The 144179-nt window shown below is 39.0% G+C and overlaps 1 protein-coding gene, 1 non-coding gene and 3 pseudogenes across 3 annotated transcripts in view; 1 reads left to right on the top strand and 4 right to left on the bottom strand.

The window, feature by feature from the left end:
* The window catches only part of LOC105034203 (oligopeptide transporter 3), a 6425-nt gene extending 5230 nt beyond the window's left edge, over positions 1-1195 (bottom strand). The window contains exons 1-2 of one of the 2 annotated variants that reach the window (XM_073251410.1): positions 923-1195; positions 545-805 (exon numbers count right to left, since the gene is read on the bottom strand). In XM_073251410.1, the coding sequence (XP_073107511.1) occupies positions 545-805; positions 923-1030 (369 nt within the window). In that variant the 5' untranslated portion in view covers positions 1031-1195. Of the gene's footprint in view, positions 1-544 lie in introns of both variants that reach the window. The other variant, XM_010909261.3, reaches the window with a different exon arrangement.
* A 57110-nt stretch (positions 1196-58305) lies between these two features.
* Positions 58306-58412, top strand: LOC140855964 (small nucleolar RNA R71). The gene has a single exon (XR_012139406.1). It is a non-coding gene; the product is annotated as a small nucleolar RNA R71 (small nucleolar RNA).
* A 21373-nt stretch (positions 58413-79785) lies between these two features.
* On the bottom strand, positions 79786-128042 carry LOC105034362 (vacuolar protein-sorting-associated protein 33 homolog; annotated as a pseudogene).
* Positions 127748-131266, bottom strand: LOC105034352 (uncharacterized; annotated as a pseudogene).
* Positions 131267-132470: 1204 nt separating this feature from the next.
* LOC140855528 (uncharacterized) lies at positions 132471-134113 on the bottom strand (annotated as a pseudogene).
* Between the last annotated feature and the right edge of the window lie 10066 nt (positions 134114-144179).

The raw sequence follows: 144179 nt of genomic DNA, 5'->3' as shown, positions 1-144179 counted from the left end.
AAAAAAAAAAAAAAGTTAAATACATTAATTATTATTATTATTATTGCATACATACCCTTGCAAACATAACATATTATATATTTATCATTTAAAGATCTCTCTCTCTCTCTCTCTCTCTCTACCCCCCCGCCCCCCAACACACACACACCTCAAGCATGGATGTCCCTCCCTTCAGCTTTTCAGGTGACAGTGTTAAGAAACAAGTATTATTTGACACTATTATTCTTATACCTGAAAAGAATTTAACATTCAGTTTGTATTTTGAAAAAAAAAAAGGCTCTAGCTTTATGCAAATTTTAAGGATATTCAAGATAAAGGATAATAGTGTTCTTTACATTTAAAACCAATATTTATGTCAGTCAAAAATCTAATGAAAGGAGTATCAATACAAAAACAAGAAAATGTAAGAAAAATACATGCAATAATAATTTTTGGAGGCTAAATATGCAATAAATTATATTGGCAAGAGTATATATGAAAAAGGGGGAAAAGAAAACTTCATACTTTGGAACAGGGAAAATTAAAAGAAGTCTTTAATTCTTACCTGTGTTGTGAGCACAATGATGAGAGCACAGAGGAAGCTCAAGCTCTGCTTGTAATAGGCCTTCATAACAGTGATGGCGCCGATGGAGTAGGCGTCACCGCCGCCGATGGACACCCCACAATTGGCGAAGATGGTGATGATGACATGCTCCTTGATGTTAAAGGGCCCGGGGTTGAGATTGAAGCTCCAGTTCCCGGGCAGCCTGACCTCCTTGTTGGGAAGCACCGACGCCATGAACTGCCCGAGGGGCAGAGCGGCGATCTGCATCAGAATGGCCGAGATGGTGAGCGGCTGCGTCCGGTAGGTGAAGAAGGTGTTGAGGAAGATGAGGATGATGCAGGAGGCGAGGCCCAGGAACCAGGCCCGGAATGTCATCACCGGAAGGGAGGGGTCGTCGGTCTCCGGCACCACCAACGCCACCTCCTCCACCGGGCACCGCTCCTCCGGCGGCTGAGCTTGGGGTCGTGCGTCTTCCTTGGAGGCCATTTGGGAGCTGCTAGCCTGGGAAAGATGGCGCCTCTTTTTTTTTTTTTTTTGCTCTTCTCTCTGGCTCTCACTCTCTCTTGCTCGCTCAAAAGATGCCAACAACAGGCTTCTGTCTGTGTTTGAGATTTTTCTTTTGCTTTTTGGAAGGTAGGAGGTGGGGAGGCAATATATAAGCCTGGAAGAAGGAGGGACGAGGGGAAAAATTTACTTATTTTAGAGGGCGCATGGTAGGGGAATCTACCTTGGAAAGACTACATTGCCCCTGTGTGTTCTTTGATTGGATTAGTACCACATTCACTTGATAATGAACGTGAAGACTGGCTTTGCCTCAGCCACGATCTTAGATCAGAATCTTGTGCACATCTCGACAAATGTTAGCAACCAGTTTTGAGTGGTTGAAAAGGGCTTCTCATTTGTCCTTTTTTTGAGTGAAATGAGACTATCCGTTTGTGATGGTTATGGAAGTAGTTTTGTATTGAATCAAATGATTCAAGCTTCAGAACGCATTATTGGTCTCAAGGTGTTAACTGGTGTAATTGACAAAGCCATTGAATATTCGATATCAATGATCTTATGTGTGAGCCTTGTCTTTATCATATTTCATAATCTTGTTAAACATGCATTTGGCTTGCAACTGGAATTAGAGTCAAAATTGGAATGGAAATCAGATTGATTGTATTCCTCGATATATTTGGTTTATCATTGAAATTAAAATTAAATTTAAGTATTAGATGAGCGTCGGGATTAGATTTTGGAGTATTAGGATATTTCTATTTCCTTCCTCCTCCAAACCGATTGGTTGGGATGGGAGTATCTTATTTTCATTCCTAGCTACACGAATATTCATTTTAGCCTAGCAAGCACATAAACATATGACTGAGTGCTAATTAGGTTCTGCAATAACAAAGACCTTGTGAGGGAGAACCTACAAGGCCATATGAAACAAATATAAGACCTTACGAGAGAGGATCTACTAGGCCTTGCTTAACAAGAAAAGCCATATCTTAGTTGTGTCGAATGGTTGCAACTCCTCCTTAATCACTCAAGTTGTTGTGTACTCCAAATTATACACCTAGGATAAAGCTAATCAGGTTTGCCATGCCAGATGCATGAGAATTTTGCTCCTAATATATGCATAGCTGTTCAATCCTAAGGTGTGGAGAGCACTAAATGTAGACAGCCTCTACTACATAATGTTATTTTTACCAATGACATTACTAGGAAGAACATAAACTTATAGCCAATCATAAATGCAAAAATTGTCCTCAATTTCATATGTGATAATTCCACCAAGATCTCTTCATTAGTTAGAGGAAGAATTAATATGAATTAGACCTTTTAAGGAACATACCGACGGCTAGTCAAAAATCTTAAAGATCTACTTTGATCTCTTATCTGCCAAGTGCGGTATCTATCCTAACCTTCATGAAAGTTAACTCAAGAGGAATCTAAAGAAAAGATTGTTTGGTTTTATGTTTTTCAAGAGTTATGGTTCTTTCTCTCCTCCCAAAGTGGAGGTGCTCAAAAGAAGATGGCTGACATCAAGTTCAGTGGTCTTTTATATTGAGTTTTTCAATTTTTTCAAAATGATTAGCTAGAAAAAGATTTTTTTTTTAGTGAATGTATTATAGTTAATTTCTTCATTTTTTTTAATATATTTTAAAGATTGACATTCCATAAATAACATCTTGATCTAAGTGTAGAGGTCAGAATAAGTACAATAATGATGAATAGAAAAAAGAAAAAAAAATCCTTTAGTTGGATCCTCAATATCTTTTTTTATACTTTGAGTCCATCGATATTGTAACTTGGCTATCGAACTGAAGTCTTGTACTCTTGAATTATTAATAAAAAATCTTTTGTTTACCAAAAAGAAAAAGAATGCATTGAGAGTTGCCTCTCCCAAGTCTTAGTCTGCTGCTTTGATGATGGTCTTTTGAGACCTTGGCCTCAAGAATCAGTGGGAGGCCGCAAAAGTGCTATCCTACCCCTCTCAGAGTTGTGGACTCAAAGAAAGGGGCCTTTTCAAGGCTCAATCGTTTGAAGCTTGAAGGTCCTTGATTGGAACTCCATCTTGCTTCGAGTTTTGATAGGTACTTATTTTAGTGTCGAAGTAAACTGAGGCCTCCGAGATGTGAAGAAGATAGGCATAGTGACCCGGCCTAAGGTGTATAGCTCATCCAAAGATTTCTAGCAGGCACTATAGCTTGGCCTAGGGGGCGTAGCTCATCCAACACTTTCTCGGAGTTTTCGGCCAACTTAGGCTTACTCTAGTCCTGACGCTCGAAATCTTCCATCATAGAGGCATACTAGACAATCGAGACCTTATGAACATGGCGACCCAGCCTAGAACGAAGCTTATCCAGAGTTTTTTAATAGGCATGACGGCCTGATTTGGGGCGTAAAGCTCATTTAGGACTTTTTCGGAGTTTTCAACCCATACGGGCCTACTCTAGCCCCGAGGCTTGGAGTTTTTCATCGTCAGAGGCATACCAAATAGTCAATGCATTAGAGCATGGTGACCCAGCCTAGTGCGAAGCTCATCAGGGCTTTTCAGTAGACATAGTGGTTTGGACTAGGTGCATAGCTCATCCAGAGCTTTTTTAGAGTTTTCAGCCTATGCGGATCTACTGTAGCCTTGAAGCTCAGAATTTTCCATCGTTGGAGGTATACTAGATAGTCAAAACTTTATGGGTATGATGATCCAACCTAGGACAAGGCTCACCCAAGTTATTCCAATAGATACAGTAGTCTGGCCCAAGACATGTAGCTTACCTAGGGCTTTCTCGGAGTTTTCAGCCTATGTGGGCCTACCTAGCCCCGAGACTCGGAGTATCCACCATTGGAAGTATATCAGATAGTGGAGACTTTGTGGGCATGGTGATCTGGTTTGGGGCATGGTAGCTCATTCAGGATTTTCTAGCAGGCACAGTGGCTTGGTCTGAGGCACATAGCTCACTTAAGGCTTTCTCATTCCAATCCTTTAACCTCATCTAAATAAAAGATAACTTCTCACATGTTCCACCCCTTTGGTTGGCTAGGCCCAAGGCTTCATGTCTCTATACCTCATTACTCAACAACATTTCTTTTGTATAGAAAAATTAGAGTTTTATTATAGGACCAACTTTACATGGGCACCTTATTGATAGTAAGATCGAAGATCAGCAGAATTTCAGGTGTGAGGGAGAGACATCACATCCAACTACTCCAAACAGTAGGTCCCAAAGCATACTACCTCAGTAACATGATAAGGTCCTTTCTAGTTGGGCGAAAGCTTTCCTTGTTCGGTTAGCTGACTGACCTCAACCCTCCTGAGCATCAGGTCTTTAGATCGAATGTGCTTCTCGTTAATCTTGAAGTTATAGTAACGTGCAATGCGCTGTTGGTATACTGCCATTAGGACTTATGTCTTCTCTCTAATTTTCTTCAGAAGATCTAGTTTTGTCTATAGATCTTTTGAATTCCTTTAAGCATTGAAGGCCTCCACCCAGTGCGAGGGCAGCCCTATCTTCATAGGGATGACTACTTCAATTCTAAAGGCGAGATTGAATGGTGTCTCATCCGTTGTAAGCCAGTGTGTAGTACAGTAGGCTCGGAGAATACTATGAAGTTCGTTTACCCAAAGTCTATTGGTCTTGTGCAACTGAGTCTTCAAGCCTTGAAGGATGGTCCAATTGGTCACCTCAGCTTCTTCGTTGGCTTGGGGATGCCCGATGGAGATAAAATAGTGGTTGATGTAGAGCTCCTGGTAGAACTCCCGGAAGGAGGCATTATCGAACTGTTAGCTATTATTGGTTATGATGATCTGAGATAAGCTAAAGCAACCAGTGATGGTTTTTTAGATGAAGTCATGGGTGTTCTTTTTAGTGATCTAGGCAAGTGGCTTGGTCTCAATCCACTTGGTAAAGTAGTCAATCGCTACAATAAAAAATTTGCTTTGCTCGGTGGCCTATGAAAAAAGATCAAGGATGTCCATCTTCTACTGAGCGAACGACTAAGAAGAGTTAATTGGAGAGAGTGGAGCTGCCAGTAGGTATTGAATCCTGGAGTATCGCTGGCACTAATTGTAATGTTTTACGAACTCGATTGTATCATCGCGGATGCTTGACCCGCAGTATGCTTGCCACAAGGCTTTGTATGCCAAAGCCTTACCCCCCAAGTGATTGCCACAGATACTTTTGTGGAATTTACATAGGATGTACTTGGCCTTGGAGGGTCGGAGACAGCGAAGGAGAGGAATGGAGAAGGATCACTTGCAGAGCTTTTCTTTGAGCATCATGTACCTCACAAAATGAAACTTGACTTGTTAGGGTTCGATCTGATTTTTTGACAGCAACCCATCTTGTAGATACCTGACTAGCGGATCTATCCAACTGGATTCATGGTCCATCTGCATCACTCAGGTTGGCTCCTCAATGCTGGGCATATCAAGGATCTCCACAAAAGTTGGCTTCTCAATATTGGCATATTTTAAAGTCGTCAACCTCAATAGCAGATCTGTCTGGGTGTTCTCCAACCTAGGTATCTATAAAATTTTAAATTGATTAAAAGAAAGAATTATTTTTGTATCTTTTATGGATATTTTGAAGCGAAAATTTAGTACAGGGGCAAAATGGTAATTTTAAAACTTTTTCAAAATTACTATTTTACAGCGAAATTATTAATTAATCTCATTAATTAATACTAATTAACCCTACACTAGGATCTAAATATGATACAACAGCATGCATTTAAATTTGAAATTCAAATTTGAATCAGTAAACGTTTTACAGTACTGTGTTCAGAACACATCACCTTTTGCGGGTAGTCGATCACCGCAATCTGATCACCGTCGGAGGGTTCTGATCATCACGTCACAGCCACCCAACTGTCTGGCCTCTGCGGATCATCCACACGAAGCTCCCGTCTGATCAGCTCCTCACGAATGCTAGTTCGTGATTTCACCCTTTTGATGGCAGATGTTGATCGAACTCCTTCGATCGATGTGTGCCGACTTCTCGGATGTTTCGGATCGTCTGCACAGTTACTTGAGAGGCTGATGGATCTCTCTCTGAAATTTGGTGGACTCACGACACTCGTGGCACATCAATCTCACATCCCGAACCCTAGGTAGAAACCCTAGGGTACACACCAAAAACCCTGCACCCAATTTTCTCTCTTTTCTTTCTTTTTCTCTCGGAAGGTTTTGGACCTTCACCTTGCACAGAAGCCTTCCTCACGCCCCAAAGTTTCTCTCCTAATTTTTCTACGCACGTCTCACCTTTCTCCTCTTTTTAAAACAACGTCGAACGTGTCTTATCCGCGTGAGAGGATAAAGACAAGAGGTTACACATTTGAATTCAAATCAAATTTGAATTCAAACGAAAACCAACTTATCCCTATCCTTTTGGGCGTGAGAAGAGAAGGGGCGTGGCTCTTTGTGCGTAGAAAAGTTTCACGAGAAACCTTTTCTCGTGTAAGTAATGTGGCGCACAAAATGGATAAGGATGAAAGGGCAAGTGATAAGTTATCCATTCAAATTCAAACATGCTTTGAATTTGAATGGCTAACTAATTAATTTATCCATCCATATGGCGCATAAATGAGGACGTGGGGAAAGGTTTTACGTGAGAAAAATTTCACGAGAAGTTTCTTCTCGTGAATTCAAATGGGTGCAAGGAAGTTGGGTGACGCAGGGAATTTAAAACAAGGTGGTTTGATTCAAATTTAGCCAACCTAGTTTAAAATAGGTTGAGCACAATTAGACCAAATTAAACCCAACATAATTAGACTTAATTAGGCTTAATAAAATCTTAATCAAATCAGGAATTAACTAAACCTAACCCCTGATCAAATCAGGGACTAAACCACCTTAGCGATTAGGTCAACATTTAACCTAATCGGGTCAATCCAAACTGAATCCAATTCAATTGGACTTGGTCCAAAAATAATTACTCAATCAAATTGAGTTAATTAGTGATTAAATTACTAATTAAATCTCTCATAAATATTGAGTCCAAATCCGATGGGCAATCAGGCATCAGAGACCATCGATATGAAACCCTGATCAAAGAGTTCAAATTTCAAATTCAAAATTCGAAATTCAAAATTTTGACCCCGGTACCCAAAATGTGTGGAACTCATGATTAGAGAATCCTAATTCTCAATCATAGAGTTCCAGATAGATAAGACTCATAATCAGCCATCAGATCAGAAAGAAACCTCTAATGTGTGTGACCCCGCAGGTTCGAACCTAAGCCGGTAGCACAGGAACCAATTTCTGTACTAATCGAAGTGACCATCTAGCAATGGTACCCGACGATCGGATAGGTCGAATAATCGCAATCGCAACATTCAGAACCTACGTGAATATGGTTACCGTATAATTCATCCCTTTTGATCCCTGTGTTTAGGATGACTCAGAGTTAAACTGTCAACCCTGATCATATCATCCGAATCGTGCTCAACTCAATTAGTCCTGTGACTCCTCACTAGGACTACCCTGGCCAAGGTTTTGCTAAATTGAAACACGACTGTACACAGCTCCTAAACTGGAGTGGTCAATCCCATCTTGACACACGCACCGACAAGTCAAATACTTGACTACACCCAGCAACCTTCCGTCACTGAATTAGAAATTTAGGTAGTCCAGTGCCTAAGTGCAGTGAGTTGCTTGCAAGTCACCGTGGCGGTCTCAGGTCAGAGGGACATTTATACCCATATCCCATCGGAGCAAATCTTGACAGCAGAAATAGCTCCGGAGTTGGTCACGTTCAGTGCAGATGTACCATTACATCTCACCTGTATGCCATACCAGTGTCTCCACACTCTTTGGTTATGAGGACAACCAACCCATATGGCACACAACGACCTATGCTCGATAAATATTGTCGTCCTTGGTAACAACGTATCATTTGGTCGCGAACATGTTTAAAGACTAAACGACAAATCCTCCTTTGTCGAGTCTAAATAGTCCTAAGGACTTCACCACAACACAGGAGTTCATTAGAAGATGAAACATTTGTGATGAAAAAATACCAAAATAATTTTTATTTATTTATAATTCATGTACTAATACAAAAGGAGCACAACCGTCAACAGGCTGACGATTGGCTTTGGGACACTATTCCCAACAATCTCCCACTTGGCCTAAAGCCTATCGGTGCAGTATCTAATACCCATCTTCGACTTGTAGTCGTTGAACTCCTTCACCGCAATGGCTTTAGTGAATGGGTCGGCCAGGTTCTCCTTCCCGTCGATCTTCTGAAGGTCGACGTCATCTCGATCCACGATCTCCCGGATGAGATGGTAGCGGCGCAGAATATGCTTCGTCCGCTGGTGTGCCTTTGGTTCCTTCGCCTGAGCAATGGCTCCAGAGCTGTCGCAGTAGAGCAGAACTGGACCAACAAGGGAGGGTGCTACTCCGAGCTCGATGATGAATTTTCTCAACCACACCGCTTCTTTGGCAGCATCTGATGCAGCAATATACTCCGCCTCGCATACTGAATCAGCCACAGTGTGCTGCTTGGAACTCTTCCAGCAGACAGCCCCACCATTAAGGGTAAAAATAAATCCTGACACACTCTTGCTATCATCTCGATCAGACTGGAAACTAGAGTCTGTAAACCCTATAAGTCTCAAGTCCGATTCACCATATATAAGCCACTGGTCCTTAGTATTTCTCAAATACTTCAGGATGGTTTTAACAACCTTCCAGTGATTCTCTCCTGGATCAGATTGGTATCTACTCACTACCCCTAGTGAGTATGCCACATCTGGTCGTGTACATGTCATGGCGTACATGATAGATCCCACTGCCGAAGCATATGGAATCCTACCCATACGCTCTCTCTCTTGAGGTGTTGTCGGACAATCCCTCTTCGAGAGAGAAATTCCATGGCCTATCGGTAGATAGCCTTTCTTGGAATTTTTCATGCTGAACCTTTTCAGCATAGTATCAATGTACATGGACTGGGATAAGCCAAGCAACCTTTTGGATCTATCCCTATAGATCCTCATCCCTAGGATGTAGGAAGCTTCTCCCAGATCCTTCATGGAGAACTGTGACGATAGCCAAATCTTTATTCCCTGTAATGCAGGGACATCATTCCCGATTAAGAGAATGTCATCCACATACAATACAAGAAATACTACTGCTGGACCATTAGCCCACTTATAAATGCAGGGTTCTTCTCCGTTCTTAACGAAGCCATACGTTTTGATCGTCCTATCAAAACGTATGTTCCAACTCCGAGATGCCTGCTTAAGTCCATAAATGGACCTCTGTAGCTTGCACACCTTAGACTCATCTGTGGATGTGAACCCTTCAGGTTGTATCATATACACCTCTTCGTCCAGCTCTCCGTTTAGGAAAGCTGTCTTCACATCCATCTGCCAGATTTCATAGTCCAGATGGGCAGCTATCGCAAGCATAATTCGAATGGATTTGAGCATTGCCACAGGAGAAAACGTCTCGTCATAGTCTATACCATAACATTGACGATATCCCTTGGCAACCAGACGGGCTTTATAGGTCTCCACCTTTCCGTCTGCACCCCTTTTCCTTTTGAAGACCCACTTACACCCTATGGGTTTTACTCCTTCGGGTGGGTCAACCAATGTCCACACATCGTTGACCTTCATGGACTCCATTTCGAATTTCATGGCCTCTAGCCATTTCTCAGAGTCAGGTCTCTGCATTGCATCTATGTAGGTGATCGGATCCTCATCGTTTTCATCAAGTTCGATAGGATCACCATCCCGGACCAAGAAACCATAATATCTGTCCGGTTGATGTGGTACTCTACCAGACCGCCTTAAGGGTGCATAATCAATGGGCTCCGGATCTGATCTAATCAAATCCGGTTCAGGTTCAGTAACATGTGTCGGTTTTTTCACCTGTCGAACTTCGTCAAGTTCGACTTTAGAGGCAACAGTTCCTTCACTAAGAAACTCCTTTTCTAAAAAGATTGCCTTAAGGCTGACAAACACCTTTTGCTCATCAGCAAGGTAGAAATAATACCCTTTGGTCTCTTTTGGGTACCCTATAAAATTACACTTGTCAGATCTAGGTCCAAGCTTGTCTGTAATTAAACGTTTAACATAAGCCGGACACCCCCAAACCCTAAGGTGCGAGAGTACTGGCTTACGTCCTATCCATATCTCATATGGCGTTTTGGCTACAGACTTACTCGGAACTCTATTTAGAAGGTAACAAGCCGATTCGAGCGCATATCCCCAGAGGAAGATCGGCAGACCAGCAAACCCCATCATGGATCGAATCATGTCTAACAGGGTCCGATTCCTCCTTTCAGACACACCATTATGCTGTGGTGTTCCAGGAGGAGTCCACTGAGAGAGAATCCCATTCTCTCCTAGATACGTCAGAAACTCATTGGAAAGGTATTCACCTCCTCGATCAGATCGAAGAGTTTTAATACACTTCCCAGTTTATTTTTCTACCTCATTTCAGAATAGTTTGAACATTTCAAATGATTCCGACTTATGCTTCATTAAATAGACATACCCATACCTAGATAGGTCGTCTGTGAAGGTTATGAAGTAGAAAAATCCACCTCTTGCACTTGAGCTCATGGGTCCACATACATCAGAATGTACCAGACCTAAGAGTTCACTAGCTCGCTCACCTTTTCCAGTAAAAGGTGACTTGGTCATCTTTCCAAGAAGACAGGACTCACAGGTTGGAAGTGATTCACAATCACTAACTTCAAGAATTCCTTCTTGAGCCAACCTGTTTATCCTGTTCTTATTGATATGACCTAGCCTACAGTGCCAAAGGTAGACTTCTGACACATTATCTATTCTAGAGCGTTTATCGAATTTTTGAACCACATTAACAGGCTGTGATAGTAAGTAAATTCCATTATTTAATTGTCCAACAAATATTGTAACACCATTCAAAATGATATTGCAAATATTTCTTTTTATTAAAAAATCATAACCGTACATGGCCAAAAGGCCTACAGAAATAATATTTAATAAAAAACTTGGACAATAGTGACATTCACTCAGAATTACATTACGAGAATTGATTACAAGACTCATGATTCCTAAAGCTAGAACTGGAACTTTGCTTCCATCTCCAACATTCAGGAACCTCTCGCCTTCATCAAATCTCCTACTGACCTGCAGACCCTGCATCGAATTACAAATATGATAAGGGCTTCCGGTATCCAATACCCAGGCAGTAGTATCACAAATCGAAAAGTTGCAAGAAGTTATCATATAATTACCTTGCTTCTTCTTTGGCCTGTTCGGGTCCAGTGAGGCAATGTATTGAGGACAGTTCCTCTTCCAATGCCCGTGCTTCTTGCAAAAGAAGCACTCCGCCTGGCTCTGGTCATGCTTGCGCTTCTTGGTCTGACCCCGTGCTACTGTCCCAGCATGAGATTGCACCTTCTTATTTTTCTTCTTCTTGTTCTTCTTCCCCTTCCCAAAGGGTTGACGACGAGAAGAAGACCCTCCCACTACATTCACTGACTCCTTATGGAGTTGGTGATCCTTCTCAAAGTTCTGCAGCAACCCCAACAATCCGTGGTAGTTTACTGCAGGCTTCGTCATTCGAAAATGAGTAAGGAATGGGAGGAAGGACTTGGGCAAGGAATTAAGAATCGCATCCTTACCGAGCTGCTCGTGCAGAGGAAAGCCCAATTTGCTTAGGCGCTCAATCATCTCGATCATATACAGTACATGATCAGTGACTGAGGCCCCATCCCTCATCCGAGCATTGAAAATAGCACAACTAGTTTTGTGCCTTTCAACGTCGTCAGGCGTGCCAAAGGAGTCGTTCAACATTTGAAGCATTTCCTGTGGCTGGGCGTTCTCAAACCTTCGACTGAACTCGTCATTCATTGCTGCCAGCATAATACATCGAACGGTGGTGCGGTCATTGAGCCACTTCAAGTAAGTGTCTCGGATCGCTTTACTAGCGTTCGGAGCTGGCTCCTCAGGTGCTGGATCCGTTACTACATAAAGGATCCGTTCATGCTCAAGGACGATTTTCAATTTTCGATACTAGCTATCGAAATTGGGCCCCATGAGCTTGTCATTATCTAATAATGACCGGAGCGACAGGGTAGTGGCCATAGCTGCTTAAAGAAAAACGAGACCTCTATTAGTACATAAATTAATACTAAAGACTTGGACTTTAGTCTAAAGTTTTTTCCAATATTTTTACGAACTGGTAGCCTCATCCTCCAATTCGAGAAATTACTTTAATTCCTTAATGGGTACTAGAATCCACACAGACTACACACGAGCCCAACTTTGGTTGGTCAACCCATGTGCATCTATGGGTAGGTTCTTAACCAGTTGTTTCTCTAAACAACTTCTAGTAATTTATTTTGCCCCAGAACCTAATCAGTAGGCTTTGGCCTCCACTGAAAAGATCTGGTTAGGTCCAACCATTAACATGACTTAATTTAGTGAATCGGACCAATAAATGATCAGGCCCGACTTTGACCGGCCAATCTAACCACCATCAGAAAGACTCAATTAAATTATCATATTATGAATAATAATTCCATTAGCCAATGAGCACCAGGCCTTTGGGCCTCCAATGATCATTGAACTAATGGACTCATTATCATTCACTTAATGGGAGGCTATGACTTAGTTATCATTATAACTTAATCATTTTAGGGACCTAATAATTTTTGAGGATTTTATTAAAGAATAGTAGAGAAGAAATCATCCAGCCAATTTCAATCCTCCCACTGACTTCACCAAGTCAGATTAAAAAGGATTTAATTAAAGCTGGCATTAGGAGCACCTAAATCAGTCATACTGATTTACCTAATGACATGGGTGAGCTCTAATCACCAAGTGATCTAATCAAAATCTAACTTACCAGATTGGCCAGGTAAGTGAGATCAGTGGTGGGGATTTGCCATTAACTCGTCAATGATCGAATCAATGCGAGTAGCTCCCGCTTAAGAATCACTGGTCAAAACTGCCGAACTTACCTTAGACACCAACCGGTTCATTAGTTTTAATTTTGATCAACTTAGTAAATAGAGCTCCACCGCGTAGCCATGAATTAAGTCCATCTTGGTCTAGTTAAAGACATGAACCCATTCAACTACAACTATTGAAGTTGACTCTAGAGTATCCTTGACCTAATCTAATTCAACTTTTGATTAGATTTGACCAATTACTCCAATTCGTCCATTTTTTAAACTAACCTTAGGTCTAACCCAATTATGGACCTAATTCATCTAACCCATTGACCCAAAAGTTTATGCAATTGTCTTAGGTCTTAATTCACAATTCTAGACCTACTAGACAACACTTAATTCTTTTAATTAAGTACTTGGGCTGATGGGTCAGGGTTTGGCATTTCGAAAATAATTTTCAAATTTGAAAGATTTTATTTTCTGTTCACCAAATGTGTTAACTCATTTCACAAACGGATCAGCACATTTCATAAACAGCAATTCTATTGCTCATTTCATAACAGAAAATAACTCAAAATAAATCATAAATTTTCTTTTAGATCTAATCTAACACATTCATGATAAATTTTTTAATTAAGTCCTTTCGCTGCTTCATCGGCATGGGATATAATTGCATCGGCACCCCTACCGCCATAGGAGACCCCATCGAATGGGAAGAGAGGGCCTTTAAACCCTACTTTTCTCCTATGACCGGACGGCCATGGCAACCAACCCAATTAGATTACTTGCTACTTGGATCATGTATATCTAAATATACAAATTTTAAAATTTAAATTTTGAATTTCAAATTTTAAATTTCAAATTCAATTTAAATTTAAATTTGAGATTTCAACCAAATTTCAAATTTCGAATTTTCAATCTTTGAATTTTAAATTTTGAATTTTGAATTTCAAATTTTAAATTTCAAATTTCAAATTTGAGATTTCAACCAAATTTCAAATTTTAAATTTTGAATTTTGAATTTCAAATTTCAAATTTCGAATTTCAAATTTCAAATTTAAGATTTCAACCAAATTTTAAATTTCAAATTTTGAATTTCAAATTTGAAACTTCTAACAAATTTCAAATTTCAAATTTTAAATCTTTTTGAATTTCGAATTTTGAATTTTGAATTTCAAATTTAAACTTATAGATTACACCTTAATCTACGCATGCATATATATATCATATTCTAGAACCTGCTCTGATACCAATTGAAGCGAAAATTTAGTGCAGGGGCAAAATGGTAATTTTAAAACTTTTTCAAAATTACTATTTTACAGCAGAATTATTAATTAATCTCATTAATTAATACTAATTAACCCTACACTAGGATCTAAATATGATACAACAGCATGCATTTAAATTTGAAATTCAAATTTGAATCTGTAAACGTTTTACAGTACTGTGTTCAGAACACATCACCTTTTGCGGGTAGTCGATCACCGCAATCTGATCACCGTCGGAGGGTTCTGATCATCACGTCGCAGCCATCCAACTGTCTGGCCTCTGTGGATCGTCCACACGAAGCTCCCGTCTGATCAGCTCCTCACGAATGCTAGTTCGTGATTTCACCCTTTTGATGGCAGATGTTGATCGAACTCCTTCGATCGATGTGTGCCGACTTCTCGGATGCTCTGGATCATCTGCACAGTTACTTGAGAGGTTGATGAATCTCTATCTAAAATTTGATGGACTCACGACACTCGTGGCACACCAATCTCACTTCCCGAACCCTAGGTAGAAACCCTAGGGTACACACCAAAAACCCTGCGCCCAATTTTCTCTCTTTTCTTTCTTTTTCTCTCGAAAGGTTTTGGACCTTCACCTTGCACAGAAGCCTTCCTCACGCCCCAAAGTTTCTCTCCTAATTTTTCTACGCACGTCCCACCTTTCTCCTCTTTTTAAAACAACGTCGAACGTGTCTTATCCGCGTGAGAGGATAAAGACAAGAGGTTACACATTTGAATTCAAATCAAATTTGAATTCAAACAAAAACCAACTTATCCCTATCCTTTTGGGCGTGAGAAGAGAAGGGGCGTGGCTCTTTGTGCGTGGAAAAGTTTCATGAGAAACCTTTTCTCGTGTAAGTAATGTGGCGCACAAAATAGATAAGGATGAAAGGGCAAGTGATAAGTTATCCATTCAAATTCAAACATGCTTTGAATTTGAATGGCTAACTAATTAATTTATCCATCCATATGGCGCACAAATGAGGACGTGGGGAAGGGTTTTACGTGAGAAAAATTTCACGAGAAGTTTCTTCTCGTGAATTCAAATGGGTGCAAGGAAGTTGGGTGACGCAGAGAATTTAAAACAAGGTGGTTTGATTCAAATTGAGCCAACCTAGTTTAAAATAGGTTGAGCACAATTAGACCAAATTAAACCCAACATAATTAGGCTTAATTAGGCTTAATAAAATCCTAATCAAATCAGGAATTAACTAAACCTAATCCCTGATCAAATCAGGGACTAAACCACCTTAGCGATTAGGTCAACATTTAACCTAATCGGGTCAATCCAAACTGAATCCAATTCAATTGGACTTGATCCAAAAATAATTACTCAATCAAATTGAGTTAATTAGTGATTAAATTACTAATTAAACCTCTCATAAATGTTGAGTCCAAATCCGATGGGCAATCAGGCATCAGAGACCATCGATATGAAACCCTGATCAAAGAGTTCAAATTTCAAATTCGAAATTCGAAATTCAAAATTTTGACCCCGGTACCCAAAATATGTGGAACTCATGATTAGAGAATCCTAATTCTCAATCATAGAGTTCCAGATAGATAAGACTCATAATCAGCCATCAGATCAGAAAGGAACCTCTAATGTGTGTGACCTCGCAGGTTCGAACCTAAGCCGGTAGCACAGGAACCAATTTCTGTACTAATCAAAGTGACCATCTAGCAATGGTACCCGACGATCGGATAGGTCGAATAATCGCAATCGCAACATTCAGAACCTACGTGAATATGGTTACCGTATAATTCATCCCTTTTGACCCCTGTGTTTAGGATGACTCAGAGTTAAACTGTCAACCCTGATCATATCATCCGAATCGTGCTCAACTCAATTAGTCCTGTGACTCCTCACTAGGACTACCCTGGCCAAGGTTTTGCTAAATTGAAACACGACTGTACACAGCTCCTAAACTGGAGTGGTCAATCCCATCTTGACACATGCACCGACAAGTCAAATACTTGACTACACCCAGCAACCTTCCATCACTGAATTAAAAATTCAGGTAGTCCAGTGCCTAAGTGCAGTGAGTTGCTTGCAAGTCACCGTGGCGGTCTCAGGTCAGAGGGACATTTATACCCATATCCCATCGGAGCAAATCTTGACAGCAGAAATAGCTCCGGAGTTGGTCACGTTCAGTGCAGATGTACCATTATATCTCACCTGTATGCCATACCAGTGTCTCCACACTCTTTGGTTATGAGGACAACCAACCCATATGGCACACAACGACCTATGCTCGATAAATATTGTCGTCCTTGGTAACAACGTATCGTTTGGTCGCGAACATGTTTAAGGACTAAACGACAAATCCTCCTTTGTCGAGTCTAAATAGTCCTAAGGACTTCACCACAACACAGGAGTTCATTAGAAGATGAAACATTTGTGATGAAAAAATACCAAAATAACTTTTATTTATTTATAATTCATGTACTAATACAAAAGGAGCACAACCGTCAACAGGCTGACGATTGGCTTTGGGACACTATTCCCAATATATTTTCCTATGGAAGGTGCCTTCATATCATACTACCTACAAACCTGGTCAACCATTAGTTGGGAGTCTTTGAGGACTTGAAGGTGTGGGACTCTGAGCACTTAGGCAAGCCTCTGTCCAGTCAAAAGCGCTTCGTACTCTGCTTCATTATTCAAAGTTTTGAAGCTGAAAAAAAGGGCTTGCTCTACCATAATGCTATCAGGACTGGCGAGGATCAATCCATCCCCGACACCTCTAGTGTTGGACAATCCATCAACATGCAGCATCCAAGAGCTTGTTGGTGCAGAGTCAGAAGATTTTGGTACAACCTCAATCTCCTCTAGGAGTGTACATTCCATAAAAAAATCTATCAGAGCCTAGGTCTTGATGAATAGTCGGGGTGGATAGTGAATATTGAACTCTTCGAGCTCCACGACCCACTTGGTCAACCTCCCTAACACATCAAGTCTCTGCAAGATCTTTCTTAAGAGTTGATCGGTTAGCATGATGAATGAGTGTACCTGAAAGTAGAGTCAGAGCCTTCGCACCAAGATCACCAAAGCATAGGCATCTTCTCCATCCCAAGGTACCTGATCTCTACGTCTGATAGCACTCTGTTGGTGTTATAGATGAGCTTTGTACACTCTTCCTCTCAAACGAGGATCAAGCTTATGGCTACAGGAGAGATGGTGAGATATAAGTACAACATCTCCTCAATAGTTGGCTTGGTCAAGAGCGACGTCGAGATAAGGTACTCTCGAAGCTGATCGAAGGTGGCCTTGCACTTAACCATCCATTGAAAATTCATGATCTGCTTCAAGGTCTTGAAGAATGGCAAGCACTTCTCTGTTGACCTAGCCACAAACCTGCTTAGTGTAGCCACTAATCTCATGAGGCATTACACTTCCTTCTGAGTCTTTGGAGTGATATCTCTAAATTGGCTTGGATTTTCTTTGAATTTACCTCAATCCATAGTGGATAACCATGAAATCGATAAACTTTTCTAAGGCTACCTCGAAGATACACTCGTATTGAGCTTCATACAATACTTCCTCAGGGTCTGAAAGGTTTTCTCGAGATCCGCCATGTGCTACTCTACTCGGTAGCTTTTTTTATTAGTATATCATCTATGTAGGCCTCTATGTTGTGACCAATTTAAATTTTAAAGATCTTATTGATTAGATACTGGTAGGTGGCTCCTGCATTCTTCAGACCAAAGAGCATGACTTTGTAGTAGTATAATCTCTGGCCTGTGATGAAAGATGTCTTTTCCTCATTCTCGAATGTCATCTAGATTTGATTATATAATCTGAGAAGACATTCATGAAGCTGAGCATCTGATGCCACATAGTGGCATCGATGAGCTGATCTATCCTGGACGAAGAAAAATTATTTTTTGAATAAACTTTATTCAAATCAGTAAAATCTATACATATCTATCATTTGTCATTTATCTTTTTGACGAGAACAACATTCACCAGCCACCTACGATAGTCCACTTTATGGATGAAGCTTGTCATCAGGAGCTTATCCACCTCCTACTTGATAGCTTGTTGGCGCTCAGGGGTTAAGCTCCACTTCTTTTGCCACATCGATCGATGTAATGAATTGATATACAGATGTTGCACCATAACCTCTGAGTCAATGCCAAACATGTCCTCGATTGACCATGTGAAAATATTAAGATTGGCCTGCAAGATGCTCAGGAGCCTAACCCTTCGTCTAATGCAAATCTATTACTATCGGAGAGTCAAGTTGGCTCAGGCCGCTAAGCTAGAGTTGAGAAAATGAGATGGTCATAGAACAGTTGGTCAAGATCTTCGGAGTCGAATACTAGTGTTGGATCCTTGATCGGTCTTCCGAGTCGAATCCTATAAAACCACTAAAGACAAGAAAATCCTCATATTGAGGGGTTTCCAGCGGTAGACCCTCTGATGCCTAAGTTAGTCTCCCATAGAGATAAACAGAAGAGATCTAAATTTTAGATTGAGCTTAGAAATGGTGCGGAGTATGAAGTGTGAGGGATTAGTATAAGAGAGTGGAGAATGAATGATGGAGAATGTCAAGTGGAGAATAGATATCCTAAAGATAGAGTAGTGAGAGCTAAGAGTTTTGTGGAGAAGTGAGATTTTAGTTCATATGGCATCAGTCTTCAAGAGAAGGCATGCGAAGTAAGTATTTAATTACTCAAAGGATCCCGAAGAGTAGAGTTATACAGACAAACATGGGTACCTATTACTTTCGGGAACGTGTACTATGTGCTAAAAAGCAACTCTTGTAGAGACGTGATCTGGATATTAGGGAATAACGGTAGGTACATTTGAGAATTGTTGAGGTTATGAATCTCATTTGATGGAGGAGGAAGTGGAGTAGCGAATGGGTCAGTTGCTTGTCTTCTTGTTGATAGAATACTTTGGAACTCCTCCGGTATGATTGTAAAAGATCATATGATAAAGGTTGGACAACCATTCCATCATCTTCTATCAAGGATATATGTCGGACTATTATTGGATCATCAATGCTACGTTGGATATGGTTCATATCAGGATATATCGTTAGTGATATTAATCATGCAGTCGGTGAAAATGCTTTGGAGCTCGATACTTTATTTGGCCGGTATGCTTTCCATCTGAAAGCAATCACAGCACATCAAAGTTTTTCAAAGATCTTTTTTTTCTCTATAAAGGGATAGGAGATCTAGCCTCAAATATATCATTGGATTAATTTGTCATCGATTTGGTCTAAAGCACCAATCCCCATTAGTCAATGTCAAGTTGAAATGCCAGTTAAATTGACATGGATAAGACCAATGCACCTGCTCCCCTGTTTGTGCACCGAGTTATACCGATCTCTCAACTAAATGAATAAAAAAACTGAACAAGTTTCCTGCAATGCCAAGTTCGATACTAAAGCAACCTTGGACAATTGCGAGAAAAATTGGTACCCAAGGACCCAGACTTCGTTGAAAAGTACAAAATTGGTCCCCGTGAAAGCCTTTCTCTATAAACAAGCTACAAGAGGTTTCAAATGACAAAGTCCAACTACTTCCCATCATGAAAAGGATAAATATCCAATTTTATTCCTAAATTCATACAAAGGCAGTTCAGTCATGTAGATGGTCAGTTTGGTAAATTTCATGGTCTATCTAGATGGGAGACGTTGGGAAATGGAAAGGGTTCGGCCCCGCAACCAGCCGGGGTCTGGCAGCCTTGTGGAGATCACGAGCAGCACGCGTTTGTCTTGGAGCGGGACGCATGGTGGTCCACCCGGCTCGACCACGTGTAAGGCCACGTGGCGGCCCGCGGTAGTCCTGGATTCCGATCCACCGCGGAGCATCAACGGCAGACGCCGCTTGGACGGCAGTTGACGGTCCGCCCGTCACCGTGACGTCCCCTTGCAACGTGGCGGGCGATGAAGGTGATTGTAAGTCCTGGTCACGTCACGGCGTGTGGTGTGGTGCGCCACGCGCACGTGGTTGGTACTACGGGGGTCGTTCGCCGTTGACCTTGATGTGGGGCCCAGTAATGCAATTTGGCAACCTTTGCAACTGGACCAATGATCGATCCCTCATTGGCGGATCGGATAAAAATGTTGCTGCACCACACACTAGTGATTCCGCCCACCACGAGGCCGTACGTGCAGTTCCCGCGAAAGCACCTCACCAAACGATTATTAATTTTTATTTTTATAGAAACAAGTGAAACTACTACGTAAGTGCAATCTAATAATTTCAAAAAAAAAAATATTATTTATTTGAAAAAAAATAGTTACGAGGAATAATAAATTTTAACATGTTAAGTTGGTAAAAAATTATTTTAAAAAATAGTATCAAAAAAATATTATTATATTTGATTCAAGATAATCTTATCTAAGAATATTGCCAAGTTTTCGACAATGATTTGGTATAAATAATTTAAGTAATAATATTTTTTTTCAATCCATTTATAAGTCATATGGGGCCCAATTATATAAATGCTATTAGTATCGATCATTTTGAATATTGAAATATATTTTCATGAGTTGATAAATTTTTTAAATTAATTATATATCGAAAATATATTTCTTATTATAAATAAATTTAATATGTTATGGTATATAAATAAATATTTAATTATTATAAATCCTATGTAAGATTTATTGATAATTAATAAATAATTATTTATTATCAAATAATAATAATATATTAAATATAGTACTATATATAAATATTATAAATCAAAATATCAAGATATTTATAATATACTAATATAATAAAAATATAATACATATTAATATTATAGTATAATTAGTATAATATTAATATAATTTAAGTAAGCGCATTTTTGTTAGGAATTGATAATACTAGATTACCTCCACTTACTAATCAAGTGTGAGAAAATATATACTTTGAATTTGAGTTGATTTTAGTAGAAAATTTTAAACCACTCTGTTAGTTGGACAATATATCCACACCAATCGAGCCTCTAATAAGCTTCGCAAGATCTGATCCTTATTACTTTCTATCAAATCATTCTATTTTAAGTAATCCTGATTAAATAAAGCTACTTGATTGAATTGATCTCGGACTGTCAATCAGTATGATAACCTTTACTTTAATTTTTATTGGATACTAATAGATTTGATCACCATTGATCTCTATTGAACCATCTATTTTCTATTCTAATCATGATTAAATAAAATTATCTTGATTAAACAATTGGATGTCGGATGTTACTGCATAGCCAGCCCTATGAAGATTTAAGATTTTTATTTTAAAAATAATTATAGTTAAGTATTGATAAAATATGATTTTGGATATTAGAGTTTGAAAAAAAAAAATTAAAATTATGTGAATTCGTTGGAGTACATATGAGGTAAGTAATAATTCACATTCTCTAGATCTTTCATTTATATAATATTATTTTAAATATCAAATAATTGTTAATCAATTTATATGTAATTAATGAATCTTATAAAAATATATTTTAAATAAAAATTGATATAAAATTTTGAAGTAATATTTTCTTAGACTATTATTGTAACTATTTATTGATCTAAAATTATGTTTGTATTTTTTGATTTAATTATGAAATATGTGTTATTCTATGGAAAGAATTTTGTTATAAATCAGATTTGGACTCTCAACTTAAACTATATTTTGAATCCTATCAATTGAGGATTATGTATTGACACTCTGAGCTCATAATTCTATTTTCAGTCTAGCCACAAGGTATAAATATAGTATTCTATCTCCATCATAGGGATAAATATAGTATTCTAATCTGACCACATTATATTCTGATCCATCTTAGATTATAAGTATAGTACTCTGATTTAATCATGGATATAAATATGATATTTGAATCAAATTATAAGATATAAGTCTGGCCATAGTTAAAGACTGATGAGTTAAGTAGAATTTATTTTGAATTAGATTTTTGAATATGATTGATTTTGAAATCAGATATATGATTATGTATATGATAAATTATTTTTATGCACTAATTAATAATAAATTATACTTTGATATTTGAAATCCATATTATCACATGAATTATCTAATCAAGATATTCATTGCTTATTAGGTTGTCTAGCTTATTAGTTTATATTTTTCTATTCTTATATATTTAAAGGACTAGTTTGACTCAAATATTTAATATGAGAGAGTGAACTAGAGTAGATTTTGATATTTCTATTTAGATTAGGATTTACTAATGTTAATGAAAAACTATGGGATATTGTTTTATAAGATATTTGGTTTATTTATTTAAATTAAAGTTAAATATTAATTGTTTAAATTTTGTTCCATTGTTGCTTTACGATATCGTATTTGGAATCCGTTGCATACTTGTAAAGGGAGTTCTTTATAAGTATGCGGTGGTTACTATAGCCTCTAGACTCATGATCTCAGATGGAGGGCATGACAGTTATTGAATAATTTTTTGATCAATGAATGTTGTGTTCTCAATTTTTCTTATTATTGCTTTTGCTTGTTATTCTTTTTGATACAAATGTTATCTTTTAGTCTTTTTGATAATGATGAGGGAGAAAAGATGGTAATGAAAAAGAAAAAAGAAAATTAGGTCAAACTACAAGAGAAATGGAGAATTTGAACCTTTTTTCTCTTAATTTTGGAATTGTATAATTATATAAATTATAACACAAAGGAGGAGCAATGCAAATATTGAATTTTTAGTAACAATGCAACTTTTCTTATGGGATCATTGCTAGCTAAAATGATCTTAAATGCATGTTCAAATTCTTTGTATCAAGCATTCATTTATTCTTATTGCTTGGTACTCAAAAAATTTTGTCATCATAAAAAAAGAAGAGTTTATTGACTTAAGTATTGATTTAGATGATGGCACAATACTTTAGTACAATTGGTACTAATATAAGTTTGAGAGAATAGTTATAGGATTTCTTATGATCCTCAAAAGTTGTACATAAGATCAAGAAAGTATTCCAAATATTTAAAGTTAATATTTTCCAAAGATTTTGGCAAGTGATGGCAGACAAGAGTCGGCCCTTAGTCTTTAGGAACAAATCCCTTGACATTCATAGGCTTAAACTGAAGGCAAACATTTATTTGAGATGCCCAAGAGCCTACATCAGGCATCTGTAGTTAACCTCGTGCACTTGAAGAAGACAGGCACATTCTACGAGTCAACCTCAATAAGGCAAGATTCAATCTTAGAATAATCTCAAGATGAAGATAGAGAACTATAGAATTTAGACATTTTATGAGTCGATTCTAGAATATAATGTGTCGACTTTAGTAGGACAAAAGCCAATCCAAATAGATAGGAGTCGACCCAAAGTTGTCTCAGGGTGAAGACAAAGAGCAATGAAAAATAATCTATTTCTGAGTCAGCCCTAGCACTGTATGAGTTGACCACAGCTTGGGATGAGTTAACCCAATTTTAGCTGAGTTAACTTTTGAATAGCCACATTCAAAGATAAAAAGCTATCTTGAGATATAGTGCTTCACGATTCGACCCTTGGCTAAGCCTAGTTGACCTTTGGATGAGACAAACCGACCCCTCTATACCTGACAGTCCAATGATTAGTTTTTCAGAATATTTACAACAAACAAAAAAGTTCTCAATAGTTAGTTTAAGCTCTCCAATGGTTATATTATTTGTTTCATCCATTTTTGGAGATATTTAAGCAAAAAATTTAAGTGGGGAACCCAAAAAAGTGAAAGAAAAAAGAAAAAAAAATTCATTTAAGAGAGCATTTAATTCCAATCTCTTGAGATATTTAATTCACTTAGTAAGAGAGGATTAGAACATTTATTGTATGAGCTATACCATGTAGGAGATCATCAAGAAATCCTTTAAGCATCTCTTAAGCAACTAAAAAGGGAGTCAAGCTTTCGAGAAGCTTTTTAGTGACTTCTATGAGCTTTAAAGAGTTTCTATTTTTGAGCTTTAATTTATTTGTCCATTGTATAAATTGCATTATAAAAATTTCTTAGGGGTAAAAATTTAGGGACTAAGACTGATCCAAGCTTGGAATTGGACGTATGTAGACTGTTATGCATATTTAGTTGGAAAAATTTTGGTTCATGAGCTTAAACAAAATTAATTGGATTTGATTGTATGTCGGAGCAAAACAATCAGACTGTAATTTGATGGATTATGTTGTGATCTGATGGACATAGGTATTGAGTTTGACATCGAACCATTATAAACTCTTTATATTTATGATTATTTATTAATTTATCTTTATTTTCTACTGCTATATTTATATTTCTCCAAGTACATTATAGGTACGCTCATAATAGATAAAGCATCATTATCAATATCAATGATCAGATGATTTATTTTTATAAATTGAACAAGTTTTATTATTTATTAATATTAAATATTTTATTTTCAATTGAGATCATTAGTATTCATGAAAATTTGAGGATGGTAATGGATTTTAAAGCCTTACATATTTTTTAAAATCTTATTTTAGGGAGTGCGCGATCATATTGTGTGGCCGATGCAGATACTGAGTTTAGGACATGATAATAATTCTAGCCAACAAAAGGTTCTGAAAAAGCAAGTTATCGATTATCTTCCAATTGAAAATTTGATTTCTATCAAAATATCATCTGCATCAAAATATTTGCTTCCATAATATAAAATCTTATAATGTTTTGTGTTTTGTACGATAAAATGTTCCATCTACCACTTGAAGAAAATACCGCTTATCCCTTGCCTCCAACCATCCAGGTCCACGGAAGGAAGGAAAATTTAGAACAAAAGGTTCTCCAGTTCAGCAGGTAGGAAATATTGTCGTAGACATGAGCACAAACGCAAAAGACTTGCTTTGGTAATGGCATTCTGGTGATACTTTTAAAGATGGGAGCCGCTTTGTTCCACCTCAGCTGAAACCTAGGAAATGATTGCGGTTCTTTACCATGCATTTAATGAAAACCTCAATAAATTATGTAAATATATTTCAAAATCAGGTACTGCATTGGGAGGAGTTGGTTTCCCTGGTGGTGCCGTATCCGCCAAACAAACAAGCGTGCGCGACCGGTGAAGGTCATATCTAGGATATTTTACATTCTCTAAAGTACAATTAGAACTCTAAAATAAGCCTAGATTGGATTTTGGTTTTTAAGTATGCAAACGCACATTAAGCTTTTATTTATTTTGATTTTGGTACTGTTGAAATGTCTATCTCTATCTTTATTTTTTTTTCCAAAAAAATATATCTCAATAAGTGTTCACTCATTGGTCTGAAGCTTATCTACTCTTTTTTGTTGATGTTCATCGTCTATACTGCTGGAATCTCAGGGACGACCGTCAACGACAAGTGAGTTCACTCATTGTTGAAACATTGAGTCACTATATTTGTCAAAACATGATGGTGACCATTCCTGCATGTATGTGGATCCTTGAAAGACAAGAGAGATTTATATCAAATTGGATTCTGTATTAATTCGTGGTATCGATAGAACCTACTGATTTATCTAAACAATGAATGTTGCATGGCGATAAACCTAAATTAACAGATCTTAATACGTGCTAGCTGCATATCAGGCTATAATTCATGACAAATTGGTCTTCGCCTCTCCATCTCATTTACTGTCATGTTTCTTTTAAGAAGCCAGGTCACCAACCACTCATTATACTTGTGTAAATGAAAATCTAGAAGCCACGAACAACCTTTGATCTGCAGCATAATATCGTACATCATCTAATCAAAATGCACAACTATGTATATGTCAAGGAGATGGCAATTAAACTGCTTGCAATTCTCTGATAATTCTACTGGTATCTCTCTCAATGAGTACCTGTCATCCATCACAAATGATTATAATATATAACATTAAATCAAAGGCTTGTGATGGTATACATCGGCCGGATTACCGTGCAAGTTGTGATCTACTCTGAGCACACCACGTCTGCAATCTTCCATTCACAGCCCGGGCAGGCCGGCTAATCACATCCACCAATCACTCCAAGATAAAAAATTACCATTGATTTAGTACAAACATGATCTCTTTCTCAAGTATTTAGGATATAAACATACTTCGGTTTGGACCCAAAAAAGAGACATCAACTCAGAACTTAAACCATGGAACATATGACTTTCACATATCAAATAGTTTATAGTATAATAAACAAATCAGTCATGTTCTTAGCATATAGTTGCATTTAATTAAACTCTCTCAACATATCTTTGGATTATTGTGTGCTCAGTCCATGATGTTAAGATATTGTACATGGACCTTGATACTGGAGTGTTTCTTCTCTCCATTGCTGGATCCAAGTTGTATGTTTGGATACATCTACATAAATGCTAAAATATTAAATAGCATGTGATTGCATATTGTTTTACTGATGAATGGAACTTATAAGTACGTTATCTAGCTATTACCCTAATTATCACATTAAATTTGGACTTATTATTCATCTAGGGTGGTTTGCTAACTATTAATGTCTTTCTAAACATATAACCTAGCTAGTTGCAACTAAAGTTTGTCAGACGCACTGGTGGTCATCAGAACAGCAGGCCTGGCCACCAGGCTAGGGAGGAGGACCACGCTCTCCGTGTACCAGAATCATACGATCCAGAGGAGGCGGAAGAGTGAAGGACAAGATAAAATGGCACATGAATTGATGGGACTGCGTAGACTTTGGGGCGTGGCTACTCTCATCCTCTTCCTTTACGTTATGATGGAGACCCTGATTTTTATTGCAGAAGAGACGAGATATGGGGACCATATGTATACATGAGAATAAGGTCAGGCTTCGAGCTTGCTGCAGAGAATGAGAGCTGGACTAGGGGGTTCACGGAATAAAATCAAAAGTCTAAGGTGGAAATTCTCAATGAACAGTGGTAGTGGCGCGAAGAAAAAACTTATTCTTTCTGCAGAAAGTAAGGTTGGGAGGAAAGCAATGGTCATCATCTTCTTGTACAAAAGGCAAAATGGAAGTGGATTTTCCACCATCCAAGGAGAATCGAGCTAGAGCTTGGACATGGATTTCCTTCTTCTTCTATGCGACAAAATATCACACCATAGGTGGGCATGTGTCAAGATACAGTTAAGGCACTGATATGGCTAAATGTCATCTACCTATCACATGCAAGCTGATACATCTTATAGCAAGAAACCAGTTTCAGTTGGACTCACATATTCCTAGGATGATTCAGATAAACAAAGTCAAAATTAATATAGCTTTCCATTTAATTTAGGACCCTGAAGAACCCAATCCTAGTGGGACAAGGATACTATATCTATAAAAAAAGGCTCTAAATATCAGGTATGTCTCTTACACTATTCTCTCTCTCTTTTCTCCTATTCCAGAACCCTATCTGAGTTAAGTATCGGAAGCCCCCAATCAGATCAACTTCATCAACTTCCTTTGCTCTTCTTTTATATACAGATAAGCATCTCTTTATGGTATATCGGTGCTTCAGGCTCTATAGCAAATTGATTGATAATTTTTCAGTCTTCTACATCATCAGACTGGGGTTTTGGCGGCAAAAATTGCATCATCTATGAGAAATGAAAACTTGTAGTACCACCCATGGCTTTGGTTGGTCTTCTGAGTGCCTTTAGCAACGATCTCATGGTCAGTGCATTAGTAAGCACATATGTGTGGGATGTACATCTTGGAAGATCATGATGCAAGTTCTTGGTTGCAGGTCCCCCCACTATGCTGCTTGTGATGCAAGCGCCATGTGCATGGGATGCGTGACCATGCCAGCTAGTTGCAAAGCTCCTCAATACTTTGGAATTCCGCTCATGACTGACCCCTCTGCTGCAATATCCCTCCCACGGCATCTCTATTTCGATGAGCCTGATTGTCGCCGTCTCCTTTCTATGTGCCGAGCAGCTTTCACCCTCTTCACCAATCTAATACTTGGCTAAGGTCCTATCGTTATGCTGGGACATCGAACTCAAACCCTCACACGGTGGCAAGCCCTCACGAACGAAGATCTATTACTATCATATCCGAACCTAGAACCGACCTATTGGGCCTCAATCCATGCCACATCAATAGGTCATCGCACATCATCAACAATACAACATGCCAAGTCAACAATGGCATGGCATATTGCCACACCATCTTGCCAGGTCAACGGATGCATCATCCCACATCAGCTACCACATCATCAACTATGTTAGCTAGCATATCAGATTAATACTACATCAACCAACATCATCTATTATGTCAGCTTCCATGTTCGCATGGGTGCCATGTCAGCATCTTAAATTGATTGTCTCAACTACGTCGACTAAATTAGTCCAAATTGGTCTGATTCTTTTGATCGTCTGGTTCATCTATTTTTGTGTTGTTTTTAGACCCGTCCAAACCAATTTCCTATGTTTTTAAGTATGCTCATTCTGTTTTTGGCCTTTGTTTGCCCTAATTCAACTTCTATAATTGGTCTTTTGCATTTACTTATTACTTCATCATCATATGTAATTATGGATGAATTTGATGCTCTTTTGTCTATCTGTATCGCTTTGGATGGATCCAACACATCAAATGGCTCCATTGGCATGCAAAATGGCAAAATCGACAAAGCTTGGTGACTCAAATTTGAAATCCAAGTGGGGGCAGGAAGATGATGGTAGCCGGACTGGACCACATCATATTTGTTGGCCTCATGTATGTATGCATACATATGCCTATACACACATACACCATGTGTGAATTGAATATTCATTAAACTAATCTCTTGTGAATGGTTTTAAATGGATGAGACCTAGCTTTCACAGCTCACAACCTCTCCAAAATTCAAGTCAGATCTATCTAGGCATGAAAGTGACTTCGGCCATGCAAAAAAGTGCCAGCTTAGACTTGGCCCAGGCAACACCCATGGGATCCATCCCAAAGATTGTGAGGATGAAACACTTAGCTCAGACTGGCCAAGGCGGCACCCATGGGATCCATCGCAACGGTGACTAAGATTATGGGAAGAGAGATATTTGTTCTGAAATCGGCACTGAGTGTAGTCTGTTATTGAAAGATGTAAGACATATTTCAGAGATTTGTCTCCACTTGATTTCTTAAAGTACTTGAGGATGAGGAAAGAAATTAAGCACATTGTGTATGATGCAAGCAAAATTATACAAAGGAGATATGAATGTAATTAAAGACCTCTCCACTGAATTATAGCATAAGCATATCTAGGCCGTATGGATGAGGCAAAACTTAAAATTTTTCCAAAAAAAAACTTCTTTCTATAAAAGATATGCCTCTAAAAACTTGCACTCATTCTTTTACTGGTAAATAATATAAAATTGCATTTCATAAATGCTTTTCATCTAACTATAAAAATATATGTTTTTGCTTTGAAATCTAAAAACTAAGTACTTAAGCATTTATATACTACTGTTGAAAGAGAAATGATAAGATAACTAAAGTGCATTTGAGTAGATAATTATCGTGAATATAGGGATTAGGGCTAGAAATGGACCAGGCTGGGCTAGGCCACACCCCTATCCGAGTTCGGCCCAAAATGTTTTTTTGGATTTTGGGTAGACATGGGCAACGGGTCGGGTCGCCCATTACATAGCTTGGCCTAGCACGAAACAGGCTGTGCCAGGCACGGCCCATTAGAAGGGGTCGGACTTGGCTGAGGGCTTAAGGCCTACGACCCAGACTTGGCATGGCCCGATCTGCGAGCTAGGCACGGCCTAGCACAGTCTAGGCCTGGTCCAAGCCCAGTCCAAGCCCGGCCCGATCTTTTGTTTTGAATTTAAAAAATATATTTTTTTTATAAATTATAAAAAAATTAAGGAGTAAAATTAAAAATAGATATGAGATTTTTTTTGTAAAAATAAAAAATCACCTTGTAATGGTAGGGAGTTTAGTGTGGACTTCTATCAGTTTATTAATAACAATCAAAATAGTACAAGAAAGAGAGAGGAACTGGTCTGACCTCCGAACATAATGAGAAAGAGAGAAGAAATTGAGGTGACTATCTTAATAATTAAAAAGTAAATCTAAAAAGTTACAAATATGAAAATTAATAATTAAAAATCTTACTGATCGTCAGTAGCGTTTGTATCATCGTCGTCATCGAATATTATATTATATCCATCTTTATCTCAAAGTTTTGTCTTGGCATCCAATTAGTCTTTGAAGCAGAGAAGTATCTCAATTAATTCACCGATCATCCAACTCCTCTTTTCATCCAGAACTCATCGACCTGCATTAGAAGTAGATTCTGATGCTACTATGGACATTGACACAGCTAAGATATCACGTACAATGATGGATATTATAGGATATTAATTTTTAACACTTTTTCACGATACTAACATATTAAGATTTTTCATTTAATTTTTATCATATGCAGATTGAAGATTATTTCGTAAATAAATTTTAAGTTCACTACTTAAAGATGAAGATGAACTTGAAGAAATATGTGTATGTCTCCTATATACAATGAATAAAAAATAGATGATGAACGAAAAATACTATAAGAAGAGATAGAGATTTATGAATGAAAAGTACTAGATCCATGAATCTTATCATCATATAAAGCATAAATATCATGAAGAAGTTGGTTTACTTCAACTTTAGCAAGTTTAGGATCTTGATTCATATTTTCACAATATACATCAAGTAAAATCAAAACACCATTTAATTTAATACGCGGATCAAATACAGCAGCTAAGTTATGCATAGGACATATCCTATCCCAATACTCATTCCATTTAGATTTTATTTCATAAATAATAGGCTCTAAAATATCATCATATTTATGTTGTATAAATTTTTGACTAATATGCTTGCTGTAAAAATGAACAAGAGGTTGGATAATAAACATAAAAAAGAATTTTAGTGGCATTATAAAAATTAACTAATTTTTTTAAAAAATTTTATCTTTGTTCCAATCAGTTTCAGTTAATATAAAATCTAATCCACGATCATTAATATATGTACTTAATAAATTTTTATATGGACATGTATCATGTATCATTGTATATGTCGAGTTTCAATGAGTAACTATATCAAGTTTAAATTTTATAAAATATTTATCATGATCTATACATATTTGCTTAAATTTTTGAAATCTTGCTCTTGAAGTTTGAATAAAAAAATTATATTTTTAATTTTCATAATAACATCTTGAACCATACCCGTGTCAAATTAAACAGAGAGATTTAAAATATGACTTGCACTTCGAATAAGCAATAAATTTTTATTTAGAATGAGATGCAATAAGTCTTTTAATAGTCTAACAGTAGAATTATTATTAGATGCATTATCAAAAGTAATAGACATAATTTTATCATTAATACTATATGTATATGTAGTTTGATAAATAGTATTAAAAATTTATTATTCAGAATGTGAAAAATTAAAAGCACAAAAAGCAAGAACATATTTATTTAATAGTCAATTATTATCAATATAATGAGCAGTAACAGCAATAAAATAATAACTACCAACAGATGCTATCCAAATATCAAAAGTTAATGATATTTTTGAATTTAAGACAGAGAGAGTTCTAATTAAATATTATTTTATTACTAAAAAATTAGTCAAAGCTATTCTTCTAAATGTATGTCTACTAGTTCTTCTGTAAGTGGGTTGTAGGGCTAACTAAATATACTATTCAAAATTAAAACACTCACAAAAGCTAAAAGATAATTCATCCTTAACTATCCATTTGACCAATACTTCTTTTAATTTTCATGATAATATACAAAACTACCTACAAGACTATCCCCTTGTATATTAAGGATGCTTTGAAGACGAGCATCACTTATAAGATGACTCTCTTGATGTCTCTTCAAATGGTCAGTTCCCCCACTATCAGCACAACTATACAATTCGACATATTTTTTATATTTTATTTTTAAAACTCCATCTACCATAACTCCTTCAAAGTTATTCCATACGATACTAGTCCTCTTACGGAAAGAAGAGGCAGAGCATTGACCTTCAGTAATGATTTTAAAGGGAGAATAGTAGTTTTTTCTCACTCTGAAACCGAAAAAATACCAAAAGACACTCATTAAAAGATGCCATATCTAAATATGAGTTATACAAATAAAAAAATATTTATCAAATAAAAAAATTGAGTAGAGGTAGGCTGTAGGCGGAGACTTATTAGCTTTCTCTTATGCTCCTCACTCCTCCTCAAGACGTCAATAAAGACTTTCAAGGCTCCAATAGATGGACTAATCCTCTTCTTGTATAGTACTTGAATACTTACTAATTACTAATTGCTAAATATTGAACACTTGCTAAATATTGTTAGAAGAAAAAGAGTAGTAGTAGAGGAGAGGAGAGTTGATCTGGTGTAATGAAAATGAAAGAGGAGAGAGATATTTATAGGAATCCAATATTTTTATTTCCTTAAAATACCCCTCAAATTAGTTGTTTTATGACTATTGGGGGGCTTAAAAGGGTAAAAAGCCCCAAAATAATCATTATCAATCCAAAAAAATAAAAAAAAAAGATTTAACTGTTACAGGCCAGGCACGTAACGGTATTAAACGGACTGTGCCAGGCATGGCCCGTAATGGTGCTAAATGGGTCGTGCCTGGCACAGCCCGTAATGGGTTTAAACGGGCCATGCCTGGCACGGCCCATTTGGACTAAATTTTTTTTTTAAAAAAAAGGTCGCCCATCAGGCCCGCGGGCCTGATGGGCCATGGGCCATTCCAGGCATGGCCTGCCAGACCTTAGGCCTAGGATCGTACCAGGTCTGGGTTCGGGGTAAACGGATCGTGCCTGTACGGCCCATTTACTGCATAGGCTGTGCTTGGTACAGCCCGTTTGGACCATGGCCAGATGGGCCTGGGCTGGGCCATGCCAGATACAGCCCAGTGCCCATGTCTAATTTTGGGCCAAGCATAGGTCTAAAAACTTTTAAAAAATTCAGGCCTAAGCTAGGCTCGCATCCTAGTTCGAGCCCAACCCATGTCCAAGCTCGAGCCCGGTTCGAACCTAATCGGTTTGGGCCAAACCTATAAAATTGATGGCATAGAATAAAGAGGAAGGATGTTGCCCAGAAATGTAGCAACCCAAGATGAGGGGCGGGGTGAATTGAGTTCTCTAAAAATTTTAACTAAATTAAAATCTAAATAATTATGTACTTCAAATTAATCCAACTTAAGTGATTGTGAGGTGTACGCAATTATGTTACAGTAGAATTGAGATAATAAAAACAAAGTAAGAATTAAAAGCAAGCACATAAAGTATAATTGAAGATAAAAATTTATAGTGGTTCGGTGCAATCCCGCACCTATATTCACTTCTCAAGCTCCCTTTTTTTATTTATACTGCTTTGGATAGATCAATCCAACACATCACATGGTTCCATTAGCCTGCAAAATGGCAAAATGTACAAAGCTTGGTGACTCAAGTTTGAACCCTAGTGCGGGCAAAAAGATGATGGTAGCCAGGACCACAGCATACTTGTCAACCTCATATATGTATGCGTACATATGCCTATATGCACATATGTCATGTGTCAATTGAATATTCATTAAACTAACCTCTTGTGAATAGTTTTAAATGGATAAGACCTAGCTTTCATAGCTCGCAGCCTCTTCAAAATTCAACCTAGATCCATCTAAGCACGAAGGTGACTCTTGCCATGCAAAAAAGTGCTAGTTTAGACTTGGCCAAGGCAACACCCATGAGATCCATCCCAGAGATTGAGAGGATGAAACACTCAGCTCAAACTAGGCCAAGGCAACACCCATGGGATCCATTCTAGGGCAACTAAGATTATGGGCAAGAGAGAAATTTGTTGTGAAATTGGCACTAAGTGTAGTCTATTATTGAAAGATGCGAGACATGTTCCATTGATTCACCTCCACTTGATTTCTTAGAGTACTTAAGGATGAGGGAAGAAATTAAATACACTTTGTATGATGCAAGTAAAATTATCTAAAGAAGATATGAATGCAGTTAAGAACCCCTCTACTGAATTATAGCATAAGCATATCTAGGCCATATGAATAAGATGGAACTTGAAATTTTGTCCAAAAAGAAACTTCTTCCTATAAAAGGTATGCTTTTAAAGACTTACACTCATTGTTTTGTTGACAAATAATATAAAGTTGCATTTCATAAATTTTCTCCATCTAATTATAAAAGTGTAGGCTTTTGCTTTGAAATCTAAAGGCTAAGTGCTCAAGCATTTTTATGCTAGTGTTGAAAGAGAAATGATAAGACAACTGAAGTATATTTAAATAGATAATTATCGTGAATATAGGGATCCATTTGAGAAATATTGTAGAAATGGCATTAGACTTGAGAAAAATATTTCTAAAATATGTTAACATAATAAAGTTGCTAAGAAAATGAATTATACTATTTGTGAAAGAATTTAATATATACTATCTCATGCTAAATTACCTAAATCTTTTTAGAGTGAAGCAATAAGAATCGCAATGGATTTTATCATCCTTTCTCCTTTAGTTCCTGTTGGGCATAAAATACCCTCGGCCGAAGTTCTTGGCAGGGTCGACCCTCGCGAGGCTCCGTCCACGACTTCTGCCGCAAGGAAGACTTCGCCCGGACTCCTACGAGAGCCGGGCTTCGTCCTCGACTCCAACGGCTGCAGACAGACTTCGTCCGGACTCCTACGGAAGCCAGACTTCGCCGACAACTTCAACCGCAAGTAGACTCCATCCGGACTCCTACGGGAGCCGGGATCCGTCACTCCGCCCGGACTCCTACGGGAGCCGGGCTCCGTCCTCAACATCAACTGCTGGTAAGCCCTAGCCGGACTCCTACGGGAGCCGGGCTTCGCCTTTGACTTTAATTACAGGAAGACTCCGCCCGGACTCATACAGGAGCCCGAGCCGGGCTCCGTCCTCGACTCCAACGGCTGCAGACAGACTTCGTCCGGACTCCTACGGGAGCCAGACTCCGCCGACAACTTCAACCGCAAGTAGACTCCGCCCGGACTCCTACGGGAGCCGGGCTCCGTCACTCCACCCGGACTCCTACGGGAGCCGGGCTCCATCCTCAACATCAACTGCTGGTAAGCCCTAGCCAGACTCCTACGGGAGCCGGCTTCGCCTTTGACTTTAATTGCAGGAAGACTCCGCCCGGACTCATACAGGAGCCCGAGCCGGGCTCCATCCTCGACTCCAACGGCTGCAGACAGACTTCGTCCGGACTCCTACAGGAGTCAGACTCCGCCGACAACTTCAACCGCAAGTAGACTCCGCCCGGACTCCTACGGGAGCCGGGCTCCGTCACTCCACCCGGACTCCTACGGGAGTCGGGCTCCGTCCTCAACATCAACTGCTGGTAAGCCCTGTCCGGACTCCTACGGGAGCCGGACTTCGCCTTTGACTTTAATTACAGGAAGACCCCACCCGGACTCCTACGGGAGCCGGGTTTCATTTCGGCTCCAACGGCTGCAGACAGACTTCGTCCGGACTCCTACGGGAGCCAGACTCCGCCGACAACTTCAACCGCAAGTAGACTCTGCCCGGACTCCTACGGGAGCCGGGCTCCGTCACTCCGTCCGGACTCCTACGGGAGCCGGGCTCCGTCCTCAACATCAACTGCTGGTAAGCCCTGTCCGGACTCCTACGGGAGCCAGACTTCGCCTTTGACTTTAATTGCAGGAAGACCCCACCCGGACTCCTACGGGAGCCGGGCTTCGTCCTCGACTCCAACGGCTGCAGACAGACTTCGTCCGGACTCCTACGGAGCCAGACTTCGCCGACAACTTCAACCGCAAGTAGACTCCGCCGGACTCCTACGGGAACCGGGCTCCATCACTCCGCCCGGACTCCTACGGGAGCTGGGCTCCATCCTCAACATCAACTGATGGTAAGCCCTAGCCGGACTCCTACGGGAGTCGAGCTTCGCCTTTGACTTTAATTGCAGGAAGACTCCGCCCGGACTCATATAGGAGCCCGAGTCGGGCTCCGTCCTCGACTCCAACGACTGCAGACAGACTTCGTCCGGACTCCTACGGGAGCCGGGCTCCGTCCACGATCCCAATTACAAGTGGACTTCGTCCGGACTCCTACGGAAGCCAGACTCCGTCTTCTATTCCGACTGCGGGAAGACCTCGTCCAAGCTCCGACAGGTACAGGACCTCGCTACCGACTCTAACCGAACTTTGGCCGACCAGTCTGGATCCCCTGGCAGGCCACAGTAACGGACAACACTGCTCCACTCCCTGCGGTGAACCCTACGCAGCTCCATTACTCCCTGACAGACCGTATTAACGGCGACGATTCTGCTCCACTCCCTGTGGCGGATCCTGTGCGATTCCACCATTTCTGACTAGTCACGACAGCGGACGCCGCTCCACTCTCCGTAACTGATTCCACGTGGCGGGCCACGGCAATAGCCACGATCCCACTCTACTACCCTCCGCAATAAATTTCTCCTGACTCTGGACGGCCCACTACCAGACGGTTACAGGCGTCACCATCAATTTGTTGCCCCCTCCGCCTATAAAAGGGGGCCCCAGATACGTTATTCGATAAGCTCTAATTTTTACCTCAAACTCTGCTAAATTCTCCGTTCGAGCACTCCATTCTTATTGAGGCAGAGAACTAACTTGAGCGTCGGAGGGTCTTGTCGGAGCAACCCCACCTCCGTTTAGACTTCCTTTGCAGGTCCGACGGCGACCGCGACTCCCTCGACTCCAGCTTCTCCGACGCAAGCGAATTTTTGCACCAACAGGATTGGCGCTAGAGGAAGGGGCTTGAACCTTCGCGGTACCCTTGTTCTTAAAGGAGCGCTCGAATGGAACCGCCTCCGATCGCCTCCTCCGACACCCTCTCCTTGTTTCCCCCACGGGATCCTTGCCTGATGCCTTCTCGCGAAGTGCCCGCACCAATACCCACGGCCTCCGCAGCCACAGCCTCCGCAGCCATATCCCGGACCCCGGTCACACCTGTGGTTTCCCAGGCCCCGCATCCTCCAGCTATGATCGCCAGCAGGGAGTGGCCGGACGATCGGCCTCCGACGGATTCCACCAACACCATCTCGGGAGGATCCCGACGGGAAACGACCAACATACCGTCTGTATCCCCCAAGCGACAAAAGACTGAAGAGCCCATAACTTTTACCGAAGAAGACACTCAAGGAGTCCAATTCCCTCATAACGACGCGGTCGTAGTTTCTTTGAGTATAGAGAATTATGACGTCCGTCGCATTCTTGTCGACAATGAAAGTTCGGCCGACATCTTGTTCTACAATGCCTTTTCAAGAATGACCACTCTTGACGGTCATCTGAGGCGATTAGCTCCCCCTTGGTAGGGTTTACCGGCGACACCGTTCCGACGGAAGGGATAATAACCTTGACTGTGGCCGTAGGTCAATATCCAAGGCAATCCAGGGCTCTGGTGAATTTTTTGGTGGTGAAGGCGCCGTCCGCCTACAACGCAATCCTCGGTCGACCTGGCCTCAATGCTCTCCGAGCCGTCGTATCAACCTACCATTTGAAGTTGAAGTTCCCACCGATCAGGGGACCGGAGAGGTCCGGGGAGACCAAGCTCTGGCCAGACACTGTTACAATATAGCCTTGCAAAGAGGCGATCAATCTGATTCCTGCCCCGTCGATGGACTGGATGCTCGCGATGACCTCACTGAAGAGAGGGGTGCCCCCATTGAAGATCTGGTACCAATCCCTTTGAACGACGGGAACTCGGAGCATGTAGCAATGATTGGCTCCAACCTAGGGGAGGAGGTACGGGCGCGTCTCATTGATTTTCTACAAAAAAATGCGGACGTTTTCGCTTGGGTTCCAGTGGACATGCCGGGGATTGACCCGGAAGTCATGGAGCATCATCTGGCCGTCGATCCAAAACATCGACCGATGAAAGAGAAAATCCGAAGTCATGCTCCGGAGAGGCAGAAGGCGATAGCCAAGGAAGTGGATAAGCTCCTTAAGCCGGATTCATTAAGGAAGTCAATTATCCTGATTGGATTTCCAACGTTGTCCTGGTCAAAAAGGCAAATGGCAAGTGGAGGATGTGCATAGACTTCAAAAAGCTGAATAAGGCTTGTCCGAAGGACAGTTATCCCCTTCCCAGAATCGATCAACTGGTGGACGCGACCTCTGGCCATGAGCTCCTCACCTTCATGGATGCGTTCTCCGGCTATAATCAAATTAGAATGGCGCCGGAAGATGAAGAAAAGACAGCTTTCATCACTAATCGTGGCCTTTACTGTTACAGGGTCATGCCTTTCGGCCTCAAGAATGCGGGCGCAACCTATCAACGGTTGGTGAACAAAATCTTCAAGGAGCAGATCGGTCGTAACATGGAGGTCTACGTGGACGACATGCTCGTAAAAAGTAAATCTTCCAAAGATCATGTCGCCGACCTCAAGGAGACCTTTGACGCTCTTTGAAAATATAGAATGAAGCTGAACCCAACTAAGTGCGCTTTCGGCGTAACCTCAGGAAAGTTTCTGGGCTTCATGGTATCAGGACGCGGAATCGAGGCCAATCCAGAGAAAATTCACGCCATCCAGGAGATGGCCGCCCCAAAGTCGATAAAAGAGGTTCAGCACCTCACGGGGAGGATAGCGGCCCTTAATCGCTTCGTCGCAAGGTCGGCCGAACGGTGCTTGCCTTCTTTCAAACCCTCAAGCAGTCGAAGAACTTCTGTTGGACCCCTGAGTGCCAACAGGCGTTCGAAGAATTAAGAAGCTACCTTGGATCACCCCCGCTGTTAGCAAAGCCTGAGCTTGGGGAGGAGCTATTTTTATATCTGGCGGTCTCTCCCATGGCCCTCGTGGCCGTCCTTGTCAAGGAAGAGACGAAAGTCCAGCGGCCGATCTACTACGTTAGCCGCACGTTGAGGGACGCCGAGATCAGCTATACCAAATTAGAGAAATTAACTTACGCCTTGTTGATTGTAGCCCGGAGACTCCGACCCTACTTTCAAGGGCACACCGTGACACTACTCACCGACCAACCAATCAATGCGGTCTTGCACCGGACAGATACCTCCGGGAGGATGGTGAAATGGGTGATCGAGCTCACAGAATTTGACATCAATTATTGACCCAGGCCAGCAGTGAAGGCCCAAATACTGGCAGATTTTATAGTAGAGTGTACCATCCCAGAGGAGGCTGAACTTGAACAAAGCAAAGGTGACGACCTGAAGTCCCAACCGAACTCCCCCGAAGAAGAGGCCGATCCCGCTAATCACTTTTGGCCCTCTATGTGGACGGATCTTCCAACATGTCGGGCGCAGGTGCGGGCCTGATCTTGGTCAGTCCAGAGGGAGTCATCGCGGAATACGCTCTGCGTTTCGAGTTCCCCGCAACAAATAATGAGCAGAATACGAAGCTCTGATCGCGGGACTAAGGATCACCAGAGAGCTGGGAATAAGTCAGCTCCGGGTGCACAGTGACTCTCAACTGGTGGTGGGACAAGTCAGCGGGAATTATGAAGTGCGGGAGGACAGTATGGCCAAATACCTTGAGAAGGTAAAAGAGCTCACTCCCGCCTTTAGCGACTTCAACATTAGACAGATCCCAAGGTTGGAAAATACTAGGGCTGACTTTCTCTCCAAGCTGGCGACGTCGGCTCCGACCGAATTGCCCAAAGGCATCCTCTTCGAAGTTTTAAAACACCCGAGTACAGAAGAATTGCGGCCCGTAATGGAGATTGACCACGAGCCCAGCTGGATCGACCCACTAATCATCTATCTCAGAGATGGAGTCCTCCCCCAGATGCGAAGGAAGCTCGGAAGCTCCGAAATCAAGCCTCCCGATACATCCTTTATGAGGGCAAGTTATACAAGAGATCATACTCCTTGCCCCTTTTGAAATGTCTCCGACCCTCGGAGGCTGACTACGCCTTGTGGGAAGTACATGAAGGAGTTTGCGGAAACCATTTGGGGGCTAGATCTTTATCCCACAAGTTGCTCCGCCAAGGATATTACTGGCCAACGATGCATCATGATTCGATTGAATATGTCAAAAAGTGTGACCGATGCCAGAGATACGCCAACGTCCAGAGACAGCCCGCCACCGAGCTCACACCCTTGAGTGCCCCTTGGCCTTTTGCACAATGGGGGATGGACATCCTTGGCCCCTTTTTCATGGCGTCCGGGCAAAGGAAGTTCCTCCTTGTAGCGATCGACTATTTCATCAAATGGGTTGAAGCCGAACCGCTAGCGAAAATCACAGAAGCAAAAGTACAAGATTTCGTCTGGAAGTCAATCGTGTGTAGGTTCGGTTTGCCTAGAACCCTGATCACTGATAACGGACGACAATTCGTGGGAGCAAAATTCACCGAATTCTGCAAAGATCTAAACGTCTCCCACAACTTCACATCAGTAGCCCATCTCTAAGCGAACGGCGAAGCTGAGGTAACCAACAGGACCCTTTTGCAGGGGATTAAAACAAGGCTTGAAAAAGCGAAGGAAACTTGGGCGGATGAACTTTATCACGTGTTGTGGGCGTATCGAACTACCCAGAGGCTACCTACGGGGGAGACCCCTTTTGCTTTAGCCTTCGGTACGGAAGCTGTCATCCCGATCGAGCTTAAACTCCCGTCGGCACGAGTCGTGGCATTCGACGAACGTCAAAATTCGCAAAGTCTTAGAGCCAATCTTGACCTGCTGGAAGAAAGATGGAAAATAGCTCAGGTTCGAATGGCAGCCTACAGACAGAAAGTTGCTCGATATTACAACGCTCGGGTCAAGAACAAAGCCTTTAGGGTGGAAGATCTAGTGCTTCGACGAGCCGCTGTCTCGCAACCTCAGGACCAAGGGAAACTCACCCCAAACTGGGAAGGACCGTATGAAGTCAAAGAAGTAGTCCGGCCCGAAACTTATTATCTTAAGGAACTCGGAGGAGCCAACCTCCCACGACCGTGAAGCTCAGAAAACTTACGGATGTACTACCAGTAACTTCGTTTTAATTGAAAATTGCATACCTATATGTCTTTGGACAATTCAAACAAACTGCATCAAAAACAAAAGAAAACCTCATCTCGACAAAGTCGAAGGCCCGGTTCCATTTAGACCAGATGGGGGGAGAGGCCCTGCAACGCCCATATGCACCCCCACAGCCCTGTTAGGGATAGGAGGAGAACCTCGCCCTAACTTGAGCAAAGTCGAAGGCCTGGTTCCATTTAGACCGGATGGGGGGAGAGGCCCTGCAACGCCCATATGCGCCCCCACAGCCCTGTTAGGGACAGGAGGAGAACCTCGCCCTAACTTGAGCAAAGTCGAAGGCCCGGTTCCATTTAGATCGGATGGGGGAGAGGCCCTGCAACGCCCATATGCCCCCCACAGCCCTGTTAGGGATAGGAGGAGAACCTCGCCCTAACTTGAGCAAAGTCGAAGGCCCGGTTCCATTTAGACCGGATGGGGGAGAGGCCCTGCAACGCCCATATGCGCCCCCACAGCCCTGTTAAGGACAGGAGGAAAACCTTGCCCTAGCTTAAGCAAAATCGAAGGCCCGGACTCCTACGGGAGCCGAGCTCCGTCTGCGACTCCAATCGCAAGGAGGATTCCGTCCGGATTCCTACGGGAGCCGGACTTCGTCACCAACTTCAACTGCTGGCGATCTTCGCCCAGACTCCCACGGGAGCCAAACTTCGCCCCGACTTCGCCTACGGGAGCCAAACTCCCGTAGCCTCGCTGAGAGCGGAGAAAGATTCTAAGCGAAAAAGAAAGAAAGGCGATGGACCACATCAACGACGATTGGAAAACAAACAGCGCCCGAGGTGCATAGAACTCCATCACAGCAAGGAGCGGGGATCCCATCAGGAGTCCCAGCCTTCAAGGAAGCTTTCGACACAAAATATGACAACTTCCTCAGGGCGACAGAAGCTCGGACCTCCGAGCTCGAGCCCTGAGGGGACATCAAGCCCGAATGGCCTCAGGCGAACCCGCGGCCACTGACGGAAAAGATGGGTTGATACGATGACAACCAGACACCTTCGAATGACGTAAAAGCCGATAAGGAGCTCGGCAAATGACAATTCAACACGAATAAAAGGGCCACCGGCGACCTTAAAAAAAAAAAAAAAGAAGAAAAAGAGAGAAGAAGGGGGAAGAAGTTCGGCAGACAACAATTCACGAGGTAACAAAATCTCCTTCTCATTTTGCAACTAACAAGATGTACGTTACAAGCCCCAGAGGGCCAGAAAAGAATACATTATTACAAGGCTCGAAACACGGCTTGGAAAGGATGCACTGGAGGCCGCTTCAGGCTGCAAACTTCTCTTCCCGTTCCTGTCCTTCCCAGCCGCATTTTTCGGTGCGTGTAGCAGACCTGTCGGCTCTCGCCCCGCCTTGCTTCGCTCCACCTCCAAAGTCCCAACCCCCGGGAGAAAAAGATGGGATAGATTCCAGGGGGCAGTCGGGGCAATGGCAGCGGCGATGAAGACCTGTTTCAAGAAGAACCGGAGTCACCCCGGAGGCAGCGGCGGCACCAGAGATATGCGCCATCACCAAATGCTCCGTGACAATTATCGTCCGAAGTATTCCGGCAACATCGGCATGCGCTACTTCCACCATTCCCGCAACAAGTTTTACTGCCCCACCGTCGACGCCGACAGCTTCTGGTCCCTCAGCCCCGACGACATCAAGGATCCCGCCACAGCTTGTGACGACAGTTCTGCCCTCCCGATCGGTGTCACCCCATCTTGCTACTCCAAAATTCTCAGGCAGAATGCCTTTACCGGCGGTTCCCGTTATTAAACCCCTGTTGTTGAAGGAATTCTTCTCCAAGCCCCCTTTAAAGCGACAGGGACCTGCAGCAGCCGCTCGGTGACCGGAGAACTCGCAGACCGCTGTTCTCCTCTTTGCCTTCCTCCAAGTCCTTGGCATCCTCTCGAGAATGGCCTCTGAGGTGGAGGACCTGGCGGAGAAACCCCTTAGAGAGGAATCGGGGGGCTGAGGATGGCAGAGAGACGGCGGTGACCGGCGCGGAGGACGCTCGGAGTCGGCAGGGGCACCAAGGGGGTGGCTGAGTAGCTAGGCTCTCAAAAGAATGAAAGGTGCCATCTTTTGGACGAAGTAAGGCTCCGAAGGAGGAGTAGGGGGTTTAAATAGGCAGCGAATCTTAGCGCAATTATGGTGGTGGGTGTCCCTAAACCAGCCAGTGCTTACCACGTGTCCCGCGTGTCCCACTCGTCGCTATCGAGGATTGACTGTTCGCAAATTTTCATGGCACGACGCTTGGGGTCACGTCTCAGTGGGAGTTCCGAGAAGACTCTTTGGGTCGCCATAATCGGAAAAAGGACTCTGGCGTGCACGCATTAAATGCCGACACATCCAAGGACGGTTGCGCCCGGACGTCAGGGGAAGAACTTCGGCCGCGACAACTTATCCGTACTTTCTTCATTCGAAATTCGAACTCGGAAGTAGGGGAACTGGTGTTGGGCATAAAATACCCTCGGCCGAAGTTCTTAGCAGGGTCGACCCTCGCGAGGCTCCGTCCACGACTTCTGCCGCAAGGAAGACTTCGCCCGGACTCCTACGGGAGCCGGGCTTCATCCTCGACTCCAACGGCTGCAGACAGACTTCGTCCGGACTGCTACGGGAGCCAGACTTCGCCGACAACTTCAACCGTAAGTAGACTCCGCCCGGACTCCTACGGGAGCCGGGCTCCGTCACTCCGCCCGGACTCCTATGGGAGCCGGGCTCCGTCCTCAACATCAACTGCTGGTAAGCCCTAGCCGGACTCCTACGGGAGCTGGGTTTCGCCTTTGACTTTAATTGCGGGAAGACTCTGCCCGAACTCATACAGGAGCCCGAGCCGGGCTCCGTCCTCGACTCCAACGACTGCAGACAGACTTCGTCCGGACTCCTACGAGAGCCAGACTCCGCCCAGACTCCTACGGGAGCCGGGCTCCGTCACTCCGCCGGACTCCTACGGGAGCCGGGCTCCGTCCTCAACATCAACTGCTGGTAAGCCCTAGCCGGACTCCTACGGGAGCCGGGCTTCGCCTTTGACTTTAATTGCAGGAAGACTCTGCCCAGACTCATACAGGAGCCCGAGCCGGGCTCCGTCCTCGACTCCAACGGCTGCAGACAGACTTCGTCCGGACTCCTATGGGAGCCAGACTCCGCCGACAACTTCAACCGCAAGTAGACTCCGCCCGGACTCCTACGGGAGCTGGGCTCCGTCACTCTACCCGGACTCCTACGGGAGTCGGGCTCCGTCCTCAACATCAACTGTTGGTAAGCCCTGTCCGGACTCTTACGGGAGCCGGACTTCGCCTTTGACTTTAATTACAGGAAGACCCCACCCGGACTCCTACGGGAGTCGGGCTTCGTCCTCGGCTCCAACGGCTGCAGATAGACTTCGTCCGGACTCCTACGGGAGCCGGACTCCTACGGGAGCCAGACTCCGCCGATAACTTCAACCGCAAGTAGACTCCGCCCGGACTCCTACGGGAGCCGGGCTCCGTCCTCAACATCAACTACTGGTAAGCCCTGTCCGGACTCCTACGGGAGCCGGACTTCGCCTTTAACTTTAATTACAGGAAGACCCCACCCGGACTCCTACAGGAGCCGGGCTTCGTCCTCGACTCCAACGGCTGCAGACAGACTTCGTCCGGACCCCTACGGGAGCCAAACTTCGCTGACAACTTCAACCGCAAGTAGACTCCACCCGGACTCCTACGGGAGCCGGGCTCCGTCACTCCGCTCGGACTCCTACGGGAGCCGGGCTCCGTCCTCAACATCAACTGATGGTAAGCCCTAGCCGGACTCTTATGGGAGCCGGGCTTCGCCTTTGACTTTAATTACAGGAAGACTCCGCCCGGACTCATACAGGAGCCCGAGCCGGGCTCCGTCTTCGACTCCAACGGCTGCAGACAGACTTCGTCCGGACTCCTACGGGAGCCGGGCTCCGTCCACGACCCCAATTGCAAGTGGACTTCGTCCGGACTCCTACGGAAGCCAGACTCCATCTTCTATTCCGACTGCGGAATACCTCGCCCAAGCTCCTACAGGTACCGGACCTCGCTACCGACTCTAACCGAACTTTGGCCGACCAGTCTGGATCCCCTGGCAGGCCACAGTAACGACAACACTGCTTCACTCCCTGCGGTGAACCCTACGCAGCTCCATTACTCCCTGACAGGCCGTATTAACGGCCACGATTCTGCTCCACTCCCTGTGGCAGATCCTGTGCGATTCCACCATTCCCTGACGAGTCACGACAGCGGACGCCGCTCCACTCCCCGTAACTGATTCCACGTGGCGGGCCACGGCAATAGCCACGATCCCACTCTACTACCCTCCGCAATAAATTCCTCCTGACTTTGGGTGGCCCACTACCAGACGGTTACAGGCGTCACCATCAATTTGTTGCCCCCTCCGCCTATAAAAGGGGGCCCCAGATACGTTATTCGATAAGCTCTAATTTTTACCTCAAAACTCTGCTAAATTCTCCGTTCGAGCGCTCCATTCTTGTTGAGGCAGAGAACTGACTTGAGCGTCGGAGGATCTTGTCGGAGCAACCCCACCTCCGGTTTAGACTTCCTTTGCAGGTCCCGACGGCGACCGCGACTCCCTCGACTCCAGCTTCTCCGGCGCAAGCGGATTTTTGCACCAACAGTTCCCATAGAAGGTGATGTGTCTAAAAGAGTATGGATCGGAAAAGATGTGTCATATGATCATTTGATGATGTTTAGCTATAGGGCACTTGTTCATATTCCTAAGAATGTAAGAGTTAAGCTTGTTCATATCGGCAAGAGAAGCATCAATTTGGACTATTATTTGATCTTTGAATCTTAATTGTTAGACCAAATAGAGTTGAGTACCAAGCTTTGATATCACTTGTTGCCTAAAGAGATAATCCAAGATGGGGGTGAATTGGATTTTTCAAAAATGTAAAACTTATTGTGCATAAATTTCAAAATATGTAAAGTGGGTGAGATGATACAAAATAAGAAATACTAAAATAAATAAGCAATTAAGATGCAATGCAAGTTAAGAGAAGCTACACATAAATATCAAAGATCTATACTGGTTTGGTGCCAAATCCAACACCTATATCCACTCCCCAAGCCTTCCTTGAGAATTTCACTATAATCTCTACATAGATTATAGCAAAATTATTTTCTGAGCTTACAATCTAAATCCAGATAATTTTTCGAGCTCACTAACTAAAATATTTTTCCAAAGCCACTTATAGATTTTTTCAATCAAACACAATCCAAGTTCAGACTTACACTATCGTTTCCCCAAGTTTCAATCTCAATTGAAACTTACTTACAGCAGAAAATAAGTGATACAAATGTAAACATGACAAAAGCTCCTAATAGAGCAAGTAAAAGTTGATGAAGCTCTTTAAAAAATATATTGAGGAAGCTTCTTCAATCAATGCACAAGAAAACCTCTTTGAATGCTTCAAAGATTTGATTATTTTTAGCTCTTTTGAATACTTTTATTTGCTCAAACTTGGCTTTTCTTTTTCTTTTTCTTTCTCTTGGCACTTCTCTCTTATTTCTTCTTATTTTAATCAAGTTTGAATATCTTTAATACTTCAAAAAAGATAAACTAGCTGTTTCTAGCCACTGGGGATCAAAACTAATCATTTGAAATATTTGAAAAAAATCTGAATCTTCTGCAGAACTAGCTGTTATTGCTATCAACTATAGTTGAGTCAACCTGAGGCTAAGTAAGAGTCAACTCGAGCAACTATCAATTGGCTCACAGTTAAGTATGAATCAGCTTGAGTATTGCTCTACAAAAATATTTTTCAATTTTTTCTGAGAGAGTCAACTCGTAGTCAAGTAGAAGTTGACTCGAGATCTAACATTGTAACTTCTACATTTTATGTAATTAAGAGAGCCGACTCATACTTCATTAGGAGTCGATTCCAGATCTATGCCACTTGAAAAATGTACATCAAAATCGACTCTTTTAATCCAGAGGTCAATTCTAAGTTTCTTTTCTTAATTTTTCATGATGTAGCTATATCCAAAGATCCTTTCTCTTGCAAAATCTGTTAATCAATATAAGCTTCCCAAAAATAATTTTAGATTTTTGAAATCATCTACACAAGAACTTCATCAACTCATTAGTATCAAAATAAGTATATAAATATTTTATATTTATCAAAATCAATTGTTGGATGAACACCGACATGCTTCATACAGCCATGTTGGTCTTTTGGTCAGGCAATTTTGAGCTTCACTCACTAGCATCTATGTCGACGAGCTGCACCATTAGGAATGGCACCAATGTCTGGTTTAGGATGGACTTGAAATTTGCTACTTGGATACCCCCTATCTAAACCATACTATATGCAATATTATATATATATATATATATATATATATGGGGGATTTGAACCAACTCAAGCATATCTAACCTCTACCTTCAACACTAAGCTATAAAACTCTTTTGTATTCAGATTATTTGCCAAATTATTTATACTCATTTTTAGTTGATGCTATTCTCTCCATTTTTTTTTCCAATTTTTTTTAAAATTTTGGGTTAGGTACTCGATTCAACTCGAATAATCCAATCTAAATACAAATTAATCAGGGCTGGTATGGATGCTCGATGGATTTGCTATTTTTTTATGGGATGGGTTTATGATTTTTGAGCAAATTTTTAATTGAGTTTGGGATAGGTTTCAGGTAGGAGTACTTTACCGTGCTAATGCATTTTTTTAACTTTTTTATCAAATTAATACAGGTTTAAACTTATTTATCAAACTAATACAAAAGGCAAAAATGTCATTTGGAATAGCATTTTATCAACAGAAAATATCATTCCAAATGATATTTTTTGGCCTAGTCAGCCACCCCCCACAGCCTACATGGAACCCAAGCTGGAACGTTGAAAAAATAAATAAATAAAAATATTATTTTGAATGATGCTTCTAAAAGCACCATTTCGAATGGCGCTTTCAAAAGCACCATATGAGATGGTGCTTTTAAAAGTCCTTCTATTCAGACACCCCTCTATCTCTTTCTCGATGCCCACTCCACCCTCTGCTCCACCAGCCCATTCGAAATGGGCTTTTAGGATCGTCCCATACAGATTGATGGCTGGATTGAACCTTTGCATCTTGGTGCTCAGGCAGCATTTGTACTATTAATGGTGTCGAAATAGTACCGACTAGATTGCTATTCACTAGGACTGCATCTAAAATTATTGTAGCACTACTAGTACTTTGGTTTATTTGTGAGACTAGTATCCAGATTGTAAGTACTATCTTAATTGGCTTGCTCCGTAGTGGCAATGATGGTAATAATGGCGGTGATATCGGTGGAGCCTTGGATGGCTATGATGGTGATGGCATCTTAGATGATCATTGTATTGGCTGGGACTTTGAATCTGAATTTGGATCATTTTTATGAATATATAGTCTTGGAAGAGTGAATGATAATCTTGGAAGATCAGTCGAATCGACTTGAAACCAATTCGAGTCGACTCCTGAAGTCCTGACAGCCTGCTTTAGCATAAATTAACAACACAACACTTGAATTAACTCACTACTAGTACCCATCTGTTTAAGATTTTTAAACCTAATTCACCCCCCCTCTTCTTAGGTTGTCTAGCTGGGCAACATATTTTTTTTGTTGGAGCATGTCCCCTCAACTGGCACCTTAATGTGATATATTTCTCCCATACATTAGAGAAGTAGAGCTAACTTGTCTAAGCTTGTTTCTTACTATTTCAAAAGATATAATTGAATTACTAAACATATTATTACTATTTTTATTTTGATTTATATGGCCCTTTTAGCATGGCATTTTCTCTCCCAAACTTTCGAGACACATATGAATACCTGTATTCATGTCCACAAATTATAGCATCCAAATACATGAACTTAAACAAGCAAAATATCTAAACTAATCTTCAAAAAAAATAATAATTAATAATATAAGATAAAATAAAAATATCAAGTCCACAAAAAAAAAATCCTACAGTACTATATGTTCAAAAAATACTAAGTCCCACAAGGATGTCATGGTGCTCATGGTCGCCTGGACCTTCTCAGGAAGGTCCTTAACGGTCATGCCTGCTCCTGTGTCATCTGTGATGGCCCCTCCTCTATATTAGTGGATGTCTTCTGATCATGTATATGAGGAATAATAGATGCTGTCGGAGCATCTATTAGCTGAGTGACGCCCTCAACTATTAGAAAACGAGTAGGGTTGCATGCATAGATTTCAAAAATCTTTTTCAAATATCAGTGGAAAAGATCTAGGTTAAACCCTTTAACCCCATATGCAATAGATCTAATCTAAATCTATTCAAGCTCTGGATCTAAGACATATATATAATCTAAAAATTAAAATAAAAAAATTGAGATCAGATCTCAATACCTTGTGCAGGTAGAAATACACCGCAACCGATGATCCTAGATTAGAAGATTCTTGAGCCGCTACACGTGTCCGACCTCTACAAGTATCTACCGAGATCAATTTTGAATATTTTTCTTATTATAGATTCATCTTCTCTAGGATGAATTTTAGTCTTTTGGACCTTTGGTCAACTTTTGATCTTTGACCGCGATCTCAATGCTTGAACTGTAGCCTTTCTCTCTGTTCCTTGCTATAAAAGAGATCACCCTCAACTCAAGCATGTGGAAAGATGGGATGCAATCCTTGGGCATTGGAAAGAGAGGAGGAAGATAAGATGGCATGGAGATGGAGAGAAGATGGAGATCTGAATTTTACAATTCAATTAATTCTTATATCCTAGGAGACCATCTTTTAAATAGACATTTTCTTGATTCCAAATCAATTTCTAATCAATCTAAAAAGGCTAGTTTTTATTTCATAAGATTTTTTACCTTTTATTCTAATTTTTTTTCAAAAAAATTAGATCCAATTAGAAAGATCTTCTCCTCATATGGCAAGTAGATGGGGCGCCCCTCATCCCATAAGGCAGGTAGAGGGGGTGCCCACATCAAAGGAGGCAAGTAGTTGGGGTGCCAACTCTTGGTTCCCCTTAAGATTTTATGCACACAAGAGAGGAGGTGTAAGCCCTCTCTCTCTCTCCCCTTCCATGCCAAGGCAAAAGAGGGGGTGGACCCCTCTCTTTTCTTATGCCCACTCCAAGGGGTTTGTGCCCTTTGGACTTTTCAAAGAGGGAGGCATGTGCCTCTCTTTTTTTCAATTATTCCATGCCACAGAAAGAAATAACAAGAGAGAAAATAAGAAAATTTATTTGTCAACTAATTGGCTTGATCCAATCCTTTTGGGCCCTCAAATAGGTGCCCCTCTAAACCTAAATCAAAATAGATCTAGTTAAAGTTCAACACTATAGACTTGATCTAATCTTTATCTAATAAGGAATCTAAGTTCAGAGAAGAATTAGATTTAACTATGTGCTAGCATGATTCTTCTAAATCCAATAGGATTTCATTAAATCCTAACCCAATTAGAACTTCATAAGTCCAATTGGTTAATTTAAGATTAAATCCCTTAATATGTGACCCCATAGATTTTATTCTATCTGGTAGTGAGATATATTGTGATCTCCATCATAATATCATCGAAACTCCTTTCGATGGGTTAGAATAATTCTAACTCTACACTTTGAGGGTCATCGATCATCAAGATGATGCCCGATAAGTCCCATAATCTATCAGTGACATCTAGCAGTATGTAGTGACAACCTAGTAGAATAAAAATATAAACTCCTAGACGCAGTTATCATATAATTCAATCCTTCTATCATGAGTCTTGACTTAACGGAGGTCATGGAGAACTTGTCAGACCCATCATCAATCATATGCCAGATTGGCTCAACTTAAATTCACTTATGAATATCATGAAAACTCTTTTTCAATATTCACACTTGCTTTGGCCAAAGATTTTCTGAACTCAGTCTCACAAATCATATAGGACTTCTCTTTTTCTATTAAGGTCGATAGATTCCATTTAGGTACATCCTACTCCTAACAACGAACCTGAATCTATTATAACCAACATACATAGTAAGGATCCGAATGGCTAGGAACCAAGAGAATATGCAGTCAAACTCAATAGCCTCACTGCAAATAATCGATGACACCATAGGTCAAAGAACCACTCATACCACTACAGCATCGAGATAACTACTGATGAGTGAGTAGACATCCAAGTGGTTTCTCATGTTGGTCACGCTTAGTACAAGTTGTTCTCTAACAACCATCGGTACTCTAACCTCAGTATCCTTACACTGCAGATTTGAGACTCATCTATCTAAAAGGAAGGTGATCCGTATACTAATTTTTAAATAGATAGATCACTGTCCTCCATGACGATCCTTTGATCGGGAGCATTTAGAAACTAATCACTAATTAATGTATGTCTCAAATTCTCAACACCTTGAGAATATGTAAAATAATCTTTGTTAATTTTTAAGATAAATCATCGACACATAAACATGATTGAAAATAAAAATATCCTTTATTAATAATGAAAGTGTTATAAATACCCTGAAATTACAAAATATGTTAGCCAACAATTGGCTTCTAGGGCACTCATCTAACAAACTCTCACTTGATCTAAAGTCAATTGGCCATATGCTAGAGACCCATCTTCTCAAGGTGAGCTTTGATTAATTTGGACCGTCGGATCGCACATTTGTAGTGGGCCACCACCGCTAGATATGGAACAACATAACCTCAGCTGTCCGATCACGTATCTGGAGCGATCTCTACCATCGGATCGCACGAATTTCCTCCTCCCTCCTGTGAAGCGCATCGTGCATCATGAATCACTCTTGTGGACTACGCCCTTAAATCCATGGACCGCACCCTTGAATCCATGGATCGAGCGGCTGGTCCATCGTGCACCGAAGATTATAAAATTAATTTTTAGGATATTTTAGCTTGATTTTTGCTCCGATTTATTCCTAAAAAATAAAAAAAATATGTATTAAATTGCTCAATAATTCTTCATCATTTTGGTACTTAAATTGCTCAATTAAATTGACATCTATTTTTCATAAATATATTTTAATTTTATATTTTTTTAAAATTATCTATTTTTATAAGAGAATCTAATTTATTTATAAAATTAGATTTTTTAGAAGATATTAACACCATAAAAAATCAAAAATATCTTCAATAAATATAAAAAAATACTACTTATTACACTCTTAAATTTGAACTTTACTCATCTTGGAGTAAAGAAAAAATTTAGAATTAAGTACCATTTAACTAAAAGTTTCAAATTTTATCAAGTAGTTTTAAAAAGAGCCACTGATGTTTAGTAGAGCATGAGTGAGGTATGTCTTAATACTAATCAATGTGAGAGTTAAACTAAGAACACTAAATCTTTTCTAAACTTTTTCTAAATTACACCTACCTTTATCTCCAAATCATTAACTTTCATATGGACAAATATATTGTTACTTTCATTCTTCATTTATTATTATTATTTTTTAACGTTGTACTGCTATTGAGTATCTTAACCCCTTAAGCTTTCTGTTTGACCCATGTAGCGAGTTTTCAGTCAGTGACTCTCAAACCAGATGATTTTAAGGTATTAAGTATAGAATATCCCGCGAACCTCTTTGTTCGAATCAAACAGGCTACGAGTTAAAACTAGCTTTACAACGAAGCTTCTTTGTCCTTCATACTTTTTGATGTGAAACTCAATGCTTGCTTAGGCAAAGAGGCTCGATTACTCAGCATAAAGTACTTAAAAACTTTATTTTTAAAATTTTTTTAATATATGAAGAAACATATAGTTACCCTACACAAGCTCATAGGAAGTAAACTCTTTTTTGATACTGATAAAAAAATTTAGAAATACTCAAAAAAAATTGTTTAGGTTCTAAACTTAACTTTTTATTAAGTTTTCTTAATACTTGATCCCTCAATATCTCATAAACTCTCTGATTTGTACATCAATTTTTTTTAAAAAAATACTTGATTTAACTCGATTTTTAAGTATAATCAGGTACTTAAATGCTAAATACTGACTTACTTGAGGACTTAAAAATTTTTTATTCTCCCTCTCAATTGAATCGATATTGTCCTCAATGGAGTAAGAAAAAATAAAAGGTGCATACAAAGAAAAAGAAAAAGAGAGATGTCACCTGATCCAGAAATCTTTTCAAAATTGATTCTCCTCCCAACTTAGCCAATATTATCCTCAAATCTTTACAAAAAATACGAAGCGAGACTCGATTAACCTAAACAAAATATAAAAGATATCAAAAAGTAGAAGCTAAAACTGAATTACCTCTCAGAGAGCACTAAGTTTATGATCTTCAGCCAGATCATATTTATTGATAGGTACTTCCACACAGAGCGGTCTATTATTTTAAAAAAAATAAAGATCAGTTAAAATAAAGTAAAAAAAATTTAGATTGCCTCCCAAAAAGTACTAAGTTTCATGTCTTCAGCCAGACTAAACCCGTGATATAGAATCAATCAGAATAAATAGGCTCATAGAGAACCATGGTCTCCTCCTCAATTTCAGTAGGCAACTCCAAGAATAGTTTCAATCATTATCCATTTACTTTAAAAGTAGCACCATTGCTTGGATTTTTGATCTTTACAGTCCCATGAGAGAAATCTTCTTTTACTATATAGGGCTCTGTCCATCTAGATCTAAATTTTTTAAAAAATAAATGTAGCCTAGAGTTATACAAAAAAAAATTTTGACCAAATGAAAATGATTTTTTAAGGATTGCTTGATCATGAAATACTTTAGATTATTTTTTGTATATCTTAGCATTATCGTATATCTCATTCCTGATTTTCTCAAGTTCATCAATTTGTAGCTTCCTATGTTGTCTAGCCTCGTCTAGATCCATGTTCAACTTTTTGATAGCCCATATAGCCCTATATTCAAGCTCTACTGGCAAGTGACATGCTTTACCAAACACAAGCCTATAAGGAGACATTCCTAAGTTGATTTTGAAGACAGTGCAATATGTCCAAAGAGCATCCACTAGCTTCAATGACCAATCTTTTCTATTGATGCTCACAGTCTTCTCTAGAATTTATTTGATTTGACGATTTAAAACTTCAACTTGTCCACTAGTCTGGGGGTGATAGGGTGTGGCCAATTTATGGATGATGTTGTATTTCTTTATTAGGATTGCAAAGGATCGATTACAAAAATATGTTCTCTGATCACTTATAATGGCTCTAAGGATTTCAAAATGAGAGAGGATGTTTTGTTTTAGAAATTTGATAATAATTTTACTATCATTCGATCTACACGACATAGTCTCTATCTATTTGGACACGTAATCAATAGCCATTAAGATATATTCATTCCCGAAAGAGTTTGAAAGTGATCCCATGAAATCAATACCCCACACATCAAAAATCTCACAAACTAAGATCGGATTTAATGGCATCATATCTCTTTTTGTGATTCGTCATACTTGTTGACACCTAGTGCAGCTTTTACAGTATTCATATGCGTTCTTAAATAAATTGGGCCAATATAATCCATATTGGAGAACTTTTACGATAATTTTTTTGGATCCAAAGTGGCCACCGCAGGTTTGGTCCTGACAAAAGGATAAAATACTTTTGATCTCATAGTCCAAGACACATCTTCTAATGATTTGGTCAGAATATTGTTTAAACAGATATGGATCATTCCAAATAAAATACTTTACTTGGATAAAGAATTTGTGTTTGTCCAGAGTGGTCCATTAAGAAGAAATCCTACCAGTGGCAAGTAATTGGCAATATCAATATACCATGGTTCTTTGGTCACGGACATGAGCTGCTCATCAGAAAAAAATTCTTTTATTGATGGTTCGTTAGAGAGTGTATCAGTCAATCGAGATAGGTGATTAGCCACTACATTTTCGGTTCCTTTCTTATTCTTGATTTTTAGATCAAATTCTTGAAGAAGTAAAATCCATTGGATCAAGTGTGCTTTTGCATCTTTTTTTGTTAAGAGATGTCTAATAGCTGAGTGATCAGTGTATACAATGACATGTGACCCAACCAAATAAGATCTAAATTTTTTGAGAGTAAAGATGATAGTCAAGAACTCTTTTTCAGTGGTTGAGTAGTTGAGCTATGCATCATTAAGGGTCCTACTGGCATAGTAAATAACTCACGGTAGCTTATCAATTCTTTATCCTAAAATGGCTCCAATAGCATGATCAAATGCATCACACATGAATTCGAAGGGTTGAGTCCAATTGGATGGGTGAATGATGGGTACGGATGTCAATACCTTTTTAAGATGCTCAAAAGAATCAAGGCAATCAGAAGTGAAATCAAATTTGACATCTTTGGTAAGAAGATTGATCTGTGGTCGAGCTATTTTGTTAAAATTTTTTATGAACCTTCTATACAAGCCAGCATATTCTAAGAATAAATAAATTTCTTTGACTAATTTGGATGGTGAAAGATTTACAATTAGATCTATTTTGGCTTTATCCACTTCAATGCCCTTCTTTGAGATAACATGGCTAAGTACTATACCTTCTTTGACCATGAATTGATATTTTTTCTAATTAAGTACTAAGTATTTCTTCTTATACCTTTCTAAGATCAGTCTTAGGTGATGTAGGCACTCGAAAAAGGTGGAGCCAAAGATGAAAAAATCATCCATGAATATTTATAAAAATCTCTCGATCATATCAGAAAAGATATTGACCATGCACCTTTGAAAAATAGATGGAGTATTACATAAACCAAAGGGCATGCGTTTATAGGCAAAAATTCTAAATGGACAGGTAAATGTGATCTTCTCTTAGTCTTCTGGTACTATAGGAATCTAGTTATAACCGAAATATCCATCAAGAAAATAATAGAACTCATGTTCAGCTAACCTTTCCAACATCTGGTCAATGAATGGTAGGAAAAAATGATCATTTCTTGTGGCTGCATTCAATTTTTTGTAATCAATACAGACTCTCCATCCAGTTTGGACTCTAGACGGTACTAACTTATTTGCTTCATTTTGGACAACTATTACCTCTGACTTTTTAGGCACTACTTGAATTGGACTAACCCATGAACTATCTAAAATGGGATAGATAATTTTATTGTCTAGTAACTTGAGAATCTCTTTCTTCACTACCTCCTTCATAGCTGGGTTAAGTCTCCTTTAGGGGTCTCTAATTGGCTTGGCTTCCTCTCTTAAATGAATTCGATGTTGGACAATTGAAGGGCTGATCCCTTTGATGTCAGCCATGGTCCAGTTTATGGCTTCCTTATTCTCTCTGAGAACAGCTAAAAGTTTCTCCTCTTGGGTTTGATATAGGTCTGATGCGATGATTACGGATAGGATTTCTGATGGACCTAGATATGCATATTTGAGGTGCTCAGAAAGTATTTTGAGTTCTAGTTTTAGTGCTTCCTCAATCGATGGCTTATGTATTGGTTCATCCATCCTTACAAGTGGTTCGATAAGTGGTTGCTATTATGGATGAACTCTCTGATCACTAGATGAAAAAATTTTATAAGCTATTTCAGATTTTTGGTCTAACAAGAGATTACAGTCAAAATCTTTTTTTTCTAGATTAATAGTTTTATAGATCTCATCCTGTATCAGATTTACATCAATGAATTGGTCTCTTTTATTTTTAAGATTGAAAATATTAAGATCGATGGTCATGTTTCCAAATGAGAGCTTCATGAGTCCATTGCGATAATTGATTAGGATGTTGGTGGTTACTAAGAATGGTCTTCCTAAGATTATTAGAATGTGACTTTTTGGTTTAGACACTGGTTCAATCTCAAGGATCACAAAATTCACAGGATAAATGAAATTACCGACCTTGATTAATACATCCTCTACAACTCCTTTGGGGATCCTCACTGATCGATCTGCCAATTACAATGTAATTTCTGTAGGCTTTAATTCTCCTATTCTCAATTTTTCATAGACCGAATAAGGTAAGATGTTCACACTAGCCCCTAAGTCTAATAAGGCCCTGTCAATGATGGTTTCTCCAATGACACAAGAGATTATCGAAGATCGGATCTTTATACTTAACAGACATGTGACTCGACTGATATGAGCTCACACTGACCGCCAAGAAAGCTTTTTTGAGAATATTGGTGGTCTTCTTCTTTGTGCATCAGTCTTTGAGAAATTTGATGTATGTGAAAATTTGTTAGATCATGTCTAGTAGAGAGATATTTACTTTCACTTGTTTAAATATCTCTAAGATTTGATCCATATGGGCTGAATGTCTATTGGACCTAAGTTTATCTAAAAAAAGAGCTACAAGATTGGTGGGTGATGTCTTGACTTGCTTAAACCCTAAGGTGGATTCTACAAGTGACTTGGGTGTTTCGTCAATCTCTGTTGACTCCTTAGACTTATCTGGCTTCTTAGACTCGATCTGATCGATCACTTGCTCATGCGATAGTTTAGACAATGGGTCATCTTGGTCTTCAGCTGTACCGACATGATTGTCTATTTGTTTTTCAAATCTTAAGGTGTGAATTACATTTAATTGATTGATCTGAGCTTCTTGTTGTGGTCCTTGATTGTTCTGGATCCTACAATTAGCCTCGGATTGACTCGATAGTTTATTTTTTTCTCTTTTACTCACAGTCGTGGCTAATTGACCTAACTGCATCTCTAAACAAGCAATAGCCTAGGTGTTGGAAGTTAAAAGTTGGCTCGTGATCTGCATGAAGTTGTTCAGTGTAGTGTTGGTGCTAGCAGTCAATTTTGCTAGGATCTCTAGACTCTTTTCTAGCGAGTTAAGCCTTTAATCATTACTGAAACTTGGTGGGTTATTTGATGATTGAGTGAATCTGAGATTGGGCAGTGTGAAGGTAGGTCTATTTGAGTTTGACCCTTGTGATCAAGAAAAATTGAGATGATTCCTCCATCTTGGATTGTACGTTGGTGCGTAGGAGTTATTTGTGGGTCTTTGATTGACTGCGCTCACCTGTGCTACTTCATTCTTAGTTAGACCTATCAAGAAAGGACATCCTTCCATTGTGTGGTCTGTAGCATTACACCCATTGCAAGTGGATGCTGCAACTTGGTTCACTTGATTGTGTCCCTTGAGTTCTAGGGCCTCTATTCTATGGATCAAAGATGCAAATTTAGCCTCTTCAGCTAGGAAAGGTTGAACTTGATATACAACCTCTCTTGAAGGTGTAAGTCTATCGGGTTCTCTAGTAATCTTTCATTATAGGCTCTTTTCTGCTAGATCCTCTAAAAATTACCAGGCTTCTATAGGCTCTTTGTTCATGAATTGACCCTGACACATTGATTCTAACATGATTCTAGAGTTTGGATCTAGTCCTTCATAAATGATTTGGCACAGCCTCCAAATTTTTATTTCATGGTGTGGGCATTGACTCAAAATATTCTTAAAACGATCAAAGTACTTTCAAAAAGACTCATCGGGTAATTGATAAAATTGATTAATTTCATTCCTAAATTTGGTAGTCTTATGGTGTGAAATTTTTTTTTTCAGGAACACTTTAATAAAACCCTCCCATGATGCTATGGATTGGTTAGAAAGACTGTATAACCACTTTTTGACACTATCCTTGAGGGCAAAGTTGATCAACCTAAGTTTTACAGCATCCTCAGTGAGTTGTTGAAGCCGCATCATGGTGCATACTTCCTTAAATTTTCTCATAAAAATATATGCATCCTCGATTCCAGTGAATTTGAAAAGTATGTTTATGATCTAAGGTTTAATTTCAAAATTGACATCAGTTTGTGGCAGTCGGATACATGAGGGTTGGGCTGATCCAACTGGGTAACTAAGGTCTTTAAAGACCCAAAGTTCATGTTCGAATTCACCCATGGTGGGCTTAAGGTCTATTAAACTCGATGCAGAGTTTAGATCTATTCTCATTAATAGACCAGATATCTTTGTCCAAGAAAAAATTTGAGAATTTTTAGTTATTTTTATAATTTTTTTAAAGAGAAGAGGAAAGAGAGAGATGAGAAGAGAATTCTAAAGATGAGAGCTTAAGGAGTCCTAAATCGAGAGACGATAGAGAAGAGTATTTTAATTAGGATTAATGATTGTAGATTAGTAATCAAGTTATGCAGTCAATCCTAGCTAAGGATAACCCTAGATCTAGACAGCTCCTAACTGCCAAAGTTGTCTTTGAGCATTCCAAAAAAAGACTAGCCACTCAACTGGCCAGGTAAGTGTAAGGTTGGTGGAGGTCCCCCCGTTGCTTTTCTTAGATACCAACTGAGTTGGCCAAATAAGCGAACGGACCCAATTAAATAACCATCTTCCTTTAGAACATAGTCCCTGAACCATTTTTTTAGACACCAGTCAAACTAACTAATCCTAACCCGATCTAACTCTTAGGATCTCTTGTCCTATTGAGCTCGAGAGTCCTTAGGGGCCAACATCTAATTAATTTTATATTAAGATTTAGATCAATGCAGTATGTAAGATAATGGTTTGTGGACCAAAGAAGGATGATGAAATCTTCACCTTATCTTATTTAGGGTTTGTGCTCTTAAGATGTTTTATGAAATTATGTAATGCAAGAAGAAAAGATGGTCAGATTTGGTAGTTGGTCAAGAGTAAATTAATTTGTTTCACTTTTTAAGTTTTGTGATTAGGTATCTAATTTCCTAAGTAGATTATGAGGTGTCAATGTAGAGATTTTTTTTTTTGAAAGAAAGAAAGTTTGACTAAGTAACTAAGCAAGTTAAAAAGCAAATAAAAAAAAACTAAGAATAAGACTAAAGAAAGTTTTTTTTAATAAAAAAAAATCATGCCTAGATCTCCAGCAATGGCGTCAAAATTTTGATCGCTATCGTAGGCGGTCAAGAATAAAAATCAATTCAAACTATATAGATAGGGTGAGTCGGAATTATTTTCACGGAGATCTAGGGTGATTATTTAAAAAAAAAAAATAAAAGAGAATTGATTGTAGAAGGATTAAAGAAAGAATAAAATAATAAGAATTCAATTATAAATGTAAATTAATTTATGAAAGAAAATAAGTCAGAGAGATAATCCAAGAATTCTGAATCCACCATGCAAATTAGATTTATTTTTTTTTTATATTATAATATTAATTCTTATTATTAGGGTATTAGTATAGCTTATCTCTAAGGGGTACGGACTGTATCAGTAGATCACGACTCATCCTATTAGAGTATAAACTATCTCAATTCAATTATAAGATATAAGATTTAATCTAACATGACATGATCTATCTTTCTTAGGCACATACCATATCCAGAAATCACGACATTTCAGTAGAAGGTATAGGCCATGTAGGCTAGATCAATATCTCAGAATAAAAAGATATAAAATAAAAGATAATTTTATTGCATGAAAATTAAATACAAAAAATAAAATAAAAATTTATTTACAGACTTCATCGTATTTTCAGGTTGAAGGGATTTAGCCATTAATCAAGATCTCTAGCTCCATATTCTCTCTTTTTCGGGATCCAAAATAATAAAATAAAAATTTTTGTTCTGCTTCCTTTGCTCCTATGCTTTCTCTCTATGCCTCTCTCACTCTTGGATCCCTAAATCTCTCTAATTTTTTTTCATATTTCTACTAATTTTTTCTTCTCTTTACTCTTATTCTCGAATCTTCTATTTATAAGTAAATTTTTCATCTTTTTCTGATAGCAAAAAGAGTCCTAAAACCCTTAGACATAGTATAATACTCGAAAAAATTAATTCTGGCCGTCGGATTTCACTTGGACTGTCCAGATTAGATCAAAAATCAACGTTTAAGTCATTCTCTCAGTCGGAGACAATAACAGCCATTCGATCACGCATCAGATGGAATCTGGGCCATTGGATCGTGCTCCTTTTATCTCCTATTCACAATCGGGAATAGCATCAACCATTGGATCAGACTCCAGATCAATTTCCAACCGTTGGATCGTGCATAGAAATCCTTCTTCTGATTAGTTTTCCATCGACAACGAATGTGGATAGTTGGATCTAGTTCAAGATTAATTTGGACCGTCGGATCACGTATTTGTAGTGGGCCACCACCGCTAGATATAGAACAATGTAACCTCAACCGTCCGATCATGTATCTGGAGCAATCTCCATCGTCGAATCGCGTGAATTTTCTCCACCCACCTGTGAACCACATCGTGTGCCACGAACCACTCCCGAGGATCGTGCCCTTAAATCTGTGGACCAAGCGATCGGTCCACCGTACATCGAAGGCTATAAAATTGATTTTTAGGATATTTTGGCTTGATTTTTGCTCTAATTTATTCCTAAAAAATAAGAAAAAATATGTATTAAATTGCTCAATAATTTTCATCATTTTGGTACTTAAAATTACTCAATTAAATTGACATCTATTTTTTATAAATATGTTCTAATTTTATATTTTTTAAAAATTATCTATTTTTATAAGAGAATCTAATTTATTTATGAAATTAGATTTTTTAGAAGATGTTAGCATCATAAAATATCAAAAATATCTTCAATAAATATAAAAATATACTACTTATCATACTTCATATTTGAACTTAATGAATTTTTCAAAGACTTCAGATTTTTGATGCATCAAATATACAAAATCATACCATGAATAATCATCAATAAAAGTTATGAAGTAGACATAGCCACCTTTAGCTTATACATTAAATGGACCACATACGTCAGTATGTACTAGAGCTAATATCTCAATGATCCTTTCTTCTTATTCCACAAAGGACAGTTTTGTCATTTTTTCTTGAAGATAGGACTCACAAATCGGATAAGACTCAGAAGTCAATGATCCGAAAAGATCATCTTTCTCCAATTTGTTGAGTGTATCCTCTCCTATATGGCCTAGCCTAAAGTGCCATAGATATTTTTGGCTAATCCTATCTCAAGTCTCTTAGACTCTATGGCATTCACAGTTTGCTCATTAATATTAACATTCGCATCCATATGCAAACGATAAAAACCATCAATTAAGAAAGCATATGCAACAACTTTATTTTCAAAATAAATTACATATATATCTTTATTGAAATAAAAATTATAATTATCCTGTACCAGCATAAATATAAAAATTAAATTCTTAATGGCTATAGGTACATAATAGCAATCTTTTAATAATAATTTATATTCTAACGATAGTCGCAGAGGATAGGTCCCAACGATCATAGTAGCAACTCTTACTCTATTATCGATTTGAAGAGTAATCTCACCTTCCCTCAGTCTCTTAACTTCTTTAAGACCCTGCATAGAAGTACACAAGTGAGTACTTGAACCAAAATCTAGAACCCAACTAGAAGAAGAGAAAATCGTTAGATTAGATTCTATTATGAGCAAATCAGACGTACCTTCAGAAGGTCCATCCTTCTTTCTGATCTTCACAGTCGTCAGGTAGATCGGATAGTTCCTTCTCTAATAACCTTCGACATTACAATAAAAATATTTTTCTTTATCATCGACCTTCTTCAGAACCTGCTTCTTGGACTTGGCCTCGTTCTTTTGCTTCTTCGTAGGCTTCTTTTTTTTCTTAAAAGAAAACTTTCTCTTAGAGAGAGCACGCTTCACAGTCAGAATCGTATCCCTTAAAATTTTTAAGGTACCCTCAGCCGTCACTAATATGTTCAGCAATTCAAGCAAAGTGTTATCAATTTTATTCATATGGTAGTTCATAATAAATTATCCATCTGAATCAAAAAGAGACTGGAAGATTAAATCCATCTGTAATTTCTTATCCATGTTCATCCCAAACTTCTGAAGCTCTTCGATGTCTTTGATCATTGTCAAATAATGATCATTGACGGACTGCCCATTACGCATTTTCACTCTAAATAGTCTCCGAGAGATCTCAAAATAAGCTATGCGACATGCTCACCATACAACTTTTATAGGTGAGTCAGAATCTCCTTGACAGTCCTCATGTCTTCATACTGTCACTGCAGATCATTGAACATAGATACTAGAATGTAGCATTTTGCCTTATTATCCTCATCCATCCATTTCTCAAGTGTGGCTCATTGATCAGGGGATGGATGAGTTAGTAACACAGGTGCATCTTGGTCTAAAACATGAGTTAGCTTTTTGAAACTGAGAACGATTCTCAAATTTCAAAGCCAGTCCTTGTAATTTATCCCGATCAACCTATTTGTGTCAAGGATATGGGCTAAACGATTTGAACTCGATATAGTTATCTGTAAAGAGAATAGTTTCTAATTAAATATTTATACTTATTAAATATTTATTCTAAAAATTGTTAAAATCAAATAAGGCTTCTATTATTTTCTCGAATCTCCCACACTCTTCGAATAGAAAAATAAAAATCTATACGTGATCGATTTCTAATGGATACTGTGGTTTCACTGATCTATACACACCTTACCTAATAGTTATTGGTGAGCATAGACCAATGAGGGGACAACACCTTATCTATTACTTCACTAAGTAAGATGTAGTGGATTCAGTTTCTAAGTCCTGTGGTCTCACCTAACAGTTATTGGCATATTGTTTAGTTAAGTCTGACCCATTGTTCACCAGCGACCGTAAAGCCATCATTGGGCCCCTCACCTAACAGTTATTGGATCCAACTCTATCTCTATCCCTGGATATCTAATGCATATAGAATGATTATACCTTTTCGATGCAACCGAATCACTATAACCAGTCGAAAATGATCAATGTTAGGAAGGCACCCACATCTCTACAATGATGGAAGATCGTTAGACTTAATATTTAGTAAGAAGATTTAGGTTTAGATCTCTTCTTAGTCATCAGATTTGATATCTGACTGATCAAGTTCAAGTTAGCACATTCACATGTCTGACTTACCAAGTCGGTATGGATGAACTCGAATCAACAAGTAACCTAATTCAAAACTTAATCTCCTAAAATGGTCAGGTAAGTTAAGATGAGTGGGGGTCCCCCTGTTGCTTTTCTTCAACACCAACGAATTAATCAGGATCAATTAAATAACCACCATCTAGATACTTACCTTAGACATCAAATTGATCGATTAGAATCGATCGATTAACCTATTGATCCGGATCCGAACCACTAAACAAAATTAGATCTTGAGTCAATCAATTGACATCAAAATATGAATCGATACGATCAACTATAATTAAACTTAACTTTGAACCCCTTCGATCTAATCCTAACCAACAATTGATTAGGTTCAATCAACTGCTCAAAATTGACAATGAGTTCTAGCTTGATCTAATCAATTGACCCTAATTGTAGTTTGTTCACTAGACCTAATTTATTCAACTCATATCCACATGCAATAACATAATTTTTAAATTTTAAAAATAATTTAGATTATGTTTTATTACGTGCATTAGTGGCTTATGATTTTGAAATATTTTCAGATCTAAATCTAATGTCATATATCATATATATAAAGTTTTAGATCTAAACTATAAATATATATCATATATAATATATATTAAATTTTAAATCTAAAGCTAAAATATATATATATTAAATATATATAATTAGATCTAAAATAATAATTAAAATATTTTAAAAAATAATTTTTAAAAATCAGTTTGCATCAAACTAGGATAATCTTTTTAATATAGGGGGTAAACCCTATATCAAGACAATCTTATACCAGTCCGATATGAATTTTTAATTATTCTAATTTTAAATCTAACATGAATAAAGATATATCACATACATCTATTTTTAGATTTAAAAGATTGATTTAAATATTTCAAAGATATATCTCAAAAGTAATTAATCTTGTGCTAGGACAACCTTTTCGATATAAGGGGTTAACCCTATATCAGGATAACTTTATACCAGCACAAGATCAATATTAAAATATTCAAATTTTTAGATCTAAAATAAAAATTAGATTATACATGTCTTAAAAAACTAGTGGCTCTGATATCATTGTTAGAAAATAGGTAGGGTTGCATGCATAGATTTTCAAACTTTTTGAAATAGCAGCGGAAATGATCTAGATTAAATCCTTTAACCCTACATGCAATAGATCTAATCTAAATCTACCTGAGCCTTGGGTCTAAGACATAATATAATCTAAAAATTAAAATAAAAAATTAAGATTGGATCTCAATACCTGATGCGGCTTGAAATATACCACAACCGATGATCCTAGATCTGAAGGTTCTTGAGCTGCACACATTTTCGATCTCTACAGGTATCTACTGAGATCAATCTTAAACTTTTCTTCTCGATATAGATCCATCTTCTCCAAGATGAATCTTAATCTTTTAAACTTTTGATCAACTCTTAATCTTTGACTGCGATCTCAATGCTTGAATTGCAGCCTTTCTCCCTATTCCTTGCTGTAGAAGAGATCACCCTCAACTCAGGCATGTGGAAAGATGGGACACCCAACCCTTGGGTATTGGAAAGAGAGGAGGAAAAGAAGATGGTATGGAGATGGAGAGAAGATGGAGATCTAAATTTTACAATTCAATTAATTCTTAAACCATAGGAGACCATCTCTTAAATAAATATTTTCTTGATTCCAAATCAATATCCAATTAATCTAAAAAGACTAGTCATTATCTCATAAGGTTCTTTACTTTTTATTTTGATTTTTTTTCAAAAAAATCAGATCCAATTGAAAAAATCTTCTCCTCATATGGCAAGTAGATGGGGCGCCCCACATCCCATAAGGCAGGTAGAGGGGGCACCCACATCAAATCCCTTTAGAGTTTTATGCACACAAGAGAGGGGCTGTAACCCCTCTCTCTCTCTCTCCTTCCACTCTAAGGCAAAAGAGGGGGCGGACCCCTCTCTCTTCTTACACCCACTCCAAGGGGTTTGCACCCCTTGGACTTTCCAAAAAGGGAGGCATGCACCTCCTCTCCTCTTTTCAATTATTTCATACCACAGAAGAAAATAATAAGGGAGAAAATAAAGAGATTTATTTGCCAACTAATTAGCTTGATCCGATCCTTTTGGACCTTCAAATAGGCACCCCTCTAAATCCAAATCAAACTAGATCTAGTTAAGATTCAAGGCTATAGACTTGATCCAATCCTTATCTAATAAGAAATCCAAGTTCAGAGAAGAATTAGATTTAACCATATACTAGCATGGTTGTCCTAAACCTAATTGGATTTCATTAAATCCTAACCCAATTAGAACTTCATAAGTCCAATTGGTTAATTCAAGATTAAATCTCTTAATATGTGACTCTATAGGTTCCATTCTATCTATAATAAGATATATTATGATCTCCATCATAATATCATCGAAATTTTTTTCGATGGGTTGGAATAATTTTAACTCTGTCCTTCAAGGATCATCAATCATCAAAACGATGCCCAATGAGTCTCACAATCCACCAGTGACATCTGGCAATGTTAGTGACAACCCAGTAAAATAAAAGTATGAATCCTTAAGTACAGTTATTGTATGATTCATCCTTCCATTATGAGTTTCGACTTGACGGAGGTTATGGAGAACTCGTCAGACTCCATCGTCAATCATATATCATATTGGCTCGACTTGAGTTTACTTGTGAATCTCATGGAAACTCTTTTTCAGTATTCACACTTACTTTGGTCAAAGACTTTTTGAACTCAGTCTCGCATAGGACTTCTTCTTTTCTACTAAAATTGATAGATTCCATCTAAGTGCATCCTACTCCTAACAGCGAACCTGAACCTACTATAGCCAACATACATAGCAAGTACCTAAATGGCTAAGGATCAAAGAAACATGCAATCAAACTCAGTAGTCTCGTTTTGAATAGCCAATAACACTGCAGGTCAAAGGACCACTCATACTACTACAGCATTGAGATAATCACTGATGAGTTAATAGATATCCAAGTGATTTCTCATGTTGATCATGCTCAGTGTCAGTTGTTCTCTAACAATCATCTACACTCTCATCCTAATGTCCCTACACTACAGACCCAAGACTCATCTGTCCCAAAGAAAAGTGATCCATGCATCGATCTTTAAATGAATTGATCACTGTCCTTCATGACAATCCTTTGATCGGGAGCATTTAGAAACTAATCACTAATTAATATATGTCTCAAATTCTTAATATCTTGAGAATATACAAAATCATCTTTATTAATTTTTAAGACAAATCATAGACACATAAACATGATTGAAAATAACAATACTCTTTATTAATAATAAAAATATTACAAATACAAAGTTAAATCTTAAAATTACAAAATCTATCAGCCAATTATTGGCTTCTACGGTACTCATCTAACATCAACCCTCTCATCTAGATTCAAGGATGGGCCTATAACAAAAGGGTCATACTGATAGGGGACTGGAATAGTCTCCAACTACACAGACCACTCAAATGAAGACTCATGATGCCAACAGGGATCCGATGCTATCATCTAGGGCATGTAGAAAGATAAAGGCCCTGACATCTGTGGATCAGAAGGTGGTGGCATATGTACAGCATGCGGCGATGACATCTACGGAATATATGGTGATGGCATATGTAAAACATGTGGTGATGATGTATATCTCATATCTGGTGTATTGGATGCTCCATGCCAAGGTACACAACTATCTGGGTCATAGCTAATCACCATCAATATCTCTAAATATGATCTCTCCATCTCCCATAGTATCTGGATCCGCTCGTCCTCATCAGTTGTAGATAGAGCACGACGAGTGTCCAATATAAAATTCGACAAATGATCAGTCTATATAATAAAAATAGAATTAACAATACATTATAGAATATAAAATAAAGATATAACAGAACTACATAAAATATTTTACATTAACGATTAGAAGTAAAATGAAAACTTAATGAATTGAAGTTCAATATGAGATTGACATAAGGCATAATTTTCATGGTCTTACCAATATGCATACAGTAGAACTCTCATCCTCATGTCCTGAAACTACATATCGAGGCTGCTCAATGACCCGTACTGTAAGAGTAGGAATGGAATGGAATGCTTACATTGCCATCTAAGATGGTCTGTGATCAATGGATCTCTTGTAATAAAAGAATACTGCGATCTTGAGGGCCCAGATGACATAGATCGTAAGCCATAACACACTAATAAATCTAAAATAATAACATGCATCCCAAGTATATTAGAGCATGAAAAATATGATACTAATTCATTACATGAGAAATATAACTCTGTAATTATATATAGAACAATGATTCATCTCTGGACATAAACTACACAACAGCTCAACTATCGAAAAATAGATAGAACAATACACAACTCTGGACATAGACTACACACAGTTCAACTATCGAAAATACATAAAAAATATACAACTCTGAAAATACATAGAGCAATACACTCTGCTGCCTTTAATTTTTTCCACTGCTTGAAGTTGATGTGTGTAGAAGAAATCTAGAATAGCGACGATGATCATGACCCTGTTCTTTACAAATGCCATGATGGTTCTTGCTTCTTATTTGCTTATCATCCATCTCATTTCGCAGTCTTGTTGACTTTGGCCTACCTTTCTGCTTAGATCTCAAATGATGATGATCAGAAATACATGTGAACATATGTGTGGACCTCCAATAATTTTCATATGGTAATAGATAAAACTTGCCACTCCAAGCATTCATATATGCCGCAACTATATATGCATCATCCACGAATCCACTAAAATGTACAGCAATTTTTTGGCATAGAGCTAAAACATGTGAACAAAGATATCTATAGATGCTCCACTTTTCACAAAAATATTTTTTATTATTTAAAGTCACAGTATAAAAATTTTTTCCACCTCTTAACCCTGTGCTTGCTCTCCTCGTAAGTACTTCATATATGTCTCTTTGAATGTTGAATGCTATTACAGTGTACTGGTTAGCTTTAACTTGATCTTCTGTAATTTTAATTATAACATGAGGAGTAAAAAACTATTTGGGTTCTCCTGCACATATCTTAAGGCTTGGGTATATCTCATATTAAAATATTTACAAGATGATAAAATATCATTTGAACATAAGTATTTTAGATGTCTGTCAAAAATTAGGCCTATTCTATTTCTATCTTGTGCGATATGTGTTCTGAACCGAAAAAAAAATCAACTCCAACTAGTAGTCGTCTTCCATCCATAATTGCATATGCTAAGAGATAAATTCTATTCTCTGTAGCAACTCTTGTTGCAATTAGCATCTTATCTTTAAACTTTTCATACAAGTGCATACCATCAATGCTGATCACAGGACAGTAGTGCCTCCAACTCTGGATGGATGGTTAGAAACTTAGAAAACATAATTTAAAACCCATACATCAAAATTTTTAGTTGGAAAGAAATCCCATAAAACAACAGTGCTGGAATTTATATTTTGGAGTGTAGCTATATAATAGGATAATTTTGTATAAAACGGCTCTCATTCTCCATAAATATCAACCAATACCTTCTATTTTCTAAACCATACTTTTCTGTATGACATTATATATTGAAATTACTCATTAACGGTTGCCACAATAGTTTCAACTTTAATATGGATCTTTCTCAATAATATGTCGGACTAGTATGCCAATCATCCTTCCACTGACATATTTGTGGTCTCGACTCAACTCCTTAAATAAATAAGTATAAGAACCCTCATATCTTGTGATTTGAAAATATCCATGCTTTTTTAACAATGCAGCACGAAGCTTCCATTTAAGTTCTTGTTCATTATCTGATGATGCACATCGTATGGACCACAACTTTGAATGTGATTAAACTACATTATATATCTGATACTTCTGAATGTGATAAAGATCAATAGCTCTCTTTAGCTCATCTTTACTCTCAAATATCAGACCTATAGAAAATTCAATCATCGAGGAGTTTCAAAACTGATAGTCAGAGTTCCATCTTCGACCAGCACTAACACCACCATCATGATTTAAATTTAAGTTGCTAAAAAATTATGAAGGTTCATGCAAACAAGGTTCAGGTTCTTCTACATTAATATCGGGCTAATCATCTTTATCACCATCTTCATCTTCATCTTCATCATTGTTACTGTCCTCATTAAGCCATTCTTCTTTAGTCTCATTTTCATCTGACTCAAAATCTCAGTTATCAGAATTTATTTCAGTACTGACCCAATTATCGTCCTCCATTTGAGAATCATATCCCGCACTTACTGCTACTTCCATCATAGGAGAAGTCACTATAAGACTTTGAATAATTGGACAACTAGGACCAATAGTATTAGAATGTTGTTCTGCAAATATGGCCTCAACATCAACAGTTTGCACCATAGGACTTGAGAAAGGTAAGAAAGGTCTAAGAGTATTACCCTCTTAGGTTAAAAGCCTACTAAAGTATCCAAACCTCGGTACCAACATTTGAGTAGTATTTTCATTAGAGGATACATCTTTCTTTTCAATATATAATTCAATATATCGATATTCTAAAAATTTTAAAAAAAATATAAATATTTTTTGGATATCTTCATCGTCATCAATTGGAACTAAGATATACTTGCTCTGCATTAACTATCCCACTAAATTAAGAGATCTCCACCTCAATTTGATTTCATATTTTTCTCTATCTATATGAATACCACTGCATAAATAGTCTAATAATTCTTGATGTGATAATAATGAAGACAGTCTAATCATCCGACTCGCAGGCTGACTGTACTGTATGCTATCTTCGTCATTTTCTATTATGCCATTTGTTGTGATCCAGGTGGTGTGCCCAAGGCCTAGGGGACCAAGGCTAAGGCCAAGGTCCATCATTCATGAGGGCTTCATGGAGGCTCTAGGGCTAGTTGGGCCCTAGGTTGAAAGGCTGTGGGCCTTTCGAGTTCTTGAGGTCTAGGTTATTGGGCCTCAAGGGATCAACTCTTTATGGACCAGGTCTGGGTCCAGGATAGGTGAGATTAGGTCGAGTCATGGGTGTACATGAGCTTGGGTTAACCTAATCTCCCATAGAGTTGGTCAAGAGAGTTTTGGATTTGGATCACTTGACCCTGTATTTATATATACATACACTGTATAGGTTTGATTAAGCCAAAAAATACGAAACTCTTTCTCTCAAATCTCTCTCTCTCTTCTCCCTCTCTCTCCAGCTATTCTCCATGCCCCAGGAGCAAGAAACCCTAGGGTTTCTTGCCGCCAGGTCCCAAAAAGGCAGGAAAAGCAAGGGGAGGCGCTAGGCTCCCCCTTTGTGCCGCCGACCACTTTTCTCTCTCCCTCTCTTGAAGCTGTCCAAACATCAGGTCCAGGACTTGGAATCTCTTGCGAAGAGGTTGATACAAATTTTTCTCAGATCTGGAGTTGATCTGAGGTCGTTTGAGATGCGGGTGAGATCTCCATCAACAGATCTACAGGAAAGGCTGCAGCAGGACAGATCTGCAAGGTCTGTCTCCATCTACCTTCTTCCCTATCTAGAATATCCTGATTCGAGATCTATAAATTGGAAGACCTCAATCCAGGCCTGATCTGGTTGGGTACCAGATCTTGGATTTTTTAGAGATGATTTCAGTGGCGTTCTTCATCTGGAACGAAAGGCTGACGAAGAAGACAGCAATCAGGCTGATTTCGTCAAGGGCCTTCAATCAAGTCCAGAAGTCTCCAGATTTGTTCGTTGCTGGTTCCGCTGCACCCAAGGTCTGTGGGAGGAGCTGGGATCATGCTCCAATAATTGGTATCAGAGCCACGGTGGTGAGGAAGCGGTTCCAAGCGGAGAAGTTGAAGATCCCAAGTGCTGAAAATTTTCAGCAAGGTACCATCAAGGCATATTCTACACTTCTTGATTTTATATTGCTTGTTTGGCTTGGATCCAGTCATGGGCAGCAATATGAAGGTCGATTTCAAGAAGTTTGATGGCAAAAAAAAATTTTTCATGTGAAAAATTTGGGTGGAGGATCTTCTGGTGCAAGCAGATCTGGATCAGGCTTTGGATGAGAAGCCTGAGAGAATGACAGATAGACAGTGGGCATCGTTGGAGAAGAAAGTATGCTCGATGATTAGAGAATATTTGGCGGATGCAGCATTGTATTCGGTGCTGGAAGAAAAGACCTCAAAGGGCCTTTGGTCGAAGTTGCACACCATGTATATGGGGAAAAATATGTGCAACAAGTTAATGCTGAAGAAGAGGTTGTACAGTCTTCAGATGCAGGAGGGATCTGATGTGATTGGCCACATTCAGAGATTCGACCAGTTGTGTACGAAGTTGATGAATATCGAGGTGAAGCTGGATGAGGAGGACAAATCCCTGTTGCTTTTGTGTTCGCTGTCAGGATCATATGACTCTTTGGTGACTACACTGCTCTACGGCAAGGAGACTCTGGAATATGAGGATATGCTCTCGGTGCTGAGGTCTAATGAGCAAAAGAAAAAGTTGACCAGAGATCGGGCTCCCCAGGAGGGTTTGGCAGTAGAGGAGAGGACAGGTAGAGGCAGAGGCAGAAACAAGTCCAGGGGGCGGTCCAAGTCCAGGAAGGGAAAGAAAGAGATGAAATGCTTCAAGTGCAACGAGTTCGGGCACTTCAAGCGAGAATGTCCACTATGGAAGAGCAAGAAGGGAGAAAAAAGTGGCTCAGAATCAGTGAGTGCAGTTGCTGGGCAGCAGGTGGAGGATGATCTACTTATGGTATCAGATGGTCACAGGTATTACACAGAGGAGTGGACACTAGACTCTGCGTGCTCACATCACTACACACCACACAGGTCTTGGTTTGCGACATACACCAAGACAGATAAGGGATCAGTGACTCTAGGCGACAATCATCCTTGCAAGGTGGCTGGGATAGGGACAGTCAGGGCGAGGATGTTTGATGGGATTGTGAGGACATTGACAAATGTAAAGCACGTCCCGGAGCTGAAAAAGAATCTGGTGTCACTAGGCTACTTGGAGTGCAGTGGATACAGCTTCAGCAGTAGGACTAGAAGTGGAGTACTGAACATCTCCAATGGAGCTATGGTAGTGATGAGAGGCAGGAGGTTGGACAATAACCTCTATCGCATGGAGGGATCTGTGGTGACCGGAGAGTCTGATGCAGCAGCTGCAGCACAGGACCAGCAGGGGGCTTACAGGATGTGGCACTACCGCCTAGGCCACATGGGTGACAAGGGGCTGAGGGAGTTGAGCAGGATAGGACTCATCTCTGATCTGGAGGATGGTGCTACAGGGGAGATCTGTGAGTCTTGCCAGATGAAAAAGCAGAGGAGAGTTCAGTTCAACATCAGTACAACCCGCAGTGCAGCCTCTCTGGAGTTAGTACACACGGATGTGTGGGGACCAGCCCCAGTTTCAGCTAGGAATGGGGCCAGATACTTCATGACCCTGATTGATGATTTCTCAAGAGAACTCTGGATTTACTTCATGAGAGAGAAGTCAGAGATCTTCACCAAGTTCAAGATCTGGAGAGTTGAGGTGGAGAAGGAGCAGGGGAGGAGTGTGAAGTGTCTGAGGTCAGACAATGGTGGAGAGTACACCAACAGAGAGTTTCAGGATTACTGTGAGGAGTGTGGGATCAGGAGACACTTCTCAATTAAGGAGACTCCACAGTAGAATGGGGTGGCCGAGAGGATGAACAGAACACTTCTGAAAAAGGCACGATGCATGAGGCTGCAGGCAGGGCTTCCAAAGGAGTTCTGGGTTGACACAGTTGATGCAGCGGGTTACTTGATCAATCGGTCACCTTACACCAGGTTGGATGGCAGGTTTCCAGAGGAGGTGTGGTCTGGGAGGACAGTTGGGCTGGGCCATCTATGGGTATTTGGGTGCACGGCCTATGTGTACATTGGAGCTGATGAGCGGAGCAAGCTAGACGTCAGATCACACAAGACGGTGTTTCTAGGCTATCCATGAGGAGTTAAGGGATACAGACTGCGGGATCCCTTGGAAAAGAAGGTCATCATTAGTCCGGATGTGACTTTTGATAAGGAGTCAGTCCTACGGAGGCAAGCAGGCATGGAGGAGCAGCAAGAGCAGGAGGAGGTCCAGCAGGGCGCTGCTAGACAGCTTACCTCTTTGATTTTGCCTCTTGTAGGTACTACTGGAGGACATGACATTCGATGGAACACCTACCTAAGGTGTCTCCATAGGTGGAGAGGACTCAGACGGATGATCGAGGTGGAAAGGTCCAGCAGGAGCAAGCTGGATCGAGGACTGATATCGGTGTTGCCCTACACAAGCCCAAAAGGACCATCAGGCAACCGAACTGATATAGCTTCGAGGAGATGCTGTCATATGCCCTAGTGACAACGAATGGAGACCCATATATGTATCAGGAGGCTATTGAGAGCCAGGACAGAGAGCGGTGGGTCCAGGCGATGTCCGAGGAGATGCAGTCTCTCCACCAGAACCAAACATGGCGATTGGTGCAGTTGCCACAGGGGAAAAGGCCCATTGGCTGCAAATGGGTCTACAGTCGCAAGGAAGAGCCTTCAGAGCAGGGAGGTATCAGATTCAAGGCGAGATTAGTGGCCAAGGGATACTCCCAGAAGGAAGGCATCGACTTCAGCAAGGTCTTCTCTCTCGTCGTCAGACATACTTCTATCAGAGTGTTGCTGATCATTGTAGCAGCTCAGGATTTAGAGCTGGAGCAGATGGATGTCAAGATGGCATTCCTCCATGGGCATTTGGAGGAGATGATTTACATGGAGCAACCACCCAGTTTCAGAGATCCAGGATCAGAGAAAAAGTTTGTTTGTTGCAGAAGTCGCTGTACGGGCTGAAGCAGTCGCCGAGGCAATGGTACAAGTGGTTCGACTCCTATGTGTGCAGCATTGGACTTTCCAGATGCGAGTTTGATCCCTATGTTTATGTTCAGTCTCTTGAGGATGGTTCTAGGGTGTTCCTACTCTTGTATGTGGATGACATGCTTATAGCATGCAAGAGTAGGAAGGTTGTGCAGGATCTGAAGGCATCCTTATCTCGGGAGTTTGAGATGAAGGATTTGGGCCCTGCAAGGAAGATCCTAGGCATGGAGATTTTCAGAGACCGAGCCCGGAGGGTGCTGCATCTATCTTAGGAGGGCTACATACAGAAGGTCTTAGAGAGGTTCGGGATGAAGGGAGCAAAGCCGGCGGAGCTGCCACTTGTCGGTCACTTCAGACTCTCGAAGACCATGGCGCCACAGACTGAGGTGGAGGCTCAGGAGATGGAGACGGTCCCGTATGCTTCAGGAGTTGGGAGCTTGATATATGCGATGGTCTGTTGTAGGCCAGACATCGCTCATGCAGTGAGTCAGGTTAGCAGGTTCATAGCACAGCCTGGCAGGGAGCACTGGAGAGCTCTGAAGTGGATATTCAGATACCTGACGGGTTCAGTTGGAGTTGGCATCTGCTACGGACAGCGAGGAGGTGCAGTGGGATACTCTGACATGTCCAGGGAGGCTCAGGGGCTGATTGGCGGTTATGTAGATGCAGACTTCGGTGGAGATGTGGATATCCGGAGGTCTACGACAGGCTTCACCTTTAGCCTGTATGGAGGTCCTATTTCTTGGAGATCGTGTCTGCAGCCTATCACGGCCCTATCCACTACAGAGGCGGAATACATCGGGCTGACAGAAGCAGCTAAGGAGGCAATTTGGCTGAAGGGTTTGTTGACAGAGATGGGCCTTACTCAGGAGGCCATTAGAGTGCACTGTGACAGCCAGAGTGCACTTCTACTAGCACAGAACTCAGTCTATCATGCAAGGACAAAGCACATCGACATTCGGTATCATCGGATCAGGGAGCTTGTGGAGGATGACGAGGTGGAGCTGGTAAAGATATACACAAGGAGAACCCAGCTGATGCACTTATGAAGGTACTTCCACGGGACGGCTTTCAGAGATGTGTTGAGCTGATTCGGCTGATGGACAAAGTGGAGCTGGTTGAGGCCTTGGGACACCAAGATGGAGATTGTTGTGATCCAGGTGGTATGCCCAAGGCCCAGGGGACCAAGGCTAAGGCCAAGATCCATCATTCATGAGGGCTTCATGGAGGCTCTAGGGCTAGTTGGGCCCTAGGTTGAAAGGCTGTGGGCCTTTCGGGTTCTTGAGGTCTAGGTTATGTGGGCCTCAAGGGACCAACTCTTTATGGGCCAGGTCTGAGCCCAGAATAGGTGAGATTAGATCGAGTCATGGGTGTACATGGGCTTGGATTAACCTAATCTCCCATAGAGTTGGTCAAGGGAGTTTTGGGTTTGGGTCACTTGACCCTGTGTTTATATATACATGCACTGTATAGGTTTGATTAAGCCAAGGAATACGAAACTATTTCTCCCAAGTCTCTCTCTCTCTTCTCCCTCTCTCTCCAGCTATTCTCCACGCCCCAGGAGCAAGAAACCCTAGGGTTTCTTGCCGCCAGGTCCCAAAAAGGTAGGAAAAGCAAGGGGAGGCGCTAGGCTCCCCCTTTGTGCCGCCAACCACTTTTCTCTCTCCCTCTCTTGCAGCCATCCAAACATCAGGTCCAGGACCTAGAATCTCTTGCAAAGAGATTGATACAAGTTCCTCTCAGATCTGGAGTTGATCTAAGGTCGTTTGAGGCGCGGGTGAGATCTCCATCAACAGATCTACAGGAAAGGCTGCAGCAGGACAGATCTGCAAGGTCTGTCTCCATCTACCTTCTTCCCTATCTAGAATGCCCCAATTCAGATCTACGAATTGAAAGACCTCGATCCAGGCCTGATCTAGTTGGGTACCAGATCTTGAATTTTTTAGAGGTGATTTCAGAGGCGTTCTTCATCTGGAACAAAAGACTGACGAAGAAGACAGCAATCAGGCTGATTTCGTCAAGGACCTTCAATCAAGTCCAGAAGTCTCCAGATTTGTTCGTTGCTGGTTCCGCTGCACCCAAGGTCCGTGGGAGGAGCCGGGATTGTGCTCCAACACCATTATAATATAATAGTAAATGAATTCGAGCACTGACCATTTTCTCAAAAAATTTTATGACAATATCAAAATTAAAATATTTAGTATTAATAATTATTTTAATAAAATGGCTTACATAATACATGCATCCTATCATCAACTAATAGGTATAGAAGGTCCTGTCCCATTCTGAAATTGTATTAATTCTATAGGTAATTACAGTAATCAAACGATATGTAATTGAGATCGAAAGAAATTTTGACAGTATTTTTTCTTAATTCTCCCCACACGGCTGAAGATGTGTAAGGAGAAATAAAGAAAAATGCTATCTAAAATTTTTTTCGAACCTTTTGCGTATCGTTTGATTACTGTAATTATCTATAAAATTAATTATAATTCTTAAATTATCCAAATTGGACAGTCAATTGACCATGTACATAATTCTCCCATCCGTACAAAATATATAAATATACGGATGCTGTAAAATGTGTACATTAATCAAAAGACGGATGTATGGTTTTGTACAATGCAATATATTTAAAATTTTTAAATTAGCCATCTACTAAAGTATCGATTAGCATTGCAAACGAACAGGGCACTACCCCTAACTGAGCTCGGTTCAAAAATTCTTTTTGGACTTCAGGTCGGACTTAGGCCCGATGATTTTAGAAAAAATCAAATTTGGATCTATTTTCAAGAATATAGCAAACAATATTAATGGATACATTAATTTAACAAACACATTAGCTGAAAGGTGAAGAAAGAAATAAATGATAGAGAGAGCCCGAAGGGGGGAGAGAGAGAAAGAAGGAAGAGGGGGCGGGGGTAAGGCGGGCAGAAGGGGAGGGGGTGTCGGATGGGAAGAGAGAGCCAGAGGGGGAGGCAGGAGGGAGAGAGAAGGAAGAAGGGCAAGGGGGTGGGGGGGCGTCAGATGGGATGAGGATCGGGGGGGTGGACAGCCAGGGGGGTGGGGGACGAGGTGTCTGATGGGAAGAGGGCCGAAGGTGGGGCGGGCGTCAGATGGGAAGAGGGGGAGGGGGTGGGGGACGCCCGATAGGAGGGCATCGGATGGGGCAAGAGGGGGGGGAGGGGGGGTCCATCGGATGGAAAGAGGGACGGGGGGTGGGGCGGGCGTCGGATAGGAAGAGGGGGAGGAGGAGGGTGCGGCGGCTTACCGGCAGCAAGGCGTCAGTTGGGAGAGAGAAGTGAGTCGACGTCGGCATCGGTGGAGTTATCGGGAAGGAGAAGGAGCAAGTAGGGCGTGGGAGAAGAAGCAGATAGCGTGCAGGAAGGAGAAGAAGCAGGTAGGATGCAGGATGCGATTGATTTTTTTTTTTTTATAATAACACCTAAAAGTGTCATTTGAAAGCATCATTACAAATGATGCTTTCAAAAACGATATTCTGAATGATGTTTTTAAAAATATTATTTTGAATGACGTTTGAAGTTTTTTTTTTTTTAATTTCATGTAGACTACGGAGGAATTGTTGATTAGGTCAAAAAATACCATTTGGAATGATATTTTTTCATATGGAAAATACCATTCCAAATGATATTTTTATCTTTTGCATCCTTCCGATAAATAAGTTTGAAGATACATTATTTTGATATTTTTTTTATTTTTTGCATTAAATGGGTAAAGGACTCTTTCAGATAGTATAATTTTAAATGGATTCAGATGTGAAAAATTATTTTGATTTTTTTTTTTTTTTGTGGGGGGTATCCTACTCGTTGTGAGACCCCGAGGTGATGTGATGTCCACAGCAACCATGAGAGATTCTTTGTGCAAGCAACCATTAGTCTCGCAACGACCGTCGCTATGGTTCTTCTAGTCTTCAACCGGGTCTTCAACCGGGTGCTGGGTTTCCAACACAGGCAGGCTATGGCTAATCGGATAGCATTTATCTCCAAATGCAAGGACCTGGCCGGCAATCTCATCACATCACATTAAGAATATTTGAAACCAAATGGCAGATCCCTCGACCTCATTATGAATATTCATCCCTTTCTTTGAACACGGCCATTTCAAGGAGGCCAAACTGACATGCAAACTGTACCATACCTGACCTACGGGTCGTGCCGATCCAAATCCTTATGAGCCATGCCGAATCTAGACTGTAGGCCAAAAGATCTCAACCCGACCATCCTCTTATAGGCCGTACCAAACACGGCACAGCACTGTAGCCAATAGACCGTGCCTAGCATGGTCCGTCTCATGTCAGGCCAGGCCGGGCCTGACTCGTTGCCCATCTCTAGGTGCTGGGGTTCCAACACAGGCAGGCTATCTCCAAATGCAAGGACCTGCCTGCGATCTCATCACATCACATTAAGAATATTTGAAACCAAATGGCAGATCCCTCGACCTCATTACGAATATGCATCCTTTTTTTGAACACCTTGGGACCACAGGCTTTTGGCCACCAAGGGCTTAGTCTCCCACTACCTCCAATTCCGAGATCTTGTGGGTCTTTCACCCTGTTTATTAGCTCCAGAGGAGGCATCTTCCTTGATCCTCGTCTTCCTTGTGTTGGTTTACTGGTTGTATTTGTTGTAGAGAATGCCCACAAAGAGAAGCGCCATCCGATTCCCTTATTAAAGACACCCACCCGCCGTTGCTGCTTTAAGATTCCAGGGACGTAACTAATCCAGGAAGCATACGCAACCCTAAAAATACATTTGGCTCTCCAATTAGGCCCAACTAGAATTAGACCCAACCAAATCTTTAAATTTTCATGAATTAGATTGGTCTTGTAACATCCATGTCCAAGTCAATCTCAGAAATATCAGCTCCATTTGCAGCCCTAAGTATATAATTTGTGCACTGCATCATAACATGCACAATTGAGTACGCAGAACATCCACGACCGTCCCCAATATTTCTATCCATTTTCCAAACCAAGCCTTAAAAGCGGTTATTTCTGTCCAAAATACCTACAAACTCCACTGCTCAACTGACTAAAATTTAAAATACAAAAAAAAAAAAAAGTGGGGGTTATTTCACGTGATCTGTCATCAGCATGATAAGCACAGCAAAATATCCACGAATAAGGACATACGGATTGAAAAATCTCCTTACTTTTTTGTTAGCCTTGAAAAAGAAGTGACACAATCCAGAACAAATTATCTATGCATACTGCTTTGAGCTATCAATTGAGATTCCCATAATTTGGTAATATAAAAGTGTACTTTCAAATATGCAATTATAACGAGTGCAGAAAACTGATGTTTGTTTTTCCAGTATCAAATACCTTACAAAGCCAAATTGGAGCTGACTGGAAATAAAAAGGACATGGCAAATTGTACCAAGCAGTCAATTCAGCGCTTGATTTTGTTCTTAAGATTAGAAATATGATGTGCTTTTCCTGTAGTGAACTTGCAATCAAAACTTAATACCCAGCAATGCAGATACGTAGAACGACTTCATAGAGCCAAAAGCCGGATTGAGATGCAACTTTCTGTCCATTGTTTTCAACTCCTTAAGTGTTGTTCATGAGAGTTTCAAGAATTATATCACCATTCACCATCTTTGTAGTGCCAACAATAAAGTCATAGCCCATTCCTTCCTGCAACACAAGTAGAAAGAAATATGAGTGATCTCTCTCTCTCTCTCTCTCTCACAGGTGCATGAAAAAGAAGGAAAGCAACTCCACCGTTAAGGACCAGAAAGATGTTCAATCTGTCACCCAATAGGCTTATTCAAACAGATTAAATTGCTTGTCAATATGGGCTACAATTAAGCATGTAAAGCTACTGACTGCCCTGCTTTGTCTATAGTACAACTACAAAAACTGTTGATGATTTAGTTGCTGCCAAATAAATCTATAACAGCTAGACTAGGGAACAATTCTTTTATTTTTGTGATAAGCACCTTAGTAGCAGGAATCTTCTGCTTAGGTTGGTGCACCCACTTCCCAAGTGTTATATATATATATATATATATATATATATATATATATATATATATATATGAAGACCCACTTCCCATACCTGTGCATGGGCACCTTTTTCTTGTAACTAAGAGAAGCACTAAATTATGCAATGTGTGGTACCAAGCACTACCGAACAAAGAGACATCATGGTAAAGCAGCTGTTTTGGATCTTGTAGGAAAATGTAAGAAAGATATAAATTTCAGTTTCCTAAATTTGAATAGAATGAATTATTTTAGAATCTTTTTTAAGGGTAGTGTTTCTTCTTTAACAATAGAATACAACAATTTTCAACTTTTTAGCATAATACAAAAACTTCAATATATGCCTACATATGGACCAATATACTTCGCAGGGTCGCAACAGATATGCAGCTCAACTTATGTTTGCATTGAACAAATCCATGAATTGATAGCAAATAACAGAAAAGCTCATTTAAAATGAGGTTCATCAGTAATTAGGTGGTTACTATTTGATAAGCCATAACCAGAATCTCTTTCGGTTAGATGAGCCACATCACAAAAAAAAAAAAAAAATCTACCATTTAGCCCATCGTATAATTTGATAAACATCTCCAAGAATTAATATTTTTAGGCCCAAAATCTGACCATCCAAACATAGGTGATTGATGAATAAGATTACAAGAATGAAGGCTCTGGCTCTTGGAGAATAGCTAAATGAGTCTACAGTCATACCAATCAGCAAGAATTTGATAAATGGAACAAAAAATATTAAAATATCTCTTTTAGCTGCTTTAATTACTTGAAACTCCTGCATCTTACAATGGATTTTATTTTTGGCTAGAGGAAATGATGCAGTTTCTTTTTACAGACTACAGTGAAAACTCCATTATTTTGCAGCCCAAGGTGACTCAACATTCAAACAGAGCCAGAAGAAATTGTGCCCAGGATGACATTACATACCTGTGAACTAAGAAAACGAAATAAAGAGCAGCAATCTCTGCAAAAGTCACCCCTCCAATGAAGACCACTAATGCTAGGGAACGACATCCATCCACAAGCCTGGAAATTGTGCAACAAATATTATTTATAAAAAGATATATGAAATTCTTCACAGCTGAAGCAAGTTTCGGACCAAGCCCCTCCAGAATCAGGCATAAAGGCATCATATATCTAATTCATGGCATTATTAAAATGTTGTTTTGTTTATATCCGTTATCCCCAGTAATTTAGATGGTAGTTTGTGGTTGAAATTGTGAACATGGTGCAATCAGTAGAATTAATTGCAAAATGTATTTTAAACAATGCAAGTACAACAAGAATACAATGTAGCACAGGTGATGATGATTCCATATCAGAAAACAAGCCAAAAGTTCAGATCAAGGGGAAAAAATGTTCCCAAGAAAAACTACATGCATTATTAGAGCATCTGGTATTACAACTGCATATTCTTTCATGGCAAGTAATGCCATTATTCAAAACAAAATTGCAGCAAATGGTACGGTTCTTTAGCAACTACTTATATTAGAACAGTAAAGAATACCTTGTACTTGCATGAAGGTAGATAGAGAGCTCCAGAAAGGTATCTGAAAATAGGATAACAAGTTCACTAAATTTGTAACACTTTAATGGGTCTAACAATGATTATGAGTTTAATAATACATTGACAAATATTAATTATGTTATGAAGTCATCTGTGTCTAGAGAATATGAACTTGCAAATTCATACTACCATATGAATTGCAAACCATAAAGGACAATTTGACCTCGAAAACAATCATGAGTTAGAATTCAATTCAGTAGGTTACATGAAGGCATGACTTTTGAATCTATTGAGGCCCATGTTACGCTATTGTTTTTGGCTATCAGTCTTACTGTAGCTCTGCATCTTGTTTGCACCAGATACATCTCTTTAAGGTTTAGTCACAAGGTAATTCCATGGTCAGTTATAATATACCCAATAACTACATCCATGCTTTCAATGAATAATTCCATGGTCAGATAATTTGTAGCCAACATGCATAACTCTCCTTTTCAGTTTCTCTTTGTTGGAAAAGCATAAAATACACAAATATAATCTATGTACATAAATAATTACATATTAATAATATGTCGTGTTCCCATGTCAGGATTTTTGGAGGCAGTCATGTCTGATAATTTGCCACTTGGCACCAACACCAAGTGTCTAGGTAACACTGCAAATGATTGATTGAGATGGTACTAGTTATTGAAATCTGTAAGATTTACAATAAGAATACTGCCGACAATGACCATAGATAATTTATCAACATTCTAGTATCCTTCATCTAAAAGTGCCCAAGAACTACATTTTAGATCGAAGACCATTTCCATAATAAATCACCCACCCTATGATGGATATGAGCCACCCAAGAACTAGCATCAATTCTCACAATTTACATAACATGATTTTCCATCAAGAAACCCAAAATGAAGTCTTCTAATCAGAGAAAAGGATGAATATGCCACAATACTATGGACTTTTTGGAATTTTTAACAGATCAAATCATCTGAGAATATGTCCAAGGCCTCCAATTTGGGAATATCCTCAAACCTTTTGCACCAGCAGATCCCATCTTCTTATCCATCAAGCAAACAATGAGATCCCCTCCCTTCCATAATTCCATGCATATCTACACCACTGAGATGGATAGACATGGAATGGACTCTGTGCATTATCTTAGAGACTTAGACAATTCGACATCATTAGTTTTACCATTAATGCCACTGCCAAATGTATTGCAATGGACTCGTTTAGAATCCTATCCTACTGTATTCTACCAATTTCCACCTTAACATTTATCATTTTTACCATGTTCATCTCATGATATTTGTACCAAAAAGCTTCACCACTTCACCCAATACATCACAACCATGTCACACTAAATGATACTTGAAATATCGTTGAATGCTAAGCATCTAAGACATAACCACAAGCTCCTACACCTTTACTGACAAGAAACCAGAGTCTCTGCATTAGACCAATCAATGTAAGATTTCAGCAATCTATAATCACATAATACTGCTGAGGTGAAAGTCTCCGCATCATCACACTTGCATAATTCTGTTTAAGAAATCATCCTCATATTTCTTTTCCTTTGCTTATTATCAAAGTAAAGCAACAAAACCAATATATATACATATATATAGACAAACATAGAGCTGCAAATTATCTATATGCCCTGTTTCACGAACCCTAATAATTCCAGTCTGTATAGTATTCTCTTTTTGGAGCAAAAATAGTGCCCTTTTTTAACTCCAATACTTACAAATATGAAAAAAGAAAACTTCGAATATGATATTCCACTGCCAAGGCTTCCAGACTTGATTGAAGATGCAAACTATCCCAAATTATCAAAGTTTCTGTTGAATCAAATTATCAAAGTTCCAACTTCAACATGATGGACTAATCAAAACCATGCTAGCGAAATCAGATTTTATTTTCACACCTCCCTCAATCCTCCCCTAAGTCTTGCGGCAACTATCAAAACCCCCAATCTACATCCATGCCCCTTGTTTATACACAAACTGTAAAAAAAAAAAAAAATAGTGTAAAATATAAACACAAATGTCCTTGGTCCTTGCATTGAATTGCAACATGCTGAGTATCATACGAGATGAAAATAATTTGGAAAACTAATATATAACGCTTCTCTTACCAGGATTTTGTTTTCTTCTTTTTAATTTTAAGTACAAAAAAATTATAAAGGCATTTAAAAGTCAATATATTGAGCCAAGTGCAAACAATGAGTTTTTACTTGAGCTGGAAACTTGGCATTTCATTCAAATAAACTTTGAATATTGGATTATCTTATTGAATTCAAAATTTGAAATTTCATTATGTAACGTAACATCTCAAGTAAATATAAGAGGACATTTACCTAAAAAACAATGTTTATGCAAATAAAATTTGTTTCCATTGGGCCCGTTAACCATCCACTAGGTCAATAGAGATAAATCTACCAACCTACAACTGTAAAGCTATTTAACGGACTTATGATGCTTACAAAACAATAGCTAATAATGGTAAGCCATAAGCAAGCAAACAGTTGCATGGCTTTGAAAGACAAAGCTCATTTAAATATATCACCCTTTAAATAACTCTTTAGCATTTCAGAGACTTTTTTTTCAATTTGAAAAGTCCAGGGACTTAAAAATAATTTTGGATCCATTTAGGGACCTATAGATAATTTTTCCTTTAATATATCACCCTTGTTTGTCTCGTATTGTAAGTAATTCTTATATGCATCCAGAAACTATGAGATATCATATGGTTTTGAACCTTGTATTCAATTTCGAGTTTAAATGTTGTTTTGAAATTCTGAACCTGATGGCCAATATTAAATCTACAGTTTGACGCATAATTGGTTTCTTCAGATTTACAGCTGTACAAGAATTTGGAGCTCCTTATTAGTTGCAAGATCCTCACTTGAACTTGGATCTCTCACATTTCTAATTATGCTTGTTTCTAATTTGAAAATCTGAAATCATATGACATTTTAAATTGATGATTTTTAGCTGATGCCTTTGTTTCAACATGGAATTCTCTCTCTATTGGAATCTTCTATATATCCCCTTTTGAATAGGAATATTTGTTCCCTCCAGTGCTCAATATGTAAATTTCTATTTAACTCGAAAAAAATAATAATACCACAATTGTGAGATTTTGTGGACCTTCAACTAGGTGATGTGTTTGGATCTCATCTGCAAGAAGACATATAAGGATCTCAAGGATATTTGAGGACCATGTTCAAATTATCAGTGAGGGTACACATCATGGATAAATGTAAACCCTGAACATGTGCATGAACATAAAGAAAAGGCAAATTTGTTAGATATTTGAGCTATTTCCTAAAAAGGCATATGTCTGAATCCATTTGAGGACCATGTTCAAGTTACCAGTGAGGGTACACATCAATCTCATCTAAGTTAGCAATGTGGATAAATGTAAACCCTGAACATGCGCATGAACATAAAGAAAAGGCAAACTTATTAGATATTTGAGCTATTTCGTAAAGAAGCACGCATCTGAATCCATTTGCACTGTCTTATTTTTATTAGAAAATCCTACTTTGGTATTACATTTTCAATTATCCCATTGATCCTCTCCCTGATCATTCCAATAGAACTTTTGTACAGGTGCAGATTTATAATTAAAGATTAAAGTCCATGAGTCATTTGTTTCCACTTAAAACTAATTTTTTTTTAACCATGGTGATCAATATTTCAAGAAGTGGTATGCAACCATCTTGCACCTGCAGCCTTCTAGCCAGCCAATACAGAAGAGCATAGGGTCTAGGCCACCCCTACATGTAACTGGTCCACATGGTTGACAACCATGCAGGCCACTAAGCCCAAGCCATCAGCATCCTCCTCCACCTTCTCTAAAATTCTTCTTAGTTTTTTTAATAAGTTATTGTTAGTTTTTCACTTTTTATCTAATTATATATATATATATATATATTTTTTTTTTTTTTTTTTTTTGTATATCTTCTAAATATGAGCAGACTCGAGTACTGCCTCAGAAGCCACATGTTGCTTAGGCATTATGTAGTACCTCAAACATTTATAAAGTGTGGTCTTTTTGAAAATCTTGATGTTGATAGCTATGTGAACCTTCTATAGAGAGTGAATTCCATCTTTGGAGTTGCCTTTCCAGTCAGTAATCATTGTGGTGGCACTGGAAACATGGTGGTTCAGTATTGGGTTGCTTTGTATCTTTGCCTCTATTTTGTGAAATGAGTTGAGGTCTGTAACTAAAGGATCTTTAAGGCTAATAGTTGCAAGAGACCCGGGCCCTGATTGGTCAAAGAATTAGAAAATGGAAGCAGCAAAAGTTATTCCTATGAGAATAGTTACACAATGAGTTATTTTAATCTTTGTTTGGCAACAACTTTTGGAATATTGTTTGGATAAGGATGTTTTTGTCCATAAAAAATAAATAAAATTATAGGTTTATGCTAGGAATGGCTTATGACAGCTCCTCCATGGAATCATGATGCCTACCATAAACAAGGTAGACCAATATAAATAATCCATGCTTGTGCCTAAAGGTTGTTTGATAGGCATAAAGCTTAGAACAACCCTTAGCCTGCTGTGTTCCCAACCACATGCTGTATTAGGCTGTGTTCAGTTCAGGAATAAGAATCAATATTCTTTTGTTATTCCTATCCTTGTTTGGCCAAAATTTCTGAAATAATTATAGGCTAAGGTTGTTTTTCTTAATTGAAAAGAAAAAGAAGAAGAAGAAGAAGGCAAGCATGAGAAAGGGCTTTATGCAGGGAACAGCAAATGACAGCCTTGGAACAGTTATGCCTGGCATAAGCAGGTTTAACAGGAATAACCATTCCTCGCTTATGCCTGTTTCTCAAAAATTGTTTGGCTGGCATAAGGCTTATTCCAAGCCCTGTGTTTATTCTATTCCCAAAAAAACATTGCCTTAGTTATGCAATGTTTAATCCTATGGTCTCCTTAAGGATAGCCTAGTCTCATTGTTACTATTGATCGCCTACAACAAACAAAGAATCAAGGTTCATCGTGCCGGTACCACGGTCAGCCAATGATACGGTTCGGTACGCCCCCGTACTTGTCCCGTCCCAGGCCCAAACCGACAGCAGAGAGGGGGAGAGGGAGAAGGAGAGGAAGAGAGAGAAAGAGAGAAGCAAACGGAAGGAAAGGGAGAGAAATAAACGGCCTCCAGAGGCCATCAGAGGGCTGCCGGGCCACCGCTGGCACTGCCAAAGCAGTGGAGTTGCCGACGTTATCGGAAAATTGAAAAAAAAAAGAATTCATTCAACAAAATAAAAATAAAAAACAAAACAATGGTCGAAGCTCCTGTTTCAATCGAATGCACGCTCACTGCCTTAATAACGCCAGTGGTGGCCTTGCAGCCCTTTAGAGGCCGTTTCTCCCTCTCCCTTCTCTCCCCTTCTCTCTTTCTTTCCTCTCTTTTCTTCTCCCTCTCCCCCTCTCTACTATGTCAATTCGGGATGATATCCACTGCCTCGACAGCATCAGTGGTGGCCTTGGTAGCCCTCGGACAGCCTCCAGAAGCTATTTCTCCCTCTCCTTTTCCTTATCTCCCCTTCTCTCTCTCTCTCTCTCTTTCCTCTTTCCTTCTCCCTCCCTTGGTTCCTCACCATTGTCTCGTTTTGAAAGTCAGAACCATCTAGGTCCGGGGCCAGTATAGTCTAGCACACCCCGAATCAAGCAGTTCGAGATGGTTCTACCAACCATGCAAAGAATAGTATTCAAATAAGTTCTTCTTAAGGCATGAAAACTGCAATTATCTTTTATGCAGATGAGAACTTTAAACAATTATTTGTGGTATGCTACAGCTTGTCATTTGACTGTCTTTGGCCATAAGAGTCCTTCACACAAAATCTACTCTTATTTCATAGTGCCATTATTTTGTCTCACAAACCAAAAGTATTAGAATTTAAAAAAAAAAAGAAGAAGCAATGTCCTCACTTTCTTGGTGTGATAGATAGTATCACATGATATTCTCACTCTTAAAATTCTTTTTACCATGTCTTTAAATTCCTTTGTTAACTAGTTCAGACCACAAACAAAATACACATCTTGCTCAATCTTTAAATTTATTTTAACAGGGAGTTCATTCTTGTTTATTTTCTGTTTGAGGGAATAACTGGGATTTCATTCTTGGAACCCAAAAAATATGGCAACTACTTAATGTTTATAAGAATTTTATCCAATGAAGTTCAAAGAATAAGCGGCATGTCTTAATTCTCATCATCTAAATAATAATAATGAGTCCTAGAAAGTTTGTCGATGCCACTGAGCATTTGCCCAAAGCAACATAGAAAGCACACATATACTCTAGATTTCTCAAATTAATGATGTGCATTTGAAATGAATTCATTTTTCACTAGAGCAAGCCTCTTTTATTAATGAATCAACTTGCCTTGTAGTATTACACATGATATAGAAACTTCCCAGTCTCTCATTATCAATGATAAACCTTGCATCCAATTTAAGCATCTTAACATAATGAACCACTCAACTGTACATTCTGATAAATTTCTCAAAACCATCTGGGTATGTGCCAAATACATACCAGCTATGTTTTTTGGTGCCTTAAAAAATAAAAAATTATAACAAGAAAAATTGTTTCCACACCTATAAAAGATGGAGAAACATACTGGTTACCTTTCTCATGCTCTGCAAATTAATAAAATAATAACAAAAACAACAGTTTTGGTACATATAATGGGAGGAGTTTTTTTCTTTTTTATTAGTTGTTTTGGGATGGGGGTGATGAGTACAGGAGATTTTCTTCTTGATGAATATTTGATCATTTTGTGATGAGCATGACATCTAATTGTTTTAAAAATCTGTGACTTTGCTCTAATTGTACAAACTGTGGCCAATGGATGTGAATAAAACTTGAATGAAGCTGATGACATTGTTATTTATGATGATTTGTCATGATTTATGGGTGCATGATCCTTGCATGTCATCCTTAATATATTAAATATGTATTACAAACCATTTGGTGCTACTGATGTCATCTTTCTAGAAAAAGAAATAATTGAAGGATTATCTAAATACTAATTCTCTTAAATTTCAACAATAAAAATTTTGATAAACAAAATAAAATCAAAATTTGTCGCAATGGTGGAAATCCCATATACTCCAACTAAGGATGGCAAAATCGATCCGACCCAATGGGTATGCGCCCTACCCAAATCCGATCAAACCCGAAAAATAGGGTTTGACCGGGTTTGGATTCGGATTTGAATAAAACCTGAAAACTATAGCACGGGTATAGGTAAGATATAGATAGTGCTGTTTTCTACCAAAATCCGAACCCGATCCGAACCTACAGGTATGGGTAATACTTGAACCCATATCCGAATATATATGTTTATAATTCTGTTTTGGTAATTCTATTTTGGTTGATAATATGCATAAAATTATTTTGGCTATTTATATGTTCTATGTTGAATTGTAATTTTATTTCTATGTTTGATTTTTATAAATCTGGACTTATAAATTATGTTCTATGTTGAATTGATAATTTTGTTTTAATTGATAATATGCATAAAATTATTTTGGTTGTTTAGTTTTTTTGGATATGCGATAGGCATGGGACGGGTATGGATTGGATATGGAGAAATGGATTACCTGTGGGTATCCCCGAACCCATTGGATATGGGGATGGATCTCTTTTCTTACTCGATCAGGTATCGGGTAGGATTTGGGTATAGGATATTAAGTTTGGATTTGAAGATGGGTAGTACAGTATCCGCCCCAAACCCTACCCATTGCCATCCCTAACTCCAACCCCTTTTAGCCAATACACATTGTACCAACCATGAGCCGTAGAGGGACGAATACTATTTTGCTTCATTTGTAATTTAGGCATATCGAGGCAAATTACTTTTTCATCTAGTATCATATTGTATTTCCAGCATGGTTCCCAATACTAGTCTCGGTGTTTCTACTGGTACATGCTGGTACAATGTCGGTATGGGTGGGTTTCATGGTATTGACATTTTGTATGCCCCATGTACCAAGCATCGGTTTGAAATCTGGCAAACCATTTCAGTTGGCCATTGACATGGTATCCATCATCAAGATTTCAATCCTTGATTTGTCTTATATGATGCACCATACATGTAAAGAAATACTTCTTTAATGTTACATCCCTTCCATATCTATATCCTATTATTTTCAAAATGTTCCACATATTAGCATGCTTGTATCATATACACGTGTGTGTGTGCGTGTGCGTGCACGCTAGACTACCAACTTAACATTAAATTTTTGAAAAAACATATAATGACTCAACATAAATATATTATCCAAATTGTAATCTAAGCCATTGAAGATGGTCTACACAATAAAAGATGTTTAGAAATTAAAACTCATATATTTTGGTGGTCTTTAATGTAAACATCAAGTCGGTGCAAAAATGAAAGTGTGTAAAAGTGTGTAAACTTCCTTTTATGTATGTTTGTAAACTTCCTTTCTTCCTTTTATGTATGTTTGTAAACTTCCTTTCACACACACACACACACGAACAAGAACATATTTTGTAGTGTTCTTGGAAACATAAGGTGGGGTTGGGCGCACACACACACACGCGAACAAGAACATATTTTGTAGTGTTCTTGGAAACATAAGGTGGGGTTGGGAAAGGATCTCAAGTTAGCAAGTACATGCAAAATATTACTACACACACACACACGAACAAGAACATATTTTGTAGTGTTCTTGGAAACATAAGGTGGGGTTGGGAAAGGATCTCAAGTTAGCAAGTACATGCAAAATATTACTACACACACACACACACACACACACACGAACAAGAACATATTTTGTAGTGTTCTTGGAAACATAAGGTGGGGTTGGGAAAGGATCTCAAGTTAGCAAGTACATGCAAAATATTACTACACACACACACGAACAAGAACATATTTTGTAGTGTTCTTGGAAACATAAGGTGGGGTTGGGAAAGGATCTCAAGTTAGCAAGTACATGCAAAATATTACTACACACACACACACACACACACACGAACAAGAACATATTTTGTAGTGTTCTTGGAAACATAAGGTGGGGTTGGGAAAGGATCTCAAGTTAGCAAGTACATGCAAAATATTACTACACTAAGACATGGGAGGAAACTATGATCACCTGTCATGGTTAGACTGTGCACCTAGGACCGTGTCAAGTGAAGAGCTGCTTGTAGAAGCACCCTGTCAAGGATGATACAGAAAAGGGGTTCGGTACATGACAGTAATATACAAACTTCATCTAGTTTCAAGAAAAATGAATATCAATATGAAGTATACAACTCAGTCTCTTTAAATCCAAATGAGGTCCAGGCAACAGCTTCATTATTTCTTCAATTGAACGCCTGCAAGTTAACTTAGTTAACAAGAGAAAGTTATGTTAAAAGCCAACCATTCTTGATATTTATCCAAGTAAAATCAAGTTATCATTTTGAGTCCTCTTCTCAAAAAGGGGAAAGAAGGAACTAAAATCTTCAACAGAAGTTATTAGGATTTAGGGATTTCTTTCTATTGGAAGGCCCACAAGGCTTATGGTATGCATGTTGCAATTTTTAACCCCAAGCTCACTGCTACCCTTTGCAACTCCAATTTGATTAGATTTGGATAAGGATCACCAGATACCTGCTGGAACCCTGTTTGACTGTCTGCTTGCATGCACTTGTACGCTTTGTAAGTATTTAGAAGAAAGCACAGTTTCCATTTAGAGCACATAAATAGTGGTATAGTCAAATTGTTGGTCGTGTTAGGAAGTGATGAATACAAAAGCAGCCATCTGTATGTATGCTGTTACCAAATGTTTTAGCTCTTTCAAAAACACTACCTTGTATTTGACAAACAAGAGTGCTGCATTACATGGCAAATGTGCCAGTTTTTAGAGAAAGAGAAAGAGATGTTTCTGCCACAAAATGGCATATCAATATTTTGGAGCTGCCTATTCTCACAAACAAGATTAAGCTCTGCCATCTTTTTGCTAAATATGCATAAAATAGCTATTTACTATGAAATCCATCAAATATTAAATAATATGACACAATGATTCATGAAAATATGAAAGTGATCATCAGTACTTGTACATACAGGAATATTACATGAAACTGCACCAACTTTTTCATATTGGATTGATGATTGATCCATATGCCTATAAAATAACAGCAGAGAAAACCTTCATTTTGGTTGCAGTTGGAGGATTCTTTACCTTAAATTTTTCTTTAAAAAAAAAAGTGAAGCTAATAACTCATTTGCTTTTATTTCATTTCTAGTTTTTGAAAAAAATCAGAAAATATGTTTTTTTTGGTGGCAACTGCTTCTTATGTTCAGAAATGAAAAACAGATTAACAATCTAATGGTGGTACTGGTGGTGTTTGTTGTGCTAGTGCCTAGTAGTTTTCATGCTGGTGCTGTGGGGGTCTGGCCAAGGTGGTTGTTGGAAAAGATGGTGGTGGTGGCGGCAAAGATGGTGGTGGCAGCGGCAAAGATGCAATGGTGGCGACCGCACAACAGTCATGCTAGCAGCTTTGCCAGGTGAAACTGTATGAAATTTTGGAAGTAGACACTTTTTTGCTATTGAAAGTTGTGGAAAGTTTACACAAAAGAAAACAAAGATATGTTCACTAATATATTTTATATCATCATCATTGCTTTTTTTAGAACAACATAAATGGACAATGGTAAGGCAGCTACACATGCACTTTTAATCATCAAGGATGCATGGTCAAATAGATTCTTTGGTACCACTAGTCAATCTGGAATTTGCTTGTTCTCTCGAGAAAGAATACCACATGAAACTATGAATCAAATATTTAAATGTTCTTACATTTGAATTCAGAAACAGGTCTAAAGCACATAATTATAAACTTCTTCTTTTTATGCATGTTTATATGAGGATGAGAACTTGGATCAGACCTTTAGCCAATTGAAACCCAAAATTTAGTAGGCAGGTCCCAAGTACCCCAAGTTTAAAATTGATAAAACATTCCAGAAGGGTCTGAAGCTGATTTGACCAGATAATAAAATCAGCAGTTTGTGCAAACTTTCAGATGGAAGCTTTCACTAGGAAGAATGTATCATGCAAACTCCACCAAGTCAATCTACCCACACCATTGATCCCATTGCAACATCAAATTTTGTCCTAAATTATTAGATACTTTTACCCATTAATGAGGGGACAGATAGGCTGAGTTAGTAAAGTCACTCGGTGATAATAGCAGTGACCTGGGTTCAAGTCCCACTCTCACTTGAATTCGGCTGGTGTTCCTCTTATCCTAGTTCATGAAAAATATTACACCAATAAATGGACCCTATGTTGTGTTTGTAACTCATGAATTCAAATATTGTAACTTAACATATATGATGTCATATATGTATGTCAGCAACATGAGGGTATGTTGATTTTTCCTCTCAAATACTAGCAATTAAGAGCTATATAATCCTAAAATAGTTATAGACCATCGACAAGGTGCAACTTGTTCTAGGGTGCACACCCATGATATCTCTATCTTAATATCTCTTCTTGGGTTGAGGGTAACTGTTAAAATTGTTAACTCTCATAAGACTGTTTATGGCAGCAGAAGCACAATGGGCTCTAATATACTCTATTAAGATATGGAGGGTAGAGACGTGGTTCTACATATTGGTGCATACTATACTAGATGTACCATACCATACCAGTACCAAACCGGAACTCAGACACCTGTACTAGATGAAACTTGGTAGAGTAATGGATGATAGAAGAGTAGCACATTAATATTTTCTCACATGATTTCTTGACCACTTACAAAATGACTTGCATGGACACATGTTGACTCTTCACATACCCCTTATATAGATGCATTATAATTCTCAAAAGACACTAGTGGAATAAATCCATGAAACACTAAGAGACATTATTAGGAAACACTAATTAATGATCAACTCATGTACTAACTTAATACTTTAAATAAATTTGGTTTAATTAAATCAATTTGATATCCAGCACCTTCAAGAAATTAAATCTATTTGGTACCATACCAGTACCAAACCGGAACTCAGTCACCTGTACTAGATGAAACTTGGTAGAGTAATGGAGGATAGAAGAGTAGCACATTAATATTTTCTCACATGATTTCTTGACCACTTACAAATGACTTGCATGGACACATGTTGACTCTTCACATACCCCTTATATAGATGCATTATAATTCTCAAAAGACACTAGTGGAATAAATCCATGAAACACTAAGAGACATTATTAGGAAACACTAATTAATGATCAACTCATGTACTAACTTAATACTTTAAATAAATTTGGTTTAATTAAATCTATTTGATATCCAGCACCTTCAAGAAATTAAATCTATTTGATATCCACGCGCCCCCCCCCCCCCCCAAAAAAAAAAAAAACTTTAATCCAAATTTCCTTCTAACCAAGATCATTATGGCTTCTTCAAGAATATCTGCATTGAGGGGTTTGGAAATCTGCTGCTTTCTAATTGTTATAGAAAATGCATTGTTTTTGAATGGAATGAGATCTGAGGCCATTTCTATCAATGTGAGGGGCTTGTGATAGTTCCTCTGTTGCTCGTGTACTAGCATCACATTTTTTACATAGCATCTTCACTAGACCACACTCATTTATCTTCTAGTGCATCCTTCCCTTGACCAAAGAAGACTTCCATATTGACCCACCTGCATCATAGAATTAAACTCTCCACTCCAACATAATAATATAGGATATTCCATGGTTTTGAATATTTGCCTTCATGTGAGATTACATAAATTTTTGCTCTTTTAGGCAACATGTTTTCCTATTCACTTCTAATCATCTTGCCAAATTTATCACTTTTGAGTTCAAAGTTTACCTACTTGATTTCTCTATTACTTGCACTTTCACTTTTGAGTTCAAAGTTTACCTACTTGATTTCTCTATTATTTGCATTTTCACTTTCTTTTATGTTCTCAACTTTCTCTTCTTTGATTATTCAAATTTCCAAATTTTCAGTTTTCTTTTCTACTTCTTCAATTTCTTCCACATCTTCACTCTCTTTTCTTCTTTCACATCATTTTCAAATTTTTATTCTCATTTGGTTCTTATATTTCAATTTCAAAATTTTCTTCCAAAAACTCGTCTCTTTGACATGCTCCCATAATATTTTATGTGCTGCCTTTTACAAAATCTTTAAAGCTTTCTCCTCCATTTCAAATTTCTTTGATATGCAACCTTCAGGCTTGTTAATGACATCCCATAGCTTGTAACCTTATGACCATGTGCATGTTCAAATGCTCCAGATATTGTAATTAGGAAAACACCAACTCTGCTTATGAGAAAAGCATCTCTCTCTCCCCTCTCTTCCCTCTTTTTCCTTTTTGAAATTCATCTTCCACCTTGGGGATAATCAATTGTTCTTCTCCTTGAAGTTACTCTTGGCTTCTACAATACTGCAATCCTGACACTTGGAGCCCCCTTACTCTCGAATAACTCTTTGATTGTCTACCGTACAAGATCTTTGGGGCTCTAATACCACTTTGTTAGCTCTAACACCACTACATTGGGGGTAGCAGAAGCACAATGGGCTCCAATATACTTGATTAAGAAATAAACGATAGAGATTAGGAGAGGATAGAATGATAACACTATATATTCCCAATCATGATTTCCTGCACGCTTACAGAATGACAAATTACATAGCTTTATATAGATACATATTGACTCATCACATGCCTCTTACATAATTGCATTATGATATCCAAGACACTAATTAAAAAATACATTGAACACTAAGAGACACTATTTGAGAACACTTCAAATAACTAATGATTTAACTCGTTTACTTAATTAATACTTTAGTTAAACTTAGTTTAATATCTAAAAGATTTGTCTAATGATAGACATGCGAGCAGAATCCTAATAATGAATTAAGCTTCCTGTACCATCTACTAAACTTGTGCTACATATCAATCTATAACAGCAAGTTGGGAAGCATGTCCCTCCTCTTGTCTTCATGTAATGATTAGTTATCTTGGGGTTGAGTTTGCGTGTGGGTGGGTGGATGGGGGGGAGAGTGCAGGGGAAAGGAATACATGTAATAGTAAGCCTGTGCAGCCATTTCTAGTTTTTTCATCTTTTACTTGACTCTCCTTTCACTTTTAATCTAAATCTTTTACCTGCGATAACAAAAATGGCCATCACAGTACAATGGTCAACGAATAATATGAATGGACATTGTCGATGAAACAAATTACTAATATGATGTGCAACTTTTCCACCCAAATAGCAAGTGAAGTTAGATGTTCGTTGGTTACAAAAGAACATATTACCAGAACTGACTAGAAAGAAGATTATTAATTACATGCAAGAAATGTCAAATAAGACGAAGAAATTTGAGCACCAATGCTTGTTATAACAACTAATCAATAAACAATATGATGGGAAACAAATTTACCATCCAGATCTAATCGCATGTTGAACAAGACGAATGCTGAGAGGTGCATATCCAGAAAAGATGTACGAGACATCATTGGGGCTGAAATACAGTCAAGAAGTTCAAACATTTAGAATGTAAATATTGATATTTACAGTAAAGAACAACAATGAAAGCATCTAAAATCATCTGCTAAAGCATTCATATTTTAGTATTATGGATTAATGAAAGAGCCAAAACACCCTTTGAATGGACGAGTACTACACTAAAGATTTGAGACTTGAGCATACCGGCTTGAAGCCAGTAAGATGGGGGATGGAAACCCTCATGTATGCCCAAGCCAGAACCGAACCACTTGGAGGCTTGGATCATGCTGGATTGAGGAAGGCTGAAGCAGATCGGCCTTGAGATTGTTCAGTATCTAGGGGCACTACCTCATACTGAACAATACTCCCTTAAAAGCTATTCTTTTTCAATCCACTTTTTGAAGGCTGAAACAACCAGGGAGCACTACTAAAACAGACACCTGCAAGCAAGGTTCAACACTAAAACAGACAGACTACTAAATACAACAAGAAGACTACCAGACGAAGATTGGTTACACATGAAGAAACAGGAGATGCTAACTTGGTATGGTAATGACTAATGATCCCAAGAAGAAGATCAAATATACGTACTTGGTTGTGTCTGTATGATCAACTATAAGTTGCAGAGCTCTTGTAATAGTAGGCCAGTTGGTCTTCATTTCCTGCAAGCAAGGTTCAACACTAAAACAGACAGACTACTAAATACAACAAGAAGACTACCAGACGAAGATTGGTTACACATGAAGAAACAGGAGATGCTAACTTGGTATGGTAATGACTAATGATCCCAAGAAGAAGATCAAATATACGTACTTGGTTGTGTCTGTATGATCAACTATAAGTTGCAGAGCTCTTGTAATAGTAGGCCAGTTGGTCTTCATTTCCTGCAAGCAAGGTTCAACATCAATTCAGCTGATATTGAGAGGAAAAGAAATTGGCATAATACCAAGCTAAAATATTGTATATATAGGATAAGGAATTGCAAAATATTTAATCTCATGTAGGCTACCTGAAACTTAAGTAAATTTCTCTACTTCTTGTATAAATCATACCCACCTCTTTCTTAAAGAGTCCAGCTTTTTCCGGATTACACAATGTAGACATGTGCTCAAATCCATAGCTGTGGAGTATCTCCCTCCTAAATTAAGATAAGAAAAAGATTATATATATGTGAATAACAAAATATATCGATTCACTGTGAAAGAAAATGATAAAAAATATGTTAAAAAAAAAAACCATGTATTCTTGTAATTCTTAAGAGTTATGAGTGGTGCATAGTAAATAATGGAAGGCCAGTTACAGCTCTTAATTTTTTACATAACTTTTTGGTCATTGACTAAGAACTTTAGTTATGAATGCAGCATTGTTGCCATATTGAGAAAACTCCGGTGCATTACAATTAGTTGCCCATCATCCCACAAGCTTTTTACCTAAACTTGTGGGAGGAAAGATATAATGGAAGTGTCGAATTGGCATCAGAGTAAATTCAAGGACTAAAATTGGTGTATTTCTATCATTTAGAGTTTCTATCTACTACGATTATACTTGGCATATCATACAGCATTCTGAAACAGCACAGAGAGAGAGAGAGAGAGAGAGAGAGAGAGAGAGAGAGAAACTATGACATATATCAACCTAATAATTTTGCCTAAAAATTTCTGAATCCTTCTGCCATCATTTGACTGTTCGTTCACCAATATTTTTTGCCTTGTTGCTTGTCAAACATGTGGCTTAATTATTTTTGCAATTCTTATTCTTCATAGCAAAACTTGTCATGATAATGCACCTGCGTGATCAATTCTGGTCTTTCACCACTAACTATGCTTCACCTTTCCAGATGATAATTTAGGAATGGTGACAATATTTTAACAATTCCAGAAGCATACCCTTGCATGTTTTTGACATATCATGCAAATTGAGATGGCTTCCCAAGTCGCAAACAAACCCCATGAGATATCAGTGGGCAATGGGACATGAATGGAGCTGAAAGAGGTCAGCAGCTAAGGTATGCCTGAGATTATGTGGAAGGCAATCATGCAAAAGGATACGAAAAAAGTTGATTTTATGATAACTTTATTTTTGATAAAGAAAGAGCTGATCGCAGATACCAAGTGTTTGGAGTACTAGTAACTAGTAATGTAGGGTTTGAAAGAGAGACTTGTAATTATAATGGTGATTTTGTATATTAGGAATATTACAAGCAGTTTTGTTCTTCAATCGCATCCCTTCAATTTGAATAAATAAATATCTGATAATCCTCATTGTTTTCTTTCTCATTCCTTTGTGATACACAACCCCCTGATGTAGGTTTGCCGGATTGTTGCTATAACCACTAGGAGGGTTGATGTCAAACTGAAAGCTAAACATAAAAGTGTACACTCTTTTCTGATGCCTTTCTTAAGTTCTGCTCCATAGCTTAGTCCATATTACAAGGTTTCTTGGTAGAGTGGTCCACTTTTGTCAATACCTCATGCATGGAAACGACTGCAGCAACTCAGAAACCTGAATCAATAGCCAATGTTGGTGCAGGAACAAGAAACCTAGGTCTTAAAAGAATTATGGTACAGAATCACCTTAGGAACATATCTAGTTTCTTGCCAGAAAAATATTATATGAAAATTTTTTTTAAAAAATGATAAAATTAGAAACAGCCCATCTTGTTTAACTAATACAGATTTTGATAAAATTGTGTTTTCAATCAAATTATTTATTTTAAGTTGTGGTAGAAGCATAAGAACCTAGTCACAAGCAGGAGTAAGATTCCAAAGTGGATTTCACACAACAGGTAGAGTGTGCAGGTTTAAGTACAAGATGCTTTCATGTGGATTCTTTTATGAAAGCTTTCGGTTTCACCTTTAAATTCTCTTCCTCGTACCAAGTTAAGAACCCTTCTACATGCTTAAGGACTAAACCTGTCATAGAAAGCATTTGGAGCTGCAGGTGATTATTTAAGTCATTTAAGTATCCCTCTTCTACCTTCTGCCTTTTCACATCTTCCCATATTTAGTACCACAACTTGGTGACCATTTATTTCTAGACAATAAGTTAAGCCAAATCTTTTTTATCTTAAACCTTTATTCAATTTGATCCTATGAGTGATAGGTCTTCTTGTCTAACTTGTCTGAATGAATAAGTTGTCCACTGGCAAAGCACTAAAAGTTACCTTTTTCATAAAGTGAAAAAAGATACCTGGCTACTTGTGGCTAAATCTTATTTGGATAGCTAGGGAACTACTCATTTGTCTCCTATGTATACTTATTTGCCTTTTATGTTTTATTAAGGGATTGTCATGACTCATGATTTCCTTGCTGTGCACCACGTCTTGCCATAAATGGTAGTTGCATCTACTGATATTTACAAGTCATGTCAATTGTTTAGACTCTTTCCAACCATGTTTTGCCAAACCACCCCGAACTGGATGGTTCGGGGTGTGCTGAACCGTACAGACAGCTAACTGATGCAATTCGGACGTCCGATTCGGAATGCCGGTGAAGACAGAGCGAGAGAGAAGGAAAGAGAGGAAGAGAGAGAAGAGGAGAGGAAAACAAAGGGAAATGTCAGCGGTGGCCAGCGATCGCCCGTCGATGCCGCCGAGCCTCCAGTCTCCATGGCTCTCTACGAGATGCGAGAAGAAAGAGAGATAGAGAGAGAGGTGTTAGTCCGTATGGTTTGCTATGTGAATCAATTAGGTAAAGAAAAGTATTAATGTATACCATAAAAGTGTAGGTAATATTCTCTAGAATATTACCATATTTCCTACCATAAAAGTACATAGGTAATATCTTCTAGAATATTACCATATTTCCTACCATAAAAGTGTAGGTAATATTCTCTAGAATATTACCATATTCCTTACCATATTTAGATTTACATATTTGTATATATAGGCCCTTTTGTACAAAAAGAAAAAAGATATAGATTCTTTCTTTCTCTCCCGTGCAGCGTCCATCTTCTACCTCTATCGTGTGCAGTGTGTGGTGCTTTTCAACATGGTATCTAAGCATCAGGTAAGCCATTAAATTCAGACTTTCTCCTTCCCCTATTCAATCTTTTTCTTCTTCTCTTGTCGTGTCTTGAACCCCTCTTCTGCCCGAATCTCTACATCTTATCTAGCTTTTTTGCTTCTCCAGGGCTTGGTTCCTCTCAATCCAACCCATACTTATTCTTGCGATATCTTTTTCTCATCTTTTACATTCTTTTTCATAGATCCACTGTTCTGCCCTATTCTCTACATCTTGTCTTGTTTTCTTTTTTCTCCAGGACTTGGTTCCTCTAAATCCAACCCATACTTATTCTTGCGATATCTTTTTCTCGTCTTTTACATTTTTTCTCATAGATCCACTGTTACTACATGTTTTGGTGTCTTTTTTCATTGCCTTTGTCTAATTCTTGGATTTGTTGGTCTTCATCTTGTGCATTCGAAAACGTGCACTCTTGGAAAATGTGTCAATCTTGACTTTTCTTGCATAATCACTATCAATACTAAAGGGTAGCGATCCCCATCCTGCATATGCATCTAGTTTCGTTTCACAATCTTTAAAAAAAAGGGGTATGGTATTTATTTGTGTAGCAAGACATCACGAGATTTCTGGGATCCACTGCAGTGACTTCCACATCTAAAATCATCTTAAATTGACCATTTTCTAGAAGACCTACGATTTTCCTGCCTTTCTCTTTAACGGCTTCCTTTTCTCTCCCCCCACCCATGAATGCTTCTTTCTTCTCTCAGGAACAGAAATTAACATACTCTAATTATTTTGTGTGAAAACTGCAAATTACCGCTATCATTGAGAGCCTGAATCTTGTTGGCCACTTGGATGATACTGACCCAGCACCACCTCAGCATTTAGAAGAAATACAAGGAGTTGGTGAGAGCAAGCAGACTGCCCTCATACCTAATCCTCTTTTCCGCACATGGGTGAAACAAGATAAGGTATTGGTGGCCTATATGTTGTCCACTCTATCTCAAGATGTTCTTCTTAGGATTGAGGATGGGCTCACTGCAAAAGATTTATGGGAAAGCCTACGTGATCAATTTTCTCAAGTCACATCTTCCAAAGCTATACAACTCAAGATAGAATTTCAGAATTTGCGGAAGAATGATATATCAATAATGGAATACTGGAATAAGATGAAAGAGATAGCAGATGAGTTAGCTCTCATTGGCCAATCGATTTCAAATATAAATAAAGTTCAGCAAATTTTGACAGGGCTTGGACTGGATTTTGACATGCTGGTCATCTCCCTTGAATGTTAACCTAAGCTTCCATCCTATGAAGTGCTGCGTCCTATGCTGCTACAATATGAGCAACATCATGTGAAGAAGCAAAAGAAGCCTGAGCAAACCAAAGTTAGTGGTAGCCATGATGTGCTTAATGTTAATGCTGGATTTGGTAGAAGTCAGGATAATCAAAGTAGCGGACGTGGAGGAAGACATAAAAATTGAAATTCTAGGCATTATAATGGAGGACATGGGCTGCTGCCCACACCCCAGAATGGTGGACAAAGAAATCAGCCATGGAACAATCAAAGAAAAAATAATCCGAAAAGACAACAGCGGAGATCAGTATTTTGTCAGCTTTGCCAAAGAAAGGGACATACTGTTGCAAATTGTTAGGATTTAACCACTTATGGAGCTGCTGCTACAGGGTGTAAGAATGCTGGAGATGCTAATTATGTGCATGCAAATGATGGTGGACAGCAACAAGTACAATCACGACATGAAGCATTGGCTGCTATTTTCCAGAATTTGGGAATAAATGATACTAATAGACAACAAGAGATGTGGTTCCTTGATTCTAGGGCAAGCAATCATATTACTGATATTGTGGGTAAGATTTCTGATGCCAAACCATTTATGTCTTCTAGCTATGTTACTACAGGATATGGTACCCCTCACACCATCACACATACAGGCAATGCTTTTCCCTATTCCACAAATCATCCCACACCTCTTGTTTTCTCCAACACATTTTTAGCTCCTGGCATTCAAAAGAATCTTCTTTCTGTTTCCCAATTATGTGATCAATTAGATTCTTATGTTGTTTTTACTCCCAATTATGTTTTTGTCAAAGATCTCCGAACGAACAAAACACTCACAGAAGGTGTTCATAAGGGGAGCCTATTTGTATTGAAGAAAGCTCGTAGTCATCCATCCGAGTCTAATGTCAGTTTAAAGTCATCGTCGTTGCTGTTCCATGCTGCTAATGCCAAGAGAGAAGATGCCAGTTCGTGGCATTGACGCCTTGCTCACTATGGTAGTCACTTCTTAGAGTCCATATTCAAGAAAAGTCTTTTATCTTATATCCCACGTAATAAAGATCCACTCATTGAATCGTTATGTCCACAGTGTCAAATTTGTAAGAGTCATTCTCTTCCTTTTCAGATAATAAATAAACAAGCTTCTTTTCCTTTGAGATTGTCTACTCAGATGTGCAGGGACCTGCCCCAGTTCAAGCATATTCAAAAAATCATTTTTATGTTACCTTCATTGATTGCTACAGTTGTTTTATCTGGATATATTTTATTAAACAAAAATCTGATGTGTTCTCCAGATTTCAGCATTTGTATTCTTTCATCCAAAACAAGTATGGCATGCCTATTATTAACTTTCATAGTGATGGGGGTGGAGAGGACATTTCCCATCAATTAAAGAATTATCTGCATAGTCATGACATACATCATCAGAAGTCTTGCCCACATACATCAGAACAAAATGGTGTAGTGGAGCAAAAACATCAGCATATAGTTGAGAGTGGCATGAGCATGATGCGTGGGAATTGTGCCCATTCTGGATTATAGATCGAAGCTTTCTACACCGCAGTCCATATCATTAATAGGCTGCCTATAAAGTTTTTGAGGCATAAGTCACCATACGAAATTCTCCATGGCGTGGTTCCCACATATAACTATATAAAAGTATGGGGATGTAGGTGTTATGCTCAACACTGACCTAATCAAAGTGATTCTGCCCATCATTGATGAAGTATTCCATTGTCAACCTCCCAGTCTGTCCTGAATTCTCTGAACCAATGTGCTACATTCTGATACCCTGATTTGCCTGCCCATGACAGGTACTCTCCAAATATTGCCAAATCCCCTCACATTCTTCCACACCAAGATATAATTTAATTTGATGCTTGATATGATAGTCAATCTGGGGGTTGAATTTAATAGTGGATTTATGAACATTAATGCGCTAACCCGATATCAAGAAATAATCCTCAATTACACTCTACAACACGACAGCATTCGTCAAAGTTGCTTTAGCAATTAATAGACAATCTTCAGCACAAAATGTGAAATAGGATGTGAAAATGCTTCAGGCTGGTATACATGCAACCTTTGCTGGCTTTCTTTTAGATTCGACATTTTCATCAATGCATCTGTGCATAATATGAACAAATATGGGACAATGGGCAACCTTGCTGCAATCCAATATTTGACTGAAAAGAATCTATGGAAGTACCTATTGGGAAATTTGTCCTAAAGCCAATCGTCTGTTTGTAAATGATTGTACTATTTGTAAATTATATATGAATTATTAATTAATAAAAATTATTTGATATTTTCATCATAAATTGTGCATCTTCTTTATTGAACTCCTGTGTTATGATGAAGTCCTTAAAACTATTTTCAATTAATAAAAAAGAATTTATCGTGTAGTTTTTAAACTTGTTCGCGATCAAACAATACATTATTACTAGGACGATAACATTTATCAAGTATAGATCGTTGTGTGACATATAGATTGGTTGTCCTCATAACCAAAGAGTGTGGAAACAATGGTATGGCATGCAGGTGAAATGTAGAAGCACATTTCACTGAACGTGACCAACTGCGGAGCACTCTGCTGTCAAGAGTAGCTCGCAAAAACTATGCATATAAGTGTCCCTCTGATCTGAGATCACCACAGTGACTTGCAACCAACTCACTATGCTTTGGTGCCGGACTATCTGAATTTTTAATTCAGTAATGGAAAGTTTTTGGACGCCGTCAAGTACTTGCAAAGTCGGTTTGTAAGTCAAGATGGGATTGACCGCTCCTGATTTCAGAAAATAATGCTACATTGTGTTTCAATTTAGTAAAATCTTGACCAAGATAATCCTTATGAAAAATCACAGGATTTATAAGGTTGAGACACAAATCGGATATACTGATTAAAAGTTGACAATTTAACTCTGAAGTCATCTTGAGCATTGAGGGTCAAAAGGATGAATTATACGGTAACCATATGCCACTAGGTCCTTGAATATTACTCTGCAATCATTCGGTCTATCTAAACGTCCGGTATCATTACTAGATGGTCACTTCGATTAGTACAAAAATTTATTCCTGTGCTACCAGTTTAGATTCGAACCTGTGGGATCACACACAAAGAGGTTCCTGTCTGATCAGATGGCTGATCAACGATTGAGAATCGTTCAAGAGTATAATCGTCAATGTGATTGATGATTAACCTTATGTAAAAATAAAATAATTATAGGAGGATTAATTAATAATTAGATTGCTAATTAGCTCAATTTGATTGAACATTGAGGCTTTGATCAAGTCTAATTGAATTAGATTCGATTAAGTTTAGTCCAATTAGGTTATGAGATGACCTAATCGCTAAGAATGATTGCTTCCTGATTTGATCAGAGCTTGAGCTCGATGAATTCCTGATTGAATTAGGATTTAATCGAGTTCATTAATGCTTAATTGGATTAGGTTCTCTTATTTATTTAGGCTCTAACCAAATGTGTTTGGATTGGATCCAAATGGATAAACCCAAGAGACCAATTTGGATTAGATAAAACCCTAGCGCCAACCACAATATTCGGCCCTTCTTTGTTTCATGCAAATTCTGAATTTGCATGAATCATTTCCATGCCAATTCAAAGGTTTGTCGCCCCCTTTCGATGAGGATTAAGTGACTTCAACTTGAATTTTGAATTCAAGATTGGATTGGTTTTGTTTGAATTCAAATTTAACTTGAATTTCTTATTCAAGTTTGAAATTGAACTACCTACCTTCCTATCCTTATCCATTTATGACGCCAACTTTAAGAAGCCCTTTCTCTTGTGTGTGTGATATGAGATTTCACCGAGAGAAAGTGGAAAATCTGGGCATGAGGTTTTGGGTGGGCGTGCCTTCCTTGGCGTGTGAGATAGAGGAGAGCCGGCTTCTCTTGGGTGAGTGACCTAGATTCTGATCTAGGATTTTGGGCGAGTGAAAAAAACAAAGAGACAAGAAAGGTTCTCCTCCTTTCTTCCACCACTACTTCCTCCTCCTATTCCATCTTCGGCTTCGAAAGAGTCCGTGAGATCCAAAGAAAGGTGAAAATCAATCGTCAACAAAATCTTTATGCGAGCTAGTACTTCCAGGAGATTGACCAGACCAGGGCTTTGTGTGGACGTTCCGTAAAGGCCGGACACCCTGTGCGACTGCTGTGCAACCTGAAGAACCTTATTTCCACGGTTGTCAATTGCGGTGATCTTCTATCCGCGCTCAGGTATTGGGTTTTGAACTCAATGATATTGTAGATATGATCTACTGCCATATTGATTTGATCCATGCTTGCTGATTTTAGATTTCAGATTTTATATATGCATTATATCATGTCATAGATCCTAACGTAAGTTGTTTTTAGATCAGATCTAATGCGTGCATAGTAGATTAAATTGTTTAATCTAGTTTGCTTTTGCTAACATTTTAAAAATGTATGCATGAAACGCCTACTGTTTCTTTCAGTACGATTAATAAATAAAACAATAGATGGCCCCTCCATTCAAGCTCTAAACCCAATGATTAACCCACTCTAAATCCCCATGCACATCAAAGTATAGCACAGGAATTCCCACCAAACACAATCATGGGCTCACTCCATATCCTTTTTAATGGGCAAACTCCTGGATTTTGGAGCTCTAATTAAATCATGCATAATTTCCTATGCTATTAAAACATTATCTGAGTTTTGAAATATTCTGATCTCTCGCCAAAAGCTTCCTAGTCCGAACTAATGAGATCCCCCAACATTGGCCACATTCTGCCAACCAGAATTTTGGCAATGATCCTGTACAGTGTTGTACACCAACTGAAACAGCAATAATGGGGGCGGTTGCAAGGCATCCAGTCTTTTCAAGGTCAAAGCCAAATAGGTCTCTTTCCAACTCAGAGGCTTTGTATTTGCTACAAAGAATTGTCTCACTGCTCAACACACATCCTTCCCAATAACTTGTCAATATTTCTTGAAGAATAGATGTGGAAATCCGCATTTGACCCAAGGCTTTATCATCAGACATAGAGTAGACTGCCTAACATAATTGTTCAATGTTCAACAAAAGTAGTTAATTAAGGTCACAATTTTAAGAGACTGACAAGAATGATACTTTCACCACTATGACAAAGTTAACCATCATCCAAACTAGGGTTGTTGTTGTTACCTATTAATATCAGGCCTCAATGAAATGAATAGCTCCAACATTTTTTTCTTTTTGATAATCACTTCAAAGATATGCAAGCATGACAAAGCAATCCATGCACATCTGATAGACTAATAAAATCTTGATAGAGCTATATGTAGGCTCAAATAAGTTACCCGTGCTTAATATGAATTTTAAGGAACCTTGATATGATCTAAGTTTTGCCATCTCAGAATCAGACCGTGCACCAGCGATATCTTGGTACAGCATCAATAAACCCAATACCCGGGTCGGTTCAATGTACTAACACCCGATTACCACCCCCCCCTTCCCCAACACACACCAAGTACTAGTTTGGTACTTGTATGGTACAGTATGCCTAGTACTTGCCAATACCAACCGGAACAGCATACCATGATACAGTCATTAATACAAACAAGAATTAATAGAAATGATTATTATGGTTGTGATTATGATTTATGATGTTCATTTCATCATCCATTTCAAGCATCATGTCTACCACCTACTTGAGATAAAGAATCTTAGGAGCCTTCACTAAATTTCAGGTCTCAAATTAGAATCTCTTCCCAAGAGAGCATCTTGTCACAAGTACAAGTTTCATTTTCTAGAACCTCTGCCAACTTAACCAATATTCCCTCTTCTTAAAAAACCAAGAAAAGATCCTACTATTGATACATGTATAGGTCTTCATCCAAAGTTTCCAATTGTGCATATTGGGTATTGCCCCAGTGATTGACTCCAGTGCATCTTAGCAACCAAGGTTCGTCGTCTCGATATAGACGGCCGTTTCGGCCGACCGACGGTACGGTTCGGTATGGTTCCATACCGTACCGAACAAGCAGCAAACTGACGAAGGCACCGGACCCGAATCGAGAGAAGAAAAAGAGAGAGAGAGAGGGAGGAAGATAGAAAAGGAGGGAGGGAAAGGAGGGGACGGGGCCGCCAGACGGCTTCCGACTGGCCGCCGTGGTCGTCAGACTGCGCAGTCCACGCGCGCGATGCCGCAGGCGTGAAACAGAGACATCGCCCCTTTTGTTTCACGATTTTTTTTTAAAAAATCGAAACTTAAGTAAAGCCGGCAAATAGTTTGCTAACTTCATTGATTTTAATTTTTTTAAAAAATCTTTTAAACAGTGAAGCCGGCAAATGGTTTGCCGACCTCACTGTTGATCTTCGTTTTTAAAAAAGGGTGTCGCATGAACAGGGGCAACAGCCCCTGTTCCGCGACTGCGATGCCGCCCGCGCCGCTTCTGCCACCCCCTCCCCTGGCCTCGGCGAAGCCCACATCCGCGACCGCGACGCCACTCGCTCCCATCTCCGACGATCTCCCCCTTCTCTCTCTCTCTCTCTCTTGCTCATTTCAAACCCTATCGGGCAAATCGACGAGCCACGGATGCTTTCGCGGCCCTCCGATGGCCGCCGTGGGCCCCCACCGGCCTCCAGCAGCCCCCGCCTCCCTCCCTCTCCTCTCTCTCTTTCTCACTTTCTGTCTTTTTCCCTCTCTCCTCCACCGGTATACCGTTTGAACCGGCCAAACCGTGCCGGTTCCCCGCCGGTCCAGCTCGGTACGGGGTGTACCGGCCAGTTCGGCACGGTACAGCATTCCTTGTTAGCAAGCATCAACCACTCCTTAAGCTTTGGGCATCAATCATGACAAATGAAAGTTCTCTTCCCTGTTTTCTATCAAGGTCAAATATTAATGATATCTTAAACTACAAATTCATATGCTCCATTCAGCTCAGGGATCAGGTTACCTTACACAAAACAATATAAAAGCCTCCAAAATTTTCACCTAAGCGAAAACTTTGACACCTTCATTCTTTACACCCATTCTAAGAATAATATAATCAAAATATCATGATGCATATAAGACTCCATTTTGCCAATAATACCCTTATACCAAGAATGCCTCTCGTCCGCCTCATCTTTGTCATGCCTACTTTAGTGCGGAATTGCATCAACTTTACTAGCTTGATGGAATTCAGTTGGCACCTACCCATCAAGCCATCCAACTTACCCAACCTCCACAATGGCCCCCTTAGAATCTACAACAAGGTAACCCATCCTCCAGCTCTATTGATCTCCTCCAAACCTTCACAAAATCACCAATTTGTTTAGTTAAAAAGAGAGAAAAGGGGATTCTTTTTTATGGTTTAAAAAGGGTAAAAAGAAACATTTCTTGCTTATTTTAGGAATTCTTTATTGCTGGATTAGCAGCCAAAAGTCTTCTAAGGCTAGGTATTGGTAGATTGCTTGGCTGGAAACTATCCTTACCACCAAACCACTGCAAGGGCTGGGACTGAAGGAAGGGGGGCATCAAAACTGTCTACTTCTCCTCCATCAAGGAAATCTTTGGGCTATGGACTTGAGCCAACAAGGCCATGTTCAAACCAATCTGATTTAAAAATTGGTCCAACTTAATGGGCAAAATTCATCAAATTTAACAACCAAAGAACACAACCCAATAGAGCTAGATACGCTCATTGAATTACCACATCATTTATGACAACAAAGCATGAGAAAGACAACAAAGCATGACATTGTAGACCTTTCACTTTCACCACCAAAAATACCATCCTATTTGGCATGTCCATATCCTCCAAACTTAGCACCAAGTCCATGTCTCAATCTCCCAAGTCTGTCAAAGTCATGACAATAGAAGGATAGAAATCCAACTATTTAAAATATCAACACATTTCAACTACATGCAAACTCTTCGGAAACTTCTACTTTTGCCGTATCATTAGTGTAAGGTAACTTTAGGTTGTTGAACCTACTTCAAATACTCTTTGGAAACTTGCTCCAATTTTGGTAACTTCCACTTTTACGGACTCCCTTACTACAAAGTTTCTAAGACCACAACTTTTCTGCACCTGCAACCGAATCTATGCTCTCACCTCCTTACAATTGAGGTAACAAAGTGTTTATGGTTCATGTGCATGTGCACATGCATACTAAATGGCAGTGCCAGATACAATAACTGAATTCAAAACCTCTATAGATTAACTGAATTCATAACTTCTATAGATCCACTTCAAGCAAAGGAGGACAAAGGAAATAATCTCAATATTGGGCTTTTGATTGAAAAAGCTTCCAGAGGTTTAGAAGGTTGGTAATGCCCTTCAATTCAACCTAGTCAAGCAAGGAGTACAAGAACCACTATTAGTACCAAACTCAAAATCTGGACAATAATCCTGCGAGACCTAGAGGTTTGAATTTAGAAAGAAGGCAAAATTTAAAAGAAAGAGGAAGTTCAAATGGCAGGGGGAAAAAAGCATAGCTGAAACATAGTGCAGAAACAAGCAAGATTCTGTCTTCATTAAGAAGGCAAGAAATGAATAGCAATAATGAGTACAAGGATAATGATGGCAAATGTATGTGTGGGCATTTTCATCTTCATATGCTTCCCCTTTCAAGATTATATTCATATGCCCCATGAAAGCATCATAATAGCAAAATAATAACTGCTAACCCAAATGGGTTGCTCTGATAATCAAAAATAGGAAGAGTTTTTACAAAGAAATATATAAGAACTTCAAGAGTTTTTCTTAAGAAAGTTCCTTTTATCTTTGGTTATTGATAAATAGCATTACTTTGAACTCTATACACTGTGACAATGACTAGACAATTTGATGCATCATGTGAGAATGTAGACCTACCTAAAATTTAGAAGTGTGCATATATTCAAGTTCAAATGAGATAAATGAATATCCGCAAAGTCCACAATGTACTCAGCCATACTTGATTATGAAAACAGTTTTACAAAGCAGTTTGTACATCGATGATAGTAACTGTGACGGCATTTCTTTGTGAACAAGTGTTACCTGGATGCTCCAAATTTTGAGTAAGTTGGTCTGCCTAACACTTGGACACTTGCAACACTCATTAACACTTCATATCATCATATTATGATGCCATCATCATAACTTATCTACTTATGGCACTTCCATACGAAAGTTATTGAGTCAAATATAACAATTTGCAACCATTTTATCTAAAGTTTATGAACTTAAGAAGCATAGGATTAGCTCATTATTCACTATATGCACATAGCAATACATATTTTAACACAAAAGAAAGATAAAGAGATGTCCCTGCATCTGAATTTTAAAAGAAATCCATGTCAGTTTATTCTGGATGCTTAGACACTTCCCAACCATGTCACAGTTCCAATTAACATAATGAGCATCATATGATTCAGTATATGCAGATTTTTATAATTAAGCAACAAACAGTAATATCTACAAGTTCACAGAACAATTGTCCAACATAACATATTTTTTCCCTTAGCTTTTCAAAAAAAATTTCCGGGACTTTTCTTTTCGTCATAAAAGCAAACAATTGATATGCATTGACTAGATTCACACTGTTGCCATTACCAAAATGGACCAAGATTCAAGATTGGTTATAGGAAGATAACTCCAAGATAACGGCCAGCCAAATACTTTTTGAAGGCCTTCAAGAAGCTTTCTTTGAGGAACTAAAATAATAAACAACAGAAAAAATTAAACCAGTTCTGGGACATCAAATGAATACCGTACTTGACCAGAATGCTATGACCAACCAACATAAATGCTTAAATTTGAAATGCAAAACCATGGCAATTACCAGACGCTAGTATTCTGGGCCAATGAAAGAAAAAATGAACACTTTTTCATGCATCAAAATGGTTAAAGAAGTGCAGAAAAATCAAAAGTGATTAGCAAACAAATGAATCTTACCTCAAATAATCGAAGTTTTTCTTTGGCAGCCCAGAATTGGTAATGGAAAACAACACCAGCAAGCGTAGCATATTGATAATTGGCTCTTGTTTGTGGATCATCTCCTCAATGTACTCAAAACATCTGCTCATTTAGTGACATCAGCAAACGAACAAACAAAATTTTATCATAAATAATCATTAAACAAATAATTGACTCCTGATTAACTTTGAGAACCAACATGGATATGAGTCTTAATGAAGCATTTGGAGTAAAAATAAGAGAGTATTGATTAGAACCAGGATCATGAATCATGATCTTAACATCAAAGAATAGAGAAAACGAAGTTCAAAGTGAAAGAAATTAATATCTCTCAGTCCACTAAAACATTAGAACAGCTGAAGGATCGGAAAAGAGATAGAGTAGCTTACATTTCATAATTTTGCAGTTCCAAAATTGTTTGCTCTATATATAGTCAGGCATGGAATGATGGCTTACTTGTAAATGATTGCAAATGTTGAGCAAGATTTACGTGCCTCTGAAGTGACTACCAGCTATTAGTTCCATACAATAACTTAAATTAGAAAAAAAAAGAAAAATAATAAACATACCATTATTTCTGGTAGTGAGCTCAACTTCTTAACAAAATCCTTCAGCCCAGATACAGACTGTGACTGTGAAACAAATAGCGCACGATTTAATGTAAACTATATAATTATTGGCTAATAATAATAAGGAAAATATTGCACTAACTTCTAGGAGTTGTGACTCAAACTTATAAATAGGACAAAAAAGATGAGGAGGGGGAGCCCTTAATGCACCAAACAAGAAGAAAAGCTTTTGCAATTGTATCCTTTGTTAAGTAGCTCCTTCAAATGAAGTATCTATGTTATGACCAAAAAAAGATTAAACAATCATTTGCAAGTCAAAAAAAATGGATTAAACAGTCATTTGCAAATCAAAAAAACTTAGAAAGGTTAAATAAATAACTGAACACTACAAGGAAGAATATACCCCCTTGAACAATATGATCGACAAAAGGCATCACTATGCAAATTTTCTAGTGGTCATTAGATCAACAAATGCAAAATATTGCAATTTTATCTTGAGGCCAAACCAAAATACTGCATATGGTTGTTTACTAACCAATTGAACTCAAAAGCTTAAGCTGAAGGGAAATGGGTAGACAATGTATATCAGGCTTAATAACAACCCCCACCCACCCAACCAAAAAAAAAAGTCCCATATGTGACACAAACCTGTACCACTCAGTATTTACTTTGCTCATAGGAGCTGGCTCCAAAACGACCAATGCTGACCCAATACTACCTTCATACTGCAGTATGGATCCATAAATTGACTTTAATCCTTGGGCAGTCCTTTTCTATTCCATTTGGTTTAGGCTCTTTCCTTGTCAAAGGTACAGAGATCCTTTTCTTGCTCTTTTTTCTTGGAACTATAATACTGTCTTAGTAATTTTATTTCCTTAAAGAGTTCAGAAATAGGAAACGATGGTTCACAAAATTTACCGGAAAATCTAAAATAGAGTGCAGTCACTAAGATGCGATGATATCAAGGAACAAATTTCAGATGAAAAGGTCAAGAAAATCACTAGCATAACTTCAAAATTCAGAGAATTTTGAATTATGACAATCAATTCAAATTATCAAAGATGTAGAAGAGATAGGACCTCTATCCAAAATGATGGATAATAAACCAAAATTGAAGCGTACTTTAAATTCCTGCCAGCAAAATTTTTTATGCTTTTGAAGAGTGATAGAAAGTTAATTAGCTCAGTATTATTTAAGGCACCATTCAAGGCACTGATTGGCTAATGCAACATTCAGAGCTGACTTCTCTTTTCAAATAACAAATCTGAAAGAATACTTATCACTAAAAGTGAATAATATAAGTTTTCTACAAGAAATTTTTCTAGTTTCGGTACAAAAATACAAGTGCAGGATGATATACAAGGTAACCCTTACAGTAGATTTCACTTCCGCATAGTCTTGCTGCATTGAAGTTGCCTTTTGGCGCAGAACCTGCAGTTATAAATGCAATATGACTTCAGAATTGGAAATGCAAAAAATTACAAGAAATGCATATCAAAATTAAATGGTGTAAGATGAGAATATCTAGAACGAGACAGATTGCCTAAAGAACCAGACTAAAGAAATTTACAAAACCTGAACAACAACTTCAAAGTTGAGATCCCGAATCTCCTGGTACAATTTATCACTGAAGCAGAAAAAACACATTGCAGAGCAAAAATAAATGGCTTGAAATAAATGAATATATATCTGGCATTTCAGCTATCTCTTATAATCAATTTTCTAAATAAAAGAAATTACAATCATGATGACAAACAACAAACATATGTGCAGATCATATATCAACCTTCCACAAGAGTAGATGGTACAACATTCTTTATTGTTCTCAATCATATATGAGCATGTGACATTAATCAAGTGTACTTATTACCATCATCCATTAAATACTCTCCCCCTTGGATCAATCACATGTATCCAACAAGTAAAAAGCTAGTTCCCCTACACCAGCATTTCTGCCAAGGTCAATCTCTTAGATTGACTATTACTAATTACAAGATTTTTAAATCCCATGGGACAGGGCTATCCCGATTTTCTCATCGAATAGGATGTACCGCCGTCCAATCCCGACACTTAGGATAGAAGATGTCCCAAGACATCCCAATTGGGATGCTGCAACGCTGGTGGAATGACTCTGTCCCAACACATAGAATGGTACCTCATTCCAATATCTTGCAAGATGTACCGTTGGGACCTGAATCCTTGACTAATTATATATAATCAGAAAGGCTCTGGGGCCAGCCTTAAAGCCTGAAGCCACGCACCCCACAACCTAAAAGAAAAAACAAACACAATATTGCTTGCCAAGGTTCGCTGTCTTGGTAACAGACGCCGTACTGATACCATCCTATTATAGTGTTGGTACACGATATGGTACGAGATGGCAAGGTGTATCAAGCATCGATATGGTACAAGACTGCATACTCATTCAGTATCGATATGGTATGGTACCAACTAGTACGGCAAACCATTCTCTTTGTTCTTTCCCCATGCAACCTGGCAACCCAGCCCCACTGCTCGTGAGGGGAAAAAATATATCCCTTCCATTTTAGTTTTTCTACACATCTAGTTGCTTTCTATGTGCAAGCAACATACTTCTTTGGTATATTTCCACGGGCTCTCAAGCTCAAGTTCTAGAATTCTATCGAGATTAAAATTGAGCAACTCTCTTTTTTAAGTAGAATTCTTGCAGGTCCAAAATTTTTTTCATAAATACATAACTAATTTTAAAAGGAGCTTTTTTTCGTAGGTACTTTTATTGAGAAATCACACCCTCCATGTGCAACAAACATGCACATGTATCACAATTGTTGGAATCTAGTGCAGAATAATTGGAGAGATAGAATTATGACAATCATGCTGCATATGAGCAACCACCTCAATTGGAAGACCATAATTATAGACATGGCATCCTCATGAGTCGTGACAATGTGCTCATCAACAAGTAGAAAGCATTGTTACAGACTTATGGCAAAACAAGGGGAAACGGCAAAAATGTATTTAGTTTCATAACTTCTTGTGCACTAACACTCACATAAAATGGCAAAAGTAAAATCATAGTAGGCTACTAGTATGTATGCATATGTATATGTGTGTGTGTGTGTGTATGCATCCATACATGTGACTCCATTTCCGTCATTGATGAAGATAAAACAGGTCACCCTGTGTCATCCATACATGTGACTCCATTTCCGTCATTGATGAAGATAAAACAGGTCACCCTGTGTGGAAATATACCAAATCCAAAATGAATAAAATACCAACTTCAAGGTACCTTGAATTTAAAGGAACCTTTGTCTTTTTTCCCTCTTGTTGGGCACCCATAATAGTGGGATCAATCTCCACAGATCCATTATTGATTTGCAAAATCTGTATCAGAGCTATCAGAGAAGGCTTGCATAAAGTAAACTAGTAAAGGCTGTTCAACTAAAATCACATACTCTGAAAATTACATGGAACATTAAAAGAAACAAATATATTATAAAGATTATGAAAGAAAGCGTTATGGAATTATCATATCTTGATATTCCAAAATGACAGTGAAGACAAAGTCAATCCTTTTCAACAGAAATAGAGTACTCTATTACATAAAGTTATTGTACTCTATTGCATAAAGTAATAGAGTGCAATAACAATGTGATCTCAATAGTAAAATCTGCCGCCACATACATTGGTGCGTAAAGAAACAACTAACAACCAGTATTGACCCATCACAGTGTTATCAGTGCGTGTCCCACCAGTGTGCTACGATATATGGAAGTGTATTTTAACATTAATACCAACTAGATGGTATCTTATTATTCCTGGTTCTTTTTTGGCTAGGTTCTGGGTTCAGAATATATGTAGACATTCAAGTCACATCCATGATATATATCATTACTAATCAGAAAAGACATCAGATTAAAAGACCAAATTTGAATTGGTACAAATTGTTCTAAGGTAGATTGGCTTTCTTACATAAACTCATATGTATCGCCACTTTCAATGTGCTTAAAATCAATTAAAAATGTTCACAAATGATAGATAGAGTAGTTGTTGAAAATTTAAAAAGTGAATTTCACAGTGATCTATATCATAATCCAAAAAAAATTAGAGCATTACAAGGAAAAATAGTTCTCCCCAATTCCTGAACCACCAACAAGTCCTATCCTATTAATGAAGTGCTGTGTTTATAGATCAAAGTATAATTGAGTAGCTTTATTTTGTTCACCGGGATGATATCTCTGCTACTTTCAAAATGATAATAAAGTATAAGTTGAGCCTATATTGCGATATATACACATGATTTTATATATTGTTAGCTGCACATTATTAATTAATGAGGTTGGATTGCCTCATTTATCTAAAAACTAAAGCATAAGAGTTTTTTGAGAATAGAGAGATTGTCCTACCATATTGGTCTTTGCCTCGTTCATCAACATGATATCTCCACTAATTTCACAATGATAATAAAGTATAAAAAGAGCCTATATTGCTATATGTACACACAATTTTACATATTGCTAGTTACATATTGTGCATTAATGGGATTGGATTGTTTTGTTCACCTAAAAATAGAAGCATAAGAATTTTTTGAGAATAGAGAGATTTCTCTAACATATCAGTTTTTGCCTTATTCACCAAAATGATATCTCTACTACTTTCATAATGATAATAAAGTATAAATTAAGCCTATATTACTATATGTACACATAATTTTACATATTGCTTGCTAGAAACTATGTATTAATGGGGTTGGATTGTCTTATTTATCTAAAAACCATAGCATAAGAGCTTTTTAGAAATAGAGAGATTTTTCTAACATATCGATTTTTGTCTCATTCACCAAGATGATATCTCCACTAATTTCATAATGATAATAAAGTACAAGTTGAGCCAATATTGCTATAAGTATACATGATTTTATATATTACTAGTTAGAGATTATGTATTAATATGGTTGGATTGCCTAGTTCACCTAAAAACCATAGCAAAGGAGCTTTTTGAGAATACAGAGTTTTCTCTAACACATCCATTTTTGCCTCATTTGGATTGCCTTATTCACCAAAAAATCATAGCATAAGAGCTTTTTGAGAATAGAGAGATTTTTCTAACATATCGATTTTTGTCTGGTTCACCAAGAGGATATCTCCACTACTTTCATAATGATAGTAAAGTAGAAGTGGAGTCTATATTGCTATATGTACATATGATTTTATATATTGCTAGCTACAGGCTATGTGTTAATGAGGTTGGGTTGTCTCATTCATCTAAAAACTATAGCATAAGAGTTTTGACAATAGAGAGGTTTCCCTAACATATCAATTTTTGCTTTGTTCACTAAGATGATATCTCCACTACTTTCATAATGATAATAAAGTATTAGTTGAGCCCATATTACTATACATACACGTAATTTACATTTTGCTAGCTACACACTGTATATTAATGGGGTTGGATTGCCTCATTTATCTAAAAATTATAGCATAAAAGTTTTTTAAGAATAGAGAGATTTGTCTAACAAATCAATTTTTGCCTCGTTCATCAAAATGATATCTTCACTACTTTAGTAATCATAATAAAATGTAAATTGAGTCTATATTACTATATGTACACATGATTTTACATATTGCTAGCTACAAAGTATGTATTAATAAGATTGCATTGTCTCATTCATCTAAAAATCGCAGCATAAGAGCTTTTTGAAAATAGAGAGACTTTTGCAATATATTAGTTTTTATCTCATTCATCAAGATGATATCTCTACTACTTTCATAATAATAATAAAGTATAAATCAAGCCAACATTGCTTATGTACACATGATTTTACATATTGCTAGCTACAGACTATGTATTAATAGGAATGGGTTGCCTTATTCACCTAAAAATCATAGCATGAGAGCTTTTAGCTTTTTGAGAATAGAGAGATTTTTTTAATATATCGGTTTTCGATAATATCTCTACTACTTTCATAATGATGATAAAGTACAAGTTAAGCCGATATTGCTTTATGCATACATGATTTTATATATTGCTAGCTACAGATTGTATATTAATAGGGTTGGATTGCCTCATTCACCTAAAAACTATAACATAAGAGCTTTTTGAGAATAAAGAGTTTTTCCTAATATATCAGTTTTTGTCTCATTCACCAAGATGATATCTCCATTACTTTCATTATGATAATAAAGTATAAGTTGAGCCCAATTACTATATATAATTGTACATATTGCTAGTTATAGAGTGTGTATTAATAGGGTTGGGTTGCCTTGTTCACCTAAAAACCATAGCATAAAAGCTTTTTGAAAATAAATAGTTTTTCCTAACATATCAGTTTTTAAAGCAAATAACTTAATTATTGGAACTACAATTAAGACAATAATCAAAATATTAGTCTAAAATATATAGGCAAAAGCCTTGATGAATCTCAAAGTTCCATCAGATCTGTTAAACAATACATTGATAAATAACTCGAGCTCAGCTTGAAACTGAATAGGTTTTGCTTAGAACTTGGCATGTATAACCAAGCAAGCATGGTATTTCTTTTCTCAATAAGGATTGTATCTTTTGTGCAAAAGAAGGATTCCCCTTCCTTCAAGCGAATCTACTATTGACTGGTGGGTGATGCAACAATGCATTCATAACAATGAAGGTGTCCTTTCAACAAAATCTAAAGTTTTTAATGGAACGGTAGTAACTTTGAGGCCACCAAAATCTTAGCACCAATGCTTTATCCTAGCATCAATATATTAGAGTCAGCAAACTTATTTTTTAGTATTTCGTGCAGGAAATACTAAAACAAGGAGTAACTAAGAAAATGGAGTTCCAGAGAGGAAAAATAGCACTCGTTCTTTCAGATTTCCATTTAGTTTTAGCTTCAACCCAAAGGATGATGATATAATAATGTTTCATCTCTACCAAAAGATCAAAGGTCAGTCATTACCTTACAATGTATTCAACAATGTCAAGCTTTATGGTTATAGCTCGGGAGAACTAGATGGTTGTTGCTATATTTTTTTTTTTATTTAGAAATATAAAACAGCTTGATATTTAATGGTTTATGATGGGTTCCACATGGTTATGACATGTTTATCATGTCATTCTTCTATGTGAGATTTTATCTTCCATCAAAAAGATATATTTTTTATGGAATATCATAGTTCCATAGTTTCTAGGGTTTTCTTATTTTATTTATATGTATTACGTACTCACCAAAGAAGGATGAGATAGAGAAAAAAAGTAATAGATGTACGGCAGAACTTCCTTTTATATTCTTTTATTCTAACCCTGCTATATACTAAAGTTTGAACATTTTTTACTTTGCCAAATAATAGACCCCAGCGGTGCTATTATTTGCCATCATTATAGATACATATGTTATTAACTTTATTTTTTTTCCCTTTCTTGGAAATGATATCATTAACTTAGCACCACCATATATGGGTTTATTTGAAAAAGAATAAAGCTTGTTATAACTCACAGGTTATAATGAAAGCATAACGTTGTTATATGTATATGTATTCATAAATACATACATACATATGCATATATGTATGTGTGTGTGTGTCTATGTAGACGGATATATAAGCAATGAGAAGCATTATAAACTTTGGCATAAACTAGTCTAGATTCTAACAATGCTCCTCCAAATCATACTACTAGACTCTTTTTTTAGAAATTATATATACTACAAGAATCTTTGGTTTTCAATAAAGATAATGGTATTATTTTACTCCACAACTCCCCTTCGTTTTCTTCAGAGGAATACATATTTCTCCTTACTTGATTAAGGGCAATATTTCTTGCCCATTCTATCCTTTCATTCTGGGTTTTATTTTCCTAAGTGATGTTATTTTTTTGTCTTTAAATTGATAAATGTTGTTCTAAAAATCTTCAAAAGATAATATCTCTTCACTACGCAAATGTCCAAATGGGAACCGTCCAGCTCGCGTTGATGGGGTTGAATATTTTTTTTGATGTGAAATTAAGTGGGAGGTTGTGCACCACCCTTTTATTTCATATGAGGAAAACTATCGGCCGATTCAGTACAAAAACCTCAGATCTGAAAAAACCCCAAAAGACTCGACGACATAAGTTAGAAAAGGGTTCTAACTAGCTAGTGTCGATAGCAAGCAATGGAAATACAAATCTTCATGAGTGGGATCTTGCCACGATCTCCAATGATTGGAATGACCCAGACAAAGCACTAATTAGTACTAATACAGCCACTAAAACTCCTCTTAAGTAGTTACAGCTCTAGACAATATTGAGAAATAAAAAATTTGTCCAACATCTATCAAGACAACTTCAGCTGCTGATGGGGTTGAATATTGGAAAGCCATGCATCTAAAGAGAAAATCAACAGTGGAGATCAGCAAGTTGGAGTAAAAAAAAGACTTTTTGGTATGCTATAAAGGAAAGGTTAAAGAAACTGATGGTGTCTTCCTTCTACCAAAAAAAAAAGAAATTGATGGTGTAAAGGCTAACTGGACGATGCAAGAGTATATAAGCAAGCTCACAACTTGCAAGTCAACAAAGGTAACTGAATAATGATTTATTGTAAAGCTAGCTTGATAAGTATTTATTATTCTTTCTTATTATCTTTTGGACATATGTCTCTTTATAGCTAAATCCATACATTAAACATACCGATGAAGCTAACATTATTTATTTTTTCCTTCCCTTTTAGCTTGATGATAAACCTGATGAACTATAGAAAGTTTCTCAAGCTTTATCAGACATGCCAACAAAACCAGCTGCAAACAACAAACAAAGCTATGATACTTTTAGTCATGACTCCATGGTGGCTACAGTAATGTCATTATGGCATATCAATTAGCAGCAGCACTAAGTGATCAAATAAATATTGGTATGTTACAACCAAGCATCAAGTGAGCAAATGATTAATTTTAATGCTATGGTACAACCATTAACAGTAGCACCAAGTGAGCAAATGGTTGATTTTAATGGACTGGTACAACCACTAGCAATGGCCTATGGTGAGCCAGTGGTTAATTTTGGTTGTAGCACAAGCAACGGAAATATCTCCAACTGAGCCTATGACTGACTTTAATGGTGTGACACAATCATTTGCAGGAGCACCAATCGAGCCAATGACTGGCTTCAATGAATGGCACAGCCCTTTGCAATGGAATCAAGTGTGTCAATAACCTATCACGATGGCGTGCCACCACTACTTGTGATAGTATGTGATGAGTCAATTGCTGATCTCAATGCAATGGGGCAACCATCACTGTGCAATTGCATCTCAAACATTCTAGTTCAGCAGCTGTAGATATTAGTGTTTATTGACAGAAATTTGATTGTAAATTTACGGACCTCTTATAATTGCTTAGATGAAGCAATATATTTCATACCTTGTTTCAGTTACATAGTTGAACTCTTCACTTTTCATGTTCACCTTTGTCAATTTCTTTTTGATGTAACAGCTTTGTCAATTTCATGCGTATGCTTTTGTTCTATTCTATTAAATTTACCATGAGGAGGCCACTAGTTTTATATTGTTGTCAAAGTGCCAAATTGAAACTTTATGGTAGTTTTAAGTTGAGAGAAGGGGGAAAAAAAAATCTGTACTGACAAAAGATTGTTTATTGGGCACTGTTATGGTATTTATGCAGGTAAGTTAACATATTAATATGGAAGTCAAGATTTGTGGGTGAGTAATTCATGGGCACATCTAGCCATTCAAGAAAAGAAAGCATATATGAGTATTATAAAAATTATAAGTTAGTTTTGATATAGTTATGAGCAAAGTCATAAAATTAATTCTAAACAAGAAAATAAAAATAAAAAGATGAAAGTGTAGGGATGGGTGTATATATGAGGGATCAAGTGTCAAAATTTAAAGAAGCCTAGATCACATCCCTTGAGATTGTTTACCATACAATCATACTGTTCATTTATATCTATCCTGGTGACTGTTAGAACCCACCTCTTTTATACTCATTGCTCCTTGATGAGATTTCCTAGGAACTTTATAGATCACTAAAAGACATTTTTCTAGACCCCTATAAGAAAAGTAATTTCTATGATAATTTTCCACCCAGAGAACGAAGACTTTAGTTTTGTTGATTTTCGGACCAGATCAATTTACCTCTTGGTTATGTTTTCACCACTAGATTCTACCTGTTGATCCATAATTTGCTTTTATTGGACCCATCTGTTTGTAGACCTATATCTGCCACTTAGTCAATACCTTTTTCTTGTTTGATGATAAAGCAGGTAGAAGACCACCTGGCTTTTATTTAAAAGAAATTGAATGAGATGATTACAAGAAGAAACTGCAGCTTCTTGAAAGAAGAAAAGATGTAGTTACAGTCCAAGGAGAAAAATATAGACAAAAGATGTACAGACACTTGGTTAATAACTTAATACTTATTATACCAATTTATGTATTATGGATTCTATAAACATAAGAAGTTCTGTTAAAACCTTCTATTTTTAAATACATTTCTTTTCTTAAAAGATTACAAAATATCCAATATCAATGGTGTTTTAATCATACATAATATGCTAATAATGCTCAAGCTAGAGAAATGAATTCTTCAAGGTACTTAGAAAAAATAGCCAATATCTATATACCTAATCTAAGGAATAACACAATTGAAGAAAGAAAAAAGCAAATAAAACAATTTCAAACCATATTGGTTGATTTTTTATTCCCTGAATCCTCTTCAAATCATGTTTTAATAAAACAAGTCAAGGAAGAACTCATCAATGAAAAATATTATCTATATTTATCAATGCTTCAAGGTTCATGTTATGATCATCTTCATGGCAATACATAATAAGGATATAATGACCAACATCTACTAGTGGACCAGTGGTGGATCACCATGAGCAGCTTCATATCAATTGCTTCTCAGAAAATTGTAGTTTGACAAGACCTTGTAAGTTTTCTTACATTAGGGTTCTTTCTATATGGTTAAGACGCTTTGCAACAAACCAATGGTCTATGTTTAATAAACAATCTCTTACCTATGCAATGGAGCTAGTTTAAACACAGCTAATCCTGCAAGATTTTGAATAGATCTCTACAAGAATTGCCAGTCCATCGTCCTCAGCCAGGCCTATAGATTTATGCTTATTTCAAGTCATATTGTCTCTTTGTATTTATTCTAGAGAGTTTGTATTTATTCTCACATGCTTTATGTTTAGTCCAACAAAAGTTAATGTTTATCTTCCTTCTCTTGTTGTTTGTATTTATTATCATAGAGTTTGTGTTATCATATAAAGTTTTTGAGTTTGTGTTTATTCTGGGATAGTTTGTATTTATCCTGGCATGATCACATGTAAGACAGAGCGCAACTCCCTATATTTGTATTTATCATGGACCTATTTATCTTTACTCTACAGAATTTATATTTATTTCCATGAGATTTAATTTATTTCATCAGAAGTTAGTGTTTATCCTCCTTGCTTGTTGCTTACTATGGGGGACCATTGGATAACCTAAATTTTAATGACCAAATTTGTGTTTATTTTGGATGGTTTGTTTTTATTGTCACAAAATTTGTGTTTATTAAATGAAGTTTCTGTTTGTTGTATGGAGTTTGTGTATATTTTGGGATAGTTTATGTTTATCCTAGCATGATTCCACACAAGACAAAGAGCAATTCCCTATGTTTGTGTTTATCTTGGGCCTGCTTGTATTTACTCTTAAGAATTTGAATTTATTTCTATATACTTTACCTTTATTCCATTAGAAATTAGTATTTATCCTACTCTATTGTTGTTTATCATAGAGGGACCCTTGGAGAGTTTTTGTTTATTCTGAAAAATAGAGTTTAACATGGGTCAATCTATGCTTCATCTATCGCAAAGAATAAATCTCTAAAGTTTACAAGCATTAATGTAACATAAAATGTACAAACCAAACAGAACAAATCATATCACTGTATAGAAGTAATACATTCATTCATAACTACATACAACCATATATCTTTATATCTCAACGACTGAACACATCATGTTCATCACTTACATATAACATCTATCCAAGTCAAAATAGTACCTATTATAACAAAATTATAAGCATATGATCCAAAACACTAGTGAACCTACACGATCATCGAATTGCCCTTCCTTAGATGAATTGTCGTTGATATAAGCTTCAAAATCATCTCTCTACATAAAGTACAACCACTCAATAAGTCATAAGAAAAGGATTCTATTAAAACATAACACAAACTAATTAATTAAAAAGATATAGCCATTCCAACGATCGGTAAGACAGAGAGAGGAAAGAGATATCTCGGATGGATGGTTCTAGCGTGAGAGAGTGATAATCAGGAGAGAGGGAGAGAGAATAAGAAAACAGGCCATGATTCCGACGAGAGAGAGAGGGAGGGAGAGAATGAGAGGAGTTTGTGTCGACGAGAAAAAGGAGGAGAGACAATGAGAGGTGTTTGCACCAACAAGAGAGAGAGGATAGAGAAAATGAGAAGAGTTTGCACCGATACGAGAGAGAGAATGAGAGGTATCTGTGCAGATGAAAGAGAGAATAACAGATGTTTACACCAGCGAAAGAGAGAGGGAGAGTTTCTGTTGAGAGACAAGGAGAGAAGTTTCTGCCGGCGAGAGAAAGGGAGAGAAAGAATGTCTCATATTTTGCTAATAAAATAGAGGAAAGAATGCCATTTAAAAGAAAGCTCATCTCTTTCAAGTCCCATCTCAATTAACATATATTTTTTTTACTATTTTCAAATATCACCTCATCCAAACAAAAGATTTACAAGCTAGAGAGCTCATTCCTTTCGTATCCCATCTCTATTAACACATATTTTTAAATTATTTTCAAATGAGACATCATCTAAATAAAGACCAATACAATCTCCTTATAAATGAGCGTATTCTTTTTTTAAACAAAATCACATTAGCCAAACGGTCATAGGAGCCCCTCAGTCGACTAAAATTGAGTGCATTAAGACTCATGCTGATCCAAGGGCTGAGAAGTCGACCGAATTTGATCTCAAATCCAATCGACCTAAGCCCAATCTATCTCATATAAAATAAGATGTAGCACTCATACAAATCTAATATAAATAAAGCCGAAAAGATCAAAAAAAAAATCTTGAAAGGACACCAGCAAAACTATGGCATCAGTCCAAAAGGCCCCCTCTTGCATGCCCAGCTAGAAACTAGCGACCCAATCCACCTCCATACTCTATGCACCTCTCTCTCTCTCTCTCTCTCTCTCTCTCTCTCTCTATATATATATATATATATATATATATATATATATACACACATTTTGGAAGGTAGGCCGGATACTTAATGACTATTGGAGAACCAAGGCTGGGCTAGCAGGGCTTGCACACACATGAAGGGAATTGATACTGACACTAGGCCCGCCAGTACGCAATCCGGCCCAGTCAATACATAGGTCTACCGGTGAACAGAAAGTAGCATTCAACTACTACAATAAATTTGTCACCAACTGAAGCAGTGAACTATTTTGTTCACGGATGATCATCTGCAACACAAAGAATTATTTTTCTGGAAGAACATACAGGAGAAAGGTCCAGGTATCAAAATTCAAATATATTCCAGGCCTTCTTAGAACCATATCACAAGAAAACTAATCCCCAGACTCATAATCCACAGTCATATATATATATATTTGTAAGGATCCTCTTTTCATGTTAACATGGCAAAATTGCCTCCACAAAACATAGAAAAATTGACAAAATCAACAATCATCCCCCTTGAAAGACAGATCGATGAAATAGCTAACTGAAAGATAAATAGGTGTTGGAAACAAAAAAGGAACAAAAGTGGGAACCACTTCATCTGTCACAAATTCCAAGCATTTTATTGGAGAAATAAAACAAGGTTCAAGATCGTTTACATGGATTACATGGATAAGATACAACACTAGGTATCACATTCCAAGTTATTAACTTTTGGTCCATTCACTATAATTTGGTCCATTCACTATACAAGAAAAAAATGGGCACAGGATGGTCTAGGTCAAGTGATTTTTAATAAGTTATGGTAGCAAGGACTAGTTGGTAAAGAAATAGAGATCTCAGCATCTATCAAAGAGGTATCAGGTCTCTTACCAAAAAAACAGAGGTGGGTCAGAATGCAAACTGTTGGGCTATGACAACTAAAGCTTATGGCATAAAAGTTAATCAGCATAAAACCAATGATATACCACCATACTCGAACAAATTAAATTTAATTATTCATCCATGGTGAAATGATGCTTCATAAAAACAAGCTTAAGGTCACTGCAATCACACTCATAAAGTCTATCCTCAATGACATCCAATATCCCCGAAATTCTCTCTTTATATTAAACCACCATAGGACATATTCTAGGAGAATAGCTTAAAAGGTTCAGGTCCACCCAGAGTCATGAAACACCAATAGGCAAATAACTGTAACATACCTATGAAGCCACTAAGCAACTAGAAGTGTAGAATATGCTACAACATTCTCAAACTCTTCCTCTATTCTTTAAAGACATCTTATCCCACTATACTGGCTGTTAATAAGTATCATAGCTAAAGTTTCAGCGATCAAAGATGCTAATATCACAGCTGATAATGGTCAAGTACGAATTTGTTAGTCAAGTCATCAGTTATAGTCACTTTCAGATGATTGATTCATTAGAATCAACTTCAGCCACTTCAACGATACCTTTGAAATTCTACTTTTGAACAAATCTTGAAAATTACTCTTGACAAAATCTTGATTGATTTCTTGTTTCACCAGGTTTTAAATGGAAAATCGTGTAATAGTGCATCAGAGTAAATCCTATTTCTACATGTTGTTTCAAATCAGCCAAATTTAAAAATATGATATGTTTCATTAGTAAGATCTTGTTAAGAACACATATTTATCATTTTTAATAAATCAGTAGGTTAACTTTCAAAGCATTAGATGCTTCATTTGAGAAGCTTGTTGTTGCAGATTCTTTCCCCCATTGCCCACATCTAACAGTCTCATCCATCCTGAACCATCATGAGATAAGGACTTCCTCTATATTTTCATGTCCTTACCAGACAATCCTTACAAAGCGATATAATAAACTAGTACCCAAAACACATGGAAAATCATGACCTTCATTTGCTCATTGCTCCAGCAGCAATTAGGCAAGGCTGTTTGGCAATCACTATCGTGTTAATCCACAAGTCACTTATATGGAATAACTGTGAGAAATATCAGAATCAACTTCCAGATTCTGAGTTAGAAACAACATCAACCATTCTAATGTAAAGTAGGTGAAGATATGACTACTTTATCTCAGAATATATCCAATTAGATCCACCCACAGATGTATTTAAATGCCCAGGTTTCATGTAAAAAAAGCATTGGAAAAAAGCAAAAACTACATAAGCATATTATTCTTGTCAGAAGTTGGATCATAAATTACTTTTCCACAACAAAATGCCCAAAATTGCCACACAAATAGCAGTTTAAACACAACATATATGAAGAGCATTCAAAGTTCCAATGTTGCCGGCCAAGGAAACAAAAAGCTACATGACCACTCCATCTTCTAACATAAAAGGCACAGGCTTTGCTTACCCAAATATTGTTAACAAGAGAAATGGCAGAATTCTATAAATAAACTACCTGTCAAAATACCCATGCTATGTTCTCCAAAAATATTTAATTCTTTTTCTGAGGTTTCGAGGGGATTTTTCCATAAGCCCTGAGCCTTGACTAGGACAGTTTCAATTCAGCCAGCCTGCGTCTTCTTCTGCTACGCCTAGACAGTTGATTAGAGTCCTTTACCGTACTGATGCAATTTAAATTTTTTTTTACCAGTTTAATATAGATTCCAACTTATTTACAAGAATGATGCAAAAGTTATAAAACGACATTTCAAATGACGTTTTTCTTGAAAAACGCCATTTGAAATGGCATTTCTTTGATCCAAATCAGCATCTACGTGAAATCCAGCCATAAAAAAAAAATAAAAGCACCATTGTGAATGGCGTTTTTAGAAACGCCATTTTCACTGACGTTTCTTCTAAAAAAATGCCATTTTGAATGACATTTTTAGAAATGCCATTCAAAATAGCATTTATATGTTTTTATATATAAAAAAAAAACTTAACGTCCCCTTTCCAATCCTTCTTCTCCGACGACGCCCCTCTCCGATCCGTTCCAATAAGCTGCCGCCCCCCTCCCCCTCTTCTTCCTCTCCCCCCCTGGCCGGCTGCCCCCTCCTCCCCCCATCCGACACGCCCCTCCCCCCATCCAGCTGCCCCCTCTCCCCCCCGGTCCAACGCACCCTCCCCCTCCCATCCGAAAGTAAAGAGAGAAGGAAGAGGAAGAGGGGTGCGGTGCGGGTGGGGGGGCATCGGAAGGGAGGGGGAGCGGGCGTCGGATGGGTAGCCGGCCAGGCAGAGGGAGAGAGAAGAGAGGGCCAGTGGGGGGGAGAGGGGGGTGTCAGATGGGGAGAGGAGGGGGCAGCCGGTGCGAGGGGGGGTGTCAAATGGCGAGAGGAGGGGACAGCCGGTCGGGGGAGGGAGGTGCGGGGGGGGCCAACCGATGGGCGGCGGGGGTGGGCTGTCGGATGAGGGGAGAAGGGGGCGGGGGAAAGAAGAGGGGAAGAGGGGCGGGGGCTTACCGAAACGGATCGGAGAGGGGACGTCGTCGGAGAAGAAGGATCGGGAAGGAGACGTTGAGGTTTATATATATATATATATATATATATATATATATATATATATATAAACATATAAACGCCATTTTGAACGGCGTTTCTAAAAATGCCATTCAAAATGACGTTTCTAAAAACACCATTCAAAATAATATTTTTTTAGAAGAAATATCATTCAAAATGACGTTTCCAAAAATGCCATTTATTTTGAATGACGTTTTTAGAAACGTCATTCACAATGACGCTTTCATTTTTTTTTCTGTGGCTGGATTTCACGTAGATGCTGACTTGGATCAAAGAAACGCTATTTCAAATGGCGTTTGTCAAAAAAAATGTCATTTCAAATGGCGTTTTATAACTTTTGCATCATTCTTGTAAAAAAATTGGAATCTGCATTAAACTGATAAAAAAAATTTAAATTGCATCAGTATGGTAAAGGACATTCACCTTTTGCTTCTTCTGATTCTGTTTTCTATTTTTCCTTCCCTGTCTCTGTCGAACCCGTGCCTTCCTCGGTCCTCCGCTTCTTACCAGTCTTCTGGGCAGCATCTGTTCCTCCATGAAGAATCAAATCCTTCTTCAGGTGATATGTCACCTTCCACTCCTCTCTATAAGGTGCTAATCTCTTCAAGGAAACATATGGGTTCAAATCCTTGTCATTGCCCATTAACATCTCTTCAGGGTGCAAGCCATATCTGTCAGCCGAAACTGATTTGTACTTGAACCGAGTCTTCAGGTCCCCAATTGTATCTTCATAATCCAGTTTATAATACTCCTCCAACTCCTTATCAAGCTCCACTTTCTCCTTAAGAGAGATTTTACTCTTTCGCTTCCTCTTAGCCTCCTCTCTCTGTGGCTCTTCTTCCTCCTCCTATTTCAAGAACCTCTCCCTTGCTGCCTCAAATCCCTCAGTAGATCCACCAACATCCCAAGCTTTAGGAAGCCCAAGCAATTCATCTTCCATATCAAAATCTGGCTTCTCCAAATCAGCCTCATCGTTGTTTTTAAAATTCCGGATTAGCATCCTCGGCATTGTAATAATCCACATCAAACATTTCCTTCATTTTCTTATCATACTCCTCTGGATCAAAATCTTCATCCAGATCATCCTCATCCAGCTTGCAAACACCATCCCCTTCAATCCCTGCAATTGCCCAAATCTTCTCAAGCTTCTCCTGGATCTCCTTCTTCTTCAGATTCTTCAGATGCTTCAGCTACTCCTTCCTCTCAAACTCAGCCTGTGCCATCCTCTCCTTCTTGCTCTTCCTCTGCAGCTTCCTACTGCTTGTCTTCTTCCTCAAAGACCCTTCAATAAACCTCGAGTGACCCAAAACACGGTCCGCCTCCCCTTCCTCATGCCGGAAATTGTACTCAGCCTCATACCTATCCTGCTTGTCGAGCTCATCCTCGTCCTCTGAAACATCAATGTCATCAAAAGATGGCTTTTTGTCCTTGTCTTTCTCTACCCACGACCTCTGGAGAAAATAGTTTTTCAGGAACAAATCATCCTCGTTCAATTCATCATCTTTCCCAAAGTAATCATCCAATCTCTTGTTGCACTCGTCGGCATCCTCATCCACCTCCTCCACCACCGTCACCTTCGCTTTAATGATATCGACATCATAGTCGGACCCAGCTTCAGCTTCCTCTTTCTCAGCTGCCTCCAAGAACGCCTTAAGACCCTCCTCCTGCTCCTCATTGTAGACCTTGGGGTTATTTCTCAGCGGCTTCTCGCCGAACTCCGGCCCTTCTTCGATCAAATGCTGGGCCATGACGTTTTTTAGCTACAAAGGTCTCTCCTTTTTTGCAGCTTTCGGCTTATTATCCTCTTCTTCCTCATCCTCTTCATCGGAGTAGATTTTTGTGTCCTTTTGGAGGATTCCAGGGTCATTCTTTCGAACCCTAACGAGGGTATCGAAGAACTGGAGGTCCCTCCTATCGGAGTCGATAGGATCGTCGTCGTCGTCCGACGAGGAGGAGGATTCATCGAAGTCGTCGGAGTCGCCAGCAACGCCGTGCTTCTTGAGGTCCTCGTACCTCTGGAGGGCCTCCCGCTTCTTGTTGTGCTCCAGCCGCCGGGCGTACTGCTTGTCGACTTCGATCTTGGTGAGGTCGACGTCGTCAGCGCCCGGATCGCAGGCATCGAAGAGGTCGATCCCCATCGCTGTGTCGGAGATTTGGATCGAAATCGGAACCCTAGGGTTTGATCTTTTAACAATGTCTACGATCAAAATCGAGAGAGTTCGACACCCTAGCGTGGGATAGTGTAGGGTTCGAGGGTTTATGGCATGCGTTGTTGGTCTAGATGCGGGAAAATGAAGGCCTGACCCGTTTCTGCCTAGAGTGCAAATTAGACAATAATACTTCAAATATTTCATCATTAAAAAAATTAATTAATTTTTAATTCCATCCTAAACTCCAATTTAATTCATCCAATTTTTTAATTTATTCTATTTAGACCCTAGCTATAAATTTTATTTAGCTGCTGTACCAAAATTAGTCTCAAAATATATATATATAATACATATTTTGTAATATTTTATAATCAATATTGCAAATTTGGCTTGATAGACCATCTAAGAGTGAAACATCATGAGCAAGAGTAATCTAGATTCAAAGAAGATAATTTTTTAATAGATACTAACAATTTAGTATCCAGTCACCTATACTGAAAGAAAAGCCGGTGCATTACGATGTTTTATCATCTTATTTTAACTTTTTTGGTTCTGGTTTTTAGTAATATTATAATATCATTTGGCTTGTAGGTGGATATAAGACCCACTGGACTAGAAGATGTTGCATAGGATAGCAAAGCAATTTTGGATAATTATGCATTAAAATTTTCTAAGCTAAAAAGAATTAGAAAAAATTTTCTAAACAAACAAAGCAAGAGTGAAAGGATGGTTCCAATATGTTGATATCAAAATATCATGCATATAACTTTTGCTCCAATAATAGCTAGTTCTAATTGTCCTTTTTGTTTTTCTTTTACTTTCATGGATCCATTTTCTTATTTTTCTTATTATGTTCTTTATATGATGCCACAATACCGATACTGTTGATACTGTTTTTTAATAATGGAAGAAGATACACGTATCTATTAATGAGATGAGCAACAAATATGTTGCCGAAATAAAAATACTTGTAAAGCAAATCTAATGGTCTTTTATTTATATTGTTTCTATTTCTTACATCAAACTCATGGCTGTATGAATTTATTTAGCAATGAATAGCACGATATTACAATTGCTTCAACAAAAATAATGGCAGAAGAGCATGTAGCTAAAAATAGAATGAGAGCTTCTCAGTATTTTGATTGTAAGTTAATTGTCCATCTTTCTACTTGTACGTTTTGATGCTTTGTAATGCAAGAAAGCAACGAGAATTTTTGAAATTTTTGAAATTTATCATTTTTTGAATCAATTGTCTTTGAACTTTTTTTCTCTTTTTTTTTTCTTTTTCTTTTGCATACAAGAGCTCCCTTCTCTCTTATTTTGATGGAAATTTTCTTCCAATAGTCTACTGGCATGGCAATTTTTCCTCCCAACCATCTCTTTCTGCCACATTTTAGCCCTATAAATGGCCTTTTCTTGCCACATCATTTAAATAAAAAAAAAAAAAGAAGCCATCTATATGGTTCCTTATCAAGCTCCACTTTCTCCTTAAGAGAGATTTTACTCTTTCGCTTCCTCTTAGCCTCCTCTCTCTGTGGTTCTTCTTCCTCCTCCTATTTCAAGAACCTCTCCCTTGCTGCCTCAAATCCCTCAGTAGATCCACCAACATCCCAAGCTTTAGGAAGCCCAAGCAATTCATCTTCCATATCAAAATCTGGCTTCTCCAAATCAGCCTCATCGTTGTTTTTAAAATTCCGGATTAGCATCCTCGGCATTGTAATAATCCACATCAAACATTTCCTTCATTTTCTTATCATACTCCTCTGGATCAAAATCTTCATCCAGATCATCCTCATCCAGCTTGCAAACACCATCCCCTGTAATTGCCCAAATCTTCTTAAGCTTCTCCTGGATCTCCTTCTTCTTCAGATTCTTCAGACGCTTCAGCTACTCCTTCCTCTCAAACTCAGCCTGTGCCATCCTCTCCTCCTTGCTCTTCCTCTGCAGCTTCCTACTGCTTGTCTTCTTCCTCAAAGACCCTTCAATAAACCTCGAGTGACCCAAAACACGGTCCGCCTCCCCTTCCTCATGCCGGAAATTGTACTCAGCCTCATACCTATCCTGCTTGTCGAGCTCATCCTCGTCCTCTGAAACATCAATGTCATCAAAAGATGGCTTTTTGTCCTTGTCTTTCTCTACCCACGACCTCTGGAGAAAATAGTTTTTCAGGAACAAATCATCCTCGTTCAATTCATCATCTTTCCCAAAGTAATCATCCAATCTCTTGTTGCACTCGTCGGCATCCTCATCCACCTCCTCCACCACCGTCACCTTCGCTTTAATGATATCGACATCATCGTCAGACCCAGCTTCAGCTTCCTCTTTCTCAGCTGCCTCCAAGAACGCCTTAAGACCCTCCTCCTGCTCCTCATTGTAGACCTTGGGGTTATTTCTCAGCGGCTTCTCGCCGAACTCCGGCCCTTCTTCGATCAAATGCTGGGCCATGACGTTTTTTAGCTACAAAGGTCTCTCCTTTTTCGCAGCTTTCGGCTTATTATCCTCTTCTTCCTCATCCTCTTCATCGGAGTAGATTTTTGTGTCCTTTTGGAGGATTCCAGGGTGATTCTTTCGAACCCTGACGAGGGTATCGAAGAACTGGAGGTCCCTCCTATCGGAGTCGATAGGATCGTCGTCGTCGTCCGACGAGGAGGAGGATTCATCGAAGTCGTCGGAGTCGCCAGCAACGCCGTGCTTCTTGAGGTCCTCGTACCTCTGGAGGGCCTCCCGCTTCTTGTTGTGCTCCAGCCGCCGGGCGTACTGCTTGTCGACTTCGATCTTGGTGAGGTCGACGTCGTCAGCGCCCGGATCGCAGGCATCGAAGAGGTCGATCCCCATCGCTGTGTCGGAGATTTGGATCGAAATCGGAACCCTAGGGTTTGATCTTTTAACAATGTCTACGATCAAAATCGAGAGAGTTCGACACCCTAGCGTGGGATAGTGTAGGGTTCGAGGGTTTATGGCATGCGTTGTTGGTCTAGATGCGGGAAAATGAAGGCCTGACCCGTTTCTGCCTAGAGTGCAAATTAGACAATAATACTTCAAATATTTCATCATTAAAAAAATTAATTAATTTTTAATTCCATCCTAAACTCCAATTTAATTCATCCAATTTTTTAATTTATTCTATTTAGACCCTAGCTATAAATTTTATTTAGCTGCTGTACCAAAATTAGTCTCAAAATATATATAAAATACATATTTTGTAATATTTTATAATCAATATTGCAAATTTGGCTTGATAGACCATCTAAGAGTGAAACATCATGAGCAAGAGTAATCTAGATTCAAAGAAGATAATTTTTTAATAGATACTAACAATTTAGTATCCAGTCACCTATACTGAAAGAAAAGCCGGTGCGTTATGATGTTTTATCATCTTATTTTAACTTTTTTGGTTCTGGTTTTTAGTAATATTATAATATCATTTGGCTTGTAGGTGGATATAAGACCCACTGGACTAGAAGATGTTGCATAGGATAGCAAAGTAATTTTGGATAATTATGCATTAAAATTTTCTAAGCTAAAAGGAATTAGAAAAAATTTTCTAAACAAACAAAGCAAGAGTGAAAGGATGGTTCCAATATTTTGGTATCAAAATATCATGCATATAACTTTTGCTCCAATAATAGCTAGTTCTAGTTGTCCTTTTTGTTCTTCTTTTACTTTCATGGATCCATCTTCTCATTTTTTTTACTATGTTCTTTATATGATGCCACAATACCGATACTGTTGATACTGTTTTTCAATAATGGAAGAAGATACACGTATCTATTAATGAGATGAGCAACAAATATGTTGCCGAAATAAAAGTACTTGTAAAGCAAATCTAATGGTTTTTTATTTATATTGTTTCTATTTCTTACATCAAACTCATGGCTGTATGAATTTATTTAGCAACGAATAGCATGATATTACAATGTCTTCAACAAAAATAATGGCAGAAGAGGATGTAGCTAAAAATAGAATGAGAGCTTCTCAGTATTTTGATTGTAAGTTAATTGTCCATCTTTCCACTTGTACGTTTTGATACTTTGTAATGCAAGAAAGCAACGAGAATAAAGAAATTTTTGAAATTTTTGAATTTTATCATTTTTTGAATCAATTTACTTTGAACTTATTTTTCTCTTTTTTTTTTCTTTTTCTTTTGCATACAAGAGCTCCCTTCTCTCTTATTTTGATGGAAATTTTCTTCCAATAGTCTACTGGCATGGCAATTTTTCCTCCCAACCATCTCTTTCTGCCACATTTTAGCCCTATAAATGGCCTTTTCTTGCCACATCATTTAAATAAAAAAAAAAAGCCATCTATATGGTTCCATTTAATTAGCAATGAAAAATTGATGAAAATAGCTTAAATGAATCAGATTTATAACATCTAGAATGATATTATAACTTTTGAAAAGTTAGGAAGCTAAATAATTTTTAGCCTAAACTTCAAACATCAATTTAATAATTAAGCCTAATAATTTTGATAGCGGCCATTATAACGGTATTATGATGGAAAAGTAAAGGTGTTATTATCAAAAAATTTAAAATTTTTTTATGTGAAAGAAATATTTTTATGAAGGGAAAGCTCATAAAAATTGATTTTTGAAAATATCTTTAATAGAAAAGTAATAAAAATGTAAACAATGCCCATGGGTGCTGAATTCGAACACAAACAATTTTAGAATGCAGGAAATAAGTCCTGCTATTGCTTGTGCTTAAAACTAAACTAAGCATTCATGATATCTGAACCAAACAAAAGCCAAACTGGAGGATATCAGAATAAACATTATACCAGGTGGAATATAACAGGACTCATTTGGGTGAAATGTGTCAGAAAGAATCTGGTCGGCTGGCACAGATTTAATTCCAAAAAAGAGCTTTGATTCTGCCAGTACCAGTCCTGACAACTCCAGAACCTTTTCAGAATGAAAGATAGACCCTTCTCAAGAAGCAAAGAAGGATACATCTGAGTTAGCTGCGAAGGCAGTACAGTGACTCCAGTCTCCTGATACATGGCAGTCAAAGGAAGAGACATCATTAAAACTAGTTACAAGTCAAGCAAAAGAGCCCATGACTGTGCTCGCTATATGCGGCTAGATCTGCGAGTTCTCCTCCTCAGATTAGAAGGCGAGGCCTCATCTTCAGCAGTTCCTACTGCTTCAGTTTTGCAGCTCCTCAACCTCTTCGCTCTCTCGGGGCCAGGAGGTGCCTGAGTTGCTTCTACTTCTTCAGCTTTAACATTTCTACGCTTCTCTCTTATAATGGGATCAGCTGAAGTCATCTGACTTTGTCCCTGCGTATTTGTATCATCTTCCTCCTGGCATCGAGATCCAAGCCATTCGGTACCGCAGCCAGGACAAGCTCTTGAACCCTACATTACCGCATATTATCCAATTGTAGGTACTAAAATTCAAAGGGACAACTACATGGAAAGAAGTCTTTCTTCCCTCGACAATAAGATGAAGGGGAAGAAGTATGAGAGAGGGAGACTGTCACCTTCCGCTGAGAAAATTTCTTCTACAGAGATTACTCTGTTGTGTATGTCTTGGAACATTAGTAAAAAGTAAAACTTGTATATATTAAAAAAACTATAAAAATATGAGCACACATGTGAATGGTTCTCGAATGACAATATCAAAATCATCTGGAACCCCATGCCTGCTTATGTTCCTTGTGTTGATTCGCAGCAAAAATTTATTGTTTCCTATCAAATGTCATTCCCATGCTTGCTCTGGGTATTTCTGTGTCTCCAAGATTCACAGGTTGGTTAAACCACAAGCTTTTGGAGGACATCACATCATTTCTGTAACATCTTGTTTACCCAACATAAAAGAAATGCATGTGACAACTAAGCAAAACAAATAAATATCTTTCTAGCGCTCACATGAGTTGCATCCTTTTAAAAATTTATGTTTACCAAACTCATAAATGAAGGGCACATGATAACTACCAAAACAAGTGCTTTTTTTTCTGGTGCTCCCGCATTCCTCTTGTTTCTCTCTTCTTTTCTTCTCTCCTAAATCAATGGTTTAATAATTCACATTTTTCTGAAAATGAATGGTTTTTCCCCTTAAATGAGTTTACTGTAACTTGCCCCATTCAATAACATTTATCATCTTTTTCTTTTCTCCACAAATCCAGTTAATTCTGCATGTCATTAATATTACACTGGAGTTGAACCACCTGGGGACAATGATGAGGCCTTTGTCGGTTTATTTCAGGTACAGATGATCTCTGCTTAGCAATGGACGGCTCCGAGAGATCATACCACCTACTAGGTAGCTTTGCTGCCGGGCAGCGTTTATACAGCTTGGATGTTGACCCAGATGGCATAGCCTGCATGACTTTCTCCCTGGTCCAAAATCATGACTCAGATATACCATTGAGTGTCAAGGTTCCCACCCTCCATGCCACAGAAGAACATCTCAAGGCATGCGAATATAAATGCTGACATAATTACACTATACACGTGTAGAATTTCCTCTATTTTTCACCAAGTTTTTGTATCTTAAATCTTCTATAAATTAAGTCTAATGTTATTTTTGTTTCTTTACAAATCAGAGCTGTGTAATTACTGTAAAATCTTATAAGATTGAGATTAGACTTTGATGTAAAGGTTCTACATTTTGCGCGGATGTCCTATGGAAATGACACAGAAATTTCTCCTTGAGGATTACCGCAAGTGACGTAGATAAGATCGAAGAGATCCTTACGTGCATGCATAAAGTGATCATGAGGAATAAATGTATGAACATAGAGTGGCCGGAGCATGACTAATATGGAATAATGTGGCATTGCAAAAGGTGGGTAGAATCTAGAGAATCTGAGAAGGAAGGATTGGATGGAGTCCGATCTAATTTTATTATCCATCCCTAGTTGTCATCATTCATCGAACAATAAATCAGGATCAGGATAAACAATACTCATCAAATTATCAAAGGCTGTTAGTTCAAGTGGTTGGTGTCTTGCTCTGCAAGTGAGAAGTCTCAGGTTCCATTAATGTTCTTTAAGTTACAGAATGATCTTAAACCAGTCGCAATTTTACCAATTATTTGACATCAGGAACTGTTCATAGCATTTACTCACAAGTGCCTATGCTGATCCAAATTCAATTTATATTTGATTCAAGTCAGCAAATTGAATCCAAATCCAATCCAATTATATTTTAGTTAAAATCAGTTATGATATTATTGAGACAATTCGATCGACCCCTGATTCCGACTCTAAATCGGCTTCATAAACACAGTATGCCGACTCACAATCGGCTGATCGAACGACAGTCGGCTGATCGAACGACAGTCGGTTATTCTCGGCCATCAACGAATAACTACAGCAATTCAGTTAATATCCGATCGATGACCATCGATATATTAGAGTTACCGACTGATGCTTATTCGGATCTCCATTACTATCGATATATAGTCGGCATATCTTCCCACGATCACATAATGCCAGAATGTGCGGAATCCACATGTCTAACCGTTATAAACGGTTATCAATTACGTGTTACGATCATTAGTGGGCATAAACAGCCAATTAATTTCATGATTATGGCCCGATAATTAGGATAATTGCCCTTTAGTGCCATAAAAAGCGGGACCACGTGCTCGACAGTTACATCTGTATCACCTATAAAAAAGAGGTAAATGAACAGTATTGGTAAGGTAATTCTGGACTGAGACTTTGTTATGCCAAAGTTTTATCTGCTGTTCACCACTTCTCACTAACTTAAGTATCGGAGGATTTTTATTGGATATAATTTCGGTTAATATGGACTTCTTTTACAGGTACTCTTCTCTGACGACGGGTGCAACAGGGGATTGACCGTAACAGATTGGCGTGCCAGATACGAGAAAAGTCATGATAAAAATCAGAGCTCAATACTCAACAGGATCTGCGAGGCAGTCTTCCCACCGGGAAGATGTTCCTCCCCCACCTCCATTGGCGGAGCCTAGCTCTTCGCATTCTGTGGTTACCATAGACGCATAAATTGCTTCATTAATGCAGCAAATGAAGATATTAATGAAGGCGGTCTTAAGCCTCCAGCAGCAATAAATACAACAGCAGCAGCAACCGCCGATGGAGGAGCCCGTGGCTCATTCAGTACCATCTAAGCACAGCCGCCGTCCTCCACGGCGTTAACCTTTCTCATCTCTAGAGCGGCGACCGTCTCGACATTCTTACCGAGACAGGCAACCGCATTATCGGCACTCCTATCGTGCAGCCCATTCTTCGTGGCTATTGGGTAAAAAATACCTCCAGCCGAAGTTCGTGTCAGGAGTGACCCTCCAGGGATTCTACCGACGTCCGACTTTCGACGACATCTTTCCGAACCTCTCCGACGGCCGAGCCTCCGCAACATTCCCAAGTTATGCCGACGGATGAACCCCTATCAGTGTCAACCGGATTCTCCACGACGGACGGACTCCATCCAAATTTCTACTGTGGTTGACCACCTTCTAGACTTCGTCCAGACTCCTACGGGAGCCGAACCTCTTCCCCGAACTCCAACTGCAGGCAGCCTTCGTCCGGACTCCTACGGGAGTCGGACCTCTTCCCCGAACTCCAACTGCAGGCAGCTTTCGTCCGGACTCCTACGGGAGCCGGACCTCTTCCCCGAACTCCAACTGCAGGTAGCCTTCGTCCGGGCTCCTACGGGAGCCGGACCTCTTCCCTGAACTTCGACTGCAGGTAGATTTTGTCTGGACTCCTACGGGAGCCGGACTTCTTCCCGAACAGGTAGACTTCGTTCGAGCTCCTACGGGAGCCGGACTTCCGTCCTGAACTCCTGTTGCAGGTAGACCTCACCCCGAACTCCTACAAGGGCCGGACTCCGAGCTTCTACTGCAAGCGACCCACTCCGAGCTTCTGCTATGAACGATCTACTTCAAATTTCTATCACGAGCGGTCCGTGCCAGATTCCCACTGTAAGCCTTCACCCGAGCTTCTATTGTGGACGAATTCCTTTCGGATTTTTATTGCAGACAGGCCTCGACCGAGATTCCTCGATAAATGATCCCCATCCAGGTTTCTACGAAGATCGGACTCCGACCGAACTTCTATAGCGGACAAATTTCGGGTTCACGAAATCCAGCAGCTGGACCCCTCCAGCAGATGAACCTCTCCAGCGCCATCTGACATCCAGCGCCGGTCGACCCTCTGTCGAATTCTGTGCAAAATCGGATTGCGTCTGCGGAAAGCCTCTGACCGAGCTTCTACGGCAAGTGGTCCTCGCCTGCAGCCTTAACGCCCAAGGCACCCAACAGGATTTGCAACATCCGAGCTCCTCTCAGATGGATAGTTACCTCTCTCCGCCAGGCACCTCAATCAAACTTCGACCGACAGGCCTGGACCCCTTGGCAGGCCACAGTAACGGCCACGACTCTGCTCCACTTTCTGCGACGGATTCCATGCGGCTCTATCACTCCCTGGCAGGCCACAGTAATGGCCATGACTCTGCTCCACTTCCTGCGACGGATTCCGTGCGGCTCCATTACTCCCTGGCAGGCCACAGTAATGGCCACGACTCTGCTCCACTTCCTGCGATGGATACCGTGCGGCTCCACTCTCTGGCAAGTCACGATAACGGATGCCGCTCCACTCCCCGCAACAGACTCCACGTGGCAGGTCACGGTGATGGCCGCGATTCCACTCCACTACTCTTCATAACAAACTCTTCTTGGCCCCGAACGGCCCACTGCCAGATGGTTACAAACGTCGCTATCAGTCTATTACACCCTCCGCCTATAAAAAGGAGACTCTAGATACGTTATTCTCTAAGCTCTAATTTCTATCTCGAAACTCTGCTAAAATTTTCGTTCGAACACTCCATTCTTGTTGAGGCAGAGAACTGACTTGAGCATCGGAGGGTCTTGCCGGAGTACCTCCAACTCCTGTTTAAACTTCCTTTGTAGGTCCCGGTGGCGACTGCGGCTCCCTTGACTCCAGCTTCTCCGATGCCGGCGGATTTTTGCACCAACAGGATTGGCGCTAGAGGAAGGGCTGTGTCTTCGCAGTACCCTTATTCTTAAAGGAGCGCTCAACTAGACTGCCTCCGGTCATCCTTTCCGACATCCTCTTATCCTTCCTCTACCAGATCTTTGCCTGATGCCTCCCCGCAAAGCATCCACCCGACGATCCACGGCCTTAGCGGCCAGATCTCAGGCTCCGACCTCACCTTCAGTTTCCCAGGCTCCTCCTCCGGCAACGGCGGTTGGCGTGGAGCAATTCGACTTGCTGGTTCAGCAGGTCAGAGGCCTCACTGAAATGGTACAGGCCATGCAGCAGCAGCAACAGCTGCAGACGTCGGTACGACTGGAGAGAATGTCGTCAGAACTCCAAAATCCGGCAGTAGGACGGGCCACTTGGGCCAGTCGCCCCATCTTTCCCGAAAAGACGAATCCGAGGGTGGAGAGCCCTCAGTCAAATCACGATTCTACTCCTGGAAGATCTCTACCTTCATTCTGCCAGAAGACCCTCGAGACCCGTAGTCGAGAGGATTTCCTGGATCGGAGGCTCCAGGAGATGAACCGCCAGATCGAAGAACTCCGCCACGCTCCCCCCCGCTTATGGTGAGGACATTTGTACTGGTCCTCCCTTTTCTCAAATGATCATGCAGGAATCGATCCCGCCAAACTTCAAGCTTCCTCAATTTGAAAGCTACGACGGGACTTCGGACCCAGTTGACCATCTGGAGGCCTTTCGGACAATGATGCTACTTCATGGCGCGCCGGACGCCATCCTGTGCCGAGCTTTCCCATCCACCTTGAAGGGAGCGGCGAGAAACTGGTACTCGGTGCTGAAACTGGGTACCATCTTTTCCTTCGATCAGATGAGCCACCAGTTTGCGGCTCATTTTGTTAGCAGCCGGCATCCCCGGAAGGGTTCGGAGTCCCTCATCAACATCAAGCAGAGGGAGGGAAAGTCCATTCGGGCTTACGTCAACCGTTTCAATGTCGTCGCGTTGGAGATCCGGAACTTGGACCAATCGGTCGCGATGGCCGCTCTGAAAGGCAGCCTTCAGAAGAACGACCTTCTATTCTCCCTGGAAAAGAAGTACCCCAGAGATTTTGCTGATTTGTTGGCTCGGACCGAAGGGTATGCCCGAGCAGAAGAAGCCTTCAAGATGAAGGATGAGGAGACCGCGAGAGAGTGGCAGGCGGGAGACTCGAGTAAGCCCGCAGTTGAGAAAGGGCCGAGAGAAGCTCGGCCACGTTCTCGAACTCCTCCCGGGCACAAGCGTACCCAGACTCCTCCCCGAGTGCGCAGATAGAGAAGCCCGGAGCGTCGGTTCACCGAGGTTCTCCCCCAGGAAGATTCCGCAGCTATGCCCCCCTCAACGCATCGAAAACCCAGGTGCTGATGGAAGTCAGAGAGCAGCTCCAAGGCCAGAAAGGATGCGCACACACCCCGGGAAGCGCAATCCTAACAAGTTCTGCCTCTACCATCGTGACCACGGCCACGACACAGAGGAATGCATTCAACTCCGAGATGAGATCGAGGAGCTCATCAGATGAGGTCGGCTCGACAGGTTCATTCGGCGCCGACCTGAGGGTAGAGAAGATCGGCCAAGGACCCTGCCGCAATCTGAGCCGTCGAGGAGGGAAGAGCAGCCCGAGATCGGCCTCCAATTGGGATCATCAACTCCGTCTCTGGAGGATCTTGATGGGGAGCAGACCTTCTACAGCCCTGAGATTTGAAAAACCTGTAAATGTATTACGAACGACTTCGCTTTAAATCAAGATTCCTTTCAGATTTGCACATCTTTCCCTTTTGGCATGGACTTGTAATGACAGGGGGATAACCCCTTCAGACAACGAAAACAACACCTAATATGGGCAAAATCGAAAGTCTGATTATTCTAAGATCGGATGGGGGGAGAGACGCTACAGCGCCCATATGCGCCCCCACAGCCATGTTAGGGACAGGAAAAGAATCTCGTCCTAATATGAGTAAGGTCGAAGGCCCGATTATTTTTAGACCGGATGGGGGGAGAGGCCCTACAGCGCCCATATGTGCCCCTACAGCCATGTTAGGGACAGGAGGAGAACCTCGCCCTAACATGAGCAAGGTCGAAGGCCCGGTTATTTTTAGACTGGATGGGGGGAGAGCCCTATAGTGCCCATGTGCGCCCCCACAGCCATATTAGGGACAGGAGGAGAACCTCGCCCTAACATGAGCAAGGTTGAAGGCCTGATTATTTTTAGACCGGATGGGGGGAGAGGCCCTACAGCTCCATATGCGCCCCCACAGTCATGTTAGGGATAGGAGGAGAACCTTGCCCTAACATGAGCAAGGTCGAAGCTCGATTATTTTTAGACCGGATGGGGGGAGAGGCCCTACGACGCCCATATGCGCCCCCACAGTCCTGTTAGGGACAGGAGGAGAACCTCACCCTAACATGAGCAAAGTCGAAGGCCCGATTACCCTGAGATCGGATGAGGGGAGAGGCCCTGCAACGCCCATATGTGCTTCCACAGCCCTATTAGGAGCGGGGGAAGAACCTCGTCCTAATCTGAGCTGAGATTGACCGCATCAGAAATAGAGAAAGAACATCGTCCTGACACCGACTAAGGTCCGGTCATTCGAGTCAGATAAAAAAAAAAAACCTTCTCAGCGGCCCCTCTGCGCTCCCGCGACCCCACTAAGAGCAGAGGGAAAACCCTCACTCAAGAAAAGAAAAAGAAAAAAGGGAAGGGGGTTAAAAAGGAAAGCGACGAACTGCATCGGCGATGAATGGAAAACAAATTACATCAAAGATACAGGAACTCATCTCAGCGAGATTGGGGTTCTTATCAAAATTTTCGATCTCCAAGAGAGCTTCAACACAGGCCAAGGATAAGACGGCTTCCTCAGGGCGACGAGAAGCTCAGACCTCTAAGCTCGAACTCTGAAAGGAGCGTCAAACCCGAGTGGCCCCGGACAAATCTGCGGCCATGAACAAAAAGATGGGTCAATGCGACGGCAATCGGGTACCTTCGAACGGCATCGATATCGAGCAAAGCAAAAGCGAAAGACCTCGGCAAACATGATTCAACATGCGAGTAAAAGAGTAACGAAAATTTCTTCTCATGT

This window comes from Elaeis guineensis, chromosome 2 (genome assembly GCF_000442705.2).
Source record: "Elaeis guineensis isolate ETL-2024a chromosome 2, EG11, whole genome shotgun sequence".
Classification (NCBI taxonomy): Eukaryota; Viridiplantae; Streptophyta; class Magnoliopsida; order Arecales; family Arecaceae; genus Elaeis; species Elaeis guineensis.
This window is presented reverse-complemented; position numbering and strand designations above follow the sequence as displayed.